The following is a 144,179-nucleotide window of genomic DNA, read 5'->3' on the forward strand; positions in this document are numbered from 1 at the left end:
CCCAAGACCACCTCGCCTTCAGGAAGCAGCTCAAGACCTGGCTGTTTGAGCAGTAGTGGACCCCCTCCCCCCAGCGCCTTGAGACCCTCCGGGTGAGTAGTGCGCTATATAAATGTTAGGATTGATTGATTGGTCTATTTTTATATCCATGATGCTTATCGTCCTTCATTAGCAGCGACGGCCCGTGAAGGGTGTTCCCCGGGCGGTCATGTGGGGCAGGGAGGGGCAGGGTGGGGGGGTGTAAAATACGGGAAACGGACGATTACAGGTAAGTAACGTAAAAAATAAATAAAACGAATTTCGTTGCTCACGCTGCAATGCCAAATGCGATGCAGCGCGCACAACAAAATTTGTTTTAATTATTTTTTACGTTACTTACCTGTAATCGTCCGTTTCCCGTATTTTACATTCCCCTCCCCGCCCCACGTCACTGCCCGGTGGAACGCCCTACACGGGCCGTCGCTGTTCATAAGTGTAGCAGGCACATTAGGTATATAAATGGGTATGACCATGATAATTGATTTTCAATAGTAATGTTCTTTTAATTCGACATATTAAGGTATGAAACCATGTTTTTCCTCAAATTGAGATGTATGAATTAGTTCATGATATCTTTAGTATGAAAGTGGGGGACTCATTTAAGGTTTTTTTTCCGTACGGCAGCGAAGCAGGCCTTGCTGCTGCTCTGCCCTACTGCAAAGGAAAATGGCAGGAATGTGCTGTATCTATGAGATATGGCACATTCTTGTCATTTACCCATGCGCCCGTGCACAATGGGCTGCCATGCTCCACTGCAGGCACATTTGCACCATTGTGCAAGGGTGCCTGCGTTGTGGTGCTTAATATTTTTGTGCAGGAAAGGAAAAGTTCCTGCACAAAAAAAATCACAAGAGGCGTTTTCCTCTTTCTATGTGCAGCAAACATAGAAAGAGGAAAAACGGGGAGGAATAAAGACACTTCTCCTCGTTGTGCCTCCCTTACACCTCCCATGGGGAGGCATACATTTTCGTCACTCCCTTGGACTTACGATTTCTCGTAAATCCTGGGCAGTGTCAAAAAGCCATGAATGTTGCTGGGAACCCACCCTGTAACACCCATGGAACGCCCCTTTCACACAGTTTTCTGCATGAAAGTACACATATTTACGTAACATGGTTTTACATGGCCTTATAAATACACCAGTGGCACATTGCGCCACCAGAATGTAAAAAAAGTGATGTTCCGGCGGCACAAAAGTGCCGGTAGGGGTTACTAGCTGAGAGGGATGAGAACCCTTCTCACATAATAAACTCAGCTCTTGTCACCGTGAACCACAATAGTCACTAAATAAACCTATGCTTAATCCTCTGGTAGCTTGCACAAACATAGCCAGACTTAACTTAGAGGTAATATGTAAAGTAGTTATGCATCACTCAAACAATAAATAAAGTGAAAACACAACAAAATAAAAATAGTAAATCAATTTAGACACATCAACAATATTTTGATAAATAAAATGACACCAAAATGCCCAAAATCCAATAAGTACAACCTGGGTTATGAATTTTTAAAGTGTTAAGTAAAAATAGCATTACAAGCAGAAAGCCCCTATTGTGGTTATCAGGATGTGGTGGACTGGTAAAAATTAAAATGTTCAGGCTGACTTCAATGGAGCATGGGATAGATACAGAGACCAAGTTCATCTCAATGAAAGTTTACCTTCCAACTATGTCCTGTTCCACACAAGGAACCACAGTCGGAGCTTTTTGGACCACATGGAGTGTGTTGTTGGAGCGAAGAGGTGATTTCCAATAACACCTTTACATTGAACATTTGCAGGAAACGCAACTCAGTCATAGCTGAAGTGATGAGCGATGTGTGGGTAAAGTCAGTAGGGGAGCCGGGGAGGTCACGTCAGCCATTTACCATTTACTAAGGATTTATAAGTAAATTAAATGTACCAATTAGGTGTTTTACAATGTTTGTAAGGGAGAGCACAAATAGTTTACTATTGGCCATGTCTGCCATCAGACACAGGTCACAAGTTGGCCCCCCTGTGTTCACGAGGAGAACAGGGAAGGTTATTTTTCAATGCGCAGAACCTCTGGATTTTTCACCTGAATTCCAGTTCATGCAGTTTGCAGATTAGAGAAGCTCACTCTGAACCCAGGCAAAGGTCCAGGACCTCATGGTGCATCTTTTGGGGGTCCGGGCTCACTCCAACAAAGGCCAGCAACAGGGTCCAGTTGGCACTGGTCAACAAGGACTTTGGAAGCCTCATGCATCCTTGTAGCTCAAAGAGTAGGCTAGAAAATGGACGTTTAGGGTCACTTCAGCGATCCTGGGGCAAGCAGGTCCAGTCGTCCTTCAGGCTTCCATCAGCAGGATAATTCTTCTTCCAAGTATCCACAGGTCCAAAAGTGTTCTGAGGAGGGGTCCTTAGGTTGCCACTTTTATACCTAGTATCAGCCTGTCTGTGAGCATCAACTCTTTTTCTAACTCTAACCTAGTACTAGTTAGTTCTTACATTTCCCCTAGATTTGGTTCAAATCTGTCCAGGGGTCCTAGCACAGGTAGACCCAGGTGTGAGATACAGTTGCTAGTGACAGGAAAAGTGGCTTCAGAGGTCAAGAGGGGATGGGTGCAGCCCTCAGGCTACGGTTTGAAGCTCAGGAAGTGCTGAGGACAGCAGTCCAGGCCATCTTGCTCAGGACACAAACACTTTTTCCCACCTCTAACACCCTTTTTTCTCTGTAAGGAATACACATCACACCACAGGAGAGCCGTTAACAGTCATGTGACCCTGGACACTGGCAGACAGGCACATTTGGTTTAGGCATAAATGGCTCTGCACTCAACTAAACCAAAAGATGCTTTATAAATGGATATTAGTGTCCATAGTCCATCAAACATAAGGATAAAGTGGTATCTCCCGAATTAAACACGTTGTTAGGCGTCTTTGCTGGAAAAATAAGTATTTTTATTTTGTATTTTTTTATTCAGTGGAAGTTCCTTAAAATCACAGCCCACTTTTGACAGCCGGCACGTTTTGTCCCTCTTGGGACCTCTTCAGGGCTACAATATACACAAAAACACCTGTTTACAATCTACACACATATTAAAAACCTTATATTACTATATACGATGAACCAGAAATGGTATGTAATAATCTCCATAAATGTATATTTATTTACAAATCTATTTTATATTGAGGCTAACACATGCTTATTCATTTAAATTCAGGGAAGATACCCTGTCCACACTAGTATACAGTAATACTTTATTCTTCTTGAAGCTTCATAGTGCAGATTATATTCATATTTACATCCTTTATGAGAGGAATTGACACAGAATAGTTCATTCATAAAAACTTTTCAACGGTCAAATAAATGATCAATGACCCAATACAATTGCGAGAAAACACTCAATTGATAGGAGAAGCCAACCCTGGTCAGGGAAGAGACTTAAATACAAAATAGAGGAATGATCTAAGAGATGATATAGTGCCCAATTAGTCTAGCCTATCTTAGCAAGTAGAAAACATGTTCTACAAATTATTGATGTTTATCAATGTATGACAAGTAAGTCTGTAAGGAAGGTCAGACAAAAGATTTGCCTCATGATCATTTTAAATAAAAGCATTCTATTGATACTTTATTTGTAAAAACAAAACTCTACGCATGGCCTGCACACCCCTACAGTGTCTGGGAATATTGTGTACGCAATTCTATTTTTTGGGGGATTTGGACACATCATGTTAGGACACAGAACCATCATACTCCAAGTATATTCCTAAGTGCTAATTCATTATAGATGCAAAAGTTCACACAGAGAGAACCCGTTCAGATTTATAGCCTGAACAATTGATTTAATAGTAAAACTATTTTGTGAGTGATATCCATGTGGTAAAGGATAATATGCCATAGTAAGCAATGATATATTCCATCAATATCAGCTGTATTCTACAGTGAGCAATCATCTTTTTACACTAAGCACATAGTTACAATCTAAAAGTTCTAATTCCATAAGCACTTGTCATGTTCAAGCGGAGGCACAATCATGCTGAGGGTCAATGTCAGAGATACCTTGTTATAAAACTCGGGCACACTAATGTCATGTATGTCGCATATTTATGTGCAAAGTAAACTTATTTGTGTAAGCAACGTTTAGAGAACAGTGTAAAAAGTCATTTTTGTGGAGTCATGATGAAGCTGGAGTTGTCTGAACGACATTGCCCAATCATTGAAATGTAACGTGCAGTGTGTAGAAAATTGCTTGAACAGTGTTTTCTAATATAAACAAAGTGTATGCACTGCAGCTCCATTAACAGGTGTCATTGTGAAGCGGGAGCGCATTCCTGCTGAGTACCATATCCTTTAACCCCCCCCTTGTTAAAGCATGCGAGTGACGCGCATGGCGCATGTTAATTTACAGAGCACTGAGAAGTATTGAAAATAACATCTAACATTTCATTGTAATGAGTAAATTTGGTTTAGGCATAAAAAAGCCAACTTTATAAAAGCGCCATTTTCAGAATAGGCAGTGGTAACTTCTAATGGGTGCAGATGACACACAGTCACTGGTGAGGGGTTTTGGTTCATGAATCTATTGTCTCAGGCCCAACCAAAGACCACGACCCACCCACATATCATTTGAGACATTTGTGACAGAAATGCATTGGGGGACACAAATAACCAAAGATTGCAAGTTCTAGGATACCTAAGAGCACAGTGATGGGGGTGACTGATCATGGGTTGCACTTTTTTGCACTGTACACTTTTTTGCACTGGCAGCTCAATTATATCCAAAGCAGCAATTTCAGGGGCACACCCAGGCAGATCATTGGTAAATCAGTGGGATCATGAATCCTCTGCTGGCAAGTCCACTGAATTATGAAGTGGATGAGAGTGGTGGATCAGTTGTTTGTGAGGCCATGAGAGTCTAATGTTGTTATTTTTTGGGGGTAACAGGTTCTTCTGTGTCTTACGAGCTTCGGGGGAGATATTTTGAGTTAGTGATAACATTGACATTGGTGGGTAGGGGTGAGAGAGCACCCCAGAAATAGATTTGATGAATAACAAGGGTAAGATATCATCTTAAGACGTGACTTTGAGGGAGATGAGCAGAAACGGCTCCTCGAGGGGGTGGTGTGGGGCGGTGGGCCGTGTGGGGAGGGTCAGGGTGGGGGGTAGTAAACTGCGACATACGGCCGCATGGAGATAAACAACGAAATAAATAATAAAACGTATTACATTGCACGCGCTCTAACGCCATCTGCCGTAGTTTACTACCCCCCCACCCTGCCAGTCCCCCGCTCCTCCTCACCGCCCGCACTACGACCTCGAGGAGCAGCTACTGGAGATGAGTATGTAAATGAGATCTTCAAGAACAAAAAATTTGATGGATGACTATTGTGGTATTTCACATGAAGGGGTCAGCATAAGAGATGCAGTAGCTGTGGTGTTGGCGATGTGCTATCAGTAAGTTTTTTCTGAAGAAGAGGCTAATGGCATTGCACCTTTCTGGGGTGTGTGTGTTAGGTGGGTCTGGCTCGGGTTTGATGCAGTGCTGGGCCATTATCCTTTTGCTGGTGGCTTCCTAGATAGTGTTGGTATAGTATTTTGCTATAGCTGGTGTGATGAGTTAACTGAGTGTTGTGCAGAGGGATTTGAGCATCATATGTTTATTAGGAGTTCGGCTTTTCTTTCATTTTCTCTCCTGTCTGTAGGTTATCTTTTATTGTTGGCAAGATCATGCAGAGGTAGGTTTTGAATTCCTTAGATCTGCATCAAGGACTGAACTGGAGTGGTTCTGAGATTTTATGTGTCCACACTCAGACAGGTCATTCATACTCTTGTATTCAAGTGCATGTGGTCAGGAGACGAGAAGTCTTAGATCTTCGCTGGTAGAATCCATAGCATAGGTACAATGAGGAAGGAAACTCTCCTGCATCACAGCTATCAAACTTTCAGTAGCAGTAACTACAAAGTAACACACACGCAGGCCACGACAAAAGGTCAACCTTCCGCTTCTAAGGAGACTTGTGTCTCCTGAGAAATCTAATAAGATTAACACTAGAATGGACAAAAAAACAAGACACCACAAAGATTGCATCTGGATGCCAAGAGGCTACCCCTATCATTCTTTTGTGTGTGATGTTCACAGTGGCTTCATGCTCACTGCACACAAGTCTTGTCTGGCATGCTACTACCAACCTCCTAGATGGATTCAAAGAGCTCAAATTCAATCCTAAACCATTCACCCCTGTTTTATCCTACTAAATACATCAGTTCTACAGTGGGCCCCCACTAAGCACATTGAAGCTAATGAAGGACCTGGTTGCAAAAAGTCGGGTAGAACTTTGCATCAGCAATGATAGTAGGCCACTCCCCCTTCCAAAAACAACACAACAAATGGCCTTCCTTCCAAATATGAATTAACACAGTGTTTCAATTGAGAGGCTTATATAATCTGGAATGCTGACTGTTATAGCAGACTTAGAAAACATCCATGATGATCATGTGTGCAGAGGCCAAAATGGTCAAAATGTGTCAGAGGCTCATTATTGGGTAACTAAAGGCAGAGTTACATAATTGCCAAATCATTCAAAGGACATTCTCATACCACTACATATTATGCAGCACAGTCATCAAGCCCACTCCAGAAGCTCATTCTTGGATAAAGAAAGACGAGCTACATGATTGTAAAATCATCCAAAGGGCTTTCGTATCCCAACACATCTTCTGCAGCAAAGCCATCAAACCCACCTTGACTCAGTTTTCCATCAAGTCCACATACAATTTGTACCTGCTGATAAGATCAAAGTGGGTTAACAGTTCTATGAGAGCTATGCATAGCATTCATTCTTTACCCTTAAAATACTTAACAATGAGAGGTTTGAAACTGAAGCATAGTTGTATTGCCCCCTGCTATTCCCAGAAATCCAACTGGATCTTTGAGAGAACTGTCTTATCATTGGCCCATCAACCAGTGGGTGAACAACTCTAATGACGATGCTCTCACATTAGTATGCTACCATTACTTAATACATCTTACACTTCAAGTCTTCACATTGCAGGATTTACAATGGCAGACTTTTGCATCTTTTTTATCTTTACTTCGCAGTTCTTTATTACATGTTACATTTTTTAATGATTTAATGCACATAACCATAACCTTATTTATGTATGTAGGTAAGGGCATGTGCATTTACATTGTTAAAGTAGTTAATTTTTAAGTTACGTTTAAGTTTATTTTCAATTTATTAAAGTTTCTTTAATTTTATTTTAATTATAATTTTAGATGTAAATGTAAGTTTAATTTTGAATACCATTCATAAGGATATAATGTACCTATAAAATATCCACAAAACATCTTGGAATACACTTCCAAAAATGCTAAGATGTATTCATGAAAAGGTGGATATCAATTGATTTATTGCTTCACATAAGCAAACACCAGTGTGCTTTTACCTGTATAGGTCTTTGTCACAGTTAAACACAGCCCTTTGTATATGTTGTTCTATGCCCTCAAAAGACACCACATATTCACACATTTCCTTCTGCAATTGTTAATGTGATTGTAGTCTCTCTATGTCTATGTGTGGATACTTGTAGAGCTTACTTCTACTCCAAGGAGTGTCTTGGCGCTAAAGCTGAGAGTTAGCAGCATGGAAGTAAGTTTAGGGGCAGGAGAAAAGCCAGGTTTTCATATTTTTGTGGGAACAAGGGTGTGGATTCAATGCTTCTCAGATGGAGGGGTATTTTGTTCCAGTGGAAGGGCCAAAGGAAGGAGAGAGCCTTACCTACCCACCTAGACTTTTTAAAACAGGGGACATTGGCTAACAGCAGATTGAAGAAGCAAAGATTTCTATGTGGGGTGTAGAAAGAAACCCCCCGTATAGGGCTTTCTGTGTGATGAGCAGAGTTTTAAAGATTATTCTTTTCCTTACAGTGAGGCAATGATGACTCCTCAGAAGGTAGGTCACATGCGCATTTCGAGGGAGCTCAAAGATGGTGTGGGCCGCTGCATTCTGGAAAAGCTGAAGCCTGTCCAGCAAAAAGCTAGGCATGCCGAGATAGAGTCCGTTCCCTTAGTCCAGCCTGGATATGATCAGAGCTTTGATCACCTGTTGTCTGGCAGCTCTGGACAGAAAAGACAAACATTTCTGTAGAAGATGCAACAGAGCAAAACAGATGCCCACTACTGCATTCACTTGAGCGCAGAATAGCAGCTGGCTTTCCAATTTAAACCCCAGATTTTTCACCACCAGGTGGTTCACTGAGGGAGCGGGAGCATCCGCTAGCCAGAAGACCTGAAGAGGAGTCTCAGCAGCCTTGCCAAAATAGAGTAGCTCTGTCTTACCAGCATTACATTTCAACTGGTTCGTGGCCAGCCAACCGAAGACAGCTGAGAGGCAAGAGCTGATTAACGTACCCGGAAAAGGCTTGTTTTCCTTCCATGTACACAACATCTATGTGTCATTTGCATAAGACACAATTTTGTCCCCCAATGATTCAGTCATCGCAGCTAATGGTGTGAGGTAGATGCTAAACAGGGTCAGACTCAAAGCCGAACATTGCGGGACCCCAACCTTCAGTGACCGAGAAGAAACTGAGTAGGGATGACACCAGACCTCCTGCTCCATCCCCTCTAGAAAAGATGTCAGCCATTTCCATGCCAAACCCCTGATGCCAATTGCAAGGAGTCGGGTAAGAAGCATCTGGTGCGACACCGTATCGAAGCCGGGCGAAAGATCTAACAAGGTCAGCTACTTCCTCTCGCCTGCCTCCATACTCAGCCAGATGGAATCCACCACTTCTAACAGAGCGGTTTCCGTGCTGTGATTAGGGCGTAAGCCCGACTGGCTGGGGTGAAGTAGGCAGTTCTTTTCCAGAAAATATGATAGATTCTGGTTTATGTGTTTTTCCAGAAGCTTAGAGAAGGCCGGAAGAAAGGAGATCACCCTGTAATTGGCCAGATCTGAGGGATTAGCCTGGGCGTATTTTAACAGTGAAATGTCCCTAGCCGGTTTCCATTTAGTGGGGACTGTGGCATGTGAAAGGGAGGCATTCAATAGCTGATTCTTGTTTGGATTAATTGCCTCTGCGCCTCATGCCAAGTAGAGGCGGGGTCCGGATCCGATGGAGAGCAAGATTTGAGGCATTTTAGAGCCCTTAAAGTGTCTTCCAAAGAGATGGGGTTGAAAGAGTTTAAGGACATACTTCCATAGAAGAGGGTACAATGTCATTAAGAATTTCTTGAGTATTAGCCCGCTCTGAGGCCGGCCCCAATATACCATATTGGAGGGAGGCTGGCCTGGATAGACATAATTTATTCTTGGAAAAATGTGGCCAGCGTCTCACACCATTCCTCAGAGTCTGGTTTCACATTGGAGCCGACTTCTGGCTCCAAAAAGGACCTCACAATTTTAAAGATCTCTCTAGAGTGGTTCCCTCCCATTAGGATTCTTGCCTTAAAATATATTTTTTTTAATTTGTTTCATAATAGTTACCTCGCTCTGCTTTATAGCCTGCTTTGGCTGCTGGACAGTAGTTTGTCCTCCATGGCCTCTCTTTGCGTTTACATGCCAGTTTCAATTTTTTTAAGGACGGGGTGAACCAAGGACTAGGCACTTTTGACCAAAATTGTTTGGTGCCATTTTCCAAAACCAGAAAGTGACAAGCGGACTCAATCCAGTCCTCAACCATTCCTACATCAATGCTAACCTTGCCAGTCAGGGAAGACTAGTGACTTCAGGCTTACTGATCAGTAGGTACAATTTAATTTTGCCGAGAGCATTGACCCTACGGGGATAGTTGCTCTCTTTAAGAGGAATATTACTGAAGTTTGGCCACCTGAACTTAAGGGAAAAAATGATCAGACCAGAACAAAGGCACAGAGGGGTCTACATCAAGGGGAATTTACTTGAATATTTGGTTCAGCGTATGTCCAGCCAAATGAGTTGGGCCCTTGTGGAAGGCATAAGGCCCATGGCTCTGCAGCTCTCCATTAGTGTAAGGCTGTCCTTTAGCTGTTCACAGTCCATGTGTAAGTCGAAGTCCCCCATCAGAACGCATTGTCCGTACCTCAGGGCGAAAGGGGATACCATTTCACAAAGAGCCAAAACGAATCCAGCCACTGTGCCTGGAGGTCTACATATGAGGCCCCGGATATTTATTGTTTGGAAGAAAAGGCTAGGGTAAATCCCAGTATCTCTGCCATCTCCATGTGCACCTGGGGCAGCTGGGTCAGGGTATACCAGTCTTTAAATATAATAGCTATCCCACCACCTCTACCTCCATTTCTATCGTCCCATATAATTTTATAGCCCTCAGGGATAGCTGTCCAAATATCAGAAGAGTCCGTAAGCGAGGTCTCTGTTACAAACAGAGCATCCAGTTCTTCCTCCCCAATAACAATAATCATAATATTAATAATAAGTAGCTTGTAGAGCGCATGGCTACCTCCAACGGAGGTGTCCCGGCACTAGTAGTGCTAATTGACCTGGGCATAGGAACGGGTAGTAGAGTGTTTAGGGGAGAGCAAAGAGCCATGTTTTTAATGCTCTCCTGAACATAAGTTCAGAGTTGATCTTCCTTAGATGTTCCGGCATAGAGTTCCACAGTGTGGTAGTTTTAACCGAAAAAGATCAGCCAACAGTTCTGGCCTTTGCAAATCGCTGAATGACCAGAAAATTCTGGTCATTTGATCTAAGTGCCCTGTTGTTGCTGTATTTTCGAAGTCTTTGCCTCATGTAATACAGACCAATGTTGTTCATTGCTCTATGTGCCAGAGTGAGAACTTTATACTCTACTCTTCTTTTCACTGGTAGCCAATGAAGACTGAGCAGCTGGGGGTTATGTGTTGACACATTGGCACGTTCCACACAAGCCTACCCGTCGCGTGCTGGATACTCTGCAGCTTCCTGAGCAAATACTCAGGGAGCCCCAGGTAAAGGCTGTGCGCACAGTCAAGTTGAGAGGTGACCAATGCATGCACCACAATCTACCTACAGTCCATAGGAAGATAATGAAGGAAGCTCTTTAGAGCCTTCAACTTCTAAAAACACTGCCCAGAGGCATGGGTAATTTGCACTTTGCTAAGCAATTGTGTATCAAACTTGAAGCCCCAATTCCTGGGATAAGTAGCTGGAAGAGGAGGTAGATTTAGCTCAACCGGCCACCCCAGCTCTGGCCATTGGGTAATGGATTGATTAAAAAATAAGACCTCTGTTTTATCTGTGTTTAGTTTTAAGCAGTTCTCTGTCATCCAAGATGAGATGTTCAAAGGACATTGCTTAAAATTAACAAACACCATCTCGCTATGATCTTTAAAGGAGGACACTAATTGTGTATCATCCGCATAAGAGACGACCTTCACCCCATATTGCTCAATAATTGCTGCCAGATGGGTAAGATGCACATTAAAAGGCTTGGAACTTAAGGCCGAGCCCTCTGGGACCCCACACATAAGGAGGCTGGAGGTGGAAGCATGAGGATGGAGGGCAACTTTCTGCGTGCGACCCTCTAGGAAAGGGCGAAACCAGGCCCAAACCATTCCTGACACCCCTAGACCATTAAGTCTGTTTAGAAGGATCCTCCTGTGCGACACTGTATCAAATGCTGTGGATAGGTCCAGCAGCACCAGCATCGCACAGCTTCCTTGATCTACGGTTTCCCGGATAGTCTCTGCAACTTCCAGCAAAGCTCTTTCCGTACTGTATCCGGATCTAAAACTAGACTGGGAGTCCTGAAGATGATAGTTTAACTCTAGGAAGTTCCTAAGTTATTTATGGACTTCCTTTTCTAAAATTTTAGCCGGAACGAGGAAGAGAGAGATTGGCCTGAAATGTTTAGGTTCGGTTGGATCTGCATCTTCCTTTTTAAAATGGGCTGGACAAATGCTTTTTTCCAGCTGGAGGGGTACACCCCTGTCACCAGCGAAGAATTCCAGATGACATTTGGTGCCAGAGGTCGTATATATCAATGGCATGCTTAGGTAGGGCGCATGCCTTTATAAGTGCCACCTTTAGTGATGGGACCTGCTCTGAGTTTTATCGGGTGTTTTTTTTTATTTCTGACAGAAAAATTGCAGGAGGTGCATCGGTTTCCAGAGAGACCTAAGGTATCCAAGCTCAGTAGTGTACAGCTGGAGATGGTATTGACGGAATGAAGTTATAAGGAGGTATAGGTATGACGGTGCTAACCCATTTTCCTCATTTGGGCATAATGGCTGGCGCTGGTCGCTTCAGGGGCACTGATAGGTGCAGACGGGCTTCGGCTGCGCACATCTGCGTAGCGGCCCGGTTTAAATGCATCAGCCTGTTAGAAAAGCTAGAGCGCACACTAGCAAAGATGGATGCTCTAGCTGCCCCTGGAGGATAAATGGCAGCCACACACCTAATACTCGAGATGGCAGGCTAGAGAACCCCCACCAGTCTCCCGCAACCAGCTCAGATGAGGCAAAATGCAATAGTAAGTGTTAGCTTAGGAGCAAGTAGTGCAAATTCACAATTCAAATTCAGTTTCCGATTTTCACAATTACTATTAATAAAAATCATACTCCCTATCCAAATTTGGTCTATAACAGTGCCAGTTCTAAAACAAGAGCATAACACAAAACAAGTAAAATTTTAAAAGCAGGGTACATAAAAGAGGTTCAGTGCATAACACACGCTGCTAACATTATAGCAACTGCGTCCGTTTAGCGGCCCGGTTTAAATGCATCAGCGTGTTAGAAAAGCTAGAGCGCGCACTAGCAAAGATGTCAGCTCTAGCTGTCCCTGGAGGAGAAATGGCAGCCACACCCAAACACTCGAGATGGGAGGCAGGAGAACCCCCACCAGTCTCTCGTAACCAGCTCAGAGGAGGCGGACTGCAAAAGTAAGTGTTAGCTTAGGAGCGAGTTGTGCAAATTCACAATTCAAATTCAGTTTCCGATATTTACAATTACTATTCATAAAAAACATACTCCCTATCCAAATGTGGTCCATAACAGTGCCATTTCTAAAACAAGAGGATAGCACGAAATAAGTAAAATTTTAGAAGCAGGGTACATAAAAGAGATTCAGCGCATAACAGACGCTGCTAACCTTTCTCAATATAAACCTTCAAAGTCTCTAGTGATTAAAATATCAGTTTGAACAAAATATCAACCGGCCAAATGAGGTATAACATTACTAGCAGAGGTTTCAACAAGGAAGGATCAATTCTGAGCATTATTCATAAACAATTTAATGGTTACGTAAGATATACAGGTGCATTACATATACCATGTATCTGCATTGACATGAATTATCCACTAGATCTCAATTGAGACCACAATTAAAACCAGAGTTACCAGAGCTACTCTTTACATTTATCCAATCCAATTACATCAATACCTTTTATACAATTGTATCATAAGTATTTTTTCCTTTTTTAAACCCACTAACCCACTCACTCCTTTTGGACCATGTTCATTTGCCAAAGTTTCTTCCCTCACATCATGCTCTCTGGTGGGTTATTACTCATCAATCACCTTTATCATAGGGTCTGCTAGCCATCATTTCACAATTCATTCATTATCAGTTCTGATTGTCTGCTTGGTTCAATAATTGTTGCACATCCTGGTCGCTGTTTTGGACTTATCCAAACTTCTGGTGGTTAATATTGACCCTTAGTGATTAATTTTTTGGGGCAAAGTTTTATTCCGCATATCCTTCCCTTTGGTGGGTTGTTCGTCTTTAACCCTGGGTGGAGCGGGGCTACATGGAGGTCCACAGAGTTGGGAACAAACTCTGTGGCACTCCGCCACTCGCCTCCACACCCCTTTTTAAAAATTTATTTGACATTAATTAAACAATAAAAAACACTTACCTGTGCTGCAGCGTCCCCGGGCTTCCCTCCTCCTCTTCCTTGCCATTTCTCTCCTACGTTCGGTGATAATTGCGAATACTGCGCACGCGTGCATGCCCACAAATGCGCATTTCTTGTGCATGTGTGCATGAGTGGGTGTGTACAAGCAAAATGCTGTAAATGATTCTTTTTGTGCAGGAAGGTGCCCCTTCCTGCACAAAAACAATCATCAACGCAACACAGGCACCCTTGCAACATGATGCAAGGGTGCCCGTGCTGGCGCATGGTGGCCAATTTTGTGGCAGAGCAGGAGGAAGCATAGAGATGCGTGGTATTGTTATTAATATGATACATCCCTGTGATTATTTAAAATGACGCACCTCAGAGTATCAGAATAGCTTGCGCTGCAGTGTGTAATATTCTTGTAAATGAGGCCTTTGGTTTTTAGTGATATCCTAAGGTTTTTTTTAATTATATGTCCTAACTATAACATCCCTGTAAACTTTGTTTTTAGGTCGAGCTGGCGTTGGTGCGCGAAGCGCTCCCGCCAGCGAGACTATAGTCACCTTCCTCCCTGTCAAGGGAGTAACAGCTGTGAACGAGCCCGATACAGACCTGGGTACGAGCCGACCCAGGTCTGTGAACGCGCTTCAAGGTTGAGCAGCTTGTGCACGTTTGTTGGCTGTCAGGCGCTGCAAGCCCGCCAGACCAATTATCCCAGCATGAAACTCTACTTCCTGAGGCCACAAGAACAATTATCCCAGCAGGAGTCTCCACTTCCTCAGGCACCGCAACAATTATCACAGCGTGAGACCCACTTATCACAGCATGTCAACAGGCGCCCCAGGCTGCTGGAGCACTCAACTATAATTAATGCACAGTTGAGTGCTCCAGCAGCGTGGAGCGGCTCTCTGCATGCTGTGATAAGGATCACTTTGGGGCCTCATGCTGTGATAATTAGGGCAGCATGCTCTATTTGCAGCACTGAACATTTTCAAAGAAGGCCAAGCAGTGACATTCATTGGAGACACTCACCCTCACCCCCTCACCCCTCACACACCTCCTCACCCTCACACACCTCCTCACCCTCACACCCTCACCCTCACACCCTCACCTTCACACCCCCTCACACACACCCTCACATACCCTTACCAGCACCGCAAAACACAACACAACACAGCACAGCAAAACACAACACAGCACAGCACAGCAAAACACAACACAACACAGCACAGCACAGCAAAACACAACACAGCAAAGCACAGCACAGCAAAACACAACACAGCGCAGCAAAACACAACACAGCACAGCACAGTAAAACACAACACAGCACAGCACAGCACAGCAAAACACAGCACAGCACAGCAAAACACAACACAGCACAGCACAGCAAAACACAGCACAGCACAGCAAAACACAACACAACACAGCACAGCAAAACACAACACAGCACAGCAAAACACAGCACAGCAAAGCAAAACACAACACAGCACAGCAAAACACAACACAGCACAGCACAGCAAAACACAACACAGCACAGCAAAGCACAGCACAGCAAAACACAGCACAGCACAGCACAACACAACACAGCACAGCACAACACAACACAGCACAGGAAAACACAGCACAGGACAGCACAGCACAGCAAAACACAGCACAGGACAGCACAGCACAGCAAAACACAGCAAAACACAGCAAAGCACAGCACAGCAAAGCACAGCACAGCAAAACACAGCACAGCACAGCAAAGCACAGCACAACACAGCACAACACAACACAGCACAGCACAACACAGCACAGCAAAACACAGCACAGGACAGCACAGCACAGCAAAACACAGCAAAGCACAGCACAGCACAACACAGCACAGCACAGCAAAACACAGCACAGCACAGCAAAATACAGCAGAGGACAGCACAGCACAGCAAAACACAGCAAAACACAGTAAAGCACAGCACAGCACAGCAAAACACAGCACAGCAGAGCAAAACACAGCACAGCACAGCAAAACACAGCACAGCACAGCAAAACACAGCACAGCACAACACAGCAAAACATAGCAAAACACAGCAAAACACAGCACAGCAAAGCACAGCACAGCAAAACACAGCACAGCATATCAAAACACAGCACAGCACAGCAAAACACAGCACAGCAAAACACAGCACAACACAGCACAGCACAGCAAAACACAGCAAAACACAGCACAGCACAGCAAAACACAGCACAGCAAAACACAGCACAGCAAAACACAGCACAGCAAAACACAGCACAGCAAAACACAGCACAGCACGGCAAAACACAGCACGGCAAAACACAGCACGGCAAAACACAGCACAGCAAAGCACAGCACAGCACAGCAAAACACAGCACAGCACAGCAAAACACAGCACATCACAACACAGCACAGCAAAACACAGCACAGCAAAACACAGCACAGCAAAACAGCACAGCAAAGCACAGCACAGCAAAACACAGCACAGCACAGCAAAACACAGCACAGCAAAACACAGCACAGCACAGCACAGCAAAACACAGCACAGCAAAACACAGCACAGCAAAACACAGCACAGCACAGCAAAACACAGCACAGCACAGCAAAACACAGCACAGCACAGCAAAACACAGCAAAACACAGCACAGCAAAGCACTGCACAGCAAAACACAGCACAGCACAGCAAAACACAGCACAGCAAAACAGCACAGCACAGCAAAACACAGCACAGCACAGCAAAGCACAGCACAGCAAAGCACAGCACAGCAAAACACAACACAGCAAAACACAGCACAGCAAAACACAGCACAGCAAAGCACAGCACAGCAAAACACAGCACAGCAAAACACAGCACAGCACAGCACAGCAAAACACAGCACAGCAAAACACAGCACAGCAAAACACAGCACAGCAAAGCACAGCACAGCAAAACACAGCACAGCACAGCAAAACACAGCACAGCACAGCAAAACACAGCACAGCAAAACACAGCACAGCAAAACACAGCACAGCACAGCAAAACACAGCACAGCAAAACACAGCACAGCAAAACACAGCACAGCAAAACACAACACAGCAAAACACAGCACAGCAAAACACAGCACAGCAAAGCACAGCAAAACACAGCACAGCAAAACACAGCACAACACAGCCCAGCAAAACACAGCACAGCACAGCACAACCAAGCACAGCACAACCAAGCACAGCACAACCAAGCACAGCACAACCAAGCACAGCATAACCAAGCACAGCATAACCAAGCACAGCATAACCAAGCACAGCATAACCAAGCACAGCATAACCAAGCACAGCATAACCAAGCACAGCATGCACAGCATAACCAAGCACAGCATAACCAAGCATAGCGTAATAAAGCACAACAAAACATAGCATAACAAAAAATAGCATAACAAAACATAGCATAGCATAACAAAACACAGCATAGCATAACAAAACACAACATAGCATAGCATAACAAAACACAACATAGCATAGGATAGCAAAACTAAACAGAGCATAGCATAACAAAACAAAGCATAGGATAGCAGAACAAAACATAGCCTAACAAAACATGGCATAACAAAACATGGCATAGCAAAACATATAATAGCATAGCAAAACATAGCATATCAAACACAACAAAACATAGCATAGCAAAACAAAGCATAGCAAAACATAGCATAGCATAACAAAGCATAACAAAGCATAGCATAACAAAACATAGCATAGCATAACAAAACATAGCATAACAAAACATAGCATAACAAAACATAGCATAACAAAACATAGCATAACAAAACATAGCATAGCAAAACAAAGCATAGCATAGCAAAACACAACACAACACAACACAACACAACATAGCATAGCATAACAAAGCATAGCATAACAAACACAACAAAGCATTGCATAGCATACCAAAAAAAAGCATAGGATAGCAAAAAAACATAGCATAGCATAACAAAACAAAGCATAGAATAGCAAAACAAAACATTGCATAGCATAACAAAACATAGCATAACATAACAAAAATTAGCATAGCATAACAAAACAAAACATATCATAGCCTAGCAAAACATAGCATACCAAACACAACAAAACATAGCATAACAAAACATAGAAAAACAAAGCATAACACACACAACCACACACACACAACCACACACACACAACCACGCACACATAACCACAACCACACACACAACCACAACCACACACAACCACACACACAACTATCTATCTATCTATCGCCCTCACTCTATCTGTCTATCGATCTATCGCCCTCACTCTGTCTATCTATCGGCCTCACTCTATCTATCGGCCTCAGTCTATCTATCTAATCGCCCTCACTCTATCTGTCTATCTATCGCCCTCACTCTATCTATCTATCGCCTTCACTCTATCTTATCGCCCTCACTCTATCGCCCTCACTCTATCTATCACCCTCACTCTATCTATCGCCCTCACTCTATCCATCGCCCTCACTCTATCTATCGCCCTCACTCTATCTATCGCCCTCACTCTATCTATCGCCCTCACTCTATCTATCGCCCTCACTCTATCTATCTAATCGCCCTCACTCTATCTATCTAATCGCCCTCACTCTATCTATCTAATCGCCCTCACTCTATCTATCTAATCGCCCTCACTCTATCTATCTATCAATCTATCTATCGCCCTCACTCTATCTATCTATCAATCTATTTATCGCCCTCACGCTATCTATCTATCGCCCTCACTCTATCTATCTATCGCCAGCACTCTATCTATCTGTCTAGCTATCTATCGCCCTCACTCCTATCTATCTATCTATCTATCTATCTCGCTCACTCAATCTCTCTATCGCCCTCTATCTATCGCCCTCCCTCTATCTATCTATCGCCCTCACTCTATCTATCTATCCCACTCACTCTATCTATCGCATCACCACAGCATCACTAAGGGGCACAACAACATCACTATGCGCTACCACAGGATCATTGAATGCCACAGCATCACTAGTCGCCACCACAACATCTCTCAGCCCCACCACAGCATCAATCTGTGCAACCATTTACCAACAACTGGGTCAAATATGATCTCTCAATGTTTCAAGCTTTATTACAAATGTCACAAAAAGAGGTTAGTATTTCACTTCTGTTCTTGGATTTTCGTCACAATAAAATACACTGAACATATTCTTCACAAAAGTTATTTACAAAAGTTTAAGCTATTGCCATTATAAATTACAATAACTTTTATTTAAGTATTAATTATTAAAAAAATTCAAAGCCATTGTTATTTGTAATATCAATACATCTAAGTCACGTGAATACAACACATATTGCATTACAAATGCTATAGGTGTCACAAGTTATAACTATTGGCATTGTAAATGACAAAGCTATTATTTTTGCTATTTTCAAAACCAACACATATATAAAAAATGTGTCATTTAAAATACCAATAGCTCAAACTTTCCTAATGCGAGACCTATTGCATTGCAAATGCTTGTTTCAGTGAGTATTTGTTTTTGATGGCAGGGAATTTCTATCTTTTTTAATGCTATTTCCTAACTATTATGTCCCTGTAACTTGGGTGTGTGAGTGGGATTGTGAGTGGGAGTGTAGGTATGTATGTGGATATGTAAGTATGTAGTGGGTGCATCAGTGCATGTGTGACAGGATGTGTGGGTCTGCAAGTGGATGTGTGAGTGGGTGTTATGGGGCGAGGGTGGGAGTGCAAGTGACCAGATTGGTGTCCATGTAGTTGTGTGAGTGTGTTAATGGCTATGTGAGTGCTTCTGTGGGTCTGCAAGTTGGTGTGTGTACTGATATGTAGGTCTCTGAGTTGGTGTGTGAGTGGTTGTATGAGTGTCAGAGTGGATGTTGGACTGGTTTAATGGATCTGTGAGTGGGTGAATGGATGGCTGTATGGGTGTCTATGTATTTGTATGATTATGGTAGTGGGTGTGTGAGTACCTCTGTGGGTCTATGAGTTGGTGTGTGAGTTGTTCCATGGGTGCGTGAGTGAGTGTGTGAGTGGCTGTATGTGAGTGTGAGTGGGTGTTTTAATAGCTATTTGGGCATGAGAGTGGTGTTATGGGTCTCTGACGGGGTGTGTGAGCTGTTGTATGGGTATGTAAGTCATTGTGTGAGTCGTGTGTGAGTGCATGTGTGACTGGCTCTGTGTGTCTCTGAGTGGATCTGTGAGTGGATGTCTGGGTGGCTATGTAGGTATATGAGTGTCCTAGTGGGTATGTGAGTACCTCTGTGGGTCTGTGAGTGGGTGTGTGAGTTGTTCCATTGGTCACTGAGTGGGTGTGTCAGTGGCTGTATGGGTGTGTGAGTGGGTTTGTGAGTCGCTGTATGTGAGTGTGAGTGTCTGTTTGAATAGCTACATGAGCATGTGAGTGGTTTTATAGGTCCCTGAGTGAGTGTGTGAGTCATTGTGTGGGTGTGTAAGTGATTGTGTGAGTGTATGTGGGAGTGCATGTGTGACTGGCTGTGTGGGTCTCCGCATGGGTGTGTGAGTGGTTTTGTTGGTCCCTGGGTAGGTGTGTGACTGGCTACACAGGTGTGTGATTTGGAGTATGAGTGTTTATATGGGTGTATATGTGGTCATGTGAGTGTGTGGGTGTGTGAGTGCCTGTGTGGGTCTGTGAGTGTGTGTCTGATAAGCCTGGGTACAGTCCGCGAAGTACAAAAAAACTCTGCCATGCTACGGAAGCAGCAGTGTGTGTTAGATAAAGGCCTTTAGTGGTGATTTTCATTGCTGGATGTTTGTCTGCACAGTGCAATCATCGCAAATGGCACCATGCACAGCACAAGTGGGTACAGCTTCCTTTCTGCCACCCAAGTAGATTTTTTACTCAAGTAGCAGCTTTCTCAACATGAGCAGATGGTTTCTCAACGTGAGCGGTCATGAGCATAAGCGAACACTCGCAATGAGAAATCCGACCTTCTACCTGGGAGATGGATTTTTCTTGCTCGTGCTCGCCAACTTGATGTTGATGACCGCAAGCGAGGAAAAAAACTCAGCTCTGCTAGTTCACCGTCCCAGGGTTAGTGTCTGAGTGGTTCTCTGAGTCTCCCATTGGATTTGTGAGTAGCTGTATGAGGGCGTGAGTGAGTGTGTGAGTGGTGTTCTGGGTCCCTGCATGGGTGTGTGAGTGGCTGTGTAGATGTGCAAACGGGTGTGGGTGCAACTGGGTGTATGAGTGGGTCTGAATGTGTATAAGTGGGTGTGTGAGTATGTGTGTATTTTTTTGCAATTGGGATCAGGATCTGTCACAGCTAATACAGGGGCTGCGCTGAGTGAAATAGTGGATTCTCAGATCCTCTTGCCAGCAAGACTAATTATTTTTGCTAATTTCTTGCCCATGAGGGGTCACTCATAGATCCCTTTGCCAATCCCATGAGGCCAGTGAACCTCTATTTGAAACATTTGAAATGTTTAAGGTGGACGTCTGCCACACTACCAAAAATAGCTTCAGATGCAAAAAACCTAATGCGAATGCTCTCCCCAGAAAACCAACCGACCGTTCAAACCTAGTCCACATTTCTGAATAAACTACCAAAAGTAGGAGTTAACATTAGAAGGATACAGAAAGAGAACAACAATATCCACCTCAGTAAGGCATTATGTGCCTTGAGAAGGCGCTTGAGACAGTCCCTGAGGAGAGCTCAAGGTCATAACTCTCATTCCAAAGTATGGCAGGATGTACGATCCCTAAAGAAATCATACAAGAAACAAATCTGGATTGAAAAAAAAAAATGTGGACATAGATTTCTGGACGAAAATAGTATATAATGCAAACAAATCTGATACTAGAGCATTCTGGTCACAGAGAAATTCAATGAATAGAACCTCAAATACCATAAGCGTGACTTGCGTCTCGGAGAAGGTATGGGTCCAACATCTAATTGATACATTCTCAATAAACTCCATGACTCAACAATCCTCTGCTGTAATTGCCTTCGACCCGAGATATTCACTAGATAAGAAAAACGAAGACTGGGGCCAAACCACCCAAGACAAAACAGAAATGGAACTACTTCGAATTATTAAGAAGAGTAGGCAAGACAGTGCCCCAGGACCAAACGGTGTTCCTTAGGCAATCTACAAGCAAGATCCACATTTTTGGGCCAGGAACCTTAACAACTTGTTCCGGATGATCAACCTTGCCAGTAGTATTCCAGAAAGTTGGAGAGGTGCAATCATTAACCCGATATATAAGGGCGGGGATCGTAAGGACCCGGCAAATTATCGCCTGATTGCGCTGATAGACGCAGAGGCCAAATATTATGCCTCATTGGTTCTAGCCGACCTTGTAAAATGGTCCGATGAAAATAATAAAATCCCTATAAACCAGTCAGGTTTTCGACGCGGCATAGGCACAATGGCAAATGTCATGGCAATAAGTCTGATTGCCGAAAAAAGCTTACAAAACCATCAAGCTTTACATCTATGCTTTGTCGACTTTAAGGCGGCCTTTGACTGGGTAAGTCGTCAAACTTTATTGGCCAAACTAAAGCAACAGGGCCTGCCTGACACGATCTTAAACCCAATTATGGACCTTTATACCAACACTTGGATGCAGGTTAAGATCGACAATGGCCAAAGGTTAACAAGGAAGATCGGCACCAGTGAAGGCTTGAAACAAGGCTGCGTTTTGGCCCCTCACCTGTTTAATTTATTCATGGCAGATCTGACCCCAAGGTTAGACGGGGTCAACGCACATCCTCCACGGCTAGGAACTTTGGCCCTTACTCATTTATCCTACGCAGACGATATTGTCCTCCTCAGCCAAACGAAAATAGGGCTGCAACGCCTAATGCATGAGCTGGCCGGATACACCAAGACTAATCTGATGGAAATAAACAATACAAAAACAAAGGTTATGATCATAACGCATCGTCGTCCTAAACAGCGGAAATTTACAATTAACAACATGAGCCTGGAGGTGGTGGATAGTTATAAATATCTAGGGATACATCTGGACAAACGGCTCACATTCTTGACGCATTTCGAGGCTATCAAAAAGAAGGGAGCAGCACTATTGCATGCATTCTGTAGCCTATCAAAACAGCTAAAAGGCCCTTTGTTTACTCCCCTTCTTACAATCATCAAAGCTAAGTTACTACCAACAATAGCATACGGTAGTGTGGTGCATAATGGAAGAAGTGCTCCGTTACTAGATAAAATCCAAACGAGAGTGTACAAACGTGTATTCAGCTTACCATGCGACGCTTCACCCGCACAGGTACGCCTCGAATTTGGACTTCAGTCTCAAACATTGCACAAAAAATATGAGTCAATCAAATTTTGGTATAACATCTGGCTCAATTGCGACATAGAAATTAATTGTGCCATTTGGGAAGCCCTGCAAAGCAACCCGAAATCTCACTATGCGAACTATTTAAAATCTTATCTGACAAGCACAGAGTTGACATCTGTTTGGCAAAAGAAACTACCAGCACCAGTATTCAAGCAGCTTGTAAAAAAAGCAGTCAATACGCACTCGTTGCTCGAAGACAAACTGACATTAAGACGCCGTGCGCATGCCTGGATGATACTACAATCCTACAAAAGACCGGCTCCAGCTGCTTATTTAGGTCTCGCTTTCCCTTCATACTTAAAATCAAAGTATTTAAAGCTACGTCTGGGAAAATTACCAACAAATGGCGACCAGCCAGGCTGGAGGTCACCTGGCCCTAAGGATTGCAACCTATGTGGTGCAGCGGTACAAGACATGATCCACCTGATTTGCATTTGCCCAATGCTAGAGCATGTCCGGCGGAGTTTACTTAGGGAAAAGTTCAATGCAAAAGGTATTCGTACATGCCGTTTGGCTATATTAAATGTGATGGACTCAGAAGATCCTCAATTCATTAGTAGAATTATTAAATTTGTTATCAACTTTGAAAACTTATCCAAAAAGCCAATTTGAACCTGAACTCTTGAACTCTGATATCGCGAACTGCTTTGGCTGACTAATAATCTGTAACCCAAACTATTGTGCGCAAATAGGAAATTCACTTTAGCTGTGTTTTCATCTTTTCTACTTAAGAGAGTTTTTTTACAATCTGTATTTTGTGTATAAAGTGCGTAAAGGAATGTGGTTTTGAATTTTGGTATATTGTAATGGTTTTAACTAACTATACAATAAAGAATTTACACGGCTTTAATCAGTGAACCTCTACCCTCACCCCTTCAATTACTTTTACATTTTACTTTCTCCCTGAGAACAGTGTCCCAATCCACAAAATGGCAGCTGCAACTTTCCTCTCAGGTTGAGGGCAATTACTACTTTGCTGCTGGTACGTGCCTTTGTGCAGTCACCCACCAACAGCAATGCTGTGAATGGTATGCCAGCAAACTGAGAGAAAAGCTGTAGCCATCATATTATCAATGGGACATGGTTACCAGAGGGGAATTAAAGTCAAAATAGAATGTAAGTGGTAAGGATAGACATATCCTGACCCCATTCTATGAGAGACCCTGCATGGTCAAGAAAGTGGCCCAAAATGTTTTTGGGGAAAACAGGAGGAGCCAGGGATCCACCAGTGTTCAGCACAGCCGCCATATGAATCCACAATGGATCTGCAAATCCAGATCCCAATTAAAAAAAAAAAAAAATTATATATATACCCACTCACACACTCTCTCACATCCCATACATTCACACACATTCTCTCACACACAAACCGTCACTGATACTTCCACTTAGAGACCCAGAGAACAACTCACACATCCACTCACAGACCCACACAGGTACTCAAACACTGTCATACACCCACATAACCACTAACACACCTACTCACACATCCATACCCACACTCACACATACACCCACACAAGAATAGAGCCACTCACACACCCATACAGTCACTTATACATCCACTCTATTGACTCAGAGAATCACTAACACACCCACTCACAGACCCACACAGATACTCACACACCCACACACAACCATGTGCACATATATACACACACTTAAACACCCATTCATAGACTCACACAGCAAAGCATACAGTCACTCACACATATCCATGCCACAAAATCACTGACACAGCCAATTGCAAACCCATACAACCACTCACACACAACTCAGAGCCCCACACATCTATGTACACCCATCACACACTCACATACCCACTTACACAACCACTCACACACACCCTCATGCACCCACTCACACATTCATACACCCACTCACATATCCAACTCATACAACCATATAGATACTCCTACACCCACTCACACATTCATAAAGCTACTCACACACCAATACAGTCAATAACAAATCCACAGAGAGACTCAGAGAACCACTCACACACCCATGACAGATCCACACAGGGCCTCACATACTCATCCACACATTCACACACCCATGTACACACCCACTTAGCCTCTCACACAGACATACATCCACTCACATGCCCATACAGGCACTCACACCCACTGTATTAAATGCACTGTTGTTTTGTATTGAATGTGTGCTTTTGGTTGGGGACTGAACTCTGGAGTGATGCAATGTCTTTCGTCATTGCAGCAGTGGCAATGCGTCGGCATGGAGGGAGATACACTAGTTCCGAGCAGAGCAACGATGGAGATGCATGGATTTTCTCTTGAGCAACACTTTATATCCACTTTCATGGGTCCAGGACTGGATTGGTACTACTTGGCAGAGCAAGACACACAGATGGCAGAGTCTATATGCTGAAGGTGGAGGGTTGGAAGTCTTTGATGATGCTGAGAATTCAAAACAGGAGGCAAGCAGACAAGCTCGCAAATAACAATACCCATAAAAACACAGTTTTTGCATGCGCAATATGCAAGTGTGCGTGAAAATTGCAATAAAGCACTCGCAAACAGCTAAAATTGAATTTAAAAAAAGTTAAACTTCCTGGTTGGGTTGAAGGACACCTCAAACAAAAATGATGCCCAAATCAACTCCTGATCACAAACAAGGACATGTCCTGGTGCTGCAGCATAGTCAGGCACTGCTGAGAGAGCAAACATGACCAGCAAGGATACCAGCAAGGGAACCGAGCAGAGGCTGCGCAAACTGAAGTTTTCGGAAAATGAACTCGATATAATTACACAAGAATGCTGTAAACATCATGGGGAATTATTTGGCCGAACTTTCCACCGTCTGGCTGAAAGTGAAAAGTAGAATATCTGGTGCAGCATGCAGAGAAGGATCAACCCCCTGGGAGTAGCACACTCCACCATCGATGACATCAAGAAAAGATGGTATGACTTATGCTCCAGGGCAAAAGAAAGGGTGGCAGAGTGCCTTGAAGCTGCAAAACAGACAGGAAGTGGACCATCCACATCAGCAGACCCGATACCAGCAAGTGTCGGGTCTGCTGTGACATGCATATGACGTGTGCATACCCACTAACTCCTGCACTGTGCATCCATACTAATCAAACACAAGCATACATCCATGCACTAACAACAAACAACTGAAGTGTTTCATCATGGGAGATGTAGTCTGTGTCAAAACAAGTGTAGTGAGGGAATCACTTGAGCTGGTTAACATAGAAATAACACTGATACAGTGAAACACATCTTTTATTATCATCTGTCATCTCTTTTGTCACATAGACATACCACTTGAAGCAGAGGACACCAATGTGGACACATCGATTAGCCACAAGCACGACAAAGTTAAGGAAGGGCAGGATGCTGGGGATACGAGTTCGGATAGGCCCACTGACAACACTTCCACTGTGGCTGCAACCACTCCCTTGCCAACACCCACTGCCACCTCAGCAGCGGACTACGACAGCACACCACCAGGCCCTCAGTCCACTCGTGTTTGTTGTGCATCGAGAACCCAATAGTCCCTGCGGCGGTCCCAAGGCATGTCCTCAGATGGGTCATTCATTCAGGCAATGTCAGCTCCCATTGACAGAGAAATGCTGCAGATACAGCGCCTGCATAACTAGATACAACAACTATTTGAAATGCAATATGTCTCGCGTTAATTACGTTTGAGCTATTGGCATTGCTAAATATTGTAACACCAATTGCAACAAAAGTCTATAAATTGTAGGCCAAAAAAAGTGTTTATTTTTGTGTGTGTGTGGTTGTATGTGGTTGTGTGTGTGGTTGTGTATGGTTGTGTGTGGTTGTGTGCGTGGTTGTGCATGTGGTTGTGTGTGTGGTTGTGCATGTGGTTGTGTGTGTGGTTGTGTGTGAGGTTGTGTATGTGTAGTTGTGTGTGTGTGTGGTGTGGGTGTGTGTGTGTGTGTGGTTGTGACAGTAATACTAAAAGCATCTCAAAAGAAAGGAACACAAACATCGAGTTTGTGGAAAGAGAAAGCACGTTGTAAGTCAAACGGGCAGCAGCAAAGCATTGAAACCTCTTCAATTCAGAAGGGTTGGTTCAGCGTTTTGTCCTAAATAGCTGGGATTTTAGTTTCAGTGCATGCACATTTTAGAGAAGTGAATGTGGAGGCTTGACCCGTGACGAAACAGCTGTGATATCAGCAGCTGCCTTTCGACCAGGTTTGTTTGCGATATACAGAACTGCTGCAAAAGCAATACAACACAAGCAGTGTGGCAGACACTGGCAGGGTTAGTTTATGAAAAACCCAGCTACGTGGCGGCGGCTGTAAATAGGCACATTCATCGTGAGTGGAGGGGGGGAAAGCCTCGCAGTTCATTTGGCTCTGCTGAAGCTCCTCTGTGCCTGCGGCAGTGACCGTTCCGGGTTAGTTTGGGTTCAGGCCAGGAGGCCCAGCGATGCGATAAAGGGGATAGTCTTCTGTACTCAACTCTTTAAAGATGTGCTAGATTTGATTAAGACTCCACCAGGGCAAGGGGAGACGGAGAAGAAAGAGATAGTGAGGCTGGGAGTCGATTTGTTGGGAGGCAGAGTCGAGGGCACAACGCATGCCTTAAAACAAGGCTCTCTCATTATGCCACTGGCTTCTAAAGTGTTAATTGCAGTCTTAATGTCTCCCCTATTGAGTAACCTTCCTTCCGTCCTCCTTACCTCTTTATCCTTAGAAAGAGTAAGGTGAAAAGCATTGATCACTGAAGCATTCATGCGCCTCAGTTCTACCTAATAGTGTATTTTTTGAGTATCTCCCAAGGTTACTGAATGTATTTAAACGATGTGTTAGTCGGATATTTGCGTGGAGTGGGGCAGATTTGTAACATGTTTATTCATCAACATCCCCTTCTCATTTAACGGCATATGGGAAACATCACTGTGTAACTTCTGCCTTGGTTTGTGTTCCACCTTACAACCAATCACAGCCGGGAAGACCCGGAACCCAGCTCAGACATTCGGGGAACGTGCGCTCTTATCTTCTCACTACAGAAAACAACTGTGTTAGATCAAGTATGCAACTATTAGAGAAAATTCACCCTAGTTTCATGTGACAGAGGTCGCAAAAGTATATTTTGCAAATGTGCCTGAAAAGCACGGAATATACGAGAGATAGAGAGAAGGAAAGGGAGAAGGGTGAGGGAGAGAGAAAGAGAAGGAAGGGGGAGGGGGATAGAGGTAGGGAGGGGAGGCAAGAGGGCGAGAGAGAGAAGGAAGGGGGAGAGAGAGAGGGAGGAGAGGGAGGGAAGAGAGAGAGAGAAGGAAGGGCGGAGAGATTGAGGAAGGGAAGAGGGAAGGGGAGAGAGAGCCAGAGAGAGAGAAGGAAGGGATGACAGAGGGTGGAGAAAGGGGGGGTAAGAAGGAGGGGGAGAAAGAGAGAGAGAGTGGAGGGAGGAAGGGAAGAGGAGAGAGGTCAGTGGGTTGCTGCTGCTGTAATAGAGCTCCTCTTGTTACATGTAGTTTATCAGTCAAAATGTTAATATACAGCTGTAAGCTATTAACTGTCATCAAAGAGCTGCATGCAAATTTCAAGGTATATGTGAGAGCTATATGCTATTTTGGCCAATCTTTCATTATCCTAATCTGTCCAAAAGGGTTAATTTGGGTAGAAAACCATTCTTATTATTAAAGAAACCCCTTACCTGTTAAATTCTGAATTTGTGCTCTTCCAGAAGAAGGACTCAAACTATATTGCCTTCCAGTATTGATGACATATCACTCCTACACCAGACCGTGTAGTCCTGTCAGGTGTAACATTTGATTTGATAACATTTGATTTGATAACATATGATTTTCTCTGTGCAATGTGTGTGAAATGTTAAGCGCTCTGACACCTTATACTGGTATGAGTGGTGCTATAAAACTAAATGATTCTGAGAGTCAGTGGTCATGGACACTTGAGGGGCACTGTTGAAGGGTGCTAGCGAGGGAATCCATGGTAGAGGTGGGCATTTGGGGGGCACCAGCAAACATTTCACACAGGGCACCACCTGTGTTAAAGCCGGACTTGAATGTCATCAGTGATGTCATCAGTGATGTTAATTGAGATGCTGTTGCTTGAATATCCCTACTCTGACCCCAGGGCATATCTGGTTGAGCCCCAAAAAAAACCCCTGCTCTACATAAAAAGTATTTTTACCAAAATATATTTTTTATCGCCAGGTTTGTGGTACTATGTTAGACTCATGAGAAAAAGGGAAAGTCCCAGATTCACTAATCCAGCATCAGATTTGTTGATCCTGCAAGGAAATTGAAAAAAAGCATTCTGTGGACTACTGCTGTTCTTAGCTGATGGCCTCACATGGGAATTGCCTGCAAGCATTGGGGTGTGTGCAGGGCCTGAACACAGTTCGGGTCCTACAGCTACCCATCCACTTACCATGGCTGAAGGATAAGCTCAGCAAGGGTTGTTTGCCCCAGATACTGTAATGCCTCAGGTCCTTGTGCATTCTATATTAAACAATTCAATAGGAATTATTCAGCAAATAAAATCTCCTTGTTTAATTTGATTGAACATTTCTAAAGCACCTGATTTCCTGCAGGGGTATTGTTGCAAGCATGGTTCCACGTCCTATTACCTCAAACCAGATTAATGAATTCATCAGGGTAGTAAAAACTATATGGGTTATTTAAAACAACCAGTAATTTAATTGCTTCGAAAGCAATGATAATAGTCCTGGCTTTGAAGGACGTGGCCCTCTAAGGGCCCCGCAGGTTATTTCCACAACCACCTGTTATGCCTTCCCAAATTAAGAGTCGGTCAGTCAGTAGAGAATACAAACTTACTTTATTAGTAGTTCTCTGCAGAGAGAGCCCCGGTCAGACCTGCACCCTAGGATGGACGCTGAGGAGACTGCCTCCCCAAGGCCCGCTAATACATGATAAAGCTTTCGGAAGCCTCGGCTACACCTCTTATGGAAAAGTACTGACTTGAGCCGGGCATGAACATAGAGATGAGCTAACACTTGCCAAATGAGTGCCCTATCTGAAGTTTAAAGTTTATTTTTATTATGGTTGATTAATTAAAACCATTGCATACAAAAGATAAAATTTCTCATGGTTGGTATTAAAATTATAATAAATGGTTTTCCATCATATAAAAATAGCACGAATAATTAAAACATTCTATACATTAGCCATGTTCGATACCAATATTGTTTTGACTATGGCTGTTCCCGTTACATTCCAGTTGGTTCTTATGGTAATTAGTCTTTTTGCCACTCAGTCCAATGTTTTAATCTTTTTGCTGTTATATCAAGGAATTTAATTAGCCGGCAATTTAACTGGACCAAGTCGGGGTTGAAGCACATCATTAACGCTTGTCTGCATGATCTGGCACCGTACTGTTTGAATGCTGGCTTTAACAGAGTAACCCTTATGTCTTTTTAATTGGTTGCAGATGCATATAACATGGATTGCGCATAAACAACACTGCTGGACTCCTTCGTTTCTCTCCCAAGGCGGCAGGAATTGATTAAAGGGGCCTACCCCCAGTCAGAGTCTTAGGAATTTTTCCTTGATGTTAGTTTTTAATCCCATATTCAGATAGGGCTGGGGTTTTAGTTTGTTGTATGTATGTAGAACCATCCAGCCGTGTGATCGTTTGGCTAAGGTTTTCTTGTCCTCAATTGTGGATAGTAAGCATGTTACTTTTGTCACCGTTTTTTTGAATGTTAAATGGTTTACCTGGGCGTCCCACAGCTCTCTGAAACCTAGATGTTTAATAGATTCCTCAAGGTAAACGCTCGCTGGTGATTTTCCTGTGTGCAAGAGCTCCATCCAAAGTTGCTCGTTCAGGGTTCCCTTTTCATCGCCTTTGATTTTATGCCAACATTTCACGTATGCTCCCATGCGTTGAAAGGACTGTTTTTTGTAGACCAAATTCCAATCATATTTGGGCAGGGGAGACCATTCCGGGGAGTTGTAAGATTGCACGATATGATTTAGATATTATATTATCAAGAGTTAATGAATCTTTTCCCTTAAGCACTTCACTCCCATAAGTAATCGTTGGCTGGAGTTTTGCTTGTAGGACCCTTATTAGAGGGTCGAATGTCATGTCCGGTAAAAGCTTCTTTAAGGGCTTTATGGCTAGGTAGGTCGTTGCACCCTTTCTCTGGAGGGAATCTAAATGTGGTTTGAATGAATTGTTTTGGTCCAATATTACCCCAAGATATTTATAGCTTGCTCCTTGTTCCAAGCGATGACCATCAAGGAACCAGCCCAGATGTTTCTTCTTGCGATACTTAACTACCATTGACTGTCTACTAGTAATTGTGAACCACAAAATGGAGGCACATAGGCCAAAGGAGCATTCATGCTGATGGGATAACTTGGCTGGTTGCTATTTAGCCACGTATGCTAACCTACATCACATGTATAAATGCACGACGGGGAGGGGAATTTTCAAACCCTACAGCTTTTAAGTGAGAAGGGCAGGACAATCCACAGTTTGCACGTGGTGCGTACAAAACTTGGACCACCCCATGTCACTTTTTTTTCGTGAGACAATCACCGAGCTAGTGATTTCAATGTTCTTTTTGGAGAGTACCAACAGGGTTTTTTTCTCAAAAACTGTTGTCGGATTCTATGCAAGGCTTTATGTGCCAGACATAATGTCTTGAAGGCAATCCTTTTTCTGAAAGGGAACCAGTGGAGCTCCACCAGTGCAGATGACACAGACTTGAATTTGGGTATCTTCCTGAGGAGACGGCGAGCGGATTTCTGCTGCATCTTAAGCTTGTTAAGAGGTCTCTGTTTGATGCCCTATTAAAGGGCATTGCAATAGTCAAGCAGTGATAAACCCAGGGATGCAATCACTGATTTTCGTATGTCATGTGGAATGAAGGATCACACCTTCCTTAGTGTTTTTATGATGAAAATGGTTGAAGATGTTAACTTTTTTTACTTGTCCCACAATAGATAACTCTGCATCAAATATGATCCATAAAATTCTGACTGGAACAGGAGGGGGATCGTACCCAGTGTCATACATTATTAGCTTTAGCAGAGCTCAGGAAATACTCTGTGCAGTTGTATGGTTAATAGCAAATAATGATGCAATTAAATGAATATAATTCTAATAATAATAATCAGGAGCATATGGAAAAAACAGTTAAAATTGCAATTGTAAATTAAGAGGCACATTCATTTACATAGGCCTGCACATCCTTCAGTGAAAAATTTTGGGAAAATAAGTTAAAATGCAGAAAGATTTTAAAGTGCCAGATTAAGAGGAGGGTTTTATTGTATAGTCAAACAAAATGAGTGGTAACATACATTTCTCCATCATTTCCATCACATGATTCTCCTCTATGGGAAATACCCATGCAACACTGTAGCTTGGTGATGGTAATTCCATTAACGTCTGCTCAATGTAAATTGCTCTTTTGGAGGAAATTACACTGGTAATGCTTTTCAGAGGACAATACCTTACTACCCTTTTTTTAATCAGCAGTGCATCAACAGTATCTAGAAGTGGCACCTGGCTAAAATGTTAAACTTACTAGCTGTTTTTTGTAGCAGAAGTTTCAACCTGGACATGGGTGTTCAAAAGATACAAAGGATTAGATCAATTGACTGGACTGTTAAGCTGAAAAATAGATATACAGGTACAAATGATGGTAGGTTCTATTTAAGTGCTGGGAATTAGATTTTCTAATATGTTTGAAAGATTTTTGTGATTTTTTTTTATTTAAATATTTTTATTGATTTAATGACAACGGATAGTTATACATAATACATAGTACAATGCATCATGAGAACTAACAATAATAATTGAAAAAAAAGATAAGAAAAAGAAAAAGAAGACAATTCCAGCAAAGCATCATTTCAGAGATAGAGCAAAGAGAGAAAAGAAGAATTAATTACGACAATATAAATCCAGCTGCAAATAGGAGCCCAGAGTTTTTGGCCAAATACCTTTCTTTTCTGTCCCTTTAGTTTATACACCGCATTTTCAAGTTGATAAATACTTAATATTTGGACTGCCAGTGATGAAAAGTTGGTGGATCAACATCTAGCCAACGAGAGGTTATACAATATTGAAATATAGACATACATATAAACAAAAAACCTTCTTCTTCAGTTGTTTTTCTAGTAATTTGATCCGCCTGTATTCCAAATATTACTAATTCCGCGGATAATTGGAAGGGTGTCCCTAGGATATTATTTAAAAAACATTGTACATCCATGATAAATTGAATTGATTTGGGACAACTAAAAAACATATGATTAGAATCCGCAGAAAAATAACTACACCGGCTACATTTGTCTCTAATTTTGGCTTTCCATTTCGCCAGCTTAGTCGGTGTATAATATAAATCAAAAATAGACATAAAGTGTTGGCTTTTAAGCGATCCATTAAATAAAACCCTACTAACCAACTCAATTGATCTAGATAAATCAACATTCCCAATTTCGAGGCTTCTTTGCCATTTCTCTGTATATGCATTTAAATTATCCTGGGTTCTATTTAGCATCAGCTGATAGATTACACCAATTTTACTTCTTTTCCGACAGCTTTCTAACACATCTATTTTACCCATCGTATTAGTGTTTAGTACGGTTTTTGCCTCCAGAAAACTCCGAATTTGAAGTTATTTAAAAAAATCTGTTCTTGTTAGATTATATTTTTGCTGTAGATAAGAATATGAAGCAAATTGCCCCACCGGATATAAATCTCCTAATAGACACACCTCACGACAATGCCATCTCTGCACAGTAAGGCCGCTAAAAATTTCAGGAAAAAACGGATTATTCAGGAGAGGTGTATAATAATTTAGATCGGTACAGCAGTTAAATCTCTTTTTAAACTGTTTCCAGATTTGGATATAATAACTGGGTTCTATTAATCTCATCAAGCATTGTCGTGCTTCAATCCCCAGAACCATTTCGTAGATTGATGGTCTAATTGATTCATCCATAACGAAATCTTGAAAAATTAGAATTCCAATAAATCCTAGAGAGACTGGCCAATAGTATAACCGAAAATTCGGGACCCCCCAACCACCCCTGATCCTAGGTAAGGTACACCATTTAAGAGATCTTCTAGCTCTCCGGTAGCCCCAAAGAAATCTAAAAGCAATTCTGTCTAGTTTATTAAAAAACACAGAGGGGAACAATAAAGGTATGGTACGAAACAAATAAAGACATTTGGGGAATATTAACATTTTCAATACGTTAGTGCGGCCATACAAGGATAAGTGTAAATTATTCAGTCTCTCAAGAGTCCTATTAGCAGAATCTAACATAGGGTCTGTATTAAGCCGTACAATGTTCTCTAGTTTGGGAGATATTATTACCCCAAGATACGAAGCTTCGGGCAAAAACGCCATGCCATCTGGTCTGCCCATGGTAGAGTGGATCAGCTGAGTTTTCGAGATGTTCAATTTATATCCTGACAACTCACCGAACTCCTGGGTTAATTCTATAATTTTAGGTAGCGCAGATTAAATATTGGAAGTGACAATCGCGACATCGTCGGCGTATGCAAAAAATGTATATTCTGCTTGATGAATTTTAACAGGAGGAATGGCAACTTCTTTAGTTAATCTATTCAAGTAAGGGTCGATGTACAATGCGAATAACAAGGGGGAGCAAGGACACCCTTGCCTTGTCCCCCTTTCTATCAATAAAGGCTCAGAGGTCTCGGTAGCAACCCGGATTATGGCTTTAGGATTAATACATAACACCCTTATAGCATCTATATATTCTATATATAGCATCTATATATCCCTTCCATGTCAACACAGACCACAGCAACCCCCAGTCGACCCTTTCGAATGCTTTTTCTGCATCCAGCAGGGCTACCCCGACTAGGGATCCTGTGGCCTGCGACCAATCTAGCAAAGCGATAACTCGTCTGACATGGTCAGTTGTATCCCTTTTTTTAATAAAGCCATGTTGGATCTTAGAAACCAGGGTAGGCATAAGATCATCTAGTCTATTGGAAAGAATCTTGGAGAAGATCTTACTATCCGCGGTTATAAGAGAGATTGGCCTATATGATCCTAACTCAATACCATCTTTTCCTTTTTTCTTGAACACTATCATAGTATCCAAGGACCAGGAATCAGGTGGATAACCCTGAAAAGCCTGCTGGAACAGCTTAAGTAATTCTGGTTTAAGCATGTTACCAAAAGTGCGATAAAATGCCAATGGAATATTGTCTGGTCCCATCGCTTTGCCTAATGCAAGACCTAAAATAGCTAATTCAATCTCTTCCCAGTCGATGGGTGAAAAACTCGTTGATAATTTTGGCCATATGCTGCAGATAGTCCTCATCCATCAGCAAATTCCTTTGAAATGACCATTGTCTACTAAGACCTTTATTTTGGGAGAATAATTGTATTTCTAATCCAACAGGGTTATGGTCTGAAACCAGTTGTGGCATTATATGAATATTCGCTTTCTCTAAAAGATCCGGAGAAATAAAAAAATAATATAAGCGAACAAACTTTTGGTGTGGGACCGAAAAAAAAGTGAAACCACGTTCGGAAGATCGCAATCTATTCCATACATCAATCAACCCGTTCCCTAATACAAGTTCCCTAAGTGCTTTATAAGTCCTAGTCTTGCGACCATTATACTTTCAAGTTTTCCTAATATTGAGATCAGCTTCAATATACACATTTCAATCGCCACAAAAGATTATAGGTTGACACCAGACAGCAAGCTCTAAATTAACCGAATTCATTACCTCACTATCATCTAAATTCGTCCCGTACAAAGAACAAACAGTAAACCTATTTCCCTCCATACTAATTTCTGCTAGCCCCCATCTACCCCACTTGTCCGCTAAAGTTCTAACACATTTCCCTAACCCCTGTTTCATAAGAATAGCGACTCCTCTTTTTATCCCAGTCTGCTTTGAACAAACTAGAAGTTCAAGACCTAAATGTTTTAACAGATTCCTCTTATCCCAGGAGATATGTGTCTCTTGTAGGCACAAAATATCTATTTGTGAAAGTTGAATTATTTTACGTAAGATCCCTTTTTTCTTGAAATCATTAAGGCCATTAATATTCAGTGTACACAGTTTTTTTTTCTTATCCATTATAATGCTTCAGAAGTGCTTCAGAAGTGACAAAGTTAAGACTTCTCTGTTCTGGCTCATACCACACAAACATGATAATAATTTGGTCTGCTCTGCTGTACTTTCAAAAATAACTACAGCTGTCTTACACCCCACCACCATCCCCAACACCACCACCACCCCCTAGCCTGCAACCAACCCCCCACCCTACCCACCCATCCCACCACATGAGGCACTGGGACCATTAGTCCCTGGGAACCCTAGGTGCCCCTCTACTCCTTTTGATGGTTAGGAAAAAAGAGAAATACTGTCTAATAATAATCAATTTTCTTCGAATTGCTGATGCTCGCTCAGAACAGTACCAGGCCAAAAGAACCAAAAAAAAAAAAGGCTACTTACAGCCTGATTCATGTACGGGCCGTTTTGCGTGGCCCTAATAGCGAATCATAGCGACTCGCTATTGAGGACACGCAAAACGGTATTCATGTAGGAATTGCTAAATAAATAGCGATTCCTACATGTTCTCTATTTGCGAGTAGAAAATTGCTACTCGCAAAAAAAGGAATAACTCCCCATTCATTCCTATGGGCCAAAAGGCCCATAGGAATGAATGGGGAGTATCCCTTATTTGCTAGTAGCAATTTACTACTCGCAAATAAGATAGCAATTTTAAGGGTGCCAGGGGTGTCCAAAGGACACCCTGTAGCACCCCTAAAATGCACATTTGAACAGGTGTTGCGCACACACATGTCCAAAGGACATGTGTGTGTGCAACATGCAACTTAGAAAAATGCTTTTAAAAGAATTTTTCTAAGTTTTTGCTATTTACCGAGAGGTCTGACCTCTCGGTAAATAGCGGCCCAAATTTGCTAAATCGCAATTTTTGAAAGTGTCATGAATAGCATTTAAGGAATCTCTAATAGAGATTCCTTAAATGCTCATTCTCGCATATTAGCTAATTCTTCATTAGCGATTTTTGCATTTGGGATTGTGAATCCCAAATGCCATAATTGCACTCGCAAAAGGCAAGATTCTGAGAATCTTGCCCTTTGCGAGTGCAATTTAGCTTCATGAATCAGGCTGTATGTCTCCAGAGAATTCTTTTTTTTCTTTTTTTTCTTTTTCCCCTCCCCCATAAAAAAGCGACATAATATATTAAACACATATACCCGTTCTATAATGACATCAAATACTCCTTAGCCAAAATCTCGGAAACAAAAAATTTTGTTTGTCCTTTAACCGTTACTTTCAGCTTCGCCGGGTTTTGAAGATACACAGTCGCCCCTTTCTCCTGAAAACATGCGATCAATTGCCGCAGATGCCAACGTTTAGAAACCGCAGCAGGGCAAAAATCTGGCCGCACGAAGAAACTGCAGCCCTTTGCAGATCTCGGTTTATCAGGCCTAGCAAGGCCGAAGACCGCCTCTCTGGCCAAAAAATTGTTAAAGCGAATTAGAATTGCTCTGGGCCGTTCTATCTCAGACTGCCTTGGCTTCCTGATTACAAAAGGGAAGTGATGTGCACGTTCGATCACAATGGGCCAGTCCCAAGAGGTAAGCTCTGGAAAAGCGTCTTGAAAGAGATCACAAACAAATTTCCGTACATCGGGCCCCCCATTTCTTCCGGAACCCTCAAAATACGCAGGTTGCTCCTTCGTGATTGATTTTCTAGTTCCGTGAGCTTAAAGCTTATGTCGTCCCTTTGAGCTTTGAGGGCGTTAAGGTCGGGTTTTTGCGCTGCACCGACATCCTCTAACGTAGATATTCTAGCTTCAGCCTCAGTGACTCTGGAGGAGATATCCGAGCAGATCCTAGTGACTCGCCTGACCGCATTTTGCACCTTTCTACATGTAGCTTGTGTACGGGAGATTTCCATTTTTGTTTCTGCTCTATGAGCTACCATCGTGTTATATATCATAGTTAAGTCACCTCAGAATTACTTTGTGGGTCATAGGGCTGATCGGTGCTGGAGCTCCCTTCTTGGAGTGTAGCTTCCGTCGTTACCTCCCCCGTCTCTGGTGTTATGCCTTTTGTACCTGATTTCCTAGTTCTATGCCTTTTAATAGTTGCAGCAGACGCTGGTGAGATCTCACTTATTCTGGAATCTTCATCCATACTACTTTCATCTGGATAATCTGCCCAAGCCTTGTCGATACTCTAGTCCGAGGAGTGATCTGACATAGAATAAACGTTGTCAGCCATCTCTTGTGAAGCTAACGAGTCAGAACCTATAATATCCGTCACCAGCGGCACTGTTATATCCTCCAAAACCTCATTTAACTCAATGGGGTCAGGGAAATTCGAGCCCGGAGCCATTTGAACTCCAACTCCCAGAATGCACCCACTCAGGCTTTTTTCAGTATTGTCGCTAAGTACAGGATGCATTCCCGGGCCAACAATAGCTGGTGGTACAGTGATATCCTCGCTACATTGAATTTGCTGGCCCACTGATGTATTTTCAATGGGCTCTTGTAAATTAATGCGCATTGCTTGTTTTTCAAACATTTCAGGTAGCGTTTGCACTGTGGAATTTACATTGTGCGTTTTCTTTTGCTCACCTCCTTTTTTGGAGTTCAGCTCCAATTCTGGCTGCAACCCGTTCGACAGGGCTATCTCCCCCGCAGTTGCCTCCTCAACGCCGACCCTCGTTTTGCCGCTTTTGGTAATTGGAGGTTTCGTAGGAGGTTTTGGCGGCATCCTGGTCTGTGAGCTGGTTCCCCCACACAGGTACGCTGACAATCCTGGAGAGAAGGGAAGGAACCGCCACACGGACAAACGAGGGGAGCCGAGACAAAGAAGCACAGCTATCATGGACTGGTGAAAGGTAAGCGTCCCCCGATGATTACAGGGTGCAGCCGCCAGTTATAAGCGGGTAGCAGCAGATTGTTGTTATCTTCTCTACCGGACCGCACAGCCGCATATCCGCATATCCGCCGATCAGCTACCCCTTCGGATTCTCATTAAGCAAATTCTGGCATAAGACCGGACTATTGAACTGTGCGGACACCAGAAATGTTCTCCTCTTCTTTCCCTGACCAAGGAGCAGAGTGCAGGCACCTCACTCGGCCACTGCAGTGGCCGCCATCTTGCCGCTCAAATTTTTTTAAAGATTTTTGTGATCATTGTGCTATTTGCAACTTTTGTTCATCTTCTTCCACCTGTTGTAAAATAGGTAGGTCTATGCTTACCCAAGCTCCATAGCCTTAGACACAGATTATGGAAGCTCATGACAATGAATTAAAAAAAATCTCTGGAATCGAGATAGTGCTGAAGAATAGTGAGGTTGTGTGTTTGTTGGCTCGATCAGGTATGTTTCCATGGTATTGAGAAGAAATTCCAATATTTCCTTGATTCTTTGTGGTATATCTTACTGCTCATTGAGAATGCATTCTGCTCATGTGAGACTTGTAGTTGGGGTTGACGGTCATTAATGTTCACAAATCTAGCAGAAATATTTAAGTACAATTCGGTCATGACTACGGAGCACAGGTTGCATGCATGGCAACGTCAGTTTCTGGAGTCTTTGTCACATAGAGGACCATGCACTTGGCATTTTCATTGGAGACTTGTTGGGAGAAAAAGCTACCAGATTAGCACACTGGTCTAAGTGGCTAGTTCCAGAGTTGGTTTAATAAATGGTTCTAGATAATCTCAGTCTGATAGGGACACTGATACAAAAAAAAGAAAAGGATTTATATGCTTTTTTTCAGTTTCAGGGAATTAAAAAATTAACTCCACAAAAGCAGTTGATCTGGACTTAGTGCACATGAAAGCTTTAATTTTCAAGTATCCGCTTCTAATTTGTTTCATTTTTAAGTATTCTTGAAATAATCTATCTTATCTTTTAAAAGGGTGATTTACCTCAAATCTAGGATTGATATCCTTGACATCTCAGAATTTTAAATCATCTGAACTCCTCTGACTCATATTTTCTTTCCTAATTTACTTCAAATGAAACTCTTTTTCTCTGGCTCGGTAAATGATGCGGCTGCCCTGCTAGAATCAGAGATAGCAAAGCTCTCTGTCTAACAGCATGCACCACATACTCCTTAAGCGGCAACCGAAGACCATTATTTTGCCTGGCCTAAACAAAAGTGAGACATTTCACTGAGACCTCCCAAACATTTTACAGCAACGTCTAGTTCATTAGATTTATAACAGTCTCGCCATTACCAATCAGCTGGTGTATATGGCTGATGGACATGACTGGATAGTGTCAGTATTAAATAACGTTTTAAAAAATGAAGATTCAAGACACCATCTCACCAGATATTTAGTGGATTTGTAAATTTGATATGAAATAAACAAACATTAAAATGATGACTCATACGCAGGAAGGATTTAATGTATATTTTGAAATAATATATTCACACCGCTGTGTGAATTGTGCCTATTGCCAAAGGAAAATGCCAAAAAACCATGGTAACTGTGGAGAAATAAAAATGTATCCCTAGCCTCATTTAGACATATTGGATAGCTAAGCAACTGTAGTCTGCTCATAAACAAGAGGTGCAATACATAAACATGTCTTTATTAATAAAAAAGTTGTTATGCATGCCTGATCTATTGCAACCTCACATATTTTACATAGGAATATCTACTTTAACCTCACATCTGTTAACAGGGTGCTATCTCAAAAGAGGTACATGAGGCTGAGAAACATTTTTTCAGCCTGCAGTCATATATCCACTCTGTGAATATGCTGGTAGATAGAGTCAAAATGGGATTACTCCATTGTCCTCCCTCCAAGCCCATTGTAATGTGTGGGCTCTTCTGTCCTGCCACATTCTGCCCAAGTGATGAGGTTTAATTTTAGTGTTGTTTTTTGTTGAGGTGCAGGTTATGACAAGGTCACAGAAATGTGACATGCTGAAATACGAAAGTTAGTCCTTGCCCCTTGATATACCTCCATTAAAAAATTGTTGTCCAGAGATTTTAATTTTTCATTTGTGTTTCTGTATTTTTATAGAATTAATTTAGCGTGGGTAAACATTGGTAATCCGGACTGAATTTTTCTGGACAACATTTTTAAAAATGACGGATGTGTTGCAGTGATGATGTAATATATCAGGACCTATATATGGGGGTCAGGTGTTCTTATAGAGATGGAAAATAACTCCTCAGAGCAACCCTTCTGCCATTTTCCAAAACGATAGCTCTATAATGATGAGTTTTAGCCATCATATTGGTAATTTATTTTAATAATGATTTTGTTACAGGTTTCTCGTTGGTTCAATTTTGTAAACATGAGCAAAGCAAGTGGTAGCAGAGGGTCTTTACGTCCTGACAGAGTTTTGCTAACTAAAACTCTGTGGACTCCTTCAACAAAGAAAGATATGCCATATGCCAAACTAATCTGAAAGAAAAGCTAACACCAACAGCAGCTGGACAGAAGGGATTTCGAGGTGCTGAAGAAATACGGCATGATAAAGTTCACAAAAGATTGAAACTGATGGGTGAAGAGGAGCAAACATTTTATCATTGTAAAAACAAGTGCTGCAAGTCATATACAATAGGAAAAAGCCTTGAAACAATTATTCAAATAATAGCAGAAACCCGTAATTCACAACAAGGATCCGAGTCTAATGTGAAAGCATTGACAACCAAATCCAGTGCCCATCCACTTTGAAGATGGATGGCTATCCCTCATCCACCTCCAACAACTGATCAGAAAGCAGAATATCTTCAATATGTTATCTTTACTTTAGCCAGAACAAGGGCCGAAGGGATTGACGAAAGAACAAAGTACAGAGTATGGGAGTCTCAAAGGGAACATATGTTTTTATCTGCAGCTAGTTTCTTCCAAGAAGAAGTTTTCAGCTGGTTAGCTGATCTAAACAGTGAGTTGAATATATTTACAGTGGATTTGTATGCCCACCAGAACTGCATGAATGCATGCATTAACAAATATTACAATAAACTCCCAGCAGCAAATTAACCACCAACAGTCAGTTAAGTTTGCACTCCTTAAAACAGCAAATGACATTTTAAAGCCACTCTCGAGTACTGGCTACGGGTTCACACTCAGTGAGATCAGAGAAATAATGGTCAACATTGATGAAACTATATTGATCCATTATAATAAAATTCATATTGTTCTGGTGAGTATGAACAATGAACAAAGTTGTTTTTGTCAGTTTAACAAAAAATAATGAGCCACTTATGGTTCTCTCAGACGATTTGCCACCTGAAGTTCTTGCTGCGAAAATAGGATCACAGGATGCAGTAAAATCAGCAGGAACCATTTTAAGACACATCCTGAAAAATTTCGATTTTGGACTTAATGACAAATGCTGTGATACCCCAGAGCTTCACAAATCATGGGAGTCAATAAGAATGCTTAATGTTGTCTTAACATTTATTACATCATTGTTTAATATCGGTAAAGCAAAACTGTTATAATGTAAAGATATTGAGTTGAGAACAGAAGTTGACAACATTGATGATAGTTTAGAAGATATAAGCGATGAAGTGGAAGAGCCCATGAACCGACAGGCTTATGCTGTACATATGTATTATCATTTCCAAATCATGTTTGATGAATTACATCACGGCAAAAGGAAAACTCTGCCACACATGATTATTGCTCACACAATGTATAACAAGTTCGAAAGTAGAGAGCTAATCACTTCAATGCATATGATTGGTGTATCAGCAGGATATAATGACATAGTATGGTGCAGGATCTTGTTAGCAGCTTATGCTATAAAATCTTGTGAATCCGACAGCACACTACTTCCAAATCACTTTACCAGGAAAGGATTTATAAATACTGCTCTTTAAAATTTTGATTTTGTAGACAACTCTTCTTTGTCTGGAACATCCAGCACACAAGTTATTGCCTTGGTGCCTTTTCAAGACAGTACCAATAAAGTAGCTGCTGGGAAACACGTTGTGTCAGCTGTAGGCATAAACAAACAAAGTTGCAAATTTATAACCCAACTGTCTTGCCAACATGTCCAAAATCACTATAAGCCATCAACATGACCCACTCTACCACAAAGTTTCTAAGTGACTGAGGACATGGTGTATCTTTTAATGCCTGGTGCTGCAGTCTGCAAAACTGATTTACCTGAATTTATCATAGCAATTATTGGATGCGGACTGAAGGATGAAGAAAAGCCAGTTCCTTCATGGGCTGGAATTCATGCTCTGATCTCAGAATACCGTCCCACTAAAGAAGGTTCGGTTTTTACCAGTAATACCATCTCCAGTCACAAAATGCATAACATTATACACAGCTCTAAAGAATTTTACAAACTGTGCATGCTCAGCTTGAAGACCAGCTTATCTTGCCAGTTTACTGTGATGAAGATCTTTTCCGTATTGTAGTTGACCTTTTTGTGAGCAATCCAGTAGAATTTGAGGACCTTTATCTAATGATGGGCATTTTCCACATTACAAAGGTTGGGCTGTGGTGTGAATGAAATTATCTCAGTGGATGTGGCATAGATGAGACACACTTATTGAGGATGAAACTGTCAAGTCTGTATTGAGCGGAACTCATTATGTTCATTCTTCACAAGGTATGCTCATCATATCTGAGGTTATAGAGACATTGCATTGGAATGCTTTCTCTAACAAAAATGACATATTAGGTTTTGTATATCTTATCTCAGAAGTGAACAAGGCACAGAATGCACTTCATTAAAAAGACATATTGCAAAGCCAGGCAATGTCCAATGCACTCAGTTTAAAATCATAAAACCTGAAAAACAAGTACATAGAGTTTGTCAGAAAATGTGAAGAAAAATCAGAACTTTACATATGATAGCTAAAGTGAAAGTCTTGGTACATGCGCATTGGGAAAGTGGTAGGGAGCGGCACAGAAAGTTTGTGGAGTCACTGGTTCCAGTGTTTTGTGAATTTGATTGCATAAACTATCTGTGATATGGGTCCTAGTATTTAGAAAGAGTGAAGAAGCTAGAGGTGGAAAAAATATAGCTCTACAAAAATTATATATAAAGACATTTTGTTGTGAATGACAGAGAATGAAGGTTCAAGGCTTTGGCTCCAGACATGAAACTGGAACAGGTGATCCAGGGATCCCAGAAAAGCTACAAGGGAATTGTTGGCCAGACACATAAAAGTGAATATGTTTATCAATGGCAGCTAGTTTACCATGAACTCCATTCTATTTGCAATGTTTTCGGGGAGATGACAAATTCAAAATTATTCGACCATTGTGAAACTGTACCTCACCACAAACCTGTGAGAAAGAGAGGGGAACATTTTATTAAACATGTTGACATCCTTCTTCATTTTAATCAGCAGCAAGGAAACACCTTTGAAATGGCTAAGCCTGTGTGACTACACAACTTTGTGACCACACAATATGTGGATTGCGATATAAAGACACATCTACTAGATGTCCTGGAAGATGGATTGGAACTTTACACAGAACTGAAGCAGGACAGTTTTGTATTGAAAGAGAAAAATATGCTTGTCATATACACTAAAGCTAAACTTCCACTCTTTAATTGCCATAGTAAGAGCTTCGTCTAACCAGCCACTACAAAACAGGTTACAAAAAAAAACGTTTACAAGCACATAAAGAGAGGTAAGACAAGAACAGGATACATTTAACAAGGACATTCTGTCACATGATCTTCTTCCACCAAGCACATCATTTGATGGAGACGCTACAACCATATCAGTGAAACACAAACTCGAAAAAGAGCCCGAAAAAGAACTTTCACCTGAAGAATTTCAATTTGAAATGTTGTCTTCATTGAAACTGCTGTTATTGTAGACTATATGACATAATTGCTAATCATCAAGATTTCATCCATGCAAAACTTTGAAGACATCCTTCGGACTGTCTATCAATGTCAGTGTGCCCCCTACAATCACTGTACATACATTGCTTTGACAGTTATCTTGAACTATCTGTCAAAGAATGTGAGAGAATCAGACAAATATCTGTAAGTAGAAAAATTGACCTTGCCTGCATCAAAAATTACACATCTATAAATCTTGATAGATTCTAATCACCAACATTGAACAAGATGAACTTTGAGATGTTAATTCACCAAAACATTGCTGATGCTTGAGTGAACATTGATGTTCCAATTATTGCAAGAAACATGATTGCCAATGAAGAGTTGGTGCCTTCAGAGATATGTTCAAAAGGTATGGGCCGTATCATTCAAGAGCTTAACAGCAAATTGGAGGAAGCCGATTTTCTTGTTGTGCCACATGTTGAGTGGGATGTTTCAAATGGTTCCAATTGCGTCATTGTACTGTCAAATGAAACAGATGTTATTATTGTACTACTTTGATTTAATGAAATGTTCATAAGTCAAAGATTGTCAGAGTCATGGATCTATTATGGAACAATAACATCAATACCTGCGTGTGAAAATTGTTTAAAAAATTGGCCTTCCATAATCAAAATAATTCTATGGTTGGCAAATGTTTTGGCATATTACGCATGCTCAAGAAATCATTACACTCTGTCATTCCCAGTACGGATCATGTTGTTCTTGGCACTGGTGCTGTTCAGGCTGGGCTATGCCAATGCCCTTTATGGTGGTCACATGCAATATCTGTTGAAGGAACTTCAAACTGTACATAATTCTGCTGCTTGGCTCATTCTTAGTTTACCTATAAGGGAGCACACTCTTTTGCAGAATTTGCACTGGCTTCTTGTGCAGATGCTGATTCTATTTAAGAACTCTCTCCTTGTGCAGAGGGATCTCAACCACTCAGGACCAGAATGTTTGTCTGCAAGGATTTCCTTCTACAGCCCTTTTAGAAAGCTGTGCTCCTCCAACATTCTCTTGGCCATGGTTTTGAGAGTCTGTCGTGTTAGAGTTGGCAGGCAGTCTTAGTTCTCCTTTGATGCCTGTGGGTTAGAACAACCTCCATGTAAAACTCAGGTGTACAGGAAATTAAAGTATGTTTTGGAAAATGCCTTAAACCTGGCTTTTTGTCTAGCAGACAGCTGTTTCACTCTCTTCGTTGATCTTGCTGCTCCTTTAGCACCAGAACTCTCTATTGAGTAGCTGTGCACTTTATAAATACAATTTTACAAAACAGGTGAGAAAAGACATGTTATTCTGCTTCATATTCTGTACAAGAAACTTGACCCAGAGATGCCCAGTGTTCTTATCAAAGTGCATATTCTTACGGATGATGACACTATGAACAACATTTGAATATAACCTGAAGCTTTAGCTGCTGAACCTGTGAAGTTTCTAAAAGTATTTGATGAGATAGAAGCAGAATGTGACTTGTGCATGTGTCTTTGTAACATCTTACAAGTATAACTTTCCATTGGGACAAGATGGAGAAATGGAGTTTAGGCACTCTGAACTCAGAATTTAATTACACATATTTTTAGGGAGATGGTTCTTAAATTGTGTGTTTGAAAATGCCACTTTTAAAAAGTTAAAGGTAGCGAGTGCACTCCTTCCCTTAATTCATCATTAGTTTTTGCTTGGACTGCCAAATGAATGCGTGGACACAATCATTTGGCAGTCCAAGCTAAAACTAATGATGACTTAAGGGAAGGAGTGCACTCGCTGTCTTTACACTTGTAATGCAATTTCTCATTGTCCCGATGTGCGTTTTGCACCCCAGTGGTCTGCTGATAAGTGAATAAATAACTGAATCACTTAAAAGCATCGTTGTGGAGACAGTACAACATCAGAAGACTTTGAGTGGAACTTTGAAAGGGAAATTATGTTTGGACTGCATATTATTTGATTGGAGATGAAATTAAAGTAAAAACTTTAGAGATATTTAACACACTTAGGATCCTGATTAGAAGAATGTGATTTTTATTAAGATTATGGCATTGTAATATTTCACAGATAACGATTGGTTATTATATTTATATATGTTTACATGTTTAAAGTCATTATTTTTCAGAATGGACTTTTTTAGAACTTTAGATGGGTTCACTCTTTCTAATGATAGGTTCAGTGCATTATGGGACTTGTAGGCATTAGTAATTCCCACTCCGAGCAAACATAGGACACAGTAGGTCACGGATTCTTGTTTTAATTAGGTGATTTATTGGGCAAATGTGTGGAAGCAGGCTTTAAGAACTGTTTTGAAGATTTTCTGAATGCGAAGGACGGCATGAACATGCTAAACAGCCAGTAACGTTTTTGCGGGGTAAATGAGCACAGTTTGTTTTCTGTGGATGCAATTAGAATGGGCTGTGTGTTCTGGTTATTTTCACTTTTTGATTTAGAATGTGCATTTATGAGGGGTGGTAATGAGGGACTGTTATGGGTAAACTTGGGAAGTGTGTTGGGCTGACATTATAATTTAAAGACATTGAGCAAATGTCATCCTTAAATTGGTGTTTATGTAGTTCTTTCTGATTTATTACAGCAACCCCTGATGAGGAACTAATAAGGTTCTAAATGCATTGGTGTTTTTAAAGTATCGGCTCGAGGGATGGTTGACAGCACATGTCTATGTAGAAGCCTGGATTGGCTTCATAAGGCATTTGAAAATGCGGAATAAAAAATTCTGGTTCAACATAGCTGTCTCCAGGGTGATTTTACAAGCATTGAACACATTTATCACTTGATAACTAAATATTGACTGACATACTATGGATTAATTTGGTGAACTTTGAAAAATATGGCTTACCTTAAGAGGAGAGTTTTCCAGCAGTGCAGCAGCTGGGTGCGCAATTGTCGTACCTTTTGGCAGGGACTTTTAAAAATTAGGCATTTTCTTGTTTAACCATTCTGTGTGCCTCTGATAGTTTGTGTATTGGCTGTCCTTTTTTAGAGTGACAGGGGCTGGAGATGTGCTTTCACTGTAGACAGTCATAAGGTTGTGTTACGCCTTTCCTGGGTGACTCATACTTGGTCTGAATTGGCCTGGTATACAGTTAGAGTGGTGGGACGAGTTTTCACTAGCCCCTAAATAGGCAGTGTCTCCTCTGCACAATTCGGTCTCCACCTCCTGCAGTGAACTGGTTTGGATTGGGCTTAGCGCTCCTTGTCTCATGGAGAAAATGTGGTATAAATATTGGGGCCCTGAACCCAGGACTTTAGAACTCTTTTGTATCAAAGAACCTGCCAATTAGATCAGCTGGAGAAGCTGTGAGGAGAAAATGCCACTTTGCTGAGTCCTGTGCCGTGTTGGCCTTCAGTGGCTACTTCTGTCTGGGCATAGAAAGGACTGAACTGAACTTTATGCAACTTCTTTGTTTGAGTTTCTCGAAGGGTTTGAGGTAAAGCTTGCCCCCTGTAAGTCCCAGGAACAGCAAAGACTTCAAGTTCATCTGCTACCAGCACTGGGAACTGTGTGTTTTGTGCAGCAACAGAAGAAAAAGCAACCCAACGCGATCAACGCCGATGCTGCTGGCTCCGTGTCCTGAAGGCACCACACAGGGCACAACCGCACTTTGCATTGCAACCCTGGTCTCATTGACGACAGCACTCACCACCGCCACTGAGCTGCTACCTGTACCATGACCTGTGGGTACTGTACTTCACACCACCTCACTACATACTGCTGCCCTAGTATTCCAGATGACAATGCACCATGCTGACATCGACGCTGCTAATTGAATTGTGGTTTGAAAGCTTTTCTCTTCTGTTGTATGATGCACTGCCCTGCACCACACATCATGGACTCCAGTTTGTCCACCAACAACAGCACTTCAGCAACGACGATAACACTACCTGCCCGTGACCTTCAAGCACTACAATGAGCACTGTACCACTTTTCACCACACCGCTGGTATTACTGATGCTCCTGGACGACCGCCACTGAGCTGCTGCCTGCACCATGACCAGAGGGCACTCAAGCTGCACTGCAGCACCAAAGCCCTCCTGACTTCAAGCACACAGAGTTCGTTTTGCAACACGTGTGATTTCAAGGGCCCGACGACTCCTGCACTGATCTCCAGAACCAACGCCTGCCAATGCCCGTTCTTCGAGGCTCATTGTGAGGCCACCAAGACCCTGGGTTTCTAAAGGGAATGTTAGCGAGTTTTCCCAACACCGTATCTGGCCCGCAACACCATGGTCAGCCATAACTGTTTGAATTTGTTGTTCACGATGACCTGACAGCTCTGGGCAGAGGTATCTACTTTGAGGAACTGTATTTTAAGTCTATTTTTTTCTTATTGATATTTCTGCTTACTGTATGGTGCATTTTTATCATTTTTGGTCTTGTTTGGCTCAGATAAAATATTGGATATTTTTCTAAAACTGGTATGGTGTCCTTTTGTAGTGTTTTCATTACATTACTGCTGGTTATGTGCAAATGCTTTACACACTGCTTCTGAGATAAGCCTGGCTGCTTGTCCCAAGCTACCAAGGGGGTGAGCAGGGCTTATTTTAGAAGGGTAACCCCCTTACCGTGACTAGGAAAAAGGGTCTCCACTTGGACAGGGTAATAACCTGCCAACAAGAGACCCCCATTTCTAACATTGATTGTCAGTGATGAGGAGAGGATTGGCATTTGTACTTGACCTACAGTGATTGGTGTACACTACAACCATATCGTAGACCACTACATACCACACACTGTTTTCTTTTGGACTATTTTTGTGTTCCCATGTTTTTTAACTTAAAATGCCTACAGCATCATACCTGAATCAGCAGCGTCATCAGTTGCATTCCTAGAATTGGCCTTGAGGAGGGAATGTTAGAAACCTACAACATAAATGAGTTGAAGGCTATTTCCAAAAACCTAAGAGTCCAAATCAGAGGCCTCACCAGGAAAGAGGAGCTACAGAAGGGGCTGAGGGACTGGGTAGAAGGCATACATGCCATTGGGCAGTCTGGAGACCTTAGTGTGGAGGTGTAGGAGCCTATTCCTAGCGTGGATGTGCTGTTGGGGGGGGGTGGCTCCAGGCCAGGCAACAGTGGTTTTCCCCAGGGAAGCTAAAAGACAGGATGGAATCTAGGAGGCATCAAATAATGCTTGAGAGGCTCAATATGGTATCACAGAAGATGGCATTAGACCATGAGTGTGGTCTTAAGGAACTAGAGCTGCAGGGTAAATCCAATTAAGATGGTGGCAGCAATTCCTCAGTGCACTCAGATAGAATAGTACACATCCCTCAGAATGTCGGGAAGGAGTACAAGAAGGGCGATGATATACAAAAGTGGTTTTAGGGCTACGAGGCCTCCATTCACATGAATGGGGTTCCAGAAAAGAATTAGGAAGCAGGATTGGGGCCTCATTTCTCAGATGAGGGAAGGGCCTTCAGTAAGGTGTACAACCTCACCTACACTGACATGAAGGAAGTCCTTATCACTAGTTATGGTCTCACTCCTGAAAAGTACAGGGATCGATTTCAAGAAATTGTATTTTAAGTCTATTTTTGCTTATTGATATTTCTAAGAACTATATGGTGGATTTTGATAATTTTGGGTGTTTTTTGGCACAGATAAAATATTGGATTATTTCTAAAACCGGTGTGGTGTCCTTAGGTAGTGTTTTCACTGTATTACTGCTTTATAAATTGCCTCTAAGATAAGCCTCACTGCTCATGCCAAGCTACCAAGGGGGTGAGCAGGGGCTATTCTAGAAGGGTGTCCCCCTTACTCTGACTAGAAGGAGGGTCCCTACTTGACAGGGTAACAGCCTGTCAACTAGAGACTCTGTTTCTAACACAGTCTGATAAAATGCATTTATTATTTTGGAATTTAACAACAGCAGCATTTATACTGTTAATAGTTTGCAGATGAAATACTGAGACTAAAAAAGACTTAAATATGCCACATGCCTCATAGTAGGGAGCCTACAAGATCATTAATAAAAACTTACATTGATGACATGCAATCTGCAGTACAGCTATATATATGACACATGTAACTTTCTTCAATGATTGAAATACATGAAAACCAAACCTTTTATACAATGGAGCAGCTTATCAGGCTAATGTTGGAGGGTAGAACTGATGCACATAATAGTAAAGATCAGAATAAAACCAACTCTTAAGTGAGGAACATCTTAGTAAATCCTCCCGGCTTTTTCATTTGTTTTGAGTAAATTAACAATATCTTTGTGACTTCAAAACATTTGAAGGAGCACTCCTGGGAATCTGCAAGCCTCATAGATTGCCAGCAGTACCTTCATGTACAAATATCAACTCAATTATTAATATAGCAGGTGGACTTTTCAAAATATGTAAAGGGAACATAATGCTGCATTTGTAATGATAACTGTTGTTTTACAATTTGTGGGTGCACTCTCGCCTTTTGATTGCTGGAAACACATTTTAATTGGTTTCTGAGAGAAGAAAGTCATGCATATCATATGTTTTCAGGGGCTGTATAAACTGTTTAAAGTTTTCTGAATACTGGAAAAGATAAATATTTGTGTCTGGTCACAGCATGGATGCCGATTCACCAAAATGCTGGGGTTGCAGATGTGATATCACACACCCTTTGACCGTAATGACATGAAAGGAAGTGACATCATATAACCTTTGACCCTGACTCTTCAAAGGAAATAATGCCACATGACCTTAACTTGGGTTATATCAATATAATTGACATGACTACAGATCCATACTACGTTTGTGATTAATATTAACACAGAATATTAGTGTCTTAATTAGAGACACCACGATTCTATATTGTATGTCATAGAGAGACGGCTCATGCTGCCACTATGGCCCATACAAAACAGACCGTCTGCAAGTCTACCGTTCATAATGTGAATCACAAACAGCTGCATACCAAGGCTGCCTGCAAGTGTGCTCTTACCACCAGCAGAGTCAAGAAGGCTCATCGCTACCAGTCCAGGTCCGTGGCTCTCTGTGAGAAAGTCCATTAGTAGCGTGCTGTCATTATCTTTAAAAGTGGTGAGATGTAACATTACACTGGTAAACTGTAGTGAGCAATGTGAATGAGCTATACATTTCTCAGAGGGTTTTCGGGAGTTCTCACTCTGAGAAATGCTTGTAAAATCGGAGCATTTTAAAGCAAACGTTTCACATAAAATTGCTAAAAAACCATGGGCACTAAAAGTGCACTAGTTAGATATACAAGTCCTTTCATGATGTGCCAAGCCAGTTCAATCTAATGATGCCCAGGATGTTACCCCTTCCATATCCAAATGTCCTGTTTCCCCATATGCCAAACATTTCCTCCATTGTGCCAGGGCCAGAATGTTGTCATGGGTGTCCCCTCCATATGCCATGGTGCCCCTCAATGGCAACAATTACATATAATATGCCAGTCACACAATGTTGCTATTAATGCTGGCCATATAACATTGGTGGCAATTTTGTCATATGGTACCCCAAGCATATTAGGGCCAGCTATTTGTCATGGTGGGCCCCCTCCTCTTTGCAACAGCTGTCCTACTTTACACCAATTATCACCTCCATGTTCCATCATCCAGTATTTTGTCATGGGTCCGCCATTTGCCAAGAATTACATCTAGTATGCCAGTACCATTATTTTACCATTGGTGTCTATTATGGCAAGAATTATCTTCCGTACACAAGCAGCACCATTTTTCAGTGGGTGCCCCATACCAAAAATTACCTCTAGTATGTCTGAGCCAAACGTTTGTCATAGAGGTCACATATGTGAGGATTTACACTTAGTATGTCAGTGACAGTATTTTGTCACAGTTCCCAGTTATGTGAAGAATTGGCTCCAGTATGCCTGCAGCAGTACTTTGCCATGGGTACCTCTATAAGCCAAGAATTACCTTTGGTATGCCAGGGTCAAAAGTTGACTCGCAAGCATAACACCTCTCACTTGTTCTTACTCATTTACACTCACTCTCACTCATTGTGACTTTCATTCACTCATACTTACCCACATTGACTTACACTCCCCTTGACTCTCAATTCCTCTCCTTTATTCTCATTCCCATTCAATCTGGCTCACTCATACTCACTTACTGGCATTCAATCTTATTTATCCTCAATCAATACCTGTCCCTAACTGTCACTTTCACTCCCACACACTTGCTCACACACAAACATACATGCTTACACCTAAACTCTCCCTCTGTCCCACAGACACCTTCCACCAGCAAGCATGTACACAACATCCATTTAAAAACATTTTTACTTACCTCAGCCGACAACAAAGTTCCCATTCTTGCTCCTGATGCTCCGTTTTTGCACTAATAGAGATTAATATGCAATAAACACTGTTAGCGTAATACAAAATGAGCCAAAGAGAATGATGGAGCAGCCCTTTTGTTCTTGGCACTGATTTTGTCACCTCTGAGGCCAGGGGTCACAAAGGCAGTGCCAGAGATCACAAGGGGCATGCTAGGGGTCACAGCTGCGACTCTTAAATTACATCCATAGGTCACTAACACTTTTGCGAATTGTGTAATATTATGTCTCAGTAAATCCCTTTATAAATGTATTTCATGCTTTGTGAATCACAAAATAGAATTTGAAATGATTAATTTAGATATCACAATACATGTGAGAATCCAACCCTATACAAGTGCTTACAGTTTTATTCAGCCATCATAGTGCAGATACATATAGTTCAAAAGGACCACCTACATCTCTAGCTGGTTAGAAATGTAGTCAGCCTATATGGAGAGGGTCAATTTCCCTTGTGTCTTGGCCTCTGTGGATCTTCCCACTTCACTGGTACCTAGCTCTTATGAAAGTAATTAGTTTATTTGTGTGATTACACATTCTAATAAGAACTACACTGTCTACAAAATTAGTATCTTCAGTATTATAATCAATACTAAAGGCCGTATTTATGTTTTTTTAAGACAGGAAGAATAACAAAAAACAGTGTTCCACCCGCTGCACAAATCTCTAATTTTCCACGCACTATTCACATTTTGGGGAACTACTGCTGTACCAGTAGTAATCCCTGATTCGAAGGCTTTCCCACCACAGCACTGCTGGGCTCCATCAACCATTTACCCAGCAAATGTCTGTCATGCAATAAATAACGGCATGGGCACGGAAAATGGCCTCCACGTGCAGGATTAAAATGTTCTACATGTATGAGATGTTTGGTGAGGGGGAAAAAAATCCTGCTTTGGGAAAATGTTTTCTTGGGACAAAAATACTTTGCCGAGCTGGGGCCCATTTAACAAACTTTGCTGCTGTGCAGGGAGCAGCAATTAGGTAGGCATCTTTTATAGCAGAGCAGTCCCCACCAGGTAGGGAATGTTAACAGTCAGGGAGATGTGGAAGTCTAAATATAGCTGACAGTCTACCACCATGGTGGCAGAGGTACTACTCTACAACAACCTAAAAGAATGGTATGCTACCCCCTGAGGCATAAATAAGACAGTAAATGTAAAAATCCAAATCTGTGTGGGGTCTGACAATGATCTGTTAATGTATTATGTTATGGGCAATTGTGTTGAGCTTACAAATGTTCTTGGTGCATGCTGTTGTCTTCTCTAGGCTTCTTTTTGAGCTCACAAAGTTTCATAAAATATTTGCATCTACGGAAAATTGGTGTCTACATGTGTAACGTTAGTAGAGAGTTTGTTCAATGTTCATTTTAGAAATTATTTGTGGGAGACTTTCTTTTGTGTTTTATATATACAGATTAGTGAACTGCATGGCTTGTCCATTTTCATATTGGATGGGCAATTTGTCAATTTTCTGGATGGTCTAAGGTCCTTTCCATATATGCAACAAAATCCAGGGAGATAATTGTGCTCCAGTATTGAGTGCATGATTGTGTGCAACATTTATTATGGTTTCTCGGTGAGGTTGTGGTTATAGAGTGTATGTTGGTGTTTTGAAGACAGTGGGATAAAGGGTTTAAAGTATGTCTGGAAATGTTTTCAAACATATCTCTGCTCCTACAACTGGCTTTTACATTGTAATCCTTTTGCAAAGAGGAAAAATGGTTCAACCCAGTTATTTGGGGTGAAACTCTTTTTGCAATTACCCATTGTGTGGATTATTACTCAGTTTTAGAATCTGCTTTTAGCAGATGGTAAATGAGAGTGGAAGTAAATACAGATGGGCGTGTACAGGGATGTGGATTAGAAGAGTGGCAGAGGGAGAGAGAGGATGTGTTCCAGCAGGGTGAGACTTCCATGTTCCTCAGTGCTCCACAAAGAGGTCAGGCAGTTACCAGGGACAGGGTCAGGCTGCTATTGCCTCCTAACCTAAATACTTTTTTGGGCTGGTAGTATCAGGTCCAATGTTTCTGTACCTTGAAAATAGTTGTGCAGAAAATCCAGGCCAACTATATTTGGGTGGAACAATACCACACTTAATCTTAAGCTTAAATCAGGACCTAGGTGTCTTGCTGGTTCTGGTGTGCCTACCAAAGTTTAACGATCTGCCTAGTTCATGCTGTCAGAGACAGATCATTTTTAGTTTTGTGTAGCACAATTGTGTTTGTTAATATAGTTGTGGGCTACTGTATACATATCAAACCAATATCCAAGGTTCTGGGCAATTAGAGGTATATTTGGTGACTGTTGTAAGGACTACATATTCAGAGCTAAGTGAGTGGAAAGGTAGAATAAATTGGGTCTGGGTGGTATGTGCTTGAATCTATTTCGACTGTCAGATAGAGCTGCTGTATATTCCTATCTGGAATTAAGCACTGTCTCTTGAGTTGTAGTCATTATTCCTATAGGAGAAAACCAGACAGTGTATGTTCAGAGCATTATGCCTAATTCTAGGGGCTCTATGGTTTATAAAAAATGGAGCAATATTGCAGTTGTTGGACCCAGTACTAGAATAGTAACAGATAATATACATCATGAGCAAGTTGAATTGGCAAGGCAATGTGTGAGTCACAGTATATAAATAATAGGATGTGGTGCGCTGGAGCATTGGGGTTCACTTATGGTGAGTGTTGTTCACAGTACTAAAGTAACTGGTGGTTCTTCAGTACACTACTGCCGTGCATTGACCACACTTCACAGAATGACAATAAGCACTGGGGATGGACATGTAAACAACTTTTGAGTGAGAATTATTTGATTTTGTTAGTGTTATTGTTAGAATAGTGTAAAAAGATGTATGTTGAAAGCATTTAATTACAGTACTCAAATGTTGCCTACAAATTATTAAATGCTGCCAGCAATGTTTCAATACAGAATGTACATAAAACACCTCAGACATCATTTCACACTAACAAATTCAGATATTGCTGACTCAAAATTTTCCTATAATCCCACAAATAAAGCAACAAAAAAACAGTTTGTCATGTGAAGCTCAGATTTCAACAATACCATAGACAGCCAACCAAAAATATTCATACAACTGTTGTGTGTGAAAAGTTGAAATCTACTGGAAAAATATCAAAATCTGGAGATTTATGGTTTAATAAAATGGATATACTTTGCATATGTGAGTTTGCTAATAATTTGATGCGGGACATTACAAATAGTCTCTCAACAGGTTGTACTTAAAAAGCAAAGAAATGGTGGCAATTAGGGAAGAAGAGGTCAAAACATAATTTGTGTGCAGTGTGTTAACATGAAAAAGGAAAACATGAAGGTGAGAGTTTCCATAATTGGCTAACATTCTCCTGGTCCCCAATATTTACTTTAAATATCGTAAGACATTTTTTGTATTTATGAGCAAATCATAGATGTTCCACCCAAAATGCATGCTACTGACATTAAGGGTTTGCATTTTGAAAAGCAAGTTAGCTTTTAGTTTTTTATTAAATCTGCGTTTACCTTGGCTCTGTTTAGGTCTTGAGCTAGGTTTAAAAAAAGTTTATGCAACGAATGATGTGCTTGAGTAGTTGTAAGCAAAGGAAATTGTACACTCAAAAATAATATAATGGATAGTTTTCTATACACAGGAGCCTAAAACAGTGTTTTAAGGCCCAGCAAGTCGACGACTAAAGTAGGTGACACACGGGGCCGGAACAGGAACCAAAACCGGCCCTGACAAAGGCCCTGACAAAGGGCTCGGCCGGCCCCCCACACCCGGGGGTTGGGTGTGCGGCTGAGCTCTTTGCCAGGGCCGGTTTTCGGCCGATTTTGTTACAGGGACGATTTTGCAGCTATGCTGCAAAAACGCTCCTGTAATAAAAACAGCCCCCAGGGCCCCAAAACCGCCCCCACCGGTGCGGCGCACCGGGGGATTGCCCGGTGCCTGCTACGGCCAGTCCGGCCCTGCTGCTACAGAAGTACATTGTAATAAAAAAAAGTGGATCAGCCTTTTAAATGGTAACACGCATTTCAGATTTTTGGTATTCACCAATTACTACCTTTACATTGTATCAATTGAAAAAACATGTCTTTTATTTTAAACTAAGTCAGCCTAAACAATCAAAGTTTCATTTATTATTAAACTTCTAAAGAAGTCAATTTTTCTGTCGTGGGGTTTGCAAGTCTTGAAAGCATTAACAGTAAGAACGTTTTTAGGTAAGATTGAAGACACAGCATGCTTTCCTATAGCTCTTCACAACATGAAAAGCCTTCTTACTACAATATTGTGGCAATATGTTAAAGCTGAAGATATTTTAATCTTAAATATGTTTCTTCTGTTCACTGCACCATGAATGAGAACAAATAATTTAATAACAATTGTGTATGGACGCCTTTATTCCATTAACATTTAATTTTAAAAAGTGTGATTAATTTATTTCTGCACTTAAAGCACCATCTATGGTTGAAAATGTGTCAGTGGTGGATTTTACATCGCACGCAAATACACAATACCTTGTAATAGCTATAATGTTACTAATAGGTATTTCCTACCGATTTTGTCATCAGCAATAAAAAACGAGTATTGTGGGATAACAACATTACCTTAAAGAGTTGTCACATTTCCCTGTATGCAGTAATTACCAGCACTGCCACAGTGGTAAAGGGACTCGGTGCCTTATTTAGAGATGGACAGCTGCAGTTCATCTGACAAAACAATATAAATGCCCCATCTGCCAACTTCATGATTCCTCTGCTGGGTTCAGATAAGGGCAAAGCAGAGATGATTTAGGAAGGTGAAAAAAATCAGTGAAGCTCATGCAGCACAAAAGGTAAAGGGCAACTTCTGCTGTGACCTGGTAGTCCAGTGGCGGGTGGCCACTACTGAACATATCCTTTGACCCACACTGGACCTACTTGGATCCTTGAAGCAGCATGAGGAACTAATGGACACTGAGTTGAAGTTTTGGCTCAGTTTGGTTCTCCATTTTTGTTTTATATTTTGCAAGTTTTAACATATATTATTTTAGCAATGCAATTTATGAGTTTATGCTCAAACATTATTATTCTGAGAAGACACTGTACGTAATGCTTGTTTTTAGAAAGTCTGTCTTGATATGTAATCATAAACACTTAAGTTCCCAGGCTAAGAGCACAATATTTGAGTGTTGCATTGCCTGTTCAGAGATAGCTTGTAACATTTAGACATATCATTGCATCAGAGCTATACTTTTAACACAGTGTTTTTTTTTTATATAAACTGTTCACTGGCCTTCAGGGGCAAAGAGGCAATCCAGACATGACTGTCCTGGAGTAAAGGCTGTAACTGACTTGTAACTTTGTTGAGGCTGATCTTCAATCCAGCAGAGAAGGATTGCCAAACTAACTTCAGCTCAATCTCCTGACCAGGTTATCCAGGAATGATGGTTTAGGCTAACCTACGAGATCGGGCAGAGGGTACACCCACTATGCCGTCACAGTAGGGGTAGTGATAGGTAAAAATATATAGAAATCAGAGTGCCATAATCGGACTGTTTATTTTATACACCATGTTTATTTTCCTTGTTACCTTCCTTTGTTTTATCTGCCTATCAATCGCAGTTCATTCTTTCTATAAAAGACTACGGTTGTTTCAATAAATGCATTAAAAACTTTAATCATTTGTTTTTTGTGTTTACTATGGGCAGGAATAACTAAAAACAGAAGAGGTAAGAACTGATTCCATGATTTGGGATTGAAGGGAGTGTCCCAACTAGGGCCACCCGGGTCACTCTCGACCTCCTCTAGCCTTCCAAGAATGAAGAGTCGATGATACTGTAAAGAACACAAGCAAACTAGTTTATTCACAAAGTACACTGCAGTAGAGTCCAATCTGACCAGCATCCTAAGATGGCTGACAAAGGACTGACTCTAACAAGCATAAAGTCACATTATGTATGTTTCGGAGCCCACAAATACCTGTCTACTATGGAGAAATACTAGTAGCTGTCGTAATAAAATGGGGTACAGAACATAAGTTTCAATTCTTCAGCCTGGCACAAGTTATCTACTATCCAAAGTCGTCTGGCCCTATCCTGAGACAGCCGAGCCTCGGACAGGTTGAGTCGACTTTGGCGGCCATCTTGGTTTGGGGCAGCGTTTTCACGCTCCCTATTGGCCTCTATAAAAATGGAAGGTAATGCCTCCGCGCAGCGGACGCGCCGGACCTGCGCCGGAGTCGTGCCAGAGTCCTGCCCGTCTGCGCCCGTCCGCGACCAGTATGCGGCCGCAGACGCAGGTAGTGATACACCTTGTGACTCCTCGCATATCATTTCCTATGACAGCATTATGCTCAAAACTCTGAAACCTAAACACTGTATCCCACCTTTTTTTCCGTCCCAAAATGTTAACCCCCATCTACCCTTCACAAAATGCCTTCCTGACCATCCTGATGACTCTAAGCACACCTGCCTCTTCTCACAAATCGTTTCCAATACACCACGAATAAAGGCGGCGTTGATCAACTGCCGGTCTCTTGTAAAACACTCCCTTGATATCGTCCATACTTTAGAAGAAGATAAATGGGACCTTCTATTCCTAACCGAAACCTGGTTTGGGGATGAAACCAATCCCGCTATATATTTAGCCATTCCCCCCGGCTATAGCATACTTTGTGCAAATAGACAAGGCCCCCACCCCGGAGGCGGAGTTGCTATAATATACAGATCCCATTGGACCATATCCTCCTTCCCTTACAAACAATTGGAACGTATCGAGGCACTCCCTTTCTGTATTCAAATAGCGGCCAACTTTACCTTCACTGGCCTTCTGGTCTACCGTCCCCCAAACTCTAAAACATCCCATCTCCCAACCCTCCTTGATTATGTCCTGCAAGTTACATCGCGGTATGCCAACTTTACTCTACTTGGGGATTTTAATCTCCACGTAGATAACTCCCGGGACTCCACGTCTTCCAATTTCCTTTCCACCTTGCTAGACGGGGGATTAAACCAACTGATCAGTCGTCCGACACATAAGGCTGGCCACACCCTGGACCTAATTTGCACCAATCTGGAGGGTTTGGTCACAAGTGATCCCCTCCTAGTGATCTGGTCCGACCACCTCCTTGTTCCTTTTTCGTTCCCCCGGCATCGTCAAGCTCGTCACATATGCCCTGCTAAACTACAGGGCAGAAACTGGAGCAAGATTTCCTCTGACAGCCTTGCTGCCCTCCTTCACTCTACCGACCCCCCAGATATGAGAGCTGATCTCGACACCCGTTTGACTAGCTTTAACGATCTGATTTTCTCCGCCATTGACCGCCTCGCTCCCATGAGGCCTATAAAAACCTATCGTTCTACCCCTTCCGCCCCATGGTACTCCGACGAACTCCGGAAATGTAAATCGGAATGTAAACGCCTCGAGAGACGTTGGAGACTCACTTACTCACCTGACTGTAAAGCCCTCTACAAATCTGCCTTAAAAGAATACAGAAAAAAAAAATTGATCACAAAAGATCTTTTATTGAAGAAAAAATCACCCGTTCTCAAGGCTCTTCCAGGGAAATATTCGACATAGTAAGATCTTTCACTGATCCCCTGGCTCTCAAACGTCCCCCGTTGGTATCTCAGAAACTATGTAATAGCCTCTCTGATTTTTTTGAAAATAAAATAGCCATTATATATGACTCCTTTCCTAGCAACACCAACCCAGACAACTGCACTATAAAGACCGTCACCACTGGATCTGACCTCCTGTTTCTCAACTTTGAAGAGATCACTCTTGATCAATCCCTTAAAGAACTCCGCAATAGCAAATCTGGCTCTCCTCTTGACCCTTGGCCCGCTAAACACTACAAATCCCTTGCACCCATTCTCAACCCCACCCTGAATGGGATTTGGAATGATTCACTGCACACAGGAGTCTACCCCGACTCCTGGAAGCATGCCCGGCTCGTCCCTATAATCAAGAAAGCCAATGCCGACCCTAGTGACCCCTCCAACTACAGACCGATCTCTCTGTTACCAGCCCCTGCCAAAGTGCTCGAAAAACTCGCTCAGCAACAACTAGCGGGTTTTTTAGAACACTCGGGTGCTTACCACGACTCCCAGCATGGCTTTAGACCAGGCCACAGCACCGAGTCAGCACTAATTGAAATGGCAGATGCTGTACGCTGGAGGATGGACGAGGGATCCAGAGCGGTGTTGGTGCTGCTTGACTTGTCAGCAGCATTCGACACCGTCTCCCACCCTCTCCTCTTGGCCCGTTTACAAGCTAAGGGCATCCAGGGCACGGCCTTAAAATTGATCACATCCTTTCTGTCCAGCCGTACGCAGGCAATCTTCACCCCCCCCTTACACGTCGGACAGTCGTCCTCTTCGGTGGGGAGTCCCTCAAGGCTCCTCACTGAGCCCTCTTCTATTTAATGTTTATTTTTCACCCCTTTTTGATATCATCGCCCAAACCGGTATAAAGGCCACCTCATACGCCAATGATATTCAACTTCTGTTTTCATTTGACAGTACCACCCAAACAACCTTTGATCCACTAAAACACTGCCTTCGTACGATTGCCCAGTGGATGGATAACAACTTCCTAAGGCTCTATGCAGGAAAAATGGAGGTTCTCTTCTTCCACCAACCGTCTCCCCTAGACCCTCACATCTGGTGGCCTCTTGATCTTAGTGCACCGCCTCTGCCCTCAGACTCGGTAAAAAACTTAGGGGTTAGATGGGATTCCAACCTCTCATTGCAACATCAAGTGCACACTGTCTCTGCAGCATGCTTTGCCAAGATCAGGATGGTGAAAAAGTTCATCAAATTCCTACCTAACACCACCAGGAAGGCCGTAGTCCAGGCGTTGATCACCTCGCATTTGGACTACACTAACGGCTTGTATACTGGTCTGTCTGTTGGTCTGTGCCATCGACTTCAGACAGCCCAGAATGCTGCAGTTCTACTGGTCGGAGACATCTCCCTCCGCGAGCATATCTCGCCCCACCATCGCAGCCTTCACTGGCTACCCATACATAAAAAAGTAGAATTCAAGGCACTGGTGCTGGCTCACCGTGCCTTGAGAGGCAAGGGCTCTGCCTACCTTTCCACCTGCCTTACCCCCTATAACAACATTAGGAATCTCCGTTTCTTAGCTGTCTCTGCAGCATTCATAGATGCAAGGGGTAAGTCTTTGGTTGCGGGTTCTCTGCAGCTCCTAGTGTTTTTTACCTTTTTAGCACGCTGTTTGTTACCACCGGCGGTTCCCTCGGTCTCACATGAGGCTCCTGTCTCCTTGGTTTCACATGAGGCTCCTGTGAGCGGCAAAGTGGGGAATACGTCTGAAACTGCGGGCGGTAATACAATGGCCCCAAACGCCGGCTTACTGTCGTGACCAAAACAGCTTAAACGGGAGTCCCTGCGGAGACTCCGAATCCGTCTGGTTCTGCGGAGCTCCAGGGCGGCTCGCTTCCAATGCAACAGCTCAGGTGAAGGCTCGCTTCGGCAAGGGCGTTCACCTCCGTGATTGCTGCTGGGTGTATTGACGCTGCACGACTCCACGGAACCGCTGTGACCTCCCTCCTGAGCTCCGCGGCTGACAACTTCCTCGAAGCACATTAAGATGCAGTAAAAAAGAAACAAAAAACAAAAACTCGATTTTCAATTTTTAACACGGGTTCACAATTTGTGCGTATTTTAAGTGCACATACTGTCACGATCAAAACACTGGCATATCCAAGCGAGTCAAGCAGCGATTAGGCACTTGAAAGCAGAGACGGAGCGGAGCACTGCAGCAGTCAGCCGACTGCCGCCATGTTTTACCCCTTGCATCTATGAATGCTGCAGAGACAGCTAAGAAACTAAAAGGTAAGAGCGCAGCTAAGGGCTCAGTGGGAACTAGCGTACCCCATAAAAGGAGAGTTAAAGGCGCGCTGCAAGTTACGGAGGAGGAGGCTGGAAGGGCGGTTTCTGAGTCTGAAAAGAGTCCTCAAACCCGAGGAAAATCACAATCTGATCAGGAATCTTCATCTTACCTTTCTATTGAAGTCAAAGCTAAAAGAGGCAGAAAACGCGGCAGGGCGAAGCCCCTCCTCGCTTCCCTACCTAAAATTACCCCATCTCTGCGCTCATACTTTAAGGTAGTACCCCAAGTCCTGAAAATTGGGGAAGAACACCTCCAGAGTAGTAGCCCCATCACGAAGCTTAACCCAGTGTTCGAGATCATGACTACCAATGGGCAGGTTTTGACTCCAGTGACAGAGATCGCTCCAGTTGACTCTTTAAACAACCAGCTACAATCGGCTGATATTGGCTATGCTCACATACTACAACTAACAGGAAAGCCCTCGACAGAGGGAGGGGGATTACCGCCTAAAAATCCAGAAGACTTAGTTATAAAAGACTCTGTTTTGACAGTTGAGGAAACAGTGCAATCCCCAGTTCCAGTAGACTGTCGCAGTGAACATAGCAGGGTAACTACTTCGGATAAAACAGTTAACATGGAAGACAACTTCGAGGCAGGTATCTTTTCTGAACCCCCTTCTATAACTGATCTAGATTCTAATTTAGGGGGTACTGCTCATACCTTTCCCCAAGAAATAAATGGTGTTGCAGGGTCGAGTTCAGAGACTATTTCAGTAGCCTCGATACAACTGATGTTTGCAGCATTATCTGCGGAGATAAAGCAAGGTTTTGCAGAATCAGCCTCTAACCAGAGGGAAATAAGGAGCTTTTGTGAGTCCCTTGATGAGAGAATAGGCACCTTATTGGTGAGAACCCAAGCGTTGGAGGAAACGGTGGGGCAAATATCAATGAGGGCCGAAGGTACCGAGGATGACATCTCGAGACTAAAAAAAGAGGACCAAGCCCTATCGGAGAGAATGGGGCTCTTAGAGAACAATGCAAGGCGTAGCAATATACGCATCTTGAATGTCCCTGAAGGCAGCGAAGGTACGGACATCAAGAGCTATATTATCACCTTACTAAAGGAAACTCTAAATCTCTCGCACCCTAATGAAGAGCTGGCTGTGAATATTCAGCGTATACACAGAGACCCTTTTAGACGCAACCCAGAGCGGACTAAGCCCAGGAAAATCCTTGTAAACTTTCATACTTACTCCCTGAAGGAGCATATCCTAAACTTAGCGCTTAAGCAAAAGTCATTATCATTCAAAGGCTTCAATTTTCAGATTCGTTCAGATCTATCCCGGTTCACCCTAGATAAACAATGGGAACTGGGCCAAAGAATGGATGCTTTTCGCAAATTAGGTGCTACAGTACAAATGGGTTTCCCTGCATCTCTGAAGATAATGCTAGATAACAAAATGTACAATATTAGATCAGTGCAGGCTGCTGATGAACTTTTATTGTCTTTTGGGAGCAGGAAACAGAGGGAATAGATCTGAGTTGGGATGAAATACAATAGTAAAAGCATGTCCATCTGTTCTACCGCTTCAACTTACCTAAGTAATTAAATAAACAATGTCAGGAAAGGGGAAAATAAAAATAAAAAGTATGAGTAATGGGATAAAGAGAGGAATGGGAGGGAAAATAAAAACATATAAAAAATAAGGGGGAAAGAGAGACAAAGGGAAAGGAAAGTGAGGAAAAAAAAAAAAAAGGGGGAAAAAACCACTCACAAAATAGTAGCACACCTCAATGGCGAGGTATTCTATAAACTACAAGAGGCACATGAGGTGGAGATGGGGAAGAGCTAGGGGCACTTACTTCCAAAAACTTCCGGTTGGTGAGTACAGGGTTTTCCCAGGGGAGGAGGGGGGGGGTTGGGTGGACACGGGGGGGTGGCGGGGCACAAGGTAAAATACACATTAATGAATGAGCTCCAATCTTTCTATCTTGACAAATCTTTTAATATACGGTTCTTTACTCTTCGTAAGCAACTTAACATGAACCCATATAATTTGCCAGTCTCATTAAGTAACCCAAATTCTCAGCATAATGAGTAGACTCAAAGTATTATCCTGGAATGTTAATGGTCTCCGCACCAGGCCTCGTGCTAATAAAATCATGCAATATCTTAGAGATGTCGATGCTGGGATTATTATCCTCCAGGAGACACATTTAATCGAAAACGAGATGCTTGAGTTGGTTGGAAGGAATAGATGGATAGAATCCTCAATTTCAACATCACAAGGATTTAATACGCGGGGGGTTTCTATTCTATTTAAGAAATCCGTTAGGTGCAAAATAATACAGCAGAAAGTAGACTCTGGAGGAAGATGGGCCATTGTAGCAATAGAGTTAGGAGGATTGAAGTTAACATTAGTAGGCTATTATGGCCCAAATATTGATGATCCCTCTGCATTGGAATCCTTATTTAACCACTTGTTGAGATTCCCAGACCCTGTGATCATAGCTGGGGATTTCAACATTACTTTGAACCCATTTCTGGACAAATCCCCTAATAGTAGACAGAAAAGCATTTCTAAATCTAGGAACTGTCTTATAGGGTTAATGAACCAGTATGGATACATAGATATCTGGAGGTTCAGAGAGGGCCAGAGGCAAGACTTCTCTTTTAGGAATTTTAAGTACAGACATAAATCTAGAATCGATTACATCCTTACTAGTAGATCTTTGGTTGCTGATATCATCTTAATACACTATATCCCAATACATCTCTCTGATCATTCAGCAATGAAGCTTGAATTAAAACTGGGCACGGCACCCCCTACTAGAATGTGGTCCTTCGACAGGTCACTACTCTCATCAATAGAGGATATAGAGTTTTTACAGTCAGAAGCACGTTACTTCTTCAGCACAAATACTGGTACAGCCCCAGCAGGAACCGTATGGGACGCATTCAAATGTACACTAAGAGGCCTCGTAAAGAATAAGGCAGCCTACAGAAGAAGGCAGTATATAGAGGAAGTAACCTCTATCGAGGATAATATTAAGACAGTTCAGACAGATATCGACAGAGTTGGGTTAATAGATAACCAGGACCTTTCCTTAAAACATGCAGAGTTGGTCAGATTAAAGAATACCTTATCGGCAATTCTAGAGAAATGTATCTTGCAGAAATGGGAGGCAAGTAAGCTCTCTCATTTCCAATATGGGGAAGGGGCAGGGAAACTACTTGCCTGGAAAACAAAATCAGATCGGGTCCGAAACAACATTCCCGCCGTCACATCAGCGAGGGGTACTTTTTCCAGGGACGAAGATATTAGAGAAATTTTTAGAGCCTTCTTTCAATCTATATACCAAGATGATCTTAATGTCATTCAGAAAGACATCATGAGTTGGTTGGAAGGAATCTCCCTACCATCTTTAACATCAGAACAGTGCTGTTCCTTGGAGGAGGAAATAAGTATAGCTGAGGTAGTGGAGGCTATAAGGGGAGCAAAGGGTGGAAAGGCTGCAGGCACTGATGGTCTACCATGCGAAATATATAAAAAATTGATCTCAGAGGTGTCTCCAGTCCTAGTAACCTTATTTAATCAAATCTTAAGAGACGGCGCATTGCCACCCGAATCCTGGGATAACGCCTCTATAACCCTTATCCTGAAGCCTGGCAAACCTTCCTCAAATTGTGGTTCATATAGGCCTATTTCCATCTTAAATGCAGATTACAAAATCTTTGCCACAATCTTGGCCAATCGGCTGGGCCGGGTAGCACCTGATATTATACATCCTAATCAAAAAGGTTTTATAAAAGGGAGACAGCTATGTGAGCTCACCTATGAACTACTAGGCTCCATAGATTTAGCTATAAAAGAGGCTGCGCCCTTGTCTGTCCTCACATTGGATGCTACCAAGGCCTTCGACAGGGTGAATTGGCTATACCTGTCGGAGGCCTTGAGGAAGTTCAACGTTGGAGATAGATTCCGTAGAGCGATAAATCTGCTATATCGTAGCCCGTCTCCTTCACTGCTGATAAACGGGGCTCTAACGGAGCCATTCAGGGTTACGAGAGGAACCAGACAGGGCTGTCCCCTATCTCCCCTCCTTTTCGATGTATACATCGAACCCTTTGCCCAAACCTTAAGAGACAACACACTTATTAAACCCTTTATTTTCGGTGGCTGGGATAAAAAGGTGGCACTTTATGCGGACGATATTATGATTTTCACTACAAACTATGATGAAGCATATCCAGAGATAATCAATTTGGCTGACAAATTCGGTAAAGTCTCAGGGTATGAGATTAATGCCTCAAAGACTGAGTCAATGTCCTGGAATATCAATACAACAGGTAACAACGTAACATCCAAAACTCAACTACGTTATCTGGGGATAAACATAGTCCAAGATATCAACTTAATCGCTTCATCAAATTTTACTAAAATAGCAGCAGAGTGCCGAAAGCACATGAGAGACTGGTCACATCTTCCTCTCACCTTTATAGGCAAGGTTAACCTGGTTAAGATGAGTACTTTGCCGAAGATTTCATTTCTGTTCAATTCAATTCCACTGTTTTTTGACTCAAAGTTAATTTCAAAACTACAGAGCACGATTAATAGCTTTATTTGGAATAGCAAGAGCTCTAGAATCTCTTGGAAAAAAATCAGACGTCGTAGGGAGAAGGGAGGGCTGGCTGGACCAGATCTTCAAGTCTACGCATGGGCGTTCCAGCTTTCGCATACACGTATGCTGCTCAAAACTCCTACAGCGACAGGGATGGGCTGTTTGTTCACTGCATTACTGGACTGTGAAAGAGTAGGCCAAACTGGTTTTTTGTTTAAATTTGGAGATCCCAAATTCTTTAAAAAAATAAAATTGAAAGTATTACAAGGGATTGCATATACTTGGTACAAAGTGAGGCAAGCGACCAAAGTGGGCTACTATTCAGGGAAGGCTCCTATATGGAATCTACCTGCTCCCCCTCCATGGACAATGGATGCACTTACTAATCCACTAAGAGTAGCTGGCATCAATATTTGGGAAGATTTGTTTATGGATGGATCTTTGCTTCCATGGGACTACTTAATTAATAAAGTTGGATCAAGTCTGTCGAGATTTAAATACATTCAAATCTCTAGCTGGTCACAATCATATAAAGAGCAGCCAGCACGGATTAGTAGTCTACCTATAGGTGGTAATAGTGATTTGGTGACTTGCCTATTAGATAGCCCGGTTGCAAAGAAAGAAATATCACGCTGGTATAATAAAATTATAGATGAAATGGATACCAACTTTCATTTGCCGACATCATTATGGGCTGAATCAATGCCAGGCATCGATGTGGAAGAGCTTTGGACCGCCTCCTGTGCAGTACTCTGGGACCTAGTGAAACCTGCGTGGCTCCGCAGGAACCACCTTTTTACAATACATAGGGCATACTTTTCTCCACAGAGGCTGACAAAGTTCTCTTTAACGGGCCCTGTCTTATGCCCAAGATGCGGGTCCATCGCAGCATCAGACATTCACATGTTTTACGAATGTCCAAATCTGTCTGCTTTTTGGGAAGCAATTGGGAATAAGTTATCCGAGTCCTTGGGCGAACACATCTCCATAGACCTGATTCTTGTAATCTTTGGCCTAAGAAGCAAAGTCCGCAATGCCGCAACCAATTTGCTGTTTTATGCTATCCTGGCGGCACGTAGGGAGATATGCAGACATTGGAAAGATGCCCAACCACCTACAGTATATGAATGGCGAGCATCACTATTCCAGATTTCTAAACTCAACCTCGCTAGGGCAGGAAATCCCAGTAGGAGAGCCTTTTGGACTATGCTAGGGTAGTGATGATATGCCTGGGTTTTTTTTTTTTTTTTTTCCCCAGGTCCTATGATTAATGCGCGCAGTGTCTACCCTTCTTCCCTTGACCAAGTGTCATGGTGTTATGGGGGCTTCGGTACCTCGGGCCTATCTACTAAAATTCAGCCCATAGCAAGACCCTGTATGGCTTGTGTGAATTGTGCTATTGGGAATTGGTTTTCCGCCCTCCCTAATAAAATTTCCCGCCAGCTACACGCTGAGATAGTACAGAACACAGCCTTACTTTCTTTATTGCTCTGTGGCAGTTTTTGGTTTTGATAGATTGGAGCCATGCACGCAAATGAGGATAAAAAAAAAAAAAAAACATTAGGAATCTTCGTTCATCATCAAATAATCTCCTTACTACTCCCCGATTTAAAAAAACTCGATCTGGCGGAAAAACTTTCCAAGTCTGCACAGCCGCCCTCTGGAACAAGCTGCCAAACTCTATCCGGATGATCCAGGAAGAACTACCCTTTCGGAAGGCTTTAAAAACCTACCTCTTCTGTTAATCACCCCCTCTTTAAATAAACTTCTAATTCAGCACAAGATTGCACAGGAGCGCCGGGACACCCCGTTGGGGTAGTTGTGCGCTATAACAAAACACGCCAGATAAAATAAATATCCTCCCCTCTAAACAGGTGGGAGAAGGCCTCTATGTAACAGAAAAAGCATGCGTTAATGAGCGAGTTTCAACATTGGAGAAACTAAACTTACCAAGGACCATTTCTTGTAAATGAGCAAATAACAGTTTTGATTATAATACAAAATGGCGTTTTTGAGAACTAAAATGGTAGCACAGATGTCAACCTAACTTACGTAACAACTGCACTTACTAATAATGTATGAATACAGCAAGGACCTATTTCAAAATAGCTACATGAATGCTAACATAATGTCGAGTAATACACGACTAATATGGGAGTATAGCATGTTAATTCTGTCAGGATTAGAGTGCCATGTTCGAGGTTTTCTAAATCACATGTCACCCCAGAAGGTTTGGGGTTCGGGTGAGGCAATGTGAGCTAGCTAGGAATTGGGTCAACTGTCTCTGATGGTGTAGATGGGCTCAGTCCCTACATTCTGAAATGTTGTTGTCCTAATACGTAATCTTACCTTTTTTAGTGCAACCCTATAACATGGCGCAACCAATGCTCATAGGTCCCATACTTATTTAACAGGTCTCCTGAGTAGTTCTTGTGCGTGCTGAAGGTCCACTATTCACCTTTAAATGGAGACTCCCGTAGTATTAAGGGCCCAATCATCCTCAGCACTGTAGTAGGTGTAAAATTTTGTCTGTAGGTTCTTCAAGCTTAAATATTTAAAAGGATACACAACTATAGTAATTCCCTCTCTGAATGTAATTCAATACAATGGCAAATATTTGTATTATACCTTCAAATTGCAGGCCTGCTGAGACAGCACATTTAACATTACATGAGCTACCCAATGGGGCTGTAGATGTTACCTTCATGGTTGAGGCGCACAAAGCTTCTAGAACTGAAGTATTTTACTCATGGCTTACTTTTCTGGCAATAGAGGCTAATACACAAACATTTCACATACACACTGAAGCTGCATTACCAGGCCAACACAGAGTTTATATTGATTTAGAAATACAATTAACATTTTAGGATCACACAAATTGGTTTTGAGGCACCCTACCACATGTAAAACACAACATTTGACTGGGTTCCTATACATCTATAGGTCAAGATAATTTCGGAGCCAGACCATATCAGCAACAATTTAAAGCTATTCCCGAAAAGAACAATACTGAACCAGTACTTGAGTCTTCTAAAAAAATTCTGGGACAAACAAAAAAATTAAGAAAACGTAAACATACCGGAAGGTTTTCCACAACCAGAAACCACTGATAGATGTTATTATTTATGTTACTGTGATACAAGAAAACGGCCTGATCAGTATTGGTACAGTGATACACGTCCTTCCTGAATCCTTTAAAGACTCATCACACGAACAATCTGAGAGAAATGTGTGATCAGAGATCAGACAAGAAGAGTATGTCAAACCAAAAATGAACTCACAATGCTTTTCTGACATCAACATAAAAAAGGAAGAAAAATTTTCAAAACCAAATCTCTAATTCAAAAAGAAGAATGTTGCAGGAATTTCGGCTAGATATGACACAAATATTGAGAATTATAGTTCAGCACAACCTTTAAGTGTTAGTGCAATCAAAAGCAACTAACACCTTCATTGAAGTTAAAAACCCAGTCCAACGCATCACCCCTCCAGAGAGACTTTATAAATAAAACATACATATTGAGGGTGAAATATTCTATGCCATTAGGGTAATAATCTTGGAAAATGTAACACTTAATTATGACATTCTGCTAGCAGAGGTGGATTGACCACCAGAGATTTAAGAACAGCCCCACAAGAAGGACATATAATGTTACCGTCTTTCGCTTTGCTTCTCCCCGAAGAGGTTAAAAAAAGCATATGCCGCAGAATGGGCTCTTCCACAAGCCCCAGCATCATACCGCAACCATGTAGGCTGGGATAAGGATTTGCATTACCATATTATATCAATTATGCCCAACCCGCAAATGCAACCACAATACCCAATTAAACATGAAACAAAAGCTCCTGTGAGACAAATTCTCTCACAGTTAGAGTACCAGGAAATAGTTGAACTATGTGTATTTTCTAAAGATCATTCCTTATTTCCAGTAGCTAAACCAGATCGCTCCAATCGAATATTTTTAGACTGCAGACATTTAAACAGTCATGCACACATTTGCAAATCAAAATTCTCAAAGTAGGGCTTTAACGAACTACATAGTATTAAAGAAACACAAAACACCCCTAAAAAATGCAATTATTTTTTTTCTGCCAAATATTGGCACCTGAAAGCAAACATTTGACAGTGTTCTCAATGCTGGGCTCACATCGCCGCTTCTGTCGGGTCCCTCAGAGGTATGGGAACAGTTCTGGATTGTTTGCTGCCCAAGCAATGTAAATTCTATGCGTTATGGATCGAGAAGCATTGTTTTATGTTGATTTATGTTTAACAGTTGATAACCTATATAGACACCTAGCCAGAGTACACCACATTGTTTAGTGATTTTTTGAGCCAGGTTAGAATTTCAATTTAAAAAAAACGAAAATTGCTTTTCTCAGTGTCATATTTTTAGGATACAAGTATTGAAATGAGGGAAAAAGCCTGGTAGCAAATTTCCTATCGAAATGTTCTCTTTTACAACCACTAAACACCATAAAAAAATTACAATCCTTGTTAGGATTCTATAATTGTGGCAGAACATACATACCAGTATATGCACAATGCATAAAACCTTTTATACAATTTAATTCACCCTGATTTATCCAGCTCACATTGGACATCAGAACATGCACAAATACTCAGAAACTAAAGACTGACATGCTTGCATCAAGGCACTTACACACACGTGTCAGCAAAATAAATTTGGTATTCTGTATAATTGCGGGTGTCATTGAATTAACATATGTCACGTTCAATTAAAGTGAGATATTGCTGATGCCATGTAAATCAAAAGTATATTCTAATGTTGAAATATGTTTTGCATCCACTGAAAAAATATTGCTGTCATAAAGGAAAGACCAATGGCTCAACGGAAACACATACTTATTGTTATTCCCATGCCAGCCTTAGAGGCTGTTCAAAATACCAGAGTTCCTAACTCAAAAGCCTTACATCCTAGATGGATATAATGGGTCACTTCCATGATGGCTACTGATGTAGAATATGCCTTTGACCCTACTTTACAAAATAAAGAATTTCCCCAACATGAACATGAATACCCCATGCCCAGTAATGCATTGTCTCTTGAACATATAAACACAATCTACATACTGATCATTCAGCCCAGCCTGCTTAAGGCATAAAACACCAATACTTGGGAGCTTGAGCCTCGGTACACAGTGTCATGATGTATGGAAAATGGGCCCTGCTAGGGGCCCCGGTGCCACTTTCTGACAGACTTTCCATGTCGGAAAGGCTATATGTCCAGCAACACGTAAATATTATCAACTTATAAGGGAGGAATCCCGAAACACTGGTTTCTAGAGATACGATTTCGATTGATGGCATTAGCTGAAAAATTATATGAGCTTTGTGTGAGAAGCTGGATTACAACTACTAAGACGCTATGGGGTAATGGCATTGTCACATGCAAGCAGTGCGTTCCTACACGCTTTCACTGTTAGGCGGCTCTCATGAGCCACCCCCAAGCTGACAAGCTTTGGAACACCTGCACGCTATGAGTGGGATTATACCTGAGAAAATTGGCAGCATGTCCAGCAACCCGTAATTCTTCTCTACTGATGAGCGAGGACTCCTGAAACACTGGTGTCTAGAGATCCGAATTCAAAAGACAGCATTAGCTGAAAAATTATATGAACTTTGGGTGAAAAGCTGAACTACAACTACCAAGACGCAATGGGGTAATGACGCTGCTACATGCAAGCAGTGCGTTCCTGCACACTTTCACTGTTAAAAGGCTTTCGTGAGCCGCCCCAAGCTGATAAGCTTTGGAATGCCTGCACGCTATGAGTGCGATTATACCCGAGATAATTGGCTGCATGTCTAGCAACCTGTAAATATTCTCTACTCATCAGGGAGGAATCCCGAAACACTGGTGTCTAGAGATGACGATTTCAAAAGATGGTATTAGCTGAAAAATGATATTAACTTTTGTGAAAACCTGAACTACAAAAACCAGACAATCCCACCTTTCATTGGAAAGTTTAAAATACTCTTCATAAAAGTTTTATTCAGCTAAGTGCTATGTAGATGCACACAATTTCAGTTTGTAATGAGAAAGGCTTCACCCGGATTCACAGAAGCAGAATGTGTAGTTTTCTATAGTCCTAAATTGTGCTTGCAACAGTTAAAATCCAGTACCAGTATTGGGGAAGAGAGTGTGCATTTCAAGAAGTAAAGTGAAGACTTCCAGGTGTGTAAATGTGTGTAGTCACTAGCAACTGCAAAAACAAGCATCCTGGGACCAGTTTTGGGGTATCACCCCTCATCAGACAGGCTAGCTTGAATCCAGTAGCATAGCGAGTACAGGGCCCATGTCTGGGCTTACCCTTCCTACTTAGGACAACAATGCAAAAAGGACCGATGATGGATGGTATACTGAACAAATCGAACATTCACCCTGAGACATAGATCTGGGTTAAATCCCTTGTTTTTTGCTTGCCACACCACCCCAGTTTGGACCCAGCCATATGCAGATCAGTCTTTGCCCTGCTCCATCATTTGTTTATGCAGCATTTTTCAACCTAAGTGAGATGGGTATTCCCAGACGTAGGTCCCATGTTGACATGTCAGATCATGATGTCTGTGATTGCTTTTAAATAAAGCAATCATTTTGGGATGCAGTTAAAAAAAAAGTTTTCTTCATTTTTTTTAAGACAAGGCAGTGGTCAGTGGGACCACTGCCTGCTCTTAAATTTTTTTTGCAAACATTCACAAAGGGGAAGGGATCTCTTGGGGACCGCTTCCCATTTGGGAATGTCTTATTACCAACCCGAAGTTTGAGCTAAATTGTAAGTATTTTGCAATTGAATTACGGTCACAAATCATTCATGCATTCTACTGTGATTTGTTAATACGAAGGGACACCCTAAACACACCCCTTCCTAATACTGAATTGCAAACTCAAATTGCTATTAGGTAACAGGTTACCAAATTGCAATTTGGCCGTTGTACATTTAAAAATGAACTTTTGCATTCACAAATGACTTGGTTTTGTGAATTGGGTTGTTTGTGAACATAAAAAGGCTTTGTAAATCTGACCCTTGGTCACATGTAATCTCACAAATTACCGTACTAGGCAAGGGTTTTAGTGTTGGTCTCCTACTCTGACAAACCCTGGCGGTATAATTTTATTTTGATGATTCTTGTTAAGCCCTACTGAGAGGGGTTTTATATTGTTTTGCCAACTATGATTTTGTGCATATTTGTAATTTATAAATGTATACCTGAAGGATGACAGCGCCTGTGGACTTCAGTGGGCCTAAATTGTATATAGTGTTAAGCCATTGGTAAAGTCTAGAGGTCTTGTCAGTTCACTGACCATGCAGGTAGGCCTTGCCTACTTATTGAGGAACTTTTTATGTGCAAATGATGGTTCTGTCGGATTCAAACCAATTTCTTAGCTCAGTTTAAATTATACTTAGTGTTCTTTATATATTTCACATTGTTAATCATGGAAACATTTTCCTAAAAAGGACACACACCACAAGTTATACTTTCATTGATGAACCGGAGTTAGAAACAGACGGCTGCTGTAATGCTCCTCAAGTGATTGCGGCTGCGGCATTTTACACCTGATTTCTCTCCCGGCTGGTGAGAAATTCTTGTTGAAAAAGAAGATACCACAAAAAAGGAGAGGGTAGATACCACCCCCCGGAGGCTACGATAAGACGCCTCGAACCCTTCTATTAATTTAATGTTGTCCCTTTCTTATGTCCTGATGAAGACCCGAAACAGTTGCTGACAAATCTGCACCTATCCGCAGGGTTGAAACGTTGACGTTATTTCGCCAATTGGTCTATTCCGTGTCTCAAAAGAAAAATATGAATAATTGTACTGTTTGAGAGTATTGATGTTAATTTTTGGACCTCTACTTTTGTTTGTATTCCCATGAAACTATATCACAAAACAGTCACTTTTAATCACTGATCACGTTCACTCACATCAGCACCTTTCATTGCTATCACGTTCTCAGCCTTTGTGGACAACCGAGCTTATATGTTTGAAATAAGATTTGCAAAGTGACTGAATAATAACAACTTTGCGGAAAGTATAACTTGTGGTGTCTGTCCTTTTTATGAAAATGTTTCCATGATTAACAATGTGAAATATATAAAGAACACTAAGTATAATTTAAACTGAGCTAAGAAATTGGTTTAAATCCGACAGAACCATCATTTGCACATAACGTATTACCCAGGTTCTGAGGGTCACTGGGTTACCCCATTATAATTAATACTTATTGAGGAAAGCATTGATTAAAGGCAATATTAAACTGTGCTAAAGCCTGTATTTCTTTTACATGGAATCTCATGAAATCTCACAGGATACTGTAATAGGCAAAGGTTTTGGTGACCCACCAGAACAAACCATGGGATAGACAAATTGGACTATGATAATCCTCATTGGGCTGTATTAGTAAAGATTTCATGTTGTTTTGACAGCTGTTTCATGTATATATTTGCATTTTTCTTACAGTATATATGATAGTTGCCTTGTGAGAATATTTGTGAACCAACAAAGTAGGTCTCAGTTGGTGGTTTTAGTGGCAAGCCAATGATAAAGGTTATAGGCCTGTTTCTTTATAAAGTTACAATAAAGGCAGCATGCCTGACATATTGATTGTGTAAAGGATATGTTGAAGTCAATAGGCTTTAAAGCGTAGATTGTTGTTACCCAAACATAGATATTTTGTTACAAGGAATTTCACAGATTAGCATACTAGCGAAGAATTTTGCTGCTGTTTACCACCCCCACCAAACCATGGGTATAGAAGATTTGTATTGTGAGAATCCTTGTTATGCCCTTTTAGGGATAGTATTTAGATTTGCCAACTGTAAATTTGCATACTATGTAATTTTATGTTTGTGTGCCTGATAGTTCCCTTGTGGGAAAGTTTATACTCAGTACAAGAGGTTTCAGTCTACCAGGTTAAGCTGGGTCTCTTGGCTTAGTAGACCAGTGCATCAATTGTAGGGGCCTACCTTTGACCTCGTGGTCACAGGTTCAAATCCTGGCAGGTCCACTCAGCCTTTCATCCTTCTGAAGTCGATAAAATGAGTACCATAGAGTTGGTTAACAATAAAAAAATCTGTTATTCAGCGCCAAGAAGCCCATGTGTGAATGTAATTGGAACTTTGCTATTAGGTTCTATCAAACATGACAGAGTAAACTGGTAAAGTTTCAAAACTTCTTTTATTTACAAAACCCCAAAGTGGGAATTTGTTTTTGGAAACAAAAAATTCCCTTCTCGTCAAGGGAGTCATCTCCTATGGCAAAGGTTTTTTTTTTGTTTTGCTACAGCCCCTTAACACCAAAGTTTCCTGGCTGTGATGGGCAGTAAAAAATGGATACATGTCCATCAATCTAAATTGGGCTAGTGGACATATATCCATTTCTCTGATGGACCTACAGAGTATGGGCTGTCTGAAAAGTTTGGTCATGGCAGAGAATATAAATGTGTTGGGTGGACCATTATATTGGCGGTAAAGATACTCCTTTGCCATTGTGACTAAGTGTGCTAACTGACCATATATAAATTGGGCTGTAGGCTAAAAATATTTATATTGCTGTAGGTTTGATGTCTTTATTACGAAAAGTCATTATAAATGCATTACGCATGAAAAGCATCTGTTGAACTCAAAAGGCATTTAAGGGTGGATTGTTATTTCTCAGTTTTAAAGCCTACATACAGGTATTTGGTTACATGAAATGTCAAATTTCTTTTTCACAGAATGATTTTGGTGTTGGTTACTGACTCTGACAAACCCTACTGCGAGAAGATTTTCACAGTAATAATTCTTGCTAGATTCTCTTCTTAGATGTCTACCAGTATCTTGTAATAAAGATCCATTACATAATACACACATACATCTATATATTTAAATATATCTGTCCATATAGATACACAGTGGGCCTTTGAGTCTGCTCTGTTGTGCTTTTGGTCTGTTTGAGTGTCAATTTATTTACATTCTGCTTCCATCCCTGACAGCGAAATGCATGGGGCAATGGTTCAATGTTCATCATTAGCTTGTTTGCCCTGTGAATGTTGTCATTTTCTGATCATATGTACATCCACCCAAAAAAGAGTGAGATGGAATTCTTGCCTGCTGGTCATTTCATCTGCAGAGCACCCCTTTCCACATTGCTACTTCCTCTAAACCAGGTGATCTTTAAGAATGCTGCTGCCCATAGGTGGCCAATCCATTAGTTAAATATGTGGTGGCTATACTTGCAATTATAGGCTACTAACACTGCATGTTTCCTTCCTTTCAAGATCTCAAAAAATCTGCAGCAACCCCCTTTGGCAGTCACAGAAGGCTCTTCTCCATGTGTTGAGACTTTATTACACTCAAGCCACATCAGGTTCACATCCAGGAATGCTCAAGTTACTGAATAAAAGTTTGCCTTGTTAAACTACGCACACATTAAGTCAACTAGCTCATTAGACAAATCAGCACACATTTGTGTAAGCAGACCACCTCAAAGACATAGATGCTGGTGGTAAGAGAACGAGGAAGTTCAACTGATAGAAGGCAGTGATGGTGAGTAAGAAGAACAAGCAGCCCTGAAACCGTTGCACATAGTGTGCAATCATCACAGGCACCAACATAAGAGTGGCACAGGGGACAAAGAGATATGATCACCCGAAAGTTCCTAAGCAGTCTACCTGCTCCCCATAGGCCATTCATGGAGGTATCATAAAGAAGACAACCACAACAATCAACTATGAAGGATATATTCACCAAGGTGTCACCTTACCACTGAACCCATGAAAAAATGGATTTTTACACTCGGAAGCTGGAGAAAATGTTAGCATTTGACTTCCGCCCTCCTTTTTACATCAAACTTAGGAAGCTCTTGCGGTGTCTGCAAGACATGAAGTAAGCAATGTATGGGCTTTAAGCACATAAATGTAGCGCCATTCGTGCTTTATTGTGTTTGTCTTAAATGTTTTTTTCTATTGGTGCATTTTTCTAAATTGAAGTATGACTCGCTATTAGGAAGGGACGCCCTTGGCACGCCCCTTCCTAAGAGCGAGTCGCAAACCCTATTTTGTGAGTCGGTACGTAAGGCAGACCAATTTTGCTGTTGCAAACGGACCGATTTCCCGTTTGCGACCGCAAAAAACAGTCATACATCTGGCCCTCAGTTCCCTCTCCAGTGATTTCACTAAGAGAACATTTTTGTTGGCCTTCATACTATGTAGAAGTGGCTTCACGCTTCCTTCTTTTACAGTGTGTGATGGCCCTTCCTCCCTCCTCCTATCTGGTGTATCGTTTATATCAGCAGTGACTTCTTTGAAAACATATTGAGAATTAATGCAAGTCATTCCCAGTACCACAGACTTCTTGGCGCCAGCACCCTTCTCTGTTCTAGCAACAAGGTGTGTACGCATTTTTTTTGATTGTATCAACTTTCCTCATTTTGTTTCCTTGCCATTGTTTTAGTGACTACTGTAGCATCGTGCTACAATAACTACAGACACACGTGGCTGTTATAACTGGAGCTTTGTTACGTGCTTGTTACTCCTGCCCTGTCCCTATCCTAACTGCCCGGTTCCTGTCCCCTAGCTCCTCCCGTTCCTGCTCCTCCCTCCTAGCTCCACCCCAACCACTAGACTACCCCATACAATCCTAGATCTCCCCCCTTCTTAGCAAAATGAACTTAGTTTCCGCATTGTTTGTAAGTCTTCAATCCACCACGCGGGTTGACGAACAGCTTGTTCTTCAAGCGTCAGTAGTGTCGAATCCTGGGTGGTCCTGACTTTGATCAGTCTTTCCGGTGTCTTAGCCACGATGTCCTTAGCCGCGGGAATGCACTTTTGGGAATGCAACCCATTGCATGTGGGCTGCTTATTATTCGGTTCCACAGTTATCGTGGTTCTTTCTTGTTGGGTGACTGCTACTGGCTCAGCTCGGCAGTGACTGTCTGCCTTCCTTGGTGACCCTTGGTCTATTACCGATTGATCTCCTTTGGGAGCGGACGATGGGCTGGTCTTCTTCTGAGCTCCCACCTGTGAAGTTGTTTCTCTTTGTCTTGTCAGGTTGGGAACGGCACTGTTCTTCTGTTTACCGCCAGGCATGTCAGGCATTAGTGTATTATCTGATATGGGTGTCCTGTCTTGATTCTTGGACTCATGTGTTGCCTCTGTTTGTTTCTTCCCTTCCCACTCGTGTTTGAGGCTGGCGAGACCCTTGACCACCCGGTCATGTGCCTGTTTGTCTCTCATTCGGTGGCAGTTCATCTCTGTCACTATGTTCGGTCCTCCCCGCGAGGTGACGGGATAATCCTTTGCCACTTGGTAGATATTGTCCCATTTCTTTGTTTTCCTTCCGTCAGTTCTTTGAGTCAACCTCTCTGACCCCATCAGGGGTGACGGTATATTATTCATGTCTTGATGTGGCGATGACTGGCGTGACTTGTTGTCCTTTGGTTCTGTTGTGCGTCCGGGTGATTGATGCCATGGCCGTGGTCGGGACCATGATTTTGTTGACCCGAATGAGCGGACAGACATGTCTTCCGACTCGGAGGAGTCGGTTGCCGATTTCCTTTGAGAACGTTCTTTTGAGGGCGTCGTGACTGATATGTTTATTGAGTTGGTATTCTGGGATGACATGCTCCTGGGGTCGGAGCTATCTACGGAGCATTTCCTTGGGTATGTCTCTTTTTGTGTCTTCCGTGTTGTTGCGGTGGAGGGATCGTTTACTTCATTAGTTTGGTCTCGGGGCATTTGGTCTTTACCCTTTTCACGGGACATCAATGGTCCCTTCTCCGCTTTCTCGTTGACACAACTGTCTGGAGTGTACATGCCCCTCCCCTTTCGGTGTCTGAGTGGCTTGCCACTCCTCACGTGGTTGGTTCCTTCTTCTCGCTTGTTGTTTGTGTTAACGTCCGTGCCATTGGGATGATTTGTCTCACCGCTTGATGCTTCCTCGGACTCATCTGTAGACTTTGGTGCATAGCAGGAGGATGGCCGGGGTTGTTCGTGTGCTGGTTTCTGGCATTGACGGGATGGGTCCCATCTTCCGTAGTTCGTCTTTTTTGCCTTCTTGTTGAGCAATCTGCCATTTTGTCCATGGGTGTGATCTGTCCCACTTGACACTTCATCTGTTTCATAGTCATTCTCATCATCGGTTGACTGATTCCTTGAGGTTGAGTAACTCCGTGAGGTTGTATCAGTATCATCATCTGTTGACTGACTCCTTGAGGTTGAATGGCTCCATGAGGTTGGATCAGTACCGCTTTCGCAATCCTGATTCATCCTGGTCTTTTGTGATGGCGACTTGGAGTGTTCCCTGACGCTCTGTCTCTGGTTTCTTGACTCTGATTCACCCTCCCTCTTTTCAGCTTTGTTTGTCTCCTGGGCCTCTCCCTGAGGCATGATGGGTGCCTCTTTCCAGACATTTGAACGCACGTCTTTCGAGAAGTCTTTTGCTTTTATTCGCACTCCAGCCTCGGCCCCTCTGATGATTCTCTTTAGCGACCATTGCTCCTGAAGAATCTTGCGCTTCGTGTCTGCGCTTGAACAGCCTTCGATTATTCGGAGCCGAACTGCTTCTTCATTAGTAAATGTGTTGAAGTGGCAGCAGGGTACCAGACTTAGTAACCGGGTAATGAATCTCGGCAGTGGTTCTCCTGGTTCCTGCCGCGCTGTATTGAAAGCGATGCGAGCATGATCCACTTCCACCGGTGCATGGAAATGGGCACGTAGCTTCACTTGGAGTCTTCCATAGCTCTCTGTGTCCCTTTTGGGAAATGATCTGATTAGGCGACGGCCCTCATGACCGACTAGCTGGAGGAGTAGTGTCAGACATTTTCCATCCCTTTGTTCATCGATTGCATCAAGAAAATCGTCCAGGGAATCCAGCCACCGGTTCCATTCGGGACCCAAGTTCTGACCGTCAGTCTGTGACACTGGGGGTGGTACTTCAATGCAAGGACTGGACCGGTGGGTTGCTTTTACCGCCGCCATGAGGGAGGTGTGTTTTATCTGCTATCGTCGTAGAATTGTTCACTTTGCCTCCCGTCGTAGTGGCTGACCTTCTTCTGCCGAGGTCCTGTGTTTGGTCGTTTACTTTGATTCTGGGAAGGTTCGCCACTCAGCTACACCATGCGTGACTCAGCGAATCCCCACTTTCTTTTGAGTTGCCTGCTACCTGCAGGTGATTTGGGGCTCTTCCGCGATGATATGTGACACCAGTGACATCTCGTTCCTGTGCTTCTTTTGGCCTGGCACAGGTTATCCAGTGGTTTCAATGATGAGAGAATGCTTTGTTGATGTTCATTTACTCATGTAACTGGATTATTTTAACTCCTTAGCTCTTCTTACTATTGACCACTTATCTTCGCGTGGTGCTGACAGTATACTTTGGTACTGGCCTTTAGTTCGTGTTTGTTACGTTCGGGATCTGCATTTGCTTGGTGTATTCGGGATTTGCACTAGCTTGTGCTCGTCGACTTCGGAACGTGCATTCGTCCGTGCTTGGTGTGCTCGGGTTTGTCTTGGTTCGTGCTTATGGTGTTTGGATTTGCATTTGCTTATGCTTAGTTCGCTCCTCTGCTTGCATTAGCTTATGCTTGTTCTCTCGCATTTGCCAATGCTTGATTTATTATTTCTCTCCTTGTCTTTGTCAATGCTTGTCTTCTTAGGTTGCTTCTTGCATTTGCATGTGGTTGTTTGTCGTCTTTTCAGCGCTTTATTATCCTTCACTTGCATTCGCCAATGCATGTTTGCATGTGTCAATGCTTGTTTTGTCACAGTCGCCAATGCTTATTTCATTTACAGTTGCCAATGTTTACTTCATCACTTTTGCCAATGCTTGTTTATCTTCAATGCCAATGCTTGTTTATCTTCAATGCCAATGCTTGGTTTTTTTTGGTCTTTGCCTGACTCCAAAATGGCCGCCTATGAATCATACAGGGTATGTCCCTGAAATCCGCCTGACTCAAAGATGGCCGCCGCTATTGCAGGCACACACGAGGCTGGCTCTCCAGGCTCATTCACTCGGGGGCACTCAGGACTCACCGGCGGCCGGCTTCTGGGGCAGTCCACGCCAGGATTCACTCCTCCTTGGCCACCACGGACATCAGGTGAGATCGGGGTGGGCTCCCGGCTCGCCTCCACAGTTCCCGCTCTTCTTCGCCGAAGACCTCCCAAACCTCACGCATCGGGCGTGAGGTTTTTCCGATGCCCGATGTCGCCGGGGCTCTGATTTCAGCGCTCTCGGCAGCGCTTGCTGGCGGCACGTTGTGGACGCCGTCCACACCTCTGGGGCACTTTTCCTACCTCTCTGGGCACTTCACAGGGTCGGAGTGGGCTCCCGATCCCTGCACACACACAGGCTCTTCACACCGGGCACACGCTTCCAGCGTGAGGCGATTCTTTAGCGCGACGGGCTGCTTTGTCTTCAGGCAGTTTGGCGCTCGTGTCTTCGACCCCTCTGCTCCCTCACAGGCCTTGGGGTCACTCTTGACGGCTGCAGGCCTTGATCTCCAGGCGGCAACGCGGTCCCATTCAGCAGCGTTTTCAAAGCTGCAAGCTGCTCGGGACAGGGCGTCTTTGTAGGGCTTTGTGCACAGTGGGGCTCGCTTCATCCCACCTTCGTCGCCAGCTGTAGCATCGTGCTACAATAACTACAGACACACGTGGCTGTTATAACTGGAGCTTTGTTACGTGCTTGTTACTCCTGCCCTGTCCCTATCCTAACTGCCCGGTTCCTGTCCTCTAGCTCCTCCCGTTCCTGCTCCTCCCTCCTAGCTCCACCCCAACCACTAGACTACCCCATACAATCCTACAACTACCATTCGTCATTTATATACATATCATGTATTTACATTACATTTTTGGGGGAGGTAACATACGGTTTTACCAACGCCGAGACTTGAACCCGGTTCCCCATGTCCGAAGTCGGCAGCTGTGCCGGTCATGCCACAGCTTCTCTTCTACTGGGCATAGGTGTCAGTGTGTTCGGCTGCAACTTTCATTTTGTATTTTTTTTCCTTACTTTAAGTGCTTGCAAAGACTTTATAACATTAATTTTAATGGTTGAAAGATGCTTCTATATCTTGTCTTTTAATATGCAGCCTGTACATTATTTCACAGGGAGCTCTTATCACGTAAATACGTTTTGTTTACCAGTAGGGCGGCACCACCAACTGCTGAAGAATAGAGACGTGACCTTGTTTTAATGTAAGTGGTCAAGTTTCTCTCTCCAGCTCACAAGGAGTGATTGTCAGCTCTGAGCATTGCCTGCGTAGAGCTATTGTTTGTGTGCTTTATGCTGAACAGAACCCCTATTAATCTTTATTATATGAAAGCCACAGTCTTAGAACATTTATATTTATGAGTATGTAGTCATGGAAATGCCTATTTAGGAAATCATTGAGTACAGTTGTGCTGGTTTTAAAAGAAATGCAGAGCTTCTGTGACTCCTGCTGAAACGGAAGGAGAGTTCTGTGAAGAAACGCCTCTCGTCAGTTACTGAGAGGTCGAATAACTGGAAGAAGGTTAACAGTGGAACAACCATGCTTCTGAGCTATACATAAGTATTTATATCAAGGCGTGTTTTAAAAAAAACTCTCTTCACCCATTCACAGGATGGCTCTGCTATGGGAATATTTTTTCAAAACATGCTTGAACATGCCTGTGTGTATAAAACGTACATGTGGCGACCCTTGCTGCAGCACACATGAGTGCTGGAGTCTTTGCAGTAGGCATTGCAGTTGAAGGGTGGGGGGAGCGGAGATACATCATCAAGGAAGGGGGTTTACCTTTCACACGTTCAGTGAAGAAACGTGTTCAGATACGTATTCAAACGTGATATGGAGGTTAGTGCCTTCCAGTGGAAGTTAACATTTTGGAAGGTTTTAAAGTAAGGATCATTACTCATTCGCCGACGTCATGCGTTCCATAGTCTTGCCTGGGTCACCTACAAATGCAGGTAAGGAAGTCATGACCAAGTAAAAGCGGTAAATTGTTCAGCTTTCTATACCATTGAAGTGGTGAAGAAAATACTACCTTATCTCCAGAGGAGTTATGGAAATTAATTGTCACCAGTCTCATCTTGTCCAAATTTGATTACTGCAATGGGCTCTACCTGAATATTCAAAAACATTTCCTGAACAAACTTCAAGTCATGCGTAATACTGCTGTTTGCATGCGTTTAGGTCTTGCCAAATACCATTCTACCAGACGAGTGCTCAATAAGGTCCACTGGCTCCTGATCCACCAAAGAATGTCCTTTAAACCCCTTTACATCACCCATAAAGCTCAATATGGAAAAGGCGAAGAATACCTTCAGCAATCCTTTAAATATTACTGCCCTTGCTCTTGGGAGCGCAAACAATCTGATAAACCCTAGCTATAGACTTGCTTCCTGCGAACGGTAAGACTTTTTATTCAATGCCTCGAAACTTTGGAACGCACTTCCAGCTCGCATTAAATCTATTCCTGATCACTGGCCTTTCAGAAAAGTTGCAAAATCCTGGCTTTTCAACAACTACTGTTTCATTGTCTTAATAATTAATCATCCTCCTATAATGCTTAAAGCAGCACCTAGATGTCTTCGGGTAAACATTGTGCTTTATAAATAACTTTTAGCATAACATAATATGTTGTTTCACCTTACAGTGCTGCAACATACAAGTACCATTTGCTTCATTGAACTTTACAATGGTAAGTGACTGTGTAGAATGTATGTTGTTACAACGCATACATTACAACACATGCCTTTACAACGCAGTTTTTGCATCACAACAACCTTTAGAACGCAATCCATTACATCGCATGACACTACATCGCATTTTTAGAAACTACCTTTACAACGCATTCCATTACATCGCATTATACCTTTACAACGCATACCATTACAACACATAACATTACATTGCATGTAAGGTTAATATTGGATAGTATAGGCGTAAAAATTACCATTCTAACTCCAGGGGATGCAACAGTAGGGTTAGTGTTGGATAGTGTAGGGGTAAAAATTACTATTCCAACTCCATGGGGTGCAACAGTAGGGAAAGTTTTGAATAGTGTTGGGGTACTATGCATTGTAATGGTATGCGTTGTAATGATATGCGTTGTAATGCCAGCGTTGTAGTGACATACAATGTAATGTCATATGGTGTAGTGTCATGCGATGTAATGCCTGCATTGTAGTGACATGCGTTGTAAAGGATGTTGCGATGTAATGACTGCATTGTAAGTGTAGTGCGATGTAATGGTTGCGTTGTAAAGGATGTTTCCCACTGCGTAGTGTGCAAAACTTCACCATAGTTTGACAAGTATACAACAAAAAATCACAATATACACTTTCAAATGTATGACACCCTTAAAAAATGCAGTCTCACTCAGATTGAGATATGCAAAGATCAGCTGTGTACTGTAGCATTTGGCACAAAGATGGGTGATGTGAGAAACTTTCACCCAATGAGTAATGTAGGTGTGTGTGTGTGTGTGTGTGTGTGTACCCATCATAGTAATCTTCTGTCTAAACATGAAAGATACCAGGTTGATTTGTTGTGTGTTTCACACCATGGACAATATGTGCAATGACAGATACAAGTTGAACATACATGTGTAAAGCAATGGTCAACATTACTTGAGAAATATCTGTAAAATTTAAAGAAATGAGTATGAGTCTAACTGCATACATAACACACATAATCATGTTTAACCCCTTCCATGCTGATGACGGCCCCCGGCGGTCATGCATCACAGTGCTCGTGTGCTGATGACGGCTGAGGGCCGTCATGAACCCGCCCACTCTTCAGAAGTGGCGCAGAATCGCGGCCGCGCCCAAGGGGATAAATAACAATGTACCCCATCATTGGCTATTGGTATTTTAAATTTTAGGTGCCTAAGGATATGAATTACAGTCATGCCTCATTAGCCCATTTCCACAGACAGAAGGTCATATTATGTTCCACTCTGCTCTCACCAAAACAGGGAATGTTGTAAAAGGAATGTTTGGGGCCCCTAAAGTCCAGGTTTGGCTGGCTGGATAAATCCGGGGGAAAACTAGTGTTCTCAGCTCCTATGGTCTGCAAGATCATACTAGTATGTTCAATTTTGCCTAACATGTGTTTGCAAACCAATGGGCAGGGGGGCAATAAGGCAGAAATTCCAATTGAACTGGAAGAGGTGAATGAAAATGATGATGACATTAAGCACACAGTGCAGTTCAGCATAGATGGGACCAAATTGTGGCTAATTTTGTTTTTCCTTTAAAATGGAAATGTCAATAATGACAGACACTATGTCAACTTACCATCCAATAAAGATTTGTTGTGAACTCTTCCATTGTGTGATGCATGAATGCTCTGAATGTAAAGGTACCTACAATGCCGCTCATATCTTCTCAATTAGATGCAGGAATCCAGAGGTAGACATTTTAATGTCTGAGCTGTTGATAAACATGGGGCCATATCTCCAATTCAGAATAAATCAATTCAACATCACAATGTGATGTAGTGCGCTGCATAAAAGGGAGAGGCAGGATTGGCCCATATCTAGATAAAAATGGGGCATTCCTGTCCTCCCTCTCTTAAGTAGTGCAGTGCAGTACAGCAAGCTGTCTTACTGTGCTCAGCTGCATCAAAGTGTGTTAAATGTGGCATGGATCACAAATCACCCAACAAGTCAGTCCCTGAGACAAGCTTCCAAATAATGTCTTTCACATATGGGCTAGCGTACAGAGTGGCAGCACTTTTCTGGTACATATGTTGCAGCAGATACCATCACATTTCATGGGAGACATCTGTCATGGCCAAAGGCATAGACTGTGGTCTTGATATATAAAAATAAATTGCAATGATTGCATTCATGCATGTTTAGGGATCCACAAAAGAGCACACATCTAACACTTTTCCAGGGCTGCTTGATGTAAGGTCCACATTTGGCCACCCATTATACAATACACATATACCATCCTTCGCAGAGCAATGCAAGGAGGCAGAAAGCCTTGTATTAAAACATACTAAACTATTGAAGTAAAAATTTGTGCCATTTATCAGAAAAATTAGACAATGAAGATGTTTACCAACCATCACATCACTTCAGGGAGACAGAGATGGGTAATGTATGAAACAATTGTGTTGAAATGCAAACACAAATGGTTGTGGACATAGACACATTTATTAAGTATGGTAAGATGGTGGTGATGGGTAGGAGAGTTTCCCTTCATAGTAAGAGTTGTGTACCCCTGCATTGAGTGCCACACTGTATTGTTGTCTGGATCACTAATGCTGGTATATTCCCTTGGGGAATATGGAATATGCATGTGTGCCATGATTAGGCCTTTTTCATTGATTGAAGTCGTGTTGGACCAAGAGGGGAAAAACAAAGACCTACCCTCATGGTTGTTGTATGCTACTACCTTCGTCAGGACAAGAACAGAACAAACTTGGGGGATGGCAGAATACTATGTAGTGATAAGTTCTAGTGAACATAACCATTCTACCCTGAGTCACTGGAGTGAGGCCTCCTGGCTCACTCACATCTTCTAAAGTTCTGTTACTGTGTGTTTCACTCACCCCTGCCTGACCTCTGACCCTGCTCCAGGGCCGGATCACTCCCTTGCTCCCTTGCCGACTTCAGCGCCTCCTGTGCGCTCTCTCCCTGCTGCTGCCGCTCCCAGTACGCCCTGGCTTCCCTGCTGTAGCCCCCTGCTCCCCCCACCGCCCCTCCCATTTCTGTGACCCGCTGCATTTCCCGCCGCTTCCCCTGCAGCCACGCCCCCTCACTGCCCCGCTCCCGCCTCCCAGCTGATCATCCCACCTTCCTCGCCTCAAAAGCGATCGCGGACCAACGTTAGGGGCGACCTTTGACCATGCTCCAGGGCCAGATCACTCCCCCGCTCCCCTGCTGACTTCAGCGCCTCCTGTGTGCTCTCTCCCTGCTGCTGCCGCTTCCAGTATGCCCTTGCTACCCTGCTGTAGCCCGCTGCTCCCCCCCGCCGCCCCTCCTGTTTCTGTGACCCGCTGCATTTCCCACCGCTTCCCCGCGGCCACGCCCCCTCGCCATCCCGACCCGCCTCCCAGCTGATCATCTCATCCTCCTCCCCTAAATGGCATCCGCTGCCCGGACGCATGCAGCGGGCACGCCGATTGCGCACGAATGGCGTTCCAAAGGCAAGTCCGTCTGCGCTCGTCTGCGCCTGACCCGCGCCCAGAGCCATTACCCCTGGTTCCCGCGTACTCAACACCGCTGGACTCCGATACGACTCCAACACCCTCCACGTGCCCGAGACCACCGCTGCTTCCAGGCCACCCCAAAACACACTCACTGACCCTTCTCCTGCCACACCTGCAACTTCACCAGCAACAGAGCCACCAAACCGCCAAGCACCGGGCCCAACCACCTCCACTGCATCCTCCTCCACACCCGCTCCGCACGCAAACACGCCATCGAGCTCTGGGACCTGACACCTCTGCCCCAGACATTGCCTTCCTGACAGAGACCTGGTGGAACGACTCCTCGGCACCTGACATCGCCATAGCCATCCCGGATGGCTACAAGGTCTCCCGCAGAGACCGCACTAATGGGATGGGAGGAGGAATAGCCATTGTCCACAAGTCCACCCTCCAGGTCCACACCGTCACAGACGACTCCCTCAACTCCGCCGAACACCTCCACTTCTGGATCCACACAGATCCCCAAAACGAGCCATAGAGAACACTCATCTACAGACCTCCAGGACCCCGGGCCCCCTTCAACGACTCCTTCGCCGACCTCGCCAGCACCCACACACTCGCCTCCACGGACTACATCCTCCTCGGGGACCAGAACTTCCACCTTGAGAACAACAACGACGCCAACTCCACTGCCCTGATCGACAACCTTGCCAACCTCGGCCTCCGACAACTCTTCACTGAACCCACCCACGCCGCCGGCCACACGCTCAACCCCGTCTTCACCACAAGAACCCACGTCACCTTCAACCACACCACCGAGCTCCACTGGACTGACCACCGATGCATTCACTTCACCTTCAAGAAACCAACCACGCACCACCGCACCCAACAGCTGCCCCTCCGATGCTGGAGCAAAGTTACAGAGGACCAACTGACCTCAACCCTCACCCAGAACCCACCCACCGACCCCACCGACACAGACGCCACCACCCGAAACTTCAGACAGTGGATCGACGACTGCGCCAACACCCTCGCCCCGATCAAGAAACCCTCCATCAACCACCCCAGCAAGAAAGCCGCCTGGTTCACCGGAGAACTCCAAATCTCCAAACAAGCGTGCTGGAAGCTGGAGAAGACATGGCTCCACGACGGCGCACCAGACAGCCATGCAGCCAACAAAGACGCCACTCGCAGACATCACCACCTCATCAGAACAGCCAAGAGATTGTCCTTCACAGCCAGACTGGACAACCATGCACACGACAGCATAGAACTTTTCAACGTAATGAAGGAACTCTCCAACCCCAACACCAACACTAGCCCCCCCCTCGCAAGATCTCTGTGACTCACTGGCCACCTTCTTCCACTGCAAGATCGCCGACATACACAACAGCTTCAACTCCTCACCCGCCAGACCACAAAAAACCACACCCCGAACGCCACCTGCACCAACCAGCTGACCGCCTGGTCTCATGTCAACGATGAAGAGACACGCAAGGTCATGAACTCCATCCACTCAGGATCTCCGTCAGACCCCTGCCCACACCACGTGTTCAACAAAGCTGACGCAACCATCGCCCCCCAATTGCGGAAGATCATTAACATCTCCTTTGACACAGCGACATTCCCGGAAAGCTGGATACATGCCGAAATGAACGCCCTGCTCAAGAAGCCCAAGGCGGACCCCAAAGACCTCAAGAACTTCCAGCCCATCTCCCTGCTCCCGTTCCCGGCAAAGTTCATCGGAAAAGTCGCCAACATGCAGCTGACCCAACACCTCGAGGACAACAATTGTCATGAGAGCATATGCAGAAGTAAGTTAGCTGAAACCTCAATCTCCTTGTAGCTGTGCATAGCTGAAAACGAATTGTCATTTGGATATAACAATGCTTGTTAGTTTAGGTATTGGGTATAGTATACTTAAATGAATGGTCATTTGGATTTAGAAGTGCTTGTTGATTTGCAAGGAATATGATAATTCGTTGTTTCTAGGCCCCCGCATGTTCTGCCTCACGTTTCCAGAGTGCTCTAACGTTTTTCTCCCAACACGTGTTAGGCAGCCTACGCCCAAGCAGAGAGACTATAAAAGCCACTCGGAGACGCTTCTCTTCGCGTCATCCAGAGTCTCAGCGAGTGTTCCAGTCAGCTGTTCCTGTCCTGCGGACTTCTTCTCATCTGCCGGGACTCCTCGTCTCCCTCCTTCCTCCCGTTTCCTCTGCCCACCTCAGTTCCCTCCCTTCAGTTTCCCCAGAGCACAGATCTGCCTACCTGATCGAGTCTTCAATACTGCTTCAGTTCTGTGGCTGTTTTCCCGACTTCTGGACCTCGGTGCCTCCCGTCGGACTTCCGGTGACTTCTTCTTCGGACATCCGCTTCCTGTAGACAGTAAGGAGAGTCTCTTAGCAACCTGCAAAGAAACAAACAATCCTTGGTAAAACAATTCCGATTTCTTGGTAGTTTGCTTTTAAACAAACAATCCTTGGTTAAAACAATTCCGATTTTGGGAACAGAAGGATTAAGACTTCATGAACAATATTTGCTTAACAGTGCTTGAACTGACAATATTTAAAAGGGTTCAACAGTGATTAAACTGTGTTTGGAAACCCTGATGTAACCAGTTTGAGGTTAATCTTGAGTTTCAATATTAATGTGAATCTATATGATTTTTTGAAGATTCTGGTGAAGTTCAAGCGTGCATTTGAGTATTTAGGAAGAATTCCTTTACATAGAATTTGGTATGTTTTTTCTTGCTCTTTTTCTTTTATGTGCATTACAGAACCCATGTGAAGATCTCAGCTGACAATTGCAAGGTAAATTAGTTTGATGTGTGATACATTAACTAACTCGCCACTAATTACTAATTAGTTGTCAATAAGTCTGGTATTCTGTGTAATTTACGCTTGTATTTATTTCAAGGCGACATAAGTCAAACTAAACAACGTCTGGCAATTGTAGAAGTATTTGAAAGGGCTTATGCTAACATGGTATGTACAATGTGTTTTATTCTCTACATATTTTGATGTGGAAATCAAGATATGTTTACATTAAGACATCCAAATATTATTTTATTGATAGATAATCTGACCAGAAGTCTATGACAATCCAGAAGCCCTGAATACTTCGAGAGAGAACTCCGCTGACATCTCCTGAAGAGATCCAGTGTTTGTTTTGTTTTCTCTGTCCACTTCCCCTTTTCCCTTGTGGATTAATCAGTTGGATAAGAGTCTAATTCCTTGCCAATTGATTAGTTTGCAGAGGAGTTGGGAGCTTGCATCGCCAAGTAAGGAAACAGCTGGAACCTCGTGAGCATCGCCTCTGACAACAATATCCTAGACCCATCCCAGTCCGGATTCAGACGGAACCACAGCACTGAGACTGCCCTCATCGCCGCCACAGACGACATCAGGCGCCAGCTAGACAATGGCGAAACCTCAGCCCTCATCCTCCTGGACCTGTCTGCCGCCTTCGACACGGTATGCCACCGCACACTAAGAACACGCCTCCAAGAAGCCGGTATCCAGAAAAAGGCCCTGGACTGGACCACGTCCTTCCTCTCCGGCTGGACCCAGAGAGTCCACCTCCTGCCCTTCCACTTCGAAGCCACCGATATCATCTGCGGCGTACCCCAGGGATCATCCCTCAGCCCGACAGCATGACCTGAACATCCTCTCCCTCACCAAGGACCCACACACCGCCAAAATCAACCTCCATGAGGGAATGAAGGCCGTCGCCGAGTGGATGAGGAGCAGCCGTCTAAAACGGAACTCGGACAAGACGGAGGTCCTCATCCTAGGCCCCACCCCCTCTGCGTGGGACGACTCCTGGTGGCCGACCACACTGGGAGCAGCTCCAACACCCACGGACTACGCACGCAACCTAGGATTCATCCTCGACCCCTCCCTCTCCATGTCAAAACAGATCAACGCCATCTCCTCCTCCTGCTTCAACACCCTCCGCATGCTCTGCAGGATCTACAAGTTGATCCCCACCGAAACAAGAAAAACGGTGACCTAGGTCCTCGTCAGCAACAGACTGGACTTCGGCACCGCACTCTACGCAGGAATCCCAGCCAAACACCTGCAAAGACTACAACGCATCCAGAACGCCTCAGACCGACTGATCCTCAACGTCCCCCACCGCAGCCACATCACCTCCCACCTAAGAGACCTGCACTGGCTCCCCGTCAACAAGAGGATCACCTTCAAACTCCTCACCCACGCACACAAGGCACTCCACAACGCCGGACCAGCCTACCTGAACGACAGACTCAACTTCTACACCCCCGCCCTCGCCGCCGTCCCGCGCATCCAACGAATGACCTCCGGCGGCAGATCCTTCTCCTTCCTCGCCGCCAAGACCTGGAACACCCTCCCCACCCATCCACGACAGACCCAAGACCTGCTCACCTTCAGAAGGCTCCACAAGACCTGGCTCTTCGAGCAGTAGCGGCACCCCCTTCCCCCCACAGCGCCTTGAGACCCTTACGGGTAAGTAGCGCGCTCTACAAGTTCACTGATTGATTGATTGATTGATTGGTTTATTCTGGAAGTGTTTGCATAGGAAAATCATGAACCGGCTGTGCAAGACACACACAACACATAGGTTGAAATGTGGAACAGTGTGCACAAGGTTAATGTGTGCTGAAAGTATGTGTTCAAAGTGACACACTCTAGTACAGTACGAAGGGACTGTAGTACAGTGTGCACAGACTGAGTGTGTGTGCTGCATGTCAGCATGCTGGTGGTAGAATGAATCCTGTAGATTAAAGTACTGGTCACTGAATGAGTTGTTACTGAGAGCAGAAGTGCCTTCAGCACTACATGATATGGAGGATATTGGGTTTCTTTGTGGGAAAGGTTATGGCTGCCTGGGGAAAACATTAGGAGCATTGGAATCCAACCGGACAGACTGATAGTCCAGCAAAGCTGAAAGCTTGGTGGAACATGCACTGGTGTATGGGAGAGGCAGTCTGTCTCTGTGCTTCTCTATGTGTGTGTTGAATCAGTAATACGTCACAAGGAAGGACCTAAAATAGATGGACAGAGGGCCAACGATCAAACTGTGAAAATACATATGACTGTGACTGACATCTAGATGTGCACCCTGGTAACTAATATGAATATTGATGTGGGCGCAATCGGTTCTGAAGTCCTGCCTTGCTGTGCTGCCCTTCTACCTGCTGTTCCCCTGGGCTGGGTGATAAGGATTGAACCTGCATCCCTTGAACCCAGAGTTACTCCAAGGACAACGTGCCTGGCCTCCTGTTATGAGGTCTCATGGACATAGAATACTACTAACCACTGTTCTTCAGCACCTGGACTCTGCCATCTGTCAGTCTGCCATGCAACGTGGTACCAACCCCGTCCTGGACTGGGGTTAAGGTGTTTGCTCCAGCAGAAGCCACCCTTCTTCTGTAGATTCTGCTCTGTTGCGTTGCTCAAAACAGGCACATCGCCTCTGTTGAGGGGAGTCAGAACCAATACATCTCCCCTGTTGCGCAGGTCAGAATCAGTGTATCACCATTATTTTGTGGCCCTTAGCATAGCTGCATAAGTGCAACTGCTCAGTGCATAACGCAATGCACATTCCATAGCAATGCATCAACAAAATGTACACAAATGTCAAAAGCTTTCTGGTTACACTCAGGAAATGATGCAACGGGTGTGACAGGCTGCATACTATGAAGTGTACAAGTTACTTTCACTTTCTCCTATTGTCTGCTGGAGGGGGCTGGTTGTCGGATAAAACGCTTTGAGGATATTTTGTCTGTTTGCTGTGTAATCTGTGTCTGGTCTGTCCCTGTTACATTATATATTGTGTACTTTTTATGTCTTAGTCTTGTATTTTTTATTGCATTTGTCTTTGTATTGTTGTGTGTTTGTCCTAATTGGGTTATTTGTAAGTTGGGCATAGTTTTGGTATTAAGTGGTAGGCTAGGTAGGGCTTGTGCCATTGTGGCTATATCAGGGAGTGGTAGAACTTTCAGTGCCACAGAGGCTGGGTGTCTCATCTGGCTGGTGAAGCATTTCCTGCTGATGATGCTGGATGCAGGGTAGCAGGGTAGCCAGGGGTGCAGACCGAGAGATTGGAAGAATCAATGGGAGCGGGTGCGTTGATACCTGAGAAAAACAGGCAAGGAGAAGCGCACCTACTCCCAGATCCAAAAAGAACAATTGATGGGCAGAATGTAGAACAATGTCAAACATTCACCTGAGGACAGGGATCTGGGCTTAAATCCATAAATGTTTTGCTCCCCATGTCATTCCAGTTTAAACTCAGCCATGTGCAAATAAGTCTTGAGCCTGCACCCAATGGGAACAGTCCAACCCGTATTGCCAGGCCGGATCCTTCCTGGAAAGGAATCCTCCTGAACAGGTTTTGGGGTTTACCCCTCATCAGCCAGGCTAGCTTGACTCCAGTGGCAAGGAGAGTACAGGACGACATGTGTGTTGTATTGAACACATTGCGGCACATTCCTGTCCTTTCCTAGCACAGGCACACATTTGGCTGCCTAGTACTAATGTTTGCACCCTTGCACCACGGTGCAGGGGAGCCTGTGATAAAGCTGGCCAGCAGTTCATACAACATCACATGCATGGAGCATGATTTTGAAATATATTGTAAGACACATCTGACCTTTCACCTCCAGGAAGATCAACCCTGTGATGTGACTAGCTACAATGTGTGTTCTGACAATGTATACATATGTGTGTAAGGATGTCTAAGTATGTCATGACACTAGAATGTGACAGTGCTTTGTTAAGAATTGGAAGTGTGTGCAGTGGCTCTTCATGTAATGCAATGCCTCCCTTGTTATTTTGCAGATGGACATCTCCCATTCCCCCAAGGCAAAATTGACAGCTTTGAGGATACTGATGCAGCAAGTAAGTGTCATGACTACATGGTCATAGTTCTTTGATGTATGTGTGTGTTTCCTGATAGTTGCAACAGTGTGATGTGTTTGGGGAGGTATAAATCATCTGCCAGTAAGTCACTCAGAATCATTGAGCAAATACAACATCATATGTGCCAACAGATGTTAAGAAAAATAAGCAGGCATGTTCACGTAAATGTAGTGTCCACATAAGTGTGGCTAAGTGTTTACTGTAGTACTTCATTTAAAATACTTGGATGGAATAACTGTGACAGTACCTATGTGTCATGCTTAACAACACTTTGCATAAACATCCATCACAGTGTTCACATGTTAGCCATCATATTGAAATCATTGTACAACAGAGAGATGCTGCCAGTGCCAGTAACATCCCAACTTTTGTTGTATCCTGGAACAACCTATAAAAAGGTACAATTGACATCTCAAGGTGTGTTGCCACAGGGGGGTGAGTTATTTTTATGACATCTAAACATTTCCTCAGTATTACCACTTATCTGAGGTAAGGCTGACATGATGCTGTCTCAGGAGTGACTTAGCCTCCATCAGAGGTGTCCATGTCAGACCTATGTAAAATGGAATGACAGTGGCCCCATTACACTGATGCTCTTGAGGAGATGTAGGGCTGCTCATTTATCAATTGTGAGTGCAGATCTACACATGGCAGGGAATGTGCTCTGTGGCCAAGCAGTTGCGCTGTGGATGGCAGCCCGCATCACTCAGTAATTTATGTATCTGTTGATGACAGAGTGGAAATAGCATTATTGTAATACCTTTGCAGCCCCAATAGGCCTCACTGCATGTATAGTCATTGGCCTAAGTTTGGCATGCAGGCCATATGCTATACATTTTACAAATATTGGCATATCAATGCCAGCCTCATGGGCATAACCTAGTCTATCTGGCAATTATTTAAAGCTGTCATGCAGTCCAGTGTGACAAGCCGCCTGCTGCACTGTGCAAAAGGGAAAGGACATTAATGCACAGTGTTTTCATGATGCAAAGCATACCCTTCCTTTCCTACGGGTGGCATACATTTCACTGGCTAGCACCAACGCAGGCACCCTTGCATCATGGTGCAAGGGGGCCTACAATGCAAACAAAAGAGTTCTCGGGCATGTAAGGATAGTTGCCTAGTATGATGAACAATGTTAAGCTAAAATAGAATAGGAGTAGAGTGTGGAAAATAAGAAGCAACTTAGTATACTGTGATGTTAAAATTCTGTTATTTAATTTGTAGATACGGAGTCAAATGTCCTTTTTGTCCTGATGAAGGTGTCAAGATTGAATAGCACCGAAACGCCGCGTCGACTTTTTTCACTTTGACTGTATATTATAATTATTGCATCACCATTTTGGGTGATTTTTATTTGTTTTTATTATGTTTTAGATTGTAACCCAGTTGGGAGGATCAAAATAAAATTTTGCCATTGCATTTTACTATTTTTGCGTACCTGCCAGTCACTTGCACTTTAGTTGCTCTTATCCAGTCAGAAATTGTTTTTGATAACTTTCCGCACTACCCACAAACCCCCCCCCCCCCCCCGCCCAAGTTTGTCTCAGCGATCCGAGTCTGCTACATCCTTTACAGGGATCTTAAATCTTTTGTGGTATTATTACCTTTGATACATCAGAATGAGTGGGGATCACTAGTATGAGTGAAATGCATGGTTCTACGTTGCGCCTAAATAGATGTTTTCTACATCTACACTATCCTTACTTGGATTATTGTGATATATTGTATTTGGAGTAGTCATTGTTATGAATCTATATTGGACATTTCTATATAGCAAGAATAGGTGTAGGTATTGTCAGGCACTTATGAATACATAACAATGTAATTTATATTTTGTGATACGTGATGTACATATTATACTTGCCCAAATATTTATTTACATTGTCTCCCTAGCTAACATGAAACCAGAAATGGCATGCACCTTTGCTATGAGAAGGGCATGTTAATCCCGCCTGAGGAAGCTAGAACATGCCTTCTGCAACATGGGCTGCATGCATTACAAACCAAAGTCTCATATTGTCTTGAAGCCACCCGCATCTCCACAGGCACAAACAACCTCCTTCACTACAGCTTCCCAACAGAGAAGTCGCAAACAGGCCTATGCCACTCCAACACTGGACCCTCAGCAGCACAGCAGCATTAAGCCACTGTGCAAAGCCAAGTAGGGTGTTCTTTGCGGGACAGGTTTAGCAGTCTGCTGGTGAGGAGGATGTGAAAAATGGACAAACAAACTTCTCCCAGACATCAGGTCCTTCTCTGGTTCAGAAGGCTCCCTTAGGTCCCTGGCCAGTTCTTCTTTGGCCCAACTCCTGTAGTCATGCCACCTCTTCTTGCACGCCAGTAGAGTCCTTTATGTTTGTTCTATGCTCTTTACCTTGTCCACTATGGCTTGCCATGTGGCATCCTTCTTTCCTAAGGGCAATTTTGAGGTGACAACAAAGAGGTGTTCATTCGTTGTCACCTCACTGAATAGGATTTGGTTCTCCTTATCTTTGAAGTTCAACTTCCTTTTCCCTATGGATGCTGGAAGGTCATCAAGTTTGGGGTTCTTGCCCTTTTGGCTAGTTGAGTTGTCTTCCATGTTTCTCTGAGTTGAGAGGTACTGTTGTTTGATTTGCGTCAGCATTTTCAAAGGTTCCCATGCATGACATAGTGCTTATTTGTGGGTTTGTGACATATATATCAGCTCTGCGTCATGTAGGTAGTAGTTGCATTACTGCACTTTGTGTCATCCTTTACACTGCTGAGTCAGACTTTTTGGCGCATTTATGACCTTGTGCCATGGTGCACAATCCCATAAATATGATGCATCCATGCCACAAGGAAATTCTGAAACACAAAGCAAATGTTAAGTGCTGATAAATATGCTGATTAGGGAGTTGTTATGAGTGCCCCGGTAATCCCAATGAAGCTGGTCGTGGGAGTTTCTGGCCCCCTAAGATTTGCAATAAGCTAGGAAACAGAGAATTGTGTTGATTCAGAAACAATTCCCCAATATTATTTCCAATTACTGAATAGTCGGGAGTAATACCCCCTACTGATTTACTGACATCTGTGATATTCTTAACTCCAGGGGAGAGGGAGTATAGGCCAAACAGATCACACTCATAATGTGCCCCTTTGGAAGCTGACTGTATACCAAAGAGTTACATAGGAACTTAAACAAATTCAGTAATGGGATATCACATCATTTTCATGAGAAATATAGAAATTGAAATTATGTATGGTGTTCCTAAATATGATTGAGTATTCATGTGGTAATTCTCAAGCAATACAGTTGTTATCTATTATTCATTTCTGCATTGAGAGAGCAGGAGAGCTTTTGCGCATATGCCAATCCACATTCATTCTTTCAGACAGTTGTCAACAGATAATCCCACAAGGAGTGTGTCTTGACTTTGCACTTCTTGAAGACGAAGATCAAAAACATTTTTGTTTTTCACATTGACATTTTCTTAACAATACCAAGTCTTCGCATATATGAATTACCTCTTTTATTCTGATTTCTGACTGTAGAAATATACATGTCTGGCATTTCTTGCAAAGGCATTCCTAATTAGAGTGCAGGATTCCAACTTGTGTACTTATTTTTTTACTTCTTGCTATTTCAAAATAATGAATTGTGGTAGGAGGGGCTTTCAAGTATTCTTATGTAAAACCTCAATGTTTTTTAGATTTTGACTACAGCAATGCCGTGTATGACTGAGGGCCAGCTGCACCATTTACTGGTCGAATGAAAATGATAAGCTACTCTTGAAGGAACCGCGGGTATTGTTCGGGAAGGCAGGAGATATTGGATTCATTTACATGTATATATGTGAATTTTAATAAACAGAAAAGTGATGCTTAGGAACAAAATCATTCAAATATACATCTGTGTAAATCAGAGAATTCAGTGGTACTGCTGCCTGAAAACTAATCCTTAAGAATATATGAGATTAGTGTGTCCAGTACACTAACACGTGATGACTAACCTGGAAAGGGTAGTACAATAAAAAGAAATGAATGTAGAATTGTAAATGTAATGCTATTGTATATGATATTTGCAAAAACAATAGTTGATGGACAGAATGCAAAACATTGTCATACATTCACCCCAGTACAGAGATACAGAGATCTGGGCCTAAATCCATCTTTTTCTTTGCTCACTATGCCATGCCATTCCAGTTCGAACCCAGCCATATGCACATCAGTCTTGACCCTGTGCCCCACGGGAATAGTCCAGCCCGAACTGCCAAGCCAGGTCCTCCCTGGACTGGAAACAAGCATCCTAGGACTGGTTTCGGGCTTTCAGCCCTCATCAGCCAGGATAGCTTGTCTCCAGTGGCATGGAGAGCAGCGGACTCACGTCTGAGCATACCCATCCCACTCGGGGTGACAAATGCAAAAACAAAAGTTGATGGACAGAATGCAGAACAATGTCATACATTCACCCCAAACTGGAATGGCATGGTGAGCAAAAAAAACATGGATTTAGGCCCAGATCTTGGTACTGGGGTGAATGTATGACATTGTTCTGCGTTCTGTCCATCAACTGTTATTTTTGCATTGTAAATGATATGCCACATATAATTTGTTTTCCTGCACTACCTAGTCTGCTTATGGGGTTTTGGACATTTTCTTAAAATTCCCATTTTGATACCCTATTCTTAGAGTTTTTTTATACTTGGGTGACCTGCAACACATCTGCAGAGTTTCAGCCGTCAAGTCTAATTGTCACTTCATGAGAATATATTTTTTTTAAAACTGTTTGTCCCTTTTTTAAGCATTTTTTGGGGAAGAGTACCCCTGAGACGACCTGGGGATAGTCGAGTTCTGTAGTACAGAGAGTCAAAAAAAAGAGAAATATTATGTCCATACAGATATGTAGGTACTATATGTGAGGAAGTGGGTTCTGACCAGTTAAGTTTTGACTGCTGTCTTAACCAGCCCTGGGTGTAGTTCGCGAATTAGCGCTACACGTAGCTATGCGAAGTGCAGCACTGCGTAGTACCTTGTTTGCACTGTGCAAGATGCCGTTTTCAATGATTGCACAGTGCGGACAAGCATACGGCACTGTGCAATCATTGAAAACGGCATCTTGCACAGTGCGAGCTTTTTATTCGAGCGGCAGCTTTCTCAACGTGGACTGGTAGTTTCTCATTGCGAGCGGTCGCGAGCATATGCGACCACTCGCAATGAAAAACCTGACCTCCCCGCATTGAGGATCTCGCCGGAGGTTTATTTTCCACGCTCGCGATCGGCAACTTGATGTTGCTGACCACGATCGAGGAAAAATCTCGCCAGGATGTCATTTTGCTTGCTCGTGGTTGCCAACTTGACGTTGAGGACCGCGAGCAAGCAAAACATTACCGCTGCACTATGCTCCGCGTGTTTGCACCATGCTATGTGCAGTTCGCGTAGTGCGAAGTTGCGCAAACTTCGCAAACTATGTGAGCGTAGCGTAGTGCTTTCCCCAGGGTTAGTCATAACAACTTATTCTCACTAAATGCAAGCTTCAGCTAAAATGGATATGAAAGATAACACCAGTGCATATCTTTTGCAATAATACATAAGACTATGCTGCTGGGGTCAGTGCGTCTATGCTGGTTACACAAGAGCATATTTGAAAACACATGAATACATGAGTGGGCTGAGCGAATAGAACTACTGTCTAACCCAGCCTGTTTCACAGGTAGCTGGTTGAAGATGTGGCAATAAATACAGTTCTTGTGCCCTGTGCTGACCTCATAGTTTAACTAGGCGTGCAAAGAGAAGGGGGGCCCTTTTTTTGAGAACAAAGTGTGAATCTGTAGTACTTTACTGTAAGTCTTTCCTGCTTTATTGTACTCACAATGTAGGTGACAACTGAGCCAATTCACTCACTTTAAGGTATTGGCGGTGGGAAGCCCAATTTGGAGTTCCAGGATGAGCTCGTGCAAACTGCAACTTGATTTCACTATCTTGGGAAATCTCAGAATACTGTGTTGGGGTGGAACATCCTGTGGGCTGCTTCTAAAAGGCACCTGTCAGAGGTGGAGGTTTGATGTAGCATCTCTTTACCGGGTAGAGACATCCACATTCTAAAACTCTCCATCTCCACTGTTATTTCCCTACACCAGGGAGAAAACTTTGAGAAGAGCTAACCATGAAAGCTAAAGGAAGAACCCATTGTATGGATGAAACACTGCCTGAAGGGGAGGGACATTCTCAACTTGTACTTTATTGGACTCTGTAATGAAGAGTTCCTTTTGAACTCCTGGGACTAGTTCTATTTGGAGGTGCAAAACAATAGGTTAGGTAGTTCCATATCTCTTCTATTTCATAGCTCAATGGTTATTTGTGACTGGTATGCATATTTGTGTACTTTCATGGGCCGCACATCTACCACTTCGTATGTCTCACTGCTATACCGCAGCAGCATACATACCCTCTCTCAAGGCAACCCAGGCTGAATAAGTCCCCTCTCACTCTGGTAGCCCAAACCCACCAGGTCATCACTCCCACCCTGCATAAACCAAAAATGAAATCCAAATAGGAAACACATTTTCAATATGATCCCAATTACGTGAAACATGTATAGGAAGTAACCCATTGGGTTGCACCAGAAGCCGAGGAGTAACCACCAAGTAGCATTGAAGGTGCTTGGGGAATCTATTGCATCTCCATCAGGTGCCAGCAGTCCATTATTTAGTAAGTTGGGGGGTTGGGGCGACAGCCATAGATCTCAGGGTTAACAATCTGTCTGTTTCTTGGAGCATCCACTGTTATATGGCCCTTAGGGTCATTGTCAACATAGCTAAGTTACCATGAGCTTTGCTGCGATGATGCTTCTTTTGCACACGTTACTACATGGCTTTGTGTTTGCAAGGCTCTGTTTGTGCCTTTCACATGAGAACGGTCTGCTTTTTGCGCTCTCTGCTTTTCATGGAGTTTAGTCTGAACAAGATGTGCAAGGTCGATAAATAATGTGCCTTGTTATTCTGTTCTGGTCAGTCCCTAGCACCTAGACATATCATGCTACAATCAGCTGCAACGCTGAAGACTTGTGCTTTAATATTACGGGATTGCATGTTGTTTTAATGCACTTGCAGAAAGCCTTTCCATGTGGAAGAGCTCCGCTGTTCCTATAATGTAAACCTTACTTCCAGGCTTTAAGGTATGGGGTCTGCTGTCAAAGCACAGATATCTTCCTTTATATAAATAAACTTCTTCCAGTCAAGGAAAGGGTGGTTAGGGCTTATTGTCCTTTTCCAACAGTCTTTATATAATGACTTCCCCTTTTATGTACTCTATGGAATTGTAACAATGCTAACTATTTTGTGTTTATGCATTTTGCTGCTGGTAGTGGCTCGTATACTGTATTGTAGAGCACAATAGTTCAAATAAACATTTTCAACCATTTCAGAGACTCTGCCAATTTTTATTGTGGACAAGTATGAGTGATTGAGAAAAAGAGTATGTCTACCGTCAACCGATTCCTGAGGGAGTCTAGAGTATTGTGCTCTGGCTTGGTTTATCATTTGTAGCTTCGTTATATTTGGAGGAGAACAAATGAGACACTATAGCTAGTCAGTTTTGGAATTTTGGGTACTGATGTGGTAGGTTGGTACACCCCTATACACGGAGGTCCCGTTTTCCTACACATAGTTCAGTATATGTGCAGAATCACTACAGGTGCTCCAGCCACACATCCAACGCATCCATGCGCAGTCTCAAAAATGATAAGCCAGTAGGCCTCCCTCCATTAGTCATTAATATTGGGTTATTCACCTCTCAGCTATGTGGGCCCCCTCTAAGGCCAGCTCTACCCCAGCATCTTGATGTCACCATTCTTAGATCAGTCCAGATCAGTCAACTGGGATATGACCCCACGTTACCAGGTGAAGGAGTCAGCCAGTAATCCACTCATGTGAGTTTGCACAGAAGCACCTGTTGCAGTGTTTGAAATATTTTCAATTTCCCCAGGCGAGAGATTCACAGCCTCACCAGATACACCATGACATATTGTATGTTTTCCTGTTGAATCTTTTGTTTGACAGCAGTGAGTTTTCATCTTGCCTCCCGCACAGCAATTGTGAAGTCCAGTAAATGTTCCCTTCAAACACCAATGTGCATTTTTCTCTGGCCGTGTGAAGGGCTGTGTCAGTGTTTGAAGTTGAGGAGTCGGGCTATAATAGGTCTTGCCGGTGCCTTGGCGAGTAGCTGAGCTGCAAGAGATCAGTTTGACTTCTCCACCAACAGCATTGGGGAGAAAGGGTCTTCTCTAAATAGTGTCACAAGCAGCCACTTAACATATTCTTCCATTCTTTCTGGGATTGGAGATTCAGGAATTTCTGCAAAACGTACATGATTGCTGTGTGATCTCATCTCCAGGTCTTCATTTTTGGCAGCTATCGATTTGATGACCTTTTCCATATTTAAAAAGGATTTGCTTTTGCCTGCGACCATATCCTTCCTGTTAAATATATGCAGCTCTGCTTCCTGCAACCGTGTATCATGCGTCTTCAGTTTCTGCATTAATGTGTGCATTCCTGACTTGAGTGCATTCATTTTAGATTCAATGAATGCCAAGCTGCCCTGCATACCCCAAAGGAGGGATTTTAAATTGGCGTCATCCTCTCGCATCGCAATCAGTATGCATGACTGTGCTGTGTTCACAGAGGGCCCCGCATCTGTTGCCCTTCCCTACTTGCATGCATTATAGTGGAGTACTATATCATTTTACCCATCTCCAAGTGACAATATAATTGACCGCTAAGTGGGGAGACGTTGTGATAATTCCAATATAAGTCACAGGCGCTGGTGTGTCATTAAGCTCTACCCATTGCTGCCAAATTATACTCAAGCTAGCTCAACCAGGGCGCCCCGTGCAAGAACATCCCCACCACATCACTGTTCGTGTTATGGCAGGTTCTGCCTCTCCCCCTCCCCCTTTCTCTCTCTACCAGCAGCTGGAGGTGGGGCATGTGCAGACCTAGGGGGCCCAAGGGTACGATCCGAAACAGAGTCGCTTTGCAGGGTGCACAGGTACACTTAATGCCTCTCTTGCACTAAGTGGGCAAATATCCAGGGTCAGGAGTCTCCTTTCCTCTCTCTCACATAATTGGGTGGGGTGCTAGGTCAAAAGAAATTGAAAGAGGGGCCCCACTCTGATCATGGGTCACTCTTCCCAGAGTAGTACCCCCCACACTTAGCACCATTCCATGCTGCCTTCTTTCGATCCTCGATACCGCAGTTGGCTCCACTTGCCTGTGGCCACCCGGTTGTGACCCAGGGCCAATTGTGTATCGCACCCAGACTGAAGCGGTCCAGCTGGCCAGTCTCCCACCTTCTTACATGCCTGGCAGACCACCCCTGAGTCTCACAAATGCTTATCCTGAGCACGGCTTGTCCCCAGGCTGCAAGACCTGCAAGGATCAGGAAGCTTCAAAAACTGCACCTGAATGTTTCTGCCTCCCGGCTTCAAAGTCATCTTGCGGCCTCTCCTCTTCATGCTGCTATCTTGGTCTATGCAAATGCTGGATGCGGGCCCCCTCAGAGCATGGATATTGCCAGATTATCTCCCTCTCCCGCTGAAGTCTCAAAGAGGTGCAACCATTTTGCGCACTGGCTCCCTGGCACTTTAGCCATTGCCAATTTTCCAATTCTCTCACTCATTGTTGACATGTGATAAGTAGGCCCCAGGATTTTCAGGCACAAGCTTTTTTTCCTTTCAGAGATGAATTGGTTTATTATTTCATCATGCAGACAGTGAGCCCCTTAACCATACTTGAGGGTGTCTCTGAGAACTGTGCATATGGCGGAGAAAATATTTGAGACATAACTTTAAGCTGTTTGGTGCACTGTGATTCAGTGCTGAATAAAACAGTCTTGTTGCTTTTCTGGGATTCAAAGGCAAATCAATCTTCAAACACCTACATGAAATTGTCTTTGAATTCTTAAGAACTGCTTGATGTATATCAAGAAGCAGTTAGAAACTCAAGAGGTGTACTGATGCATGAGTTATTTTTGTAGTTTTCAGATATCTTTCAGAAGGATACAAGAACATGAAGAGAGTGTAGATTTGTATTTTACTGGTCTTCATCAACTTATTGCAGAAAGTCAATTATGGAAAGAATACTGATCAGCTAAATTGCAATTAGTTTGTAAGACAGTACCATGACAAAAGTACTCAACATAAACTTTGTCTATGGACACTCAATCTCTTGAAGTTACAATGTGCATAGCCAACAGCATCGGGACTTTGCATATTTCAGCCAGAGAATCATAGCTTGGAAATACGTTTACTGTGTGTGGTGTAAAGGAGAAGTAGGCTGGAGTATCTGGAAAACATTTTCCATCGGAAAATCATATGGTTCTGTTGTGGCTTCAATACACATCTCAAAGGAGGGGACCTTGTACTGTCACGAATGCCGTGTCTAGGGTATGCAATAAGCAAGGATATTTCACAAAAGTGTGCCAGAGTAAGAATAGCAAATGAATTGTTGAGCTGTGAAACCTCGCGACTGATAATAGTTAAGGGAGAACAGGATGTAGTAAATGGTGATTGAATGGATTGATTTGAAAATACATAGATATAAAAGTAGGCAAAAACATGTTCAGGTTAGTGGTGGATCCGGTGCTAAGATATCAATGGTAACTAGGGTACTGCTTGAAAAAGTTTGCCCAGGATGTGTGTTACAACCTCCAGACAGGACACCAGAGATTTTTTGAGGACATATTGGAATTCAAACATAGGTGAACTCAAGGAAATGTATATGTTGCTAAACATTATGGGTTTGTTCCACCAGTGACTGCCTGGTATGGTGTTGATACCAGGAAAATTGAACACATAATGGTGGTTTATGAAGGAAAGTGGGTACAGGAACCTTATGATCAATACCCAAGGAGTTTTCAGACATATAGAGTAAGATGGTTGGTTTCAATTAGGATGCAGGACAATGTCACTGCAGTTAAACACAGGTCAAGTTTTGGTTTCAGGGTTCACTTTAGACAGGAACTAGAATTGTTGTCCAAAATGGCATTATTGAGCCCATAGGGCCATCCATTTGGTTATCACCATTGGTAGTTTCACTCAAATGAAACTTGAGTAGATTCCCATGCATTCCTTAAGATAATGAAATACTGTCAATGGTTAGGGGAGCATGTTTTTTAGCAAGTTGTTTTTAGCTTTAGGAAGAACTTGATCCTGTATCACGACATTTCACAGTATTTATTTACTCATTTAGATAATACCAGCATTGCTGTATACCATTTAGGTTAGCTACTGCAGCAGCTGTGTTTAGAGGATCATGGATTAGATCTTCAAGAATCTTGAATTCATCATGGTGTGTCAAGATATTGTGTTGATTTATGTTCAAACTCTGGAAGAGCAGTATAGAGTATTGTAATATGTTTTGGACTCTTTCCAAAGAGGCTTGTACTCAAGTGATTGTAGAATTGTGAGTTCTTGAAGAGGCTCTTAGAGTATTTGGGGAATTTAGTTTCAATGTAGTTTCAATGAATGGATTCTTCCTTTAGAAGGCTTGGCTGAGGCCATAAGGGGTGCACACACTCCTTCAAACAAAGCATAACTGAAATATTTCCTCAGATATTCAAATAAGAATTTTGATTTTTACCAGAGAATACCACACATATTTGTTGTCTTACAAACAGGTTTATTAGAGATAATCAAATTTAAGTGGGATGTGAAGTGTGAACAAGTGGTCTGAAGGTTTAAAGATGAGCTCCCTAGTTCTAAAGCCCTCTGAACATATGATCATGCTCATCCTGCCCAGAAATGGGTTGAGGCTTTTCTTACCGAGTAGGTTTCTGTTGAGGAGTACCCTAATAGCATTGCCTCTCACAGCCTCTGGAAGTTGAAACACTGTATTCAGTTGTGAATTGGGCCTCGGGTTTTATGGTATTTCTTTTTTTTACCATTTCCAACTGTATTTTCCATATTTATTTTTTGGCTAACTGTGAGTTATTTTGTATTTTGTGAATAAATGGAGTAGTGAAATGCTATATTTACACAAATGTTTACCTGATAAACATTCATTCATAGTTTGATTCCTGTCTTGTTTTAGCAAATCATGCATACGAATGTAACAAAACACTATACAACATGCAAATATTAGTACTATATACAAATATATGCCTGTATTTAAGGAAATCCTACGTAGTCTTTTATCTCCCCATGCTGTCTATCTGCTCAGCTGGTGGGCTGGAATTGATGAAGGATAGCATAAAGGGCAGAGGAAGTAGTCAAATCGAGCTCATCTAAGCCAAATATCTAGTAACGTTTACTTCAAAGAAGGCACAGATATAAAAATAGTATCTTCACATCCACTCTTCAGTTCACATTCTAGACTTGTGGAAGGAATCTCAGAGGACTGCATACTACTGTGGCCAGTGTTGTGCTCCACAAGACTGCTTTGCTGCACCTGGAATGACTATATTGCTGCCAGGAGCTTGCCTTGAACCCTCAGTGGCCTGTTCTGCCTTTTTCTAATCTCTGTTCTGCTGTAGCACTCAGACCTTCCAGAGTGACTCCAAGGGCTGGTTGTCTGGCCTCCTGTTCAGAACCTCAGGGACATAAAAGGCTCTAGCCATTGTTAACCTGCACCTGGACCCAGCCTGAGTGAATCCTAACCATCCCAAGTGGTGCCCCTCCAGTCTTGGACCCTTGGTGGTGGTGCTAATAGTGACCAAATAGCCAAAAGCCAAAACTTGGGACTTGGAAAATGTTTTGCTAAAAACTGCTCTGAGAACTGAGAAGACACATCTGCTGGTTTATCCACCCAAGGTGCATCACTGGTTGGCCTGACTTTGTGGCAGCTCCCGCTATGTTTTTCTCTGCTGCAGCAAAACCTCTTCAAAGGTCCTTTGCCAAAGGGGTATCTAGCCTCATTGGAATCTCATCCCCTGGAGATTATCGACTTTCAAAAAAGACGCTAAGGCCCATATTTATGGCCAAGTTACACAGTGCATCTCAGCAAATCACTTTGCTGCACAGTGTGACAAGGAAAGGGCAGGAATGAGCCATATTTATGGCAATATAGCACATTCCTGCTTTTTCCTTTACGCTGGCATCTCTTTTAGCTGCCTAGCACTGGTGCAACTACGGCGCAAGGATGCCTGCATTGTAAGGAATTTGTTTTTGTACAGGAAGGGGCACCTTCCTTTACAAAAACAATCCTCTGATGGGTTTTCCACATTCTATGTGTGCTGCAGAATGTAGCACACATAGAAAGACAATAAATGAAGAGAAATAAATATATTTCTCCTCAGTTTGCCTCACCTGGGTATCCATAGATTTTTGGGGCTTTCCCAGAGATACCACTTATGGTAAATCCATTGATGGTGTGTGGGAACACCCACTCAATGCCCATGGTAATGCTTTCCTGGCACTGAGTAATGCAAGGCTTCATAAATCTAATTTTTTGCCTCGCTCTTGCACCATGTTGCGTGATGAAAGAGGGACACACAGGAGATAATAAATATGCCCCAAAGTCTGAACATAAGAATCTTTATCACAACTTAGTCAGCAGCTTCCTGACAATGACGCCTCATCCTCAGACACAATCTCCTTCGACACTGCTTGCGGCCTTGTCCCGTTGATTTTTGCCTTCTCAGAATAGTTTTCTTTTATTATTTCTTCTTAGACCGAAGGTAAGCACCAACCGAGCCCCCATCCACTCTTTTTATCCCACCAGTGCTCCATCGTGGATGGCCATATATTTTTTATTTTCCTGGTCTCAAATAACTAGATGTCAGTGGTTGTCACTTTGATATTTTAGGAGCTAATCTTTACCTTAAACTTCAAGATATTGTAACTCTGGTACAACTGATTGGCTTTTTGGGCGTTTGGTGTCAAATAATGTATTAAAAAGTACTTTCTTTTTCTACATTTGGGTGGGATTGTTCTTCTGTTGTGTTTTAACTTTATTACTGTTTGAGTGCTGCATTAATACGTTATATATTGCCTCTAAATTAGGCCTGACTGCTTTTGTGTCAAGCTAACAGAGGATTAAGTACAGGTTACTTTACTGACTTTTTTGGTTTACTCAGACACGGATTGTGGTTGTCACCCCATTCAACTATCTATCCAGTTTCTCACAATTACTGTTGTGCATAATCAGAAGGGATTTAACATGCACACTACTCCTTTGCAGCCCATCGAAGTACCTGAAGGGCAATGGATGTAGGTGAGAATTAATTTGATGGTACCTTTGAATCACATAAATCTCAGACACTGGTAAGTTGTTGTGCTGGTGAGTTAGCAAATAAAGTGGCTGAGCCTAACACATCCAAGGTGATTGAATTAATCAATGATTAATATTCTAAGGATGGTTACACAGAGAACGTGGTGTCAGAAAATGGTGTCCAGCTGCTCAGTCAAGATATAAAGAGTTACTGAAAATATGTGAGTCGAAAGCATCTCAAGAGTCCTCTTTAACAACCACGGTCTAATGGTTTGTTCCAGACATGAACTGTATGATGGGAAAGTGTATAAAATGGGCATTGGAGAACAAGGGTAATGTGACAAGACTAATTACAACCATGCATTGATTTCATTACAGCACACCACATTCAGTCACAGGAGTGTCACCATTCCAATCTCTTTTATTAAAATAACTTTATGCAGTAAAACATTACATTGTCACAGCAAGGAAGGGAAACAGCAGGGAAATAATTAATTATCATTCCCACTGGGTTTAATGTGACAACATGACATAATTATAAATTAACATTTGCAATCAATTCATAAAGACATCGCTAGTCCCCTCAGCACAATCACCAACCCCCTGGTTCATGGCCTGCCAAAGTAGAAGAGGTGGCTAACTTAAGTATTTGGTTCATTTGACATACGTCATAAATGGTGTCCATACTTTTTTAAACCTGCTTACAGAGTCCAGCAGGGTAACTTTCAGCCTTTCCATCAAATTGATGGACCAGACCATCACTCACCACTAGTCCAGATTTGAGACAGCGCCCCTCCAGTTCTGAGGTATCACAAGATGAGCTGCCATAAGGAGAGCCATGATCAACTTCTCCTCTACCCGGGAGTATGGGAGAGATCCTCCTCATCTATGTGGCTGAGAAGGGCCACCTGGGGTAACCAAATTGAATGATATTGGTAATGTTCTGTATGCATTCAAACACCCAATCCTAAAAATGCTGCACACCCACCACATATGTATATACAAACCCTTGTCAGTACATCCCATCCAACATTCATCAGGTGCCTAATACATAACTTTTAGACAAACTAGGATGAGGTACAATTGTAACAGTCATTGATCCTGTATTGCAGACAGAGTGGTGATTTGCCGCCCTCTCGCATATCAAGACCCATTCTGATTCAGCTACTGCGAGGGACAGGTGTTGGGGACAGTGTCCCACATTAGACATATCTGTTAGAGTAACAGGCATATCCACGGCTCGATACAGCCAGGAAAGAGCCCTATGCGCATCTCCGTCAGCCATTAGATCTTCAATACACATTGTCCCTTGTGTCTCAACTTTCCTTACCTTGGGAAGATGAGCCCAGTGTAAAAGTTGCATGACTAGATAGAAATCCACGGGGTGGAGTCAAAAGGCATCAGCCCACTGGTCACTCATCTTTGGAACCCAGTTGGAGTGTAAATGGCCAAGACATAATGTGTTGCTTCCCTCCCAAGTCTGAAAACCTCCATTTGTCATTCCTGGGGGAAGTCAGGATTACCCAGGATTGGTGTCAGGTGGAATCGAAATTTGTCTAGCTAACGTATCGGTAAGTTTCAATTCTATTAAGGACACGGAGGCGAGGATTATGCTTTTCTTCCTTCGCAATTTATTATTACATGAAAACACAGCAGTCTCAGAAAAGCTTCAATTAATGCTTATAAGCAACAACAAAGAATCATTTATAAAACACATGAAAAAAATCCATGGATAAACTACAACTCCCATGAGTCCGCCATAACAGTCCAAATATAGTCCTTCTACTATATCCACGAGGTCTAGATAATCAGTCCCTCATCACTCTTCCTCCTCTTTCTTCGCGCAGATTACGCTCTCCATTCATTGGTCCTGTTTGGAACCGTCATTCTCTAGTAGAAAAAATGACAGCGTAAGCGTTGTAAAAATAACCCCACTTACAGTCGTAAAACAGAGGGACAGCATCAAAATCAACAGTAGGTATGTAGCAATCGTAAAACCTAGTTACTTACTGCCATACGGGAGGGTTCGGAATCAGCGAACTCCTGGGTGGGATAATCCTCGCCTCCGTGTCCTTAATAGAATTGAAACTTACCGTTACGTTAGCTAGGCAAATTTCGATTCTATGGCAGGACCGGAGGCTAGGATTATGCTAGTTTAAAGCTTACTCACCACCAACTGAGCAAGATCCACCACTTTTTTAAAGTAAAACTTCTTGAACGTGGAATCCGAGGATCAATCAGCCGCTCGCATTAAATCCTCTAAACGAGCCCCCACAGAAAAAGTATTCGAAGCCATGGCTCCCCTGGCAGAGTGAGCTCCAAAACGCTTAGTATCAATGCCCGCTTCTTGCATGACCCATCGCACCCACCTGGCAATGGTGGGGGAAGAGACTGCCTTGTGCGGTTTTCACAGGGCAATCAGTAAATGTTGCTCGCCCGGGGGGCGAATGTCCAGAGTCATGTCCTCATACGCTTTTAAGCACTGAACCACACACAACTTGGGGACGTCCACAAAGGCCGGGTACGATATAACCCGTAACGCGCATTTTGTGCGGCGTCCCACTGTGAAAGTAACTCCTTCTGGGAAAAAAACCCGGGCTGAAACGTCCAGAGCCCGAACATCTGAGACTCTCCGGCAGGATACCAAACACAGAAGCATAGCTAACTTTGCTGAAAGTTCTTTCAAAGATAAATATTTGTTAGGTTGCCAGGACAAAAAAAGGTTTAAAACCACATTAACGTCCCACAGGACCGAATACCTAGGCTCCGGAGGTAACGAGAGACGAATGCCTCGCAGGAGCCTACAAACAAATGGGTGTTCCCCCACCGGTGATCCCTCAACCGGGTGATGGCCCGCTGAAACAGCTGAACGCATAGCGTTAATCGTTCTGTATGCGAGGCCCTTAGTCGCTAATTCGGCCAGAAAATTTAAGATGGGAACGATACCCGCGACCAGGGGATCCATATTCCTTCGAAGACACCAACGCATCCACTTAGTCCAAGCGGATTTGTAGCGCTTCGCCGTACTGGCTGCCCAGGCCTTGGACAACATGCCCTCAGCTGACCTCGAAAGGCCCGGGAGTGACCAACTGCGCCGGAAACCCTCCATGCCATGAGGCGGAGAGAACCCTGAACAATGAGAGGATGCGGCTCTTGATCCGGATTGAGCAGGAGATGTGGAAACTGGGGGAGTAGGATTAGAGAATCCCAAGAAAGTTCCAGAAGAACCGGAAACCAGACTTAGGATCTCCAGAACGGTGTGATCAACACCAGCTCCACTTCCTGACGGCGAACCTGGGCCGCCGTCCACACCACCATCAAGAAAGGAGGAACCGCAAAGGGTCTCTCTTGACTCCAATCCTGCAGAAAGGCATCCGTGGCCTCCGCTAGAGGGTCCGGCCTCCAACTGAAAAATCTTAGAAGCTGATGATCCAGCCGAGACGCAAACAGGTCCATGGAGAATGGGCCCCATCGATCGTTCATCCACTGGAAAACCGGAGTATCCAGTTTCCACTGGCTGGAATCCCGGAGATACCTGGAGTGCCAATCCACTACTTGATTGGCTTGACCCGGTAAGTATTCCGCCGTCACCGATATGTGGTGTGTAAGGCAGTAGTCCCAGAACTCCTTCGCCAAATTCGCCATAGCCTTGGAACGTGGACCTCCCAGGTGGTTGACGTATCGAACCACTGAGACATTGTCCATCTTCAAGAGTACGCAGGATTTCGCTGAATCTATGGTCCAGCACCGTACTGCGAAAGAACCGTCCAAAAGCTCCAAACAGTTGATGTGCACCTGCTGTTCTTCTGAAGACCACGCTCCGCCTGTGGAGAAATCCCCACACCGGGCACCCCAACCCGATCTGCTGGCGTCGGATTCTATGACTAGGTCCGGGACCGACCCGAAAATCGCCCGACCATTCCACGCTTCCATGTGTGATAACCACCATGACATTTCCTCCTTCACTTCCGCCGAGAGGGGTACCATCTGATCGTATGGCATGCCCCTCCGAAGATGTTGGGCCTTGAGACGCTGGAGCGCTCTGTAGTGCAAGGGCCCTGGGAAAATCGCCTGGATGGAGGACGACAGAAGCCCTACCACCCTGGCCACTTGTCGCAGGGAAGTCCGGTCCTTCGCAATCATCTGGCGTAACTTATGCCGGATCTTGGCCTTCTTCCGCAATGGCAGACTGAGCGAAGCCTCGACGGAATCGATGACAAAGCCCAGAAAGGTAACTTTCTGACACGGAACCAGAACTGATTTGGAACCGTTGATGATGAAACCCAGACTCTGAAAAAGTGGGACCGCTTGTTGGAGCTGAGAGGTCAAGATCATGGGACACTGGGCCATCAGGAGGATGTCGTCCAAGTAAACGATCATCCGAATGCCCTGCCCACGCAGGTACTCGACCACCGGATGTAGCACCTTCGGGAAGCACCACGGGGCCGAAGAAAGCCCGAAAGGAAGGGCGGTAAACTCGAACACTCTGTCCCTCCAGAAAAACTGCAGGAAGCGATGGTGAGGGGGATGTATGATAAGCATCCTTGAGGTCTAACCTCACCATCCAATCCCGAGGAAGGAGCACGTCCCGCAGGAGGTGAATCCCTTCCATTTTGAAATGCCGGTAAATCAACCAACTGTTGAACTCTTTGAGGTTGATTACAGGCCGCTTGCCCCCATCCGTCTTGTCCACCAGGAAAACAGTGCTGAGGAACCCCGAGGGGCGGCGCGTTGATTGACGAATGGCTCCTTTGCAAAGCAATTCGGAGACCTCCTTGTCTATCAATCGTGCATCGGTGTCTGAAAAAGCGATAGGTCGGGGAGATCCCTGTTGAATGGGCAGATCGTAAAATTCTATGTGGAATCCCTGTACAGTTTGCAAGACCCAGGCGTCTGCAGTGAGCGACGCCCATGCCTCGTAAAAGGCCGCTAGTCGATTGCCAATGCGCACCTGATCTGCAGGTATGACACTCACCGTTTGAATTGTTGGATCCAGAATTCTTCCTGTACCCTCGTCCGCCGAAGCGCTGACCTCTCGTGGGGTAAAAGTTGTTGAAATTGGCGGAGGTTTGGTATTGTTCTCTACCGGAGCCTTGCCCTCCATTGTTAGCATTGTGTCCGCCACAGCCGGTCGAGCGGCCCCTACCACGACCGGCCCCCTGAGAGAAATGTTGCTGAAAGACACGCTTAATATTGGACTGGGCCTTGTCTAAAGATGTAAAAGTGGCCACAAATTTACCCAGTTCTTTGATAAATGGCTCTCCAAAGAGGCCACCTTGGGCCACCGCGCCCACCTCCGAGGAAGCCAAATCCCCCAATTTTGGGTCCAGCTTGATCAACAGTGATCGCCTGCGCTCCGTTGACAGGGCGCAGTTGGCGTTCCCTAGGAAAATTATGACACGCTGCACCCAGTTTGACAGGACTTCGGGCGATATGACCGTGCCTGTGGCCTTCGCCTCCTCTGCCATGTCGAGGATCTTAATGGCGGGCCCCACCGCATCTAACAGTATGTCTTGGCATGACCGCCAAGAGCGGTCGATGCCCTTACGTGGATCCGTCATAAATTTTGCCAGGAAGGTGGCCATCTTACCGTCCAAATCCGGTGTTAAGGCCACCTTACCGTCTAACGTGGGCCTCGGGCACTCCCCTCGCAGGCACCCCCTAGCCTCCTTCTCTAACGGCTTGCGTAAGCGACCCGCTACAAACTTGGCCACCGTGTCGCTCGGCATCCAGGCCGCACACCGCGGATGCATGATCTCATCCGGATCCAGCATGCCCGAACTGTCCCAGGGTAACTCCACGGCCGAGTTTGAGGGGCGCCAAGAACGCACCGACTCCTCATCATCATCCGTGTCTGGAGAATCTGCACCCGGAGACAGAGGAGCCGTCCCTGAGGCCACCGAGGACTCAGGCACCGGAAGTGGTGCGGGGGGGACAGCTGTCGCCTTAGCCAAGAAAGCGTCACACAGACGCTCAAAGGCTCCTCTGTCCACCCCTAGCTCCCCTACCGACGCACTCTCCCTACATGGCCTCTTCGGGGCAGGAGGGCTTTCGCCTGAGGGTCCCGGGAGACTAGAGGGTACTCCAGACTGGGCTTGCGCAAGTTTTGCGCATTCTTCCACTATGCGTGCTGAAAGGCGGTCCTCCATGGGACCCACCACTTCAGTAACGCAACGATAGACAGAACTGTCTACTGCCTGGTAGAACTCGTCTTTTAAATAGGGATGCAATCCCCCCTCATGATAATCCCCCTGCTCCATGCTGTAATAGGAAAGGGACGCAAGCTTGTGCTAAACACTACCCCTCCAAGAAAGGTATCAGCGAATATGGGCAACACAACCCCCCAAAAGAAGGGATTCAGCAGAATATGGGCAGGCCAAAGGGCTGCAATAACAATTTCAGGCCCAAACACAGTAGGCAATAAGGGTGGCACCGAAACCCCTCAAGCGCGCTGACCCTCCTCTTTGAGACCGGGTCTCACCGCCCCACAGCGCGCTTCCACACGTTTTTTTTTTGGTTTTTTATTCGGAAGCTCGGTGCAAACCTGCCTGTCGGCGATTCACGCGGTAAATAAACCGCACTACAGACCCCAAAGGGCGTCAAGCATTGAAGGTGGCCAGGATAATGACCTGGGAACCGGGCGTTCAATGGGCGGTTGAGGGCAAGGCTCCGTCGCTACCGGCACCTCAGCGCGGCTCCTCAGAATGAGGAAAGTGCGCCGAGGAGCCGGCGAGACGCGAGAGCTCCCTCTAGCGGTCGTTTATGCACCGCAAGCTAAAGGAAGCCAAAGTCACGTAAGGGGCGAAAAACGCTCCCGCGACTACGGGGCTCTGAAAAGGAAACAACAAACAACAACAGAGCCCACAATCCCGCCCGCACTTAAACCGCCAGCGGGAAATAAACACACAAGAAGTGCAGGAAAAAAGATTGAGGCACTTAACTGGCTGCGTGATCAGCGAAGAAAGAGGAGGAAGAGTGATGAGGGACTGATTATCTAGACCTCGTGGACATAGTGGAAGGACTATATTTGGACTGTTATGGCGGACTCATGGGAGTTGTAGTTTATCCATGGATTTTTTTCATGTGTTTTCTAAATGCTTCTTTGTTGTTGCGTATAAGCATTAATTGAAGCTTTTCTGAGGCTTCTGTGTATTCACGTAATAATAAATTGCGAAGGAAGAAAAGTATAATCCAAGCCTCCGGTCCTGCCATAGAATTGATGAGTAGTATAACTACATGTCCAAACTGCAATGTCCTAGTAAAATAATGTCACCTCGGTTGCTCAGGCACGAGGCCCCAAAGCATGGAACACCCTGGGGGACAGCCAAATTAGGTGAGGATTTGGGAGGCAGAATGGTCTTGCTCCAGGAGGCACCAAGGTTTGTCTCCGGAAAGCACCAGCAAGAGCCGGCGTCAGCTGCGCTGCCAAGGCGTAATGCTCTAAATTAGGGACTTCCAATGCTCCCTTGCGGGAGCCTCCCATCATTCGACTTCTGGCTATCTGGGGAGGTTTGTTAATCCAGATAAAAGCCCAAGGTTTGGAATGAATTGCAAACTGAATAGAGACAGGTATCTCCACAGTGAGGCAGATACTGAAAACGGGGCAAGAAATTCATATTGATACTATTCATCCATCCCATCCATGATACGTCTAAACGACCCCGACAATAAAGGTCCTAAAACAAGTTATCCAAAAGGGGTTACATTGCTCCTATAGTAGATCTTTGAGGTGTGCAGGCATAACTACACCTAAGTATTCAATCCCTGTCCGGGAGAACTTCTGTTGGAATACCAGTGCCACTGTTGCTCTTCCACCCTGATTCCGCACCACTCCCATTGTTGTAGATTTGTGATGGTAAATTTTAAAGCCAGAGAACAACTAGAACCATTCTAGCTCATCAATCGATCCAGGCAAAGAGGTTGAAAAATTGACTGGATATGTTAGAACGATGGTTCCACTGTCAGCGCAAAAACCATGGGTGAAATGGGGCAAACCTGGTAAGTCCCCTGGGTCAGTGCAATTGGCTGGGAGACCCCAGAGTATATTCAAATCTTGGTGGTTGGTTTGACATAGTTGGGTAAGGCGTAAGTTTTGATCCTGGGACCCAACATCATTTTGTTCAGGATTTTTGATAAAAAGCCCAATCGACCTGATCAAAGACCTTCTCCACATCAAGCGAGAGAAGTAGGATCGGGGTCGATGTGGACGCAAGCATGTTGATCACCAAGCACGTTTTGGGTCTCATCTGTGGGCTGCTAATGAAGCCCAATTGAAACAGATAAATAAGAGTCCTCCATACAACTTTCAATCTTTGGGATAGAAGCTTAGCGTAGAGCATTAAGGAGAGCGATGGGCCAGTAGGAACTGCATTCCTGTGGTTCCTTTCCAGGTTTCGCGAAAAAGGTCAGGGTGGAGGCTATCATAGAGGGGGTAACATCCCAGGTGGCCAATAAAAATTAAAACCTTCTTTGGGGAGGATAACTGATGATAATAATGTGTCCAATTTGGATCTGGAAGTAGATTGGAGTTGTTTTTGTGTGATTGATGATGTTACTGGGAATTCAAAGGTAGAAATTGCTCAGTCTAAACAGAAGTCCAATTTTGATTGAAGGCAAGCTGCAAAGACCTTGTATTATTGGTGATCTAGTATGAATCAGAAGAATGGGACATATCCCCAAAGTAAGTTTTAAATTTAGTTTGCCTATTGAGTGAACAAAGTTTGCGGTAATGAAATGGAGTGAGAGGGAAACTTTGGTGTACTTGTTTCAAGCTTGTAAAGGTACTGAATTTTCTTAATTGTTTAAGTCAAATTTTTTTTCCGGAATGAAGTGAATGGAATGGCAAGGAAATGCGGAGAGGAAAGTGAAGTCACCACATTGGCTATAATAATTGTCAGATGGAAATATACTACACTAAAGTTAGTGTATTTACAGGTGCCCAATATATTATAGGTAATGTTCATTGTGTCCTATGGAAGGGGGTCCTGTCTCCTTTATTGCTTGTGTCATAGTACACTCTGGTTATATGTGTGCTTGACTTGTATATGTCTTTTATATGTTTCATGTTGTGTTGTTCAGTCATTTTAACAAGCTTTTGTTTCAATTAGAATGTATTTTATGTTCCAGAGTGCAGTTAGGGACTTAGAATGGTATGTTTTAAGAGGAGCCATTGCATCCTATAATCAGTATGCACACATGCAGGGTGGCCATTTCATTCCTCCTTTTCATATTAAACACTGCTAGTATTTGTCTTGAAAGAGTCTCTGAATATGTTGTTGCATCGGTTACTACAGTGTGGTTTGTTGTGATTCTGATTTTTCAATCTCTCAGCAACAAGCCCAGAACAACTCCCCTGAGTAAGCCTCAGACTGCTCTGGCTGCCTACCTCTGACAATCAGTGGTAGTTGGTTCATAGTTTTAGATTCCACAGTAATGGGTCCCTAGGATACCAATGGACAAATATCTCAGTTATTACAATTGGGGTGCAAATCAAAGTGTGTGCCATTTTGTAGTGATCATGGAGAACATTTTCGGATTTGTTGTTATGATGGTGTAATCTAGCATATTTCCAGAAATTCCTAATAACTGGAATTTGAGAAATATCCCCCATTTGTAATGGCACAACATTTTGCAACACTTTTGCTGAGAAGAACCTTGTATCAGTAGAAAGTACATCCCAAGAGACATTTTCTCCTCAAACCAAATATTTTCTCCTTTAACAAGAGTCCTGACTTTACCTCATTTGACGGAATTGTGTGAAGCACATCTCTGTCGACAAAAGGTACTCAAGATCACATATAAAACCTCTAGTCTAGAGGGGATATAAGGGAGGAGGGGATACCAAAAAGGGCATACAGATGTACCACATTATGAATTATAACTTTACTCAGAAAGTGTGCTTTTTGTGATTTGTTTTATATCCATTCTGTTAACCTATGGAGATTTAGGGTATGTTTATCAAGGTTTCCTTTGCCCTTGCAACACGGAAGGGGGCCCAAGAGAGATGCAAAACCTAAGTGAGATTTATCAAGCAACACAAGGCCTGATGGCGTGGATCTTCATGGCTTGATAAATCTACAATAAATGCAGAGCAGCCAATTCACTGTCTTGTGTTACTCTTCCCCATGGAGGTGTTCCATGGGTGGAGCATAGGTGTTCTCATGCATCCACCCATGATTTTGGTACACTTACAGATTTACTATTAGTGGTAGACCTGGTAATGCGGCAAAATGCTACGCCTCCTCAAGGGAAGTGCAACAAGGAGAAATATCTTTATTTCTAATTATTTGTTCCTCTTTCTATGTGTGTCTCATTCTGCAGATTGTTTCTGTGCAGAAAGATGCCCCTTCCTGCACAAAAATAATCCTCCTTACAATGCAGGCATCCTTGTATCATGGTGCAAAGGTGCCTGCATTGGCACTAGGCAGCCAAAAGTGTGCCAGCACTTGGAAAGGAAAGGAATGTGCTGTATAATGTTAAATAATCTGCATTCCTGCCCTTTCATTTTGATGCAGCGTAACAAGGTGACTTGTTGCATTGTGCTGCATAAAAGAATGATAAATTTGGGTCTTAGCGTTTAAAGAAAGGAATGAGCTGGGCATGAAAGGGTTAGCACTTGGTACATTTGGATGGTTGGCCATACTGAAGTCCTTCAGGACTTTCATGGTAGTTTCCCTATTTTTTTTTTAAAACTAAGCCATTCTGATTGGCATAAGGAGCTTTTACTCCCATGAATCATACTGCTGGTTACAAATGGCATAATTGGCTGGCCACAAAACTGAAGAAAATATTGTGGCTTCCATCACAATACTAGGGCAAAAAAGCCTACATGGAGAAATGGTGGGCACACTCTGACCCTACGCTGCCATGTGCAGGATCGCTGTTACTGCAGTACCCAGTGCAACACCTCCTGTGTTACTGCAGTACCCATATTGTGGTAAGAATTACAAGGGTCTTGTCATATCCCAGGCCAATCTGCCTATGATATGGACGTTTGCTATGCACAGCGGGAGTTGGTCACCAGTGGGGAGGAGGGCAGTCGGACAGCCATAGGGGGATAGGTGCAGAGCCTGGCTGGAGGTTAGAGCCTGTGGCCAACCTCCTGCATACACAGCTGAAGACTGTGTGCAGCAGGAGGGCTTAGTGCCCATGGGGCGAGTTGGGCACCCACAAGGTGTTGGGTGCAGGGCAAGGCTAGTAGCCCTCCTCAGTTTTCATTTTCAGGGGGGGTTAGACACTGTGACTCTGCACAGTGGTGGCTGGGTGGTGAGGGGGTGGGTTTGGACAAGGAGCCTGACGAGAAGCCAAGCCATTTGCCTAACCCCAACCCCCACCGCATATGGCCAAAGGTCATGTGCAAAAGAGATGCTGACTACAGGTTGTCTGAAGGAGTTGGGCGTATGCTCAATTTTGAATATGATCTTCAGAAATTCACTAAAAAAATTAGGTTAAAGTGATGTTATAGTTATGTATGATAATAAGATCTTAGCAAACATTAAAAAAAATTAATTCAATGAACAATATAAAAGGTTAAAGGGACAGTATAGTTAGGTGTTGACATGAGACAAAAATTGTTGTTTAAAAGCTGAAAAATCACTGAAGCCAGTTATAGCTTAGTGAAGGAACTACAACTTGAACCTTCATTTTGCACTTCTTACGATCTTACATATTACATAACTCCTGGAATGTTTAATGACATCACTGATAAATGACTCCATTGACGGCATCACTGATATCATTAACATCATATACAGCATAGAGGCAATATATGTACAACTGTTAGTGCATTGCGCAGAAATAGCATCAGCACTGGAGGCAAGTGTGGGTATGCATGTTGGAAGCTATAAGATGCACTGTTTACAAACAAGCAAAGTTTGGGTGCAAGTATTAGTACATGTTAAACAATGTGAATGCTGTGTGCACCTGATGGGGTTTGAAGAGGCATGTTTCAAAGTAAGTTTAGCTTAAAACCAAAAAATAATATATGAGAAAACTCAAAGCTTCTGTTATAAGATATTATCCACCAGTAGACATCTGGTCACCTGCTTGTGTTAAATAGTTGTAATACAGTGCTCTAGACAATTCATATATAAAATGGACATTTATGAGTTGTAGATGTTTATTTCCAGGATTTCGCTGAAGACCTTAAGACATTGCAGACTACTGTATTCACCCCAGTGCTGAGTTCTTTTTAGCTGTTTGGGGACAAGTGATGTAGATTTTCAAGCTTCAATTAAGGTGGGGAGGAAACTGCTGCTAACTGTAAGCCTGAAAACTCAACATTTCAAAACAATTTTTAATTTATATCATAGACAAGCCAAACTGTTTACCTGAGGCAAAGGGTGGGTGATAAATGTCCCAGATGTGGGGAGGCCCGCTGACCTGGTTCATATGTTTTATAATTGTGCCAAGCTATAAGCACTTTAGGAAGGCATTTTAGATCTGTGGAATAAGATTTTTAGAACAAAACTTCATACCAGTTCATCATTAATGGTATTTGGGCTTGATGTATCTCTGCCAGGGGATGTGGGGCAGCTCTATTTTATGTTTGTCTCCATGGTGGTTGCACGCCTTCTGATTGCCACAGCCTGGAAAGATTGTGAGCCACCCACGGTATAGTGGTTGTTTTCTCGGTTGTTGAGCATGCACAACTTAGAGAGGGGTTTGTATAATTATATGGGGAGGGGCGCTAGAATGTGAGAGATGCAGATGCAGTCCCCTATGATAGAGTGGTTTGAAGATAGCTTCGGATGTAGTGATTGACTTGCCACAGAATCATAGTTGAAATTCCTAGACATACATCAAATGAAATACAGGGAGATGGTTTGATTAAATTGAAATCTGTATCCATATTTATATGTAAGAATTATGTTCTGGGTAACACTACAGAGCATCAAGAACTAATATGAGAAACTTGATTATAACTTGGCCACGCTCATTTTTTAAAATATTTTTTTTACCCTCTTTTTTAGCAAAGTAATATGAGATTTGTTTAAATCGGGGTATATGCAGGTCAAGTGTATGAAATCCTCTCTCTCAGTGTCACAGAGCCTACATTTTATTGGCCTTTTATATATCCAAGTCAGTTAGCATGCCAAAGCTGGTAGCTGGCCAAGGGAATGTCCATCAATTTGAGTTGGAAATGTAAGACTTAAGTATGGAGCAGGTTTTAAACTTTCATAACATTTGAGTACCATCCAAGCATGTGATTGACTATTAAATGTGTCCAAGTATGTGTGTGTCTTTGCTGTTTTTGTTTACCACTTGCATGAAGGTCGAAAAAGACAAGTTCCTATTCCAGAGTTCAGTTAGATTTGTCTTTTTTAGAGAGGTGTAGAGATATTTGTAATAGTTGGATTGTGGTCATTTATATCCAGTGTTGACCATAATGAGATGCTTAGTCATTTTTCTTGATCTGACCTTATTTTGTGCCAGCACTTTATTGTCGTATACATACTCCGCAATGTTTGGTGGGTAAGCCTGAATCCTAGTCAAACCTGCACTGCAGAGGCATTTTGGTGGAGACATAAATATGGCTTGTGGTACGCCATTTGGTCCTGTCGCTCCCAATGCCACCCTGTGGATAAAAATGTTATGACCTCATTCGGCAGGTACAGCTGCTGTTCAAACTCTGTCATTCTAATTCGCCTGATTTCTGATTTTATAGCCTCCTTGTTACACATAATTTGGGTTATCTATGTTGCTTGTTGTTGTTTCAAAAACCAATACTTCTGAGTTTTTTAATTAATTAATTTTGTTCACTCCTATAGCTATTTCTGCCAGGCACGTAACTCATGCTTCCTCAGCCATATTTGAGTTGGTTACTACATTAGCTGGTCTATCAATTCCAGTGATAGTCCCCCAAAAGGTCCTCAAGTTAGACTGCTTTGCACTATGTACCAATTTGTGCCCAAAACTCATCTATCTAAGGTCTCCTTAGTGGGGTGTGGGTTGGCCCTGTAGGATGATAGACCCCTACGTATGTGTCCTGGTTCACATTCTATGGGTTTGGCCTCCTCCCACTCCTGTTGGACCACCTTCTTTTGGCGTGCTGACACATGCCATTGGGTTTCCATGTGTGGGTCAGTGGTGTTGTGTGCCAGCCGTGCTGTGTGGTATGTTGCAGGCTCGGTGTTCTCCTCTGTGTATCTTGGCTGTCCAGGTTCTGGTGGGGGGTTGCGTGAGATATCATTGGTCTGTTGTAAGACGTTAGTGTTGATGGTATGGTTGTCCTCTCCGGCATCACTGATGTATTGTATTATGTGCTCTGCTGCAGGTGTTTTGTGGCCCTCTGCGATGGGAAGGGGAGGTGTGTGTTGCCTTTTTGTTGGCATATATGTTGGAAACATGTCTCGTGCAATACAGAGTATGCTGTTTATGCCCTCAGGTGCCCATGTGACAAATACTATATTGGAAGTACAATGCATAAATCCATAAAGCCAAAAAACGGATATTGGAGCATCTGAGGGCAATAACTCATAATGATAAACAGTATCCCATTGCTCGTTAATTTTTTCTCCAATCACAATCAGAAAACTAGTCTGCTATCATTCGTTGTCCTGGACAATATCCCCAGAAGGAAGACGGGAGGAGATAGAACTAAGGAACTAAGACGTCTAGAGTCCAGGATGATTATCAAATACCATACGATGCAACCGAAGTGACACAACAGTGATGAGGCACTAGCAGTACATTGAGGCTCTTTTCAAAATGTAATTTTGTGTTCATGTTAAAATTTGAAACACGGTGGTTATATTAGATATTCTGTTTTTTTTTATTACAGATTTTGGAATTGTCTCATGAGCAAGTGGAAGGTGAAAAAAGCAAAAGTGTCTGCCGGAATGGGGTTTCATCGGTCTTAGACTGTTGAATGTGACCATATTTGGAGAACTCATTTGATTTTTCGAAGATACCTTATCCCACAGGTGTTTGATGTATAATGCTTGTTGGGCTTACAGATGACATTATTACTGTTCTTTGCCAGGCTCTGTGATTATTATGGGAAGACACTTTGTACATACCGAGAACCAGCCCATTTGGGCTCTATTGTGTTTATCGAGCATTGTGGGGAGGAACTCACATATGCTATTAGGATTATCTATATACCCACAGGGGCAGGAGTCTATTGTTATTGCCTCAATTGCGGTGATGAGCTTCTTTAATTGAGTTTGTTCCGACCCTTGGAATACGTGATCTTTATGCCCACTTGGGCATAAAGACTTGATTTAAGTACCTGACACAGCGCATTGACTAGCCGTTATGGCGCATTGACTAGCCGCTGTTTATGTCTCTCACTGAATGAATGAGCCGCCTGCATGTGTGATTGCATGCCAGAATGCATGTTGGACCTTCTAGTCCTCCTTGTTAAGGATTGATGGGCCAGTACATTCAGCCATCACTCTAATCACACACTTGTGACTATAAATTGTATATAGTGTAAATATGTGTCACATTCGAATTGTAAATATTATATACCAATGCTACTACGTTGACTATGCTTTTGGTTGTATACAGCTAGAGACAATTACAGGAAAGTCTGTTTTCACCCACTATGATTTGAATGTCACATGATGTTTGTATAAAATGTTATTGTTTTTTCATGCACCCTATTCGTGAGCAAGGAGCGAACGCTCCGAAACGCGTAGGGTGACCTTGCTGTAAATAAATATCACTCTTGAAGAAATTATAGGCCAAGGCTTGTTGTCTTTGAAAACTTGAGACAGCGCTGTGCTTTTTGGATTTACGAGGGTTGGCAATGGCGACCCTGCCACGGTACGCCATTGTAAGTGGCGCCGTTTGGCACTGGAGGTCAGGGTTCGCCCACTGTGACCTGTTATGCTACAGCCAAATCTCCTTAAATGCACTGCATGAAAGTAGAACTATGCTCAGAAATCAGGATTCGTTATTTGGTGTAAATCCGCGCAGTAGGTTTTAAAATATTAGTAGTTGAAAAACAATTTATTGGATAGGAAGGGAAGTGTGTTTGGAATCAGGCATCATTAGACCGAATGGCAGAGTTTCTAAGAGCTTGCAAAGTTCCAGATTTTCTTAATTTATGGAGTTCTCACATTTTAATTAAAAAAGTAAATTGATCATGCTATGGTTGGGTGCAGGCTATGGCAGGATGTGAATGGGTGGCTGCAGACCATGGTCACAAACGAGGTACCATGTCCAAAGCCCTCTTCAAAAAGGCTTGAGCATACATTATACATGCAAGTGAATCGAGTATGTCACAATAAAGCATACATTCACCCAAAAATATAAAGTTACGGGTTAGGGATGGTTAAGCAAACAAAAAAGGACCCTAAAATTAATCAGTTATGGTGTGCAACTCACAACCCTTTCCACAACTCTCACCACCCGTAATGTTTAGCTATCCGTAGACAGACGATTTTGCATGCCTAAAGGAAAATGGTATAATCAATGTGGTTGGGCTTGGGTTATGGTGTACAATACACAGCACTGAATGTTGTTGAGCAGGCATCATGCTTAAAATCCTTTTGGTAGTAAGCGATGTGGCAAGCGCATGGTAAGTGGTTTTATTTTTTTATATGTATTTTGACCTATCCAGTCGTCTGTCGACTTACCCTCTCACCCTGCCCCACCTCGCACCACGACCCCACCGCTCTTACCTGTGCCGGTCGCCAGTGGCCACCAGGTCAAAAGCTTACACCCATGGAAACAGGGGATAGTCTACTGGTGTAAACTTGGAGCTTCTCAATATTCTGAAAAGAGCAGGGGAGCTACAATTATGTTTTGGGCCCAGACCACTACTGATTTATAGAGGTGCACCTGCACTGCCAAACTCTAAACGAGGGGGTAATCATATAGATAGGAAGGCAGAATTTCCCCCCAAAAAACTCTGTTGTGGTAAGCAAGCACATTCTGTCTATCGAATGGTGAGACCGATGAAGCAGTACTCTGCAAATTGCAGCTGTCTCAGTGATTGCAATTACAATGCTTACATTTTGTTTGCCGTTCTTGCCAAGTTATGTTATGTTATGTCATGTCATGTTATGTCGTGTCAGGTTAGGGTAAGTCATGCAGATTTGTACAGCACACTATCACTCTGTAGTGTATTTTGGCTGGGCAGGTGTGAGACTAGCCACATTCAGAGCCTAATGGGACTACTCAAAAAGTCAGGCATTCAGCTTATTACTGAATTCAAAAAGTGTAGTGGCAAGTTGTTCCATGCTATAGAAGCCATATAGGAAAAGGCTCAACCGCTGGATCTGGTTTTCTGTATGCATGGGATTTGTTCAAGTAGAGGTCCAGCCAAGTGGAGGTGTCTGGAAGGTTTGAATTGAATGTTGATTGGAATTATTGACAAAAGAATGGATAACCCGGAAGCTACACGGAGTGGTTTGAGGCTATTTAGTATTATGATGAATCCCATAGTTCACATAGAATCATACAATGTTTTCCAAATTTCATAGACCAATGTGCAATATGGATTTGTTTTTTTGTGCAAACAAAAAACACTCTAAAGTAATGTACCACACTAGGTGCAATACCAGGTAGAGCATGCAGCATACTAAATGCTAACAGAAGGACCAATCTCTGAACCAAAAGCAGCCCTGACAAAAATATCTGAATTACATAGAGAAATCGAGCGAGCTTGACACTTCATCAAAGGATAATTATTTTTCCAGGAATTAGCTTAATACATTATGAAGGGTAATACATGAAATATAAAAGTGTACACTTGATGCATAGTAGACGAATATATTTGGTTTACAGAAGCAGCAAAGTCAGTCTAGTATACTGTGCCCTATAGGTGGAAACTGTCATCTCAAAATGTACCTTAATCTTTCATACAGTTCCTGTGCGTGTTACATGCGTTGATGATTCAGATATTTCTCAATTCAAATCTTCTCTTACTTCCAACCTGAACAGTGTTCCATACCCGGTGAAATCCACAGAGCTCTGACAATAAACTAGTGATCGCAGATGTACCCTCAAGGGGGGTGGGCCACAGATACACATGCCATATTGTACATGGCACTCATGCATTTTTGAGTTAGGGTGGAACAGGAGTTCAAAGGGATAACATGATGCATAAAAATACATTTTTCAGATGAGTTCTCTAAAATGACAGAGGTAGAGAGGAACACTCCAGAAATATTCAAAAGTTCATGCTCTGTCAGCCTTCTCTAACTCTCCTGATGAGTAGTTGCTTTCTTTTTTTCTGTTGTAATTCTTTATTAACATTTCTTATAGGTGTACAACTTAGGGTAAAGAGAGGTACGATTGCCATACAGTATATTGTCCAGTAAACGAGATATAGCGAGGACCTAGGTGGCATGCGTGAGTTGTATATTAGAGGGGAGTATGCAGAGGAAGAGGAGGGTAGAGGGGGTGTAAGAGGATAAACCGGAGATGTGTAAGGGACGGCAGAGGGACCTAATGGCCTTGTCAGCGATATGTTACAAATGAGAATCTATATTGAAGGAGCAAGGTTGAAAAATCAAAAGTTTCACATATCTAACAATGTCAAAGGGAGGAAAAAGGTTACTGGTTCAAATAGCTGTTCTACCATTACAGAGCCGTTGTAGCTTCATACAACAGACTGCTTGCACCAATTTCAGCCTGAAGCATCGTACAGCAAAATTGATAATAACACAAGCAAACAGATCAAAAAAGATGATGAGATGCCTCCACATAAATAATGAAGTATAAGCCAGAGCTACATGGGCAATTGGCCCTGAGGAAGCACCATTAATGACGAGTTCATGGAAGATAACATGGACGTTCACTCAAATATATTTTCAAATGCAATGCATTTTCCGCAAATAACACCATGCCTGTATGTAAAAATAGACCACATTTTCGATGAAACACAGGAGTTTTATTTTGGATAAATAAACTCAGTTACCCAAGGAAAAGCTTGTCATTTCCATGAAATACTCAGGGGCATATTATCAAGGGGGTTTATCTCCGCTTTTTTGGCTTTAAAAGCCAAGAAAGCGGAGATAAAATTATCTCCCTATTACCTAGCTGTCGCTAACACCAGTTAGCGACAGCTAGTAGGAGATAGCGACCATCCTGGGCCCCACTTTGCATGTCAGTGATATTTATCACTAATGACATGCAAAGTGGGCGTGCCAAGATGTTAGCGACTGGAAACAGTCGCTAACATCGCTATTTCCTATTACCAACTTTTGGAGATATTCGCGCTAAGCGCGAATATCTCCAAAAGCTAACACCTACCCCTGAGCAGTTCTTAGCCATGTTATCCAATGGGAGGTGGATAACATGGCTAAGAGCATTAGCTCGGTAATGCATGAATATCGCTGACTTTTCAGCGATATTCATGCATTGCGGCCGTTTTTTATCGCATTTGCGATAAACCTTGGTAATACCAAGGTTTATCTGCGATAAAAATCGCCGCAGCTCTGCAGTAAAATTTTGTCTCTAACCAAGCAATAGCGATAATTAGTAATATGCCCCCTAATTTCTTACAAAACATCGGTTGTGTTTTTTGTAAAGGTGTATCTAGGTCGCTACATGTCACATGTAATACAATCACATGCAATGAATACCAATGATATGCAAATGAATTCCAACATTAAGCCAGAGGTAGACACAAGTACGAAAGGGATGCACACGATTTGTAGGAGATGGGCACCATTGTGTGCCATTAGGCCGCGGAAGGATGTTGAGAGGTAGGACAAAATGAGTTTGAGTGACAAGTGATATTTCCTGTGTCCCTGATTATTCTATGTAATACATAGTTACATAGTTGTAACTATTAATGTTGTAAACTATTGTCTCACTTTATTTTTCAATGTTCGCATCCAGGGTGGTCAGAAATGATAATCTGTCCATAGATTTTGCATACTAGTTGTTTGTTTGAGAATCGTCTATACCTCACTAACATAGAACATGCAAGTCAAACATTTTGAATAACTCACCAGCCTAAGAAAGGATGAGTTGGTTCAAACGTAGGTGGGTTGCATTTGTTTGAATGATTCAAACCATTTGCAACATCACCTTAACATTGTTCATATGATTCAAACCTTAGTTCTAACAAGTCACAAAGATAAGCGTGTTCGCCGAACCTGGTTCAAAATCTATTCAATACATAACTATCAATCTGGAACTAGTGTGCTGGACTGTATAGTATGCTGAGGTCCCTCTACTACTATGCACATACTTTCTAAAACATTATATCCACAGGGAACATGCATAGATTTAGGGATATATGCTACTGTACATCAACACAACTAATTGCAGTTATGAAAATCACAGGAAGTATAGATGTACTCATATGCTGCCGATCATCTCAAATAATGAGAATTAGGGGGACCCATACGAGCACAATGGCAGGAATCAGCAAGATTGCAGAGATAGCACCCAGGCGTAGACAAAGCCAGAGAAAGATGCATGCAGGTACATTTTACGAGGGTAGAAATTAGTCTTAGGGTAAAACAACGTGTGCACCAACATATACTACCAAGAGAACATTGAGAAGGTTACTGGTTTGTGAGAAGGGAAGCTTTGGAGAACAGGCCATTGGGATTTCTGAAAAATACTGTATGTATCAGCTCCACGTCAGCTGGTACCAGGGCCGGACTGGCCTTAGCGGGCACCGGGCAATACCCCGGTGTGCCGCACGGATGGGGGCTGGTTTTGGGCCCCTGGGGGCAAAATCAGCTGAAAACCGGCCCTGGCAAAGATCTCGGAGGCACCCCCAACCCCCCGGGGGGGGGGCAGCCGAGCACTTTGCCAGGGCCGGTTTTGGTTCCCAGTCCGGCCCTAGCTGGTCCGCCTGACTAATGGCAGTATAAAGATACGAAGATCTATAAAAATGGGGAATGGAAGCATTGTGTTGCATTTGTTGTGACTCCTGCTATTCACTCTAGTTTATTCACTAGTTTTCCATTACCTCCCATTTGCTGTATTGGTTCTCACCTTAGCTGCTCACATTTCCCATTTCCCTTTTTCCCAGTCCCTTCCTGTCCCTTTGTACCTAGTTTGTTGGTTAGTTGTTTGTACTGTGTCTATATTAGAATCTGTAGGTGTACGCCAGTAGTGCTCAGATTCCAAGAGATCTCCCAGTGCCCCTTTTGTTTTGTCACAGTTTAGCTTTTAATGCAGGCCTGTTGGTAAATCCATCAACATTACTGTATTCTTTCCTCCTTGACATAATAACAATGGTTGATGTGGCCATCTCTGCAGGCTCACATCCAACCGCTTTGCCTTTTTCCCCCCTACTTTTTGCTAAAATCATTTTTGTTGACCCTGGGCTCTGTGCATTTTACCACTGCTAGCCAGTGCTAATGTGCTTGTACTGTCTCCCCTAAACATGATTTGATTGGCATATACCTATTTGGCATATTTAATTTACTATTATAAGTCCCTTGCAGATTGGTATAACATGTACCCAGGGCATGTAAATTAAAGGCTACCAGTGAGTTTGCAGCACTCATTGTGCCACCAACTTAAGTAGCAGTTTAAAACATGTCAAAGGCCTTCTATTGCAGCCTGAATGCAGTGCTACTCTGCCGTGTTGATATGGCATTTAAAGCCTCTTGCCAAGCCTTAAGCTCCCCAATTATTACATATAAGTCAACCCCTAAGGAAGGCCCTAGGTAGCCCATAGGGCAGGGTACTAGGTAGTTAAAAGGTTGGACATTACATTTTAAGCTTTACATGTCCTGGTAGTGACCTACCCCTCCCATATGATAACATTTGGGATTGCTTTGACATTTAATAAGCTGTAAATTGCTAATTGGGAGTAGGTAGATATTTCATGTATAGTACCTATTCAAATATAATGATAAACCCTCTTTAATGTCAATGTGATTTTTCATTCCAATTTTGAAAATAAATTGAACTTTTAGAAAGTTGGCATTTTCCTGCCCTTTGTTCCTGCAGCCTGACTTTGTCACATACCTCAGTGTAGCTGGCAGATACACTTTGAGCATTCCTCCTAAACACTCACACAATAGAGGGTTTAGTTCTGCCTCAATAGGCCATCTGCTGGCAGGTGGGGGGCGGAGCTGAGCACAGCCCCACTTACACCTGAATAGCCTATGCTATGCCTTCACACTAAGGGGCCTAACAACCATGTATTGTCACTGCAGCCAGTTTGTTGCCAGGGCTGGGGAGTCAAGAAATTCCATGCACTTTAAAGACCCATTCAGAAGATTCTACCACCTTTCAGAAGAAGGGCACCAAGCAATAAAATTAGGACCTTCAGACCTACTTATCAGTACACTTTTGGACCTGTGGATACTCTGCCAGAAAGAAGGACTGCTGTGCTGTTGGAAGGACTGCCACTCTGCTGGACTGCTGCTCTAAAGGACTGCAGATCTGCTGGATTGCTGCCCTGTTTGTCGTGCTGCTCTGCTACCTTCTGCCTGTGGACAAGGGCTGGATCTTCAACTGTCCGAGGACGTCCAGAGTGACTCAAAAAAGCTAGTTTGCACACCTCCTGTTCTGGGACACTCGGACACAAAAGTCTTCCTTCTTCTTGGACCCGCACCTGGGTTGAGCTTGAGTGAGTCCTGCCTACAGGTAGTGCACCACCAGTTCTATACCTGTGGAAGTGGTGCTCAAGGTGCACAGATAGCCAAAACCCACAGGTGAGGAGTTAAAAAATGTTTCTTGAGCAACTGCTCTGAGAACCAGGAGGAGGACCCACCTGCTCGCCTATTCCCCCGAGGTGCATAGCCAGCTGTATTGACTTCACTGCGTCTCGCAACATTTTTGTCCGCAATAGCAAATCTGTTTGTGTGGGCTTTCACCAGAGAGGTTGTTGACCTCATCTAACTGACTTTGAGTCCTGTACTATTCAATCTGTATGAACAACCATTGGCTGTGGTGGCCAGGGACTAGGGTCTGTCCATTGTCTCTTACGCGGATGACACGCTGTTGGTGGTAGTTCTCTCCGATGACTCTACTCAGGACGCTCCCAAATTTAGGAGCGGTCTGGCGGCAGTCATGGAGTGGATGACCTCCAACTGTCTCCAGCTCAATGCCCATAAATCTGAGGTGCTGCTAGTGGGGAGAGATACTGAGCTATGGAGTAAGCAATGGTGGGCGAATATCCTTGGGAGTGCACCCACCCCTAAGTCGGTGGTAAAAAATCTAGGGGTGTGGTTGGATTAGGTCCTCAGCTGTCAGGACCATACCAAGGAAGTGGCAGGCATGTGCTTTGGCTTACTCCAGGGATTGAAACCCCTGCTTCAGTTCACTCTACCTGGGGGTAAATAAGGCAGAGGTCATGCATCTGCAAAGGGTCCAAAATGTGGCAGCCAGAGCCCTGCTTGGGCTCCCTAGAAGCTCCCCGACAACCAGTACCATTCGACGATTACATTGGCTGCCTATGGCCAAGCACATCAAATTCAAGGACCTTTGCCAGGCCTTTAACATTCTGAAGCACTCTTCCCCCGGTATTTTCTTGGCCAGTCTGGTAGTGCCTTATACACCCTTGCATCATCTGCACTCCTTGGTGCACTGCCTGGTTACCGTCCCTCAGATGAAACGTACACGTGCTGGTAGACTGTCATTTTGTAACCTAGCAGCCAAATTCTGGAATTCCCTCCCCTCCCAGATCCGCTGTCTGTACAACTATTTGATGTTTTGGAAGGATATCAAAACCTATCTCTTCCGCCCAGGTTAGGCCTTAGCTTCTATGTCTTGCTGCTGTCAGCGCCAGGACGGCACTTTGCTTAGGCAGCTGTTGCACTAATCAAGTCGGGTTCACATAACTAAGGGTGAGCGCAAAATCCGTTGCGCTCGCGGATTTTGCGAATTTTCGGTAAATTCGCGATCCGCGAACTCCCGCGAATTTACCGAGAATTCGCAAATCCGGGGGCAAAAGTTGAAGCCTGGCTGGCCTGTTGTAACTATTTTACGATGGCGCCGGCAAGCTGCCAGCGCCATCCTAAAATAGTTACTAAGTTAGCTTCAACAGGAAGCTCCAATAGATAAAATAAAGCAGGTGCTCGAGCACCTGCTTTATTTTATCTATTAGAGCTTCCTGTTGAAGCTAATTTAGTAACTATTTTAGGATGGCACTGGCAGCTTGCCGGCGCCATCGTAAAATATTTACAACATGCCCTTCCTGTGACTTCAGTGGCTCATTCATCAGCCCAAAAACAATTGTGAGCGTCGTCGAGGCTGGGCAGGTGTGCCTTCTTCCCAAATCTACCGTCGAAAATCAGCTGTGATGCTGGATAGAGGCCTTTGCATCCTTGACTTTCATGAGCGCAATCCTCGTGCTGTTCCTGTGGCCAGGAGCTGAAGGGACCCCTGCACCCCTCGGGGCAATTGCATAGTAACACACACATGGTCGCTGAAACTAGTTGAAGCTCAAATGCAGTGACTCATTCATCAGCCCAAAAACAATCTTGAGCGTTGTCGAGGCTGGGCAGGTGTGCCTTCTTCCCAAATCTACCGTGGAAAATCAGCTGTGCATGTGCACTCGCATGGAAGCCCCCCCCACACACTCGCAGTGCGCACCGTCTTCCCGCCATTGACCCACTATGATGGACAGCTCACCCAAGGGACCCCTGCACCCCTCGGGGCGATTGCATAGTAACACACACATGGTCGCTGAAACTAGTTGAAGCTCAAATGCAGTGACTCATTCATCAGCCCAAAAACAATCGTGAGCGTCGTCGAGGCTGGGCAGGTGTGCCTTCTTCCCAAATCTACCGTCGAAAATCAGCTGTGCATGTGCACTCGCATGGAAGCCCCCCCCACACACTCGCAGTGTGCACCGTCTTCCCGCCATTGACCCACTATGATGGACAGCTCACCCAAGGGACCCCTGCGCCCCTCGGGGCGATTGCATAGTAACACACACATGGTCGCTGAAACTAGTTGAAGCTCAAATGCAGTGACTCATTCAGCAGGGCAAATCCGCGGATCCGCAGATCCGCAAATCCGCCGATTTTGCGGATCCACGATCCGCAAATCCGCAAAATCCGCGGATCGTGGATCCGCAAAATCCGCCCATGCTTACACATAACATAACGTAGCATAACATAACATTTATGTAACACAAAAGACCCAGATAAATGGTTTTACATCAAAGTGACCCCTTTTTAAATTCTTCCTTGGTTTTTCCATTTGATATTTTCTTGCTTTTCCAAATTTAATTGTCCTACATTCCTTTTTGCAGAACGGAGATGGATCTGTGAAACTTTGATAGCCTCAGCAGGGGTGGGCTGCTGAAACTCTGAAACTAGAAGGTGTTGAACACAGACAAGAGGGCTACCAAACCGGACCTCTAGATAGCCCTCGGGTCCTTTGAAGAGATGCAAATAGGGCAGACCATCTCAGGAGAAAAGGACATTGATGACAAAGAGGAGGGGAGATTAGAACAAGAGGATGAGGGGAGAGAGGACACAGTCCAGGGTTCTGAACTGCCAGGAGAGCCCAACCTGACCCCTGCATTTGACCAGGATGCCCCTGATGCCCAGGATGGACCAGGGAGGAGCTTGTCTGACAGGGGCTTGACTGTACTGGAGCTTGAGGGCAGGAGAGAAGAGAGGAAGATCAACCTAGAGCAAGCCTTGGAGGAAAATGAGACTGACAATTAAGGAGAAGAGGATGACCCATGAGCTCAGTTTCAGGGAGCTGGAAATAAGAGGAAAGCAGGTGGAGTTTAGCAATATTGGTGGCAGCATAACAGCAGTGCCCACTGGAGAGCTTAGGGTTCACATACCCAAAGACCTAGTGCCAAGTTATGTGGAGGGAGATGATAGAGATAGAGGTAAATCATTCTCAGCCTATCAGATAGCTCTGATGGTACACAAGGACCCAGCAGAGTACTGGCGAGCAGCTTGTGGAGATACTTGCCCATTGAAAAAACTCCTGACACTAGAGGAAGAGGACCAGACCAGGTATGTCCCATGAAGACCATTCTTCTTTCCAAATTTGGGCTGACCCTTCAGATTATCGCTGGGTGAGGGGCAGCAAAGTAGATGATTTTTTGGGATGCACAACCTAAGTCTGAGGGATCACATGCTCAATACCTTTTATACAGAGCTGTGCCACCACCTCATAGATAGCAAGCTTGCTGACACCAGGAAACTTGCTGAGGATACATAACTCTGGGTCAGCACTACAGTGTCCAAAAAGGTACATGGTCTGATTAAGACCTCAAGAAGGGTGATTCAGGTTCCCCCCCAGAAGAAGAAGGGGTAGGTCAAGAGAGACACAGACAATTCTTTGTTTATGGGGAAGGAAAGGGTTCCTATGCTCCACCTGAGAAGAAGGAGAGATGTTCTGGTGGGTGTTGTCCCAGAGCACCCCATTTACAACACAGCTGCTTTAATTAATCCCAGCTAGGACACATGGAGGGGGCATCTGTTGGCCCTAACAAACCACCCACTGTTGGGACCTTTACAGGGTTGGACAATCTGGCCTTAGGGGTAGATTGTCCCCAGTAGACACTCTCCCTCAAACATACTTTGATTGGTATATACCTATTTGTCATATTTGGTTAATTTATAAGCCAGTTATAGAGTGGTGTAGGTTATACCCAGAGCCTGGAAATTAATGCTATCAGTGGGCCTGCAGCACTCATTGTGCCACTCACTTAAATAGCAGTCTAAAACATGTCACAGGTCTGCCATTGCAGACTAGATACATTGTTCCACTGCCATGCCGACTTGGCATTTCAATCTGCTTAATGGAAACAAAAAGAGAGAAAGGGAATTTTCGTGGAGCCACTCTTGGTCCCCTTGTACTAAATAACTAAACAATAAAAGAATGAATCAAACTGATGGACAGTAGCTGAGGAGTCACAGAGTGTGTAAAAAGAACCCTCACTCACCAACTTAGTTGGTGACATGCTTCATCGTAGGGTTCCCACTGAGGGGCCGATTTCAATCTGCTTGCCAAGCCTTAAGCCTCCTCCATGTATTACATATAAGTGGTGCGGCCGAAAGGAAGACAGTGATACTTTGTATTGCTTAAGCCCAAAAGTCCCTGTCTAAGGGGGAAGGAAAGCCCTTCATATGCTCCTCCTGAGAAGAAGGAGGAAAGTTCTGGTAGGTGATGCTCTAGGGCACTCCATTTATAGCACCGCTGCTTTGATTAATCTCAGCTAGCACATATGTAGGGGAACTCTGTAGGCCCTAAGCAACCTCCCACTGTTTGGACCTCGACAGGGTTGAACAATCTGGCCTTAGGGGTAGTTTGTCCCCAGTAGTCACTCTCCCCTAAACATGGTTTGATTGGCATATACCAATTTGGCATATTTAATGTATTTACAAGTCCCTTGTAGAATGGTATACCATATACCAAGGGCATGTACATTAAATGCTGTCAGTAGGCCTGCAGCACTCATTGTGCCACAGTCTAAGACACTCCCCAGGTCTGTCATTGCAGCCTGATTGCAGCGTTCCACTGCCTTTTAGGCTTGGCATTTAAACCTGCTTGCCAAGCGTTAAGCTTCTTTTTTGTTAGATATAAGTGATGCTGCCAAAATGGAGACACTGATACTTTTTATTACTGAAGAGCACACTTGCTGATTCATACAGAAAGGGCTCTCCCACCCTGTAATAGATTAATTCTGTAGTCTCACTCTGACCTCGTATGAAATCCAATCTTGTGGCCGCACTCGAGCAGCCCATTGAGTATATATCCAGAATCTACATGTGTATTCCCTCAAGATTAAGAGCCCTATACAAGTTATCTGTTTGTGCTGTGATTGGACAGTGCACATCTCCATATTGCACCCACCCTTTTTTTTTCTGTTCTGATGAAGACCTGAGGTTTAGGTCCTAAGTGTGTCCCCTCTCATTTTAGGGTCAAAATATTGACAACCTCATTTTTCAGTCTGGATTGAATAAAAATATCCAAACAAAGGAAGTGCACAGACCAAGACAGGCCACCTCTTTTTTTATTAATGTGACTTTAGCTATCTAACATAACATCAGAAAGGCCCTCTGCAGTTGCCTGTGTACCCTGCTGATTTTAATATACTTGGTTATTGGAGCTGATTTTTCTTTATCCTCCATCACTTGCACATGAAAACGTCTTTGAGCTCTTTCTTTGCACAGAAACAGAATAGAGCAACCATTGTATCCAAAAATATGTGTATATATCTCTAATTTCTAAATACAATATGAATTGTTTTGCAAAAATACTGAACCCTTTTTATATTTCTCTCTCCTTCCCTTATGTTCGCATAATTGATCAATTTGGCATGATCGAGATAGGCTAACTGAATTCATAAACTCTTTGTATCTTAGGGTATCACTGTTGGAATGATTTTGTTGTTTGTATCGCATTGCATCCAGGTGCTTCGGCTTTTTGGGTTACCCTATTATTTTGTAATGACCAGTGGGCCTGCTGCACTCATTGTACCACCCACTTAAGTAGCACTCTAAACCATGTCCCATGCATGCTATTGAAGCCTGAATGCAGTGTGACACAGCCATGTGAACTTGGCATTTAAACTAGGCCTGGGCGGAGTTTGTGGAGTTCTGCTATGCAGAACTCTGCAAAGTGACATAAAACTCATTGGAGTTCCGCAAGTGGCAGAGTGCAGTGCAAACTGCCGTTTGCACTGATCTTCCTGCTGCTTGGGTAAACTTTTACCTGGGCAGTAGCTCGTGCTAGCCAACTTACCATTGGTGACAGTGCGCCTAGAAAAAACTCTGCACTCAGTGTGCTCCGCAGAGCTTGTAGTACAGAAGAACTCTGCCAACTTCACAAACAGAGCGGAATTCACCATATAGGCCTAATTTAAATCCCTTTGCCAAGTCTTAAGCTCCCCTTTTATTACAAATGCAAAAAGAACAGTTGATGGACAGAATGCAGAACAATGTCATACATTCACCCCAGTACAGAGATCTGGGCCTAAATCCATCGTTTTTTGCACTCCACACCACCCCAGGTCAGACATGGCCATATGCAAATCAGCCTTGACCCTCTGCCTCATGGGAACAGTCCAGCCCGAACTGCCAAGCCATGTCTTTCCTGGACCGGAATCAAGCATCCATGGACCGGTTTCTGCCTATCAGCCTTCATCAGCCTGGATAGCTTGACTCCAGTGATGTGGAGAGCATGGGACTCACGTCTGAGCATACCCATCCCACTCGGGGTGACAAATGCAAAAAGAACAGTTGATGGACAGAATGCAGGACAATGTCATACATTCACCCCAGTACAGAGATCTGGGCCTAAATCCATCGTTTTTTTGCACTCCACACCACCCCAGGTCAGACATGGCCATATGCAAATCAGCTTTGACCCTGTGCCTCATGGGAACAGTCCAGCCCGAACTGCCAAGCCATGTCTTTCCTGGACCGGAATCAAGCATCCAAGGACCAGTTTCTGGCTATCAGCCTTCATCAGCCTGGATAGCTTGACTCCAGTGATGTGGAGAGCATGGGACTCACGTCTGAGCATACCCATCCCACTCGGGGTGACAAATGCAAAAAGAACAGCTGATGGACAGAATGCAGAACAATGTCATACATTCACCCCAGTACAGAGATCGGGGCCTAAATCCATAGTTTTTTTGCACTCCACACCACCCCAGGTCAGACATGGCCATATGCAAATCAGCCTTGACCCTGTGCCTCATGGGAACAGTCCAGCCCGAACTGCCAAGCCATGTCTTTCCTGGACCGGAATCAAGCATCCAAGGACCGGTTTCCGGCTATCAGCCTTCATCAGCCTGGATAGCTTGACTCCAGTGATGTGGAGAGCATGGGACTCACGTCTGAGCATACCCATCCCACTCGGGGTGACAAATGCAAAAAGAACAGTTGATGGACAGAATGCAGAACAATGTCATACATTCACCCCAGTACAGAGATCTGGGCCTAAATCCATTTTTTTTGCACTCCACACCACAGGTCAGACATGGCCATATGCAAATCAGCCTTGACCCTGTGCCTCATGGGAACAGTCCAGCCCGAATTGCCAAGCCATGTCTTTCCTGGACCGGAATCAAGCATCCAAGGACCGGTTTCTGGCTATCAGCCTTCATCAGCCTGGATAGCTTGACTCCAGTGATGTGGAGAGCATGGGAAGCACGTCTGAGCATACCCATCCCACTCAGGGTGACGAATGCAAAAAGAACAGTTGATGGACAGAATGCTAAACAATGTCATAAATTCACCCCAGAACAGAGATCTGGGCCTAAATCCATCGTTTTTTTGCACTCCACACCACCCCAGGTCAGACATGGCCAGATGCAAATCAGCCTTGACCCTGTGCCTCATGGGAACAGTCCAGCCCGGACTGCCAAGCCATGTCTTTCCTGGACCGGAATCAAGCATCCAAGGACCGGTTTCTGGCTATCAGCCTTCATCAGCCTGGATAGCTTGACTCCAGTGATGTGGAGAGCATGGGACTCACGTCTGAGCATACCCATCCCACTCGGGGTGACAAATGCAAAAAGAACAGTTGATGGACAGAATGCAGAACAATGTCATACATTCACCCCAGGACAGAGATCTGGGCCTAAATCCATCGTTTTTTTGCACTCCACACCACTCCAGGTCAGACATGGCCATATGCAAATCAGCCTTGACCCTGTGCCTCATGGGAACAGTCCAGCCCGAACTGCCAAGCCATGTCTTTCCTGGACCAGAATCAAGCATCCAAGGACCGGTTTCTGGCTATCAGCCTTCATCAGCCTGGATAGCTTGACTCCAGTGATGTGGAGAGCATGGGACTCACGTCTGAGCATACCCATCCCACTCGGGGTGACAAATGCAAAAAGAACAGTTGATGGACAGAATGCAGAACAATGTCATACATTCACCCCAGTACAGAGATCTGGGCCTAAATCCATTTTTTTTGCACTCCACACCACAGGTCAGACATGGCCATATGCAAATCAGCCTTGACCCTGTGCCTCATGGGAACAGTCCAGCCCGAATTGCCAAGCCATGTCTTTCCTGGACCGGAATCAAGCATCCAAGGACCGGTTTCTGGCTATCAGCCTTCATCAGCCTGGATAGCTTGACTCCAGTGATGTGGAGAGCATGGGAAGCACGTCTGAGCATACCCATCCCACTCAGGGTGACGAATGCAAAAAGAACAGTTGATGGACAGAATGCTAAACAATGTCATAAATTCACCCCAGAACAGAGATCTGGGCCTAAATCCATCGTTTTTTTGCACTCCACACCACCCCAGGTCAGACATGGCCATATGCAAATCAGCCTTGACCCTGTGCCTCATGGGAACAGTCCAGCCCGGACTGCCAAGCCATGTCTTTCCTGGACCGGAATCAAGCATCCAAGGACCGGTTTCTGGCTATCAGCCTTCATCAGCCTGGATAGCTTGACTCCAGTGATGTGGAGAGCATGGGACTCACGTCTGAGCATACCCATCCCACTCGGGGTGACAAATGCAAAAAGAACAGTTGATGGACAGAATGCAGAACAATGTCATACATTCACCCCAGGACAGAGATCTGGGCCTAAATCCATCGTTTTTTTGCACTCCACACCACTCCAGGTCAGACATGGCCATATGCAAATCAGCCTTGACCCTGTGCCTCATGGGAACAGTCCAGCCCGAACTGCCAAGCCATGTCTTTCCTGGACCGGAATCAAGCATCCAAGGACCGGGTTCCGGCTATCAGCCTTCATCAGCCTGGATAGCTTGACTCCAGTGATGTGGAGAGCATGGGACTCACGTCTGAGCATACCCATCCCACTCGGGGTGACAAATGCAAAAAGAACAGTTGATGGACAGAATGCAGAACAATGTCATACATTCACCCCAGTACAGAGATCTGGGCCTAAATCCATTTTTTTTGCACTCCACACCACCCCAGGTCAGACATGGCCATATGCAAATCAGCCTTGACCCTCTGCCTCATGGGAACAGTCCAGCCCGAACTGCCAAGCCATGTCTTTCCTGGACCGGAATCAAGCATCCATGGACCGGTTTCTGGCTATCAGCCTTCATCAGCCTGGATAGCTTGACTCCAGTGATGTGGAGAGCATGGGACTCACGTCTGAGCATACCCATCCCACTCGGGGTGACAAATGCAAAAAGAACAGTTGATGGACAGAATGCAGGACAATGTCATACATTCACCCCAGTACAGAGATCTGGGCCTAAATCCATCGTTTTTTTGCACTCCACACCACCCCAGGTCAGACATGGCCATATGCAAATCAGCTTTGACCCTGTGCCTCATGGGAACAGTCCAGCCCGAACTGCCAAGCCATGTCTTTCCTGGACCGGAATCAAGCATCCAAGGACCAGTTTCTGGCTATCAGCCTTCATCAGCCTGGATAGCTTGACTCCAGTGATGTGGAGAGCATGGGACTCACGTCTGAGCATACCCATCCCACTCGGGGTGACAAATGCAAAAAGAACAGCTGATGGACAGAATGCAGAACAATGTCATACATTCACCCCAGTACAGAGATCGGGGCCTAAATCCATAGTTTTTTTGCACTCCACACCACCCCAGGTCAGACATGGCCATATGCAAATCAGCCTTGACCCTGTGCCTCATGGGAACAGTCCAGCCCGGACTGCCAAGCCATGTCTTTCCTGGACCGGAATCAAGCATCCAAGGACCGGTTTCTGGCTATCAGCCTTCATCAGCCTGGATAGCTTGACTACAGTGATGTGGAGAGCATGGGACTCACGTCTGAGCATACCCATCCCACTCGGGGTGACAAATGCAAAAAGAACAGTTGATGGACAGAATGCAGAACAATGTCATACATTCACCCCAGGACAGAGATCTGGGCCTAAATCCATCGTTTTTTTGCACTCCACACCACTCCAGGTCAGACATGGCCATATGCAAATCAGCCTTGACCCTGTGCCTCATGGGAACAGTCCAACCCGAACTGCCAAGCCATGTCTTTCCTGGACCAGAATCAAGCATCCAAGGACCGGTTTCTGGCTATCAGCCTTCATCAGCCTGGATAGCTTGACTCCAGTGATGTGGAGAGCATGGGACTCACGTCTGAGCATACCCATCCCACTCGGGGTGACAAATGCAAAAAGAACAGTTGATGGACAGAATGCAGAACAATGTCATACATTCACCCCAGTACAGAGATCTGGGCCTAAATCCATTTTTTTTGCACTCCACACCACAGGTCAGACATGGCCATATGCAAATCAGCCTTGACCCTGTGCCTCATGGGAACAGTCCAGCCCGAATTGCCAAGCCATGTCTTTCCTGGACCGGAATCAAGCATCCAAGGACCGGTTTCTGGCTATCAGCCTTCATCAGCCTGGATAGCTTGACTCCAGTGATGTGGAGAGCATGGGAAGCACGTCTGAGCATACCCATCCCACTCAGGGTGACGAATGCAAAAAGAACAGTTGATGGACAGAATGCTAAACAATGTCATAAATTCACCCCAGAACAGAGATCTGGGCCTAAATCCATCGTTTTTTTGCACTCCACACCACCCCAGGTCAGACATGGCCATAAGCAAATCAGCCTTGACCCTGTGCCTCATGGGAACAGTCCAGCCCGGACTGCCAAGCCATGTCTTTCCTGGACCGGAATCAAGCATCCAAGGACCGGTTTCTGGCTATCAGCCTTCATCAGCCTGGATAGCTTGACTCCAGTGATGTGGAGAGCATGGGACTCACGTCTGAGCATACCCATCCCACTCGGGGTGACAAATGCAAAAAGAACAGTTGATGGACAGAATGCAGAACAATGTCATACATTCACCCCAGGACAGAGATCTGGGCCTAAATCCATCGTTTTTTTGCACTCCACACCACTCCAGGTCAGACATGGCCATATGCAAATCAGCCTTGACCCTGTGCCTCATGGGAACAGTCCAGCCCGAACTGCCAAGCCATGTCTTTCCTGGACCGGAATCAAGCATCCAAGGACCGGGTTCCGGCTATCAGCCTTCATCAGCCTGGATAGCTTGACTCCAGTGATGTGGAGAGCATGGGACTCACGTCTGAGCATACCCATCCCACTCGGGGTGACAAATGCAAAAAGAACAGTTGATGGACAGAATGCAGAACAATGTCATACATTCACCCCAGTACAGAGATCTGGGCCTAAATCCATTTTTTTTGCACTCCACACCACAGGTCAGACATGGCCATATGCAAATCAGCCTTGACCCTGTGCCTCATGGGAACAGTCCAGCCCGAATTGCCAAGCCATGTCTTTCCTGGACCGGAATCAAGCATCCAAGGACCGGTTTCTGGCAATCAGCCTTCATCAGCCTGGATAGCTTGACTCCAGTGATGTGGAGAGCATGGGAAGCACGTCTGAGCATACCCATCCCACTCAGGGTGACGAATGCAAAA

At 43.6% G+C, this 144,179-nt stretch overlaps 1 long non-coding RNA gene across 1 annotated transcript; it reads left to right on the forward strand.

The window, feature by feature from the left end:
• The first annotated feature begins 12,746 nt into the window (after positions 1 to 12,746).
• Positions 12,747 to 97,101, forward strand: LOC144771993 (uncharacterized). Its single transcript, XR_013599582.1, has 3 exons — positions 12,747 to 12,863; positions 95,680 to 95,739; positions 96,988 to 97,101. It is a non-coding gene; the product is annotated as an uncharacterized LOC144771993 (long non-coding RNA).
• Positions 97,102 to 144,179: the final 47,078 nt, after the last annotated feature.

The sequence above is a fragment of the Lissotriton helveticus genome, chromosome 8 (assembly GCF_964261635.1).
Source record: "Lissotriton helveticus chromosome 8, aLisHel1.1, whole genome shotgun sequence".
In the NCBI taxonomy this organism is placed as follows: domain Eukaryota; kingdom Metazoa; phylum Chordata; class Amphibia; order Caudata; family Salamandridae; genus Lissotriton; species Lissotriton helveticus.